At 43.4% G+C, this 144,179-nt stretch overlaps 2 protein-coding genes and 1 pseudogene across 4 annotated transcripts; all 3 read right to left on the bottom strand.

Annotated features, from left to right (window-relative positions):
* Positions 1–77,804: 77,804 nt before the first annotated feature.
* Positions 77,805–114,361, bottom strand: CDC5L (cell division cycle 5 like). The gene is made up of 16 exons (XM_068936976.1): positions 114,075–114,361; positions 111,530–111,633; positions 110,454–110,615; positions 109,587–109,714; positions 108,606–108,705; positions 108,127–108,345; positions 106,808–106,952; positions 106,085–106,273; positions 104,501–104,649; positions 101,647–101,809; positions 99,973–100,137; positions 99,293–99,373; positions 98,689–98,934; positions 95,891–96,088; positions 81,665–81,877; positions 77,805–78,269 (listed from the first exon to the last, which is right to left on the bottom strand). The coding sequence occupies exons 1-16, from the start codon at positions 114,117–114,119 to the stop codon at positions 78,165–78,167; spliced, it is 2,412 nt and encodes an 803-aa protein (XP_068793077.1). The 5' UTR covers positions 114,120–114,361; the 3' UTR covers positions 77,805–78,164.
* An 854-nt stretch (positions 114,362–115,215) lies between these two features.
* On the bottom strand, positions 115,216–124,562 carry LOC104139690 (zinc finger protein 493-like). 3 transcript variants are annotated; one of them, XM_068936975.1, is made up of 4 exons: positions 124,435–124,546; positions 123,941–124,047; positions 122,458–123,078; positions 115,216–121,525 (listed from the first exon to the last, which is right to left on the bottom strand). In XM_068936975.1, exons 3-4 carry the CDS (start codon positions 122,576–122,578, stop codon positions 118,968–118,970), a joined length of 2,679 nt encoding a protein of 892 aa, XP_068793076.1. In that variant the 5' UTR covers positions 122,579–123,078; positions 123,941–124,047; positions 124,435–124,546; the 3' UTR covers positions 115,216–118,967. The 3 variants fall into 3 exon arrangements, with proteins under 3 accessions (XP_068793076.1, XP_068793074.1, XP_068793075.1); XM_068936973.1 differs by lacking the exon at positions 123,941–124,047 and having other exon boundaries at positions 124,435–124,562; XM_068936974.1 differs by lacking the exon at positions 123,941–124,047 and having other exon boundaries at positions 122,458–122,784; positions 124,435–124,536.
* A 580-nt stretch (positions 124,563–125,142) lies between these two features.
* LOC104139698 (T-cell activation Rho GTPase-activating protein-like) lies at positions 125,143–134,298 on the bottom strand (annotated as a pseudogene).
* Positions 134,299–144,179: the final 9,881 nt, after the last annotated feature.

Raw genomic sequence — 144,179 nt, 5'->3', positions numbered from 1 at the left:
GAACAATTGCATCTGGTCGAGAAATCTTTGACAGGATACAAACCATGCAACAGGCCTTGGGTTAGTGCCAGTCTGAGTTGCAGTAAGACCACAAAGTGCAATGCCGTGCGGAAGTACCACGTTGGGCAAAGTGCCACTGGAATGTGGTATTGCCAAATCTCCTCAAAGATACCAAGAAGAGCCAGGCAAATAAACAGTATCAGCCAGCTCCCGGTTCAGTGCTCAGCCCCCTAATTCACACTGTCTTACTCCTCAAATTTTTGTCCACAACATCAAAGCAAAGAATCATGCAACTTGTCACACTAGGACCACTTTCCTCCTCTTCCTGGCAGTTAGGCCAAAGACACCAACTGCAGCCTTCTTTGCTGTTGTCACCACCTGCTCCTCTCAGCATAATGTCTCCACTTCCAGTATAAAACCCTTTGTCCAAGGGCCAACTGGAAACATATGATTCAATCCTGTGCACATATGAAGTTAACAAAAGAATAAAGATCACAAACATAGTGAGGCTGGCTGTCTTATCCAAATAAAGATCACAAACATAGTGAGGCTGGCTGTCTTATCCATTCAAACACCTTCCACCTTTCACCTACTGAAAGCTGCTCCAAATTTTCTGTCAGAACAGAGATGATGCTTGGAGCTATATAAACACATAGGAAGAAAAATACGCTGTCCCAAAGGATTGATAGTCGAAAGAAATCAGGCAGATGGAGAAAAAGATGACTCAGGAGTCACTCTCATTTCCTCTCATTAGACTACCACCTGCTCATTGTGTCCTTGTAATCCCTGTTAGTCTCTCTCTCTTGCCTAAGATTGTATCTTATTGGGGTGAGGACTATTTTTCTGTTCAGTATTTGCACTGCTCTTGTCATAATGGCTTTCTAGTTTGGGAGTAAGGCTGGTAGGAGCAGTAACAATACTACTGGTGGTAATAAAAACGCCATTTTCCAATTCTGTGTTTTAACCTTGAAGTCATCTTTCTGGGCTCAGCTCATCATGGTATTTGTGGGAGCTCAGTTATTTTAAAAGTTAATTCCATACAAATTGGCACTTTTCCTCTTTGCCTCACACAGACAATGATTAACTCACAAATCACTTGGTCAGACAACCTGCTTGATTAGTTCCAAGAAAAAATCAGGATATGCTGAACATGCTTTTGGGCCAACCAACATTTTCACTGTATATTTATGGTCACTGGTAAACTGAAAGTCAATGAGGAAAATTTTTTACCAACTCTTGGCCTGCAAAACTGAGGGTACTCATAGAAATCGCCATCATTTTCAGCAGATTGTATTGCTTCCAGTGTCTGCAAAGAAACTCATTTGGCTAAACTGCAAAAAGGAAAAGGGTGTGAGGAAAGGAAATAATAATTGCTACCGATATCAGTGTCTAGGCCATTTGCACGCTGGAACTGGTCCAAATAGCCTTACTTCTTTTGGAAGTTGCTGTTTACTCTGATTGCTTTGTACTGAGCTAACGGCTCCAGTAAATTCAATGCTATTCCTATGGCTCAGGGTGGCTGTCATCTGAGTTTATGAATGTGAGATTTGTTTGGCTCCCCCCTCCCCAATGAGTGATTTGGGTTAGAAAGTGCAATTATATTTGGGCAGAGGGAGAGAGATGCTGCTAGACGGCAAACTGAACAGACATTGTGAATATTTATTTTTTTTAGATGGAAGGCAGTTGTATTTATGTGCAGTTGTAAAACAGAAAAGATATTGGGTTCTGATGTAGGAATTATATACTAACTCCAAAAAATGTATACAGTGAGAGCTTATAATAGAAACTTATTCCAGCAGAATCATTTTTTTCAACAAACATGTAGATTGGCATGTGGAGCATGCTGTGCTGAAGAGATCGAAGCTTGATTGTGGTTTCATATCTGGCATTCCTGAGTGAACAGAGAACTGTGGTCCTTATTCATAGTATTTCAGGCGGGGGGTAGGAGAAGGGACGCTGCCATGCAGAATGGCTCTTGCTTTCACAAGCAGGATGGGAAGCAAAAGGAGAAGCAAGTTCCTCTTTCCCTCATTTTAACTCCTCCTCTCTCTGTGGGTCTTTTGGATGTGGCAACATTGAAGTAAAATGCTGGAAGAAAATGGAGAAGTTCGTCCTTCCAAATCATATCAAATCAATTAGTTTGTTAAAGCAGGCTTAACAAATGTAATACATTATATTAACAAGGGGGCAGACTCTTCTATTTCAATGGGTCACTTGGGCTTCACAGGCGATACTAGGAATGGGATCTGATTATCCATGCTAGAGCAGGGCATACTGTTACATCCTTATAGATTTCAGGAGAACAAATTATTTTCAGCTTTATCTTTTTCAGTATTCACGGAGTGGAGACCTTATGAAACAGGTGGCACTTCCCATTTGTATCAGAAAAAGACTGTATCATCCTAATATACTGCTGTAAAGGGAATCTTGTGATAAAGCGAATGGCCTGTGAACCGCAGAGGAGTGGTGAAGACATCATCCAAGCCAAGCTGGCATCACTGTTAGTGTAAAAATTCATATGGTTATAGTACATACTATCCTTTTTAGGGTAAAGGAAAGAGAGTATTTACCGAGACTGTAAGTCTAAAATCGTCATGTCACGGAGTTCATCAATATGAAGAGCTGGACATGTACTAGCAAGACATCATGTAGAATAACTCTCTAAATAGACTCTGCCAGGAACAGAGGGATAGAGGCACAAAGTTTTAAGGCTGGTTTAGGGTTCTTTGATCCTTCAGTGACCCTGAACCTTATACTGCTGAACTTTCCCAACTTCTTTTCTATGGAACTGGATTGGTAATATGGCAAGTTTGGAATATTTTGCCTGTTCAGATAAAGTCTGAGATGCTTTAGGCCTCAACTTTTATTGTTAATTAAGGCCTGGGAGCACAAAAAAAATCTCTTGCATTGAAAATAGACGTCTCTGATCTCATCTCACTTTAGCATACTTATATAACATGATAGGGCTTTTAGGCTGGGATAAATCGAATCATCTACTTTTACTTTTTTTCTTTTGAGTGACTTTATCTCAGCCTTGCTCATAGCGCTCATAGAGGCAGTAGAAGAGCCTCACCAGGATGCGACTCAAATGTTTGTGCAAAAAATGACATTTGTTTTCCTTCTTCCTACTAGTTTCACTGAATGATGTGTTGCTGAGGAAAAGCTGGCTAACACAGTAGACCTGGGACCTGGAGTACGTGCACCACAGTATACCTAGGGAGGTATCTGGAAGTTAAAGAAACTCAGAGCAGAAAGGCCTAAAGCAGAACTGATGAATATGATGCATTGCGGTGATTTTCTGACAAGTTAAGATACATTTTCTGTCGTAAGAAATTATGTCATTCTCAATTCTACTTTCTACTCCAGATCTCCAACAAAACATTATTCCTTAAAACTTCAGATTTAAGTGGAAAGCTGATATGTGTAACTGAAAGATATTAAACATGGCCCCTCCGGTGGGATTCATATCATCAAACTCTAGATGCCTATAATGTAGATCTCTTCGTCTAACCTAGTCACCCTAGACTTACTTTATGGAAAGAAATTGGTATGTCTAGGAAGTAATTTCTCAAGCCTGTTTTAGACATTACCTTCAGCTGAGAGGATCAGTGCCCTGGAGGAGTAAGTCCATTCCCATGATCTGCAAAGGGAGATAGCCATCTATGTTGTAGGGTTTGAGGCATCCCATCCTTTCCATTAGGAAGAATCTCAACTCCTTGATAAAATGATTATACTTCCCCTTAAAATAGCCAAGGTATTTGGCTAATGTTCTCACTGAAAGATGATTTCAGAATTGGATCATCTGAAAGAGAGAAACCTACTTATAATTCTGAGACTAAACGTACTCCTGGCCAACAGAAACCCATCTGCGCTTGAGCCGCTATCTTGCTCTTGCTCCTATAGTTCCTTTTCCTCGATGAGAGGCAATAAGTACTGATCTCCGCTATGGTATACTAAAGCCAACTGCTTTTAGACTCCTTTCAGTAGGAAACTTCAGTTAGGGAGAGGTTTTTCAAATTTTCTTTATTGAACTCAAGATGAACATAAACACTAAACCTTTCAGCTAAAAATATTTCAACAGTGTCTAGAAATATCTGAACGATGTATTCAGTGTCCTAGATTAGCAGTCAACTAAAAATGTTTTTAGCTGCTCTCACTTTTATTCAGAACTTACTTGACAAACTTGGTCAGATTCTGATATAATCTCTATTCAGATTGAGTCATGCACATTTGTGGGAATATCTCACAATACAATGCTGGCTGTCACGTCTTACTTTTCTTAGAGGGGATTTCTTATTGTATATTGTATCAAAATAGACTGCTATGTTTTAACTTACCCTCTGAAAGACAATATGGGCCTGCATATCCAAAAACATAGAACTGACGTATTTAAAGGGGTAAATGATATTGAGTCTTTAGAGAAAAATCTGCAGAAAAATTAAAGCAATCTGCTTGAGTTGCCATTGAACATATGGATGCCAGATTTCAATAGTGAAACCCCTCACACGATTTGAATGCTTTGACTTTTCACAGTGGTCTAATTACGATGAAGAACTGCCCTCTGTGACTATGTACAAATCAAAAACTCATTTCTCTATGCAAAGAAGAGGAGAGCTCTTTAGGTTGCTTAGCTGATCGCCAGTCAAGGACATCACTGTTTTGAGCACTGATTGCCCTTCATGACATATTATTATTTATGGGAATATTGCTTCCCACTCTTCTAACGGTGACATCATGAAATTAGTCAAGGGAAGCCCCCATCCTCTGCCAGACAGGCACCAGGATCAGATGTAGGCGTGAGTGACTGGTCCAAAGGGAAATGCTCTCTGGCTTCTGACTGTTCCTGAAAGGCGGTGTTGTGAAGTTTGACCAGCAAACTAGAGCGGCACAGGACTAATCTGAGCAGCCCATTTTAATGGTCCACTTAGCTATTCACTGATCATGAACTTGCTTCCACCATCTTTAGCAAGTGAATTTGTGTGAAACAGAGCAAAAAGGCAAGAATATGTGGCTGACCTGCAGTTGATTTGGCCACATATTAACCGAGAGTTTTAAATTCCCAGTTCTTTCTGGGAAATTAACCAGATTAAGTAGATTAACTAGACCATTACTGCCCCACACCCAAGTTACGGTTTAATTTAGCAAGAAGGATTTGGCCAAATGGAGTTAGGAAACGTTTTGGTTGAATCCAAACCATTAAAGGTGATGACTGGAGAAAAAGTGAGAATAAATCAGAGTGTATGAAAGATAAAATCTTAAGTGAAATAGCCCAGACCATCCAAGATGGACTTTCTGGCAGGACTGGGGAAGCTGGGAGAAGACTGAAATAGGTAGTGATCACAGAAGGCTAGCAATGCTCCTCTATAGCCAATGAGGAAAGAGTAACCCTACAGCCCAGTTAAGAGCTGTATTGCCTCTGGAAGTGCCTGTCTCTTTACTTTGATTATAGAGGAGCTGACGACAATTATGCTACTAATTTTAGTATCTCCTCTCTGTGCCTAAAATTAGACAGGACGAGTATGGACTTTGGAACCATATTCAGACCACTTACTTCCAAAATTTGTTAGTAACATATTCAGACTGCCAAGCTTTTGTGTTTATTTCTGTGTATTGACTGCACAGTAAATGGTCTAAAATGTCTGGATAAGTCTGTACTTGGGGCCGGACCAGAAGTCTGTCAAGGGCCAGCAGCAGGATGGGAAGTTATCTGGATAGGACCCTGATGGAGCTCAGGTGGATCTGATTATGAGAAGTCTTGTAAGATTCCAGTCTCATGAAGACTCATTCCTCCATTTTAGCAAGCATTTCTGAGCAATATGACTCTCCAAGAATGTAGTTTCCACTGATTACCTTAAGAGGGCAGGTTTGCTTTCTGGTCCCGTGCATTCAGCACCAACCATAAATCCTGACTATCTGGTGCCATGCACTTGCTTTTAAACATGCCACTCCTATCTGCTAGCACTGAACAGTGAGAGGGTTTCATGAAGTTTTCTCCCATGATTTTGCTCAGGAGGTGCCAGCTCTAGACACAGATGGATTACTGCACCTGTGCCTGAGCATATATAGCTGTTTGTACTCCATTTGTAAGAGTCAGAGCTTCATAGCTCACGGGGGAAAGCATATTTTGGTGTGACAGGTCTCAAGCAGCTGTTCAGGTGCTCTGCTTGGGATCACTGGCTTTACACTTTAATCCCCAAGCAACTTGCTCTTATTTGTTCTCTGCATCTGCTCGCTGAGCTCCTCAGGCCTCTCTTGACATCGACCCTGTTGCAGTTGACTCAGATCCCATTGCTCACCCCAAGCGACAATTTCTAGCATCAAGCAGCCTCTCACGGAGTGAGCAGTTCTGAACAGCAAGCTGTCTCCAGCAAGCTGCTTCATACTTTCAGTCCCCAAATGGCTAGCTCTGTGCATTTGACCTTGAGCACCTGGCTATATATATATATTTACATATCCTGGACAGTTTGTTCTGTACTGCTTACATTGCAGCTCCATTTAAGCTCCGTGTTTGAAATATCTCCCAAGAGCCATGATTTAAATTGAGTGAAGTTGACTACTTATATGAAAAGCCATCTTCTACTGAATCCTATCCATATCCTGGCATATGTCTGCCAAAAATATTACTTCCACCCCCTCCTCTCATGAAATATGCATAAAAAATGCCCCCTGAATGGTACCTAAAAAATTCATGGTGCCTGACCACATTATAGTAATGAGCATGGTGGAATCTAGCAATGTAAAAGATGCTTTGTGACTCTGACAGAGATGATGCCCTTCTCAGGAAATTAATATACAGGAGAAGTCCAAACATGCAGGCAAGATTCATGTATATTATTCTATAAGGGTAATTCATGTCTTTGGAAAGAGTGCTATAACTGTACTCATTTACAATATTTAGTGTGCTTGATAAATATTTGCAGTACAGAGCCGGAGAATATATATATATGTAAAAATATATATGTATGTGCATTGAAATATACACATATCCTATCATGAGGTAAGATATTTTAAACTGCAGTTCTCCAATCTCTTAACTGAGATCTCACCTGGGAATAGGAGAAGAATAGCTCCGTGGTTAATATACAAGCATTTCCTTAACCAAAAAAATGAATGGGGATTGACTGAATTTATGATTTCTAAATATTTCTCACATAAAAAATAACTAAAGGAGCAGAAAAATGCTTCACTTTCCTACTCTCACTTTGCTGAGAAACTGGGGAAAAGTTTATTTGGGATTTTTGTTTTGGAATATATCAACAATTAGTAAGAGTTCTGTAACAGAGATTTGTGCTTAATCTCTTGCAATTCCACGGGGAATCCAGAACTGGGAAACTATCACTTATTCCTCCTCAATTCAGTTTTCCATCTGCAAAGTGGAGATGGTTGCATTTCTTTCTATCGGGAGCTGAACTGGTATTCTTGTCTTCCCATGCCCTGATTTTTAAATTTTTAAAATGTTTTGAACTTTCAGTAAAGGTCAGTCTTATCCTTATTTATTATCGATAGTAACCTGTTAAGGGAGTTTGGGAATAAATGACTCATTATGACAGTAGCACTTAGGAATCTTATCTGAGTTTGCAACCTGTTGTGGTAGGCCCTGTACCTATATGTAATAGGAGACACTTGCTGCCCCAAAGTGTTTTGCAGGCTAAATGAATTCAGTAGAGGAAGGAAGTCTGCAATTTGTTTTTCTCATTTAACAGGAGAACAGAAGCCCAGGGGTATCAAATGAATTGTTAGGGGTTGTACAGGCAGACTGTAGTAGAGCCTGAACCAACATCTCCTGCCTCCTAGTATTGTGTTTGTCTCACAAGATCTCCTTTCTTTTCTGCTAGTGAAGCCTGTGTTCCAATTGAAAACGCAATTTTTTGCCTGTAGTTGAGATATGTCAGAAAATGGGGAGGAAAAACAGCTAAACAGAAGGTGAGGAGGTAGACGGGAAAAACATGAAGGAAAGCCTGCATTGCTTGCCTGGTTGCGTCTTGCATTAGTCACTATATTACTAATACCTCCTTGCTGAGTGAATGGAAGGGTTACCAAATTTTCGTGAAGCTCAGCAGGAGGGAATCACCTTATCTGAAAGCCCTTTTGTGGCTTGCAGAGTGCTGGGTCTGCACGACAATGTGTCAGACTTAATAAAACAAGCGGAGAGAGTGTGAACACATCCACTTAGTAACAGAGCTGCAGACAAGTGAATAAACACTCCACTGTGTATGTGTGTGTTAGAGTTCAGTGGGTGCTAGTCCAAAAGGCATCTGTCTCCTTTTCTGGCAGGAACTTCTGAAAAAAGCAGCATGCTGCATCTCTGACTTCTATAACCATTGCACAGCAGCCAGCATGATATCAGAGCTCCAAGAGGCCAAATCAATGCCTGGCTTTCCTCCCAAATCTTATTAAGGCTGACTAGAGCTGTTTGCATATCATTTTCCACAGAAGCGATTTGAATTTGTGATTAGTTAAAATAAATAAATTATTCTTTATTTTTTTAAACCGTCTAATAAAGCAAGGACTTATTCAGGAGTTGTGAACGATTTAACTGAAGAATTTTGCCGTCACTCTAGAATAACTTGCTTTGGGGAAACCGCCAGAAGTCAAGGGATTTTCACTCACATATACCAGTAAGAAACCTAGCCCACAGTTGTGTCTTCTGAGTACTTTATCAATTCGTTTAAAAATACCTAGGAAAGAAGTATTTTGTATATCTTCAGATTAGTCAGTTCCTTCCATTCATGCCTAGAGTAAAGACCGTTCAGCATAAGAGCTGGCAAAAGGCAATGTTTCAAATTTTAAGGATTTTTTTTTCCATTTGTGCCCTTTATTTATCCTTTAAATTTAATTTCCATCTATGCTGGATAGAAATCAAGAGAGTGTTTTGTATTTTCAATAGATTTCCACCTTCAGGACCCCTAAAATGTGATGGCTCTGAAGAGAAATAGGCTCTTTGAAAACTGAGTTTTTCCTTGTTCGAGCAAGTGCAGGGGGAAGAGACCCCTGAGGCCCTACTTCTACACTCGCCGTGCTGCTGGCATGCTGCTTGATCATTCATGCACTAGTACTGCCAGATCCTGAAGAGGACACCTTGCTTTTGGTCTCAGCTTCCCCACCATTACAGATAACCCCCTTTGCCCAGGCTCTGAGCCACAGCTCTGCAGCAGGCAACGCGTGTGCTCAGAGCGCTCTGGCTCCAGCTGGGCTTCTCTGAGCTTCCAGGCTCCCTGCTGTGGACCTGGGAGCTGAGCCCAGATTATATCTGCTCTTCCAGACTCCTGGCTCCAAGGAGAGACTGTCTGGAAGCTTTGGCATGACTCCCTGCCCTACAGCAACGGACCCTGCAGTCGTGAAGACCTTGGATTTGGAGAAATCTTCTTGGTGGGTCTATCCAGGGGCTGTCCCACCTGGAAAGTTCTCTGCATGTATTTGATCAAATGGGTCTTCAGCATAAGAAGAACTAATTCCTGAAATTTTGGACTATCTCTTGTAGGGGAGCACAGAGAATAGATTTTTCCCCTCTTCCTCTCTCTCTGGCCCTATGTTCCCTGTTGCAAGGCTTAGACAATACAGGGCTTTGTCTTGGAAGGTGAGACGGGTCGGTTCAAACCTGGAAAGACTGCAGTGGTAGATGAATCCGGGTATTCCAGTTCCTGGCTGAACTACTGGCATCGAACTATTACCTGCATGCTGCACTCCAGACTTCAAAGTCTGCAGAAGTTACATTTCCGCAGATTCAGAAATATCTCGCGAAGATATAGACAATCCTAAGTCCTCCCAGACAGAGCTTCTGGGAAGAAAAATAAGGCATATCTGGGATGAGTTTACACAAACCCAAGTACAGGGGGGAGGCATCTGGAGAATTTGGTCTGAGAATTGTAGCTTCACAGAGGTAGCTTACTGTGGTGCCTGGTGAGGGTCCATACTTAAGAGGCAGATGTAACTTCAGACCTTTCTATCTTTCAGCATTTTCTACTGGCTTCCCTCTGCAACTCAGCTACTTGTTGTAACTCCTATTCCTGCATGCTTGATCCTCTGCTCCCTGTAAAGGCAGTTTGGTGAAGTCCGGTCCCAGAACCAGGCTCCTAAGAAGGCTGGCTGTGGCACTGCTGGGAATTGCCACATGGATCTCAGACCAGGCTTTTGTGTGGAAACAAGGTAAGTCACCCTGAAATTCCTGACTTCATAAAGGTTTGTCTCTCTCATCATACAGGCTCAGCAATTTAGTTTGAAAAATCCTGGAAACTGAAAGATTATATTTAATGGTGTCAGTTCTTATTACTTTTTGTTATGAGACTGAAAACCATCACCAAACTAGCAGTTCAACAGCTGATCATCCTATAAAATCATTTTCAGCCCAAAAATAAAAATGTGAGGCAGTAATGAGGAGAACCCTTTCCTTCTCTGCCAGTTCTCTTCAACAAGTTGTGCAAGTCAAAGCCTACTCAGGGCTATCTAGATGTTGACTGAAACATTATTTACCATAAAAAATACCTTCCTTTCTTTTTAATTTTTATGATAACTTAGGAAATTAAATGCAAGATGACTTGCATTAATTCCATATAGAGTCACTCTGCTCCCAGGAAAGTCAGAAAATGGAAACACTATATAACCAGCACCTCTAAAACTGTGACACTGAATGCAACATTATAGCTTTGAATTGCTGTGATCAGCCCTTCACAACTCATGCTCTTGCTCACACAGTCCCTGATAATCCTCACAACACCCTTTGCTTCTGGTTGGGACAGCATTGCTAGTTTTGATTTTATTCATTGAGTGACATATTATCACAATCATCTCCTGCTCTTGCTCCCCTTCATCTGTGGCTTTATTTCATGCGTGTATTTACTTGGCCAGTCCTTTTCCTGCTCTGTGGCACTGCAGCCCAGATGGAGCTAGTCGGTGCATCTTTTTGTGATGTGTGTCATCACAGAGCAGGTAAGAAACAAGAAGCCAAGCAAGTGTCAGGAGTAGGGACCTACTTTCAAAGGACTCTGCTAAATATCACCTTGTCCAGCTAAAGCCCCTGCCGTGGCAGATGACTAAGAAGGCAGAGGTGTTCCCTGGCCTGCAACACAGTGTGGTTTTGTCTCTATGTTAGAAGAAAGGGTGTTTCAGAAGTCTAATGGCCGTTGTTAAAAAAGAGCATGGAGATGGGGAATGATTTCCTTGTCATTACCAAAGAAGCAGATGGCAAAGGGCGCTGTATCTCTGCAGGCAGAGGCTGTATTAATGTTGCATGTCAAGGTTGTTTTAGATGGTTTATTCTTGACTTGGACAGTGATTTCTGGAGCTCTGTGACATTAGTCTACTTCCAGACACTTTCTTTGATTTGTTTTGCATTTCTCTGAGTATGAGGAAAGTTTCAGGGAAAAGGAGTGTCCTGAATTTAGCTGAATGAAGCCTGATGAGTCTAGGTTTTGCAAACTTCCTGGAGAAATCTCTGCAGGGAAAAAATATCAACCCCCAGCCCCAGTGCTGTAAAGCCATGACACTGTTGAAAAGCTGGTGGATGTCTTTGATTCAGAATTTCCAAGAGGAGAGGACCCTCTCAGCACCTCCTAGGACTGATGAATGGTAGCCCAGCATCACTTGCTGAGAAGCCAACATGGAAAATCTGCAGGGGACATGAGTGATGGAGTTTGTAGTTTGATGCTAGTTTGAATCACAGTCTGATGAGAAAGAGAGAAGGAACAGCCAATACAAACCATCCTCATCCTGTTCTCCCAGCAGTCTCTCCACTAAAGCATTACTTAGAGGTGAGCATGCTGGAAATACTATTATTACTTAACTCCTGCTACTGTGAGACCGCCAGCGACTTATGCAGAAGGAGCCAACTTAAATGACAATAAAGTAAAATCCTTGGCAGCTGTGAGTGTTTGCTTCTCAGTGTCTGAAAAGGGAAGCCTGGCCTGTACTCTGCACTCATGCTGCTTTGGAAACTTGAAGTTGTCCATAAGGCATCATCTATGCAGAATCCCTATCACCAAGCAGCAGGAGATGTTGTCCTTATCCAAATGATTGCCAGCAGTGATTTCGGGGAAGAAAGAGCAGCTTTCAGATGTACGACATCTAGTAAGCCAGAGTGTTAATTAGAGCTGTGAGAGCCTGTAGGCATTCAAACACAGCAGTATTACTGAGATGGGCCAGATCCTGACAGCACTTACAACACTGCATGGGTGGCAGGATTTGGCTTGATGTTAATAGGGTCACATGTCATTCCCAATATTACGAGGCCAGCAGAGCTGCATTGCGCTGGCCTAGATGGAGCACTGCAATTACGTAGAGAGCTTTCCTTGCAGGGTCCAGATTGTTTTGATCCGGCTGATTGTACTGATAAAGGCCTCCTCACCCCACTGTGCTTCTCACATCTGTCCTGAAAGGGCGATAAACACCTTCCAGAGCGGCTGTGGGCATTCATTGTTTTTACGAAGCACTCATCTAGTTCTCAGAGAAGAACAGAGAGTCTTTCCATTGACTTCAGTGGCTCTTGGAAACGTCCATTATTGTATAAACTCAGATCTCTGCTATTTCACACTTCATTACCTTCCATACCCTTGGGTGAAGATCATCAACTCCTGTTGATTTACTGCACTTGAACTTCTCAGGTTTCTCTCTTTTTTTTTTTTTTATTTTTTATTTTTTGGAAACTTGGAGTTTCTTTCAAGACCACATTCTGATTTCTCCATAAAAATTCCCGGAGAGCAGGCATTTCCCTATTATTTTTTATGGTTAAAGAATAATGCACCAAAAAGAACAGAAAAAAAGCCTTTAACTTTTCTCTGCTTCTTTGCTAATGTTTCTAATTGCCTCACTTTGCCCAATTTTGTCTTGTGTTCTTGTAGATATAATTAAGCTCTCCATGGAAACACCATACTTCTCCTGTGCATAAACATAGGGATGCTTAAAATCAGACATTGATTACAGTAGTACCTGCAGAATTTTCTGTCATAAATTTAAAATTGTATATTCCTGATTAATGTCCAGAATCAGGGAACAGGAAGATGCAGAGATTTCATTCTGTGGCAATGTCCACAGTGGCTGCTTTTATGTTAAATGTAAGTTTTTCTTTAACCTGTTCTTCCTTCGTATCTTGCATCCTGAATTCACAACACCTCTTCATTCTGGTTCATTTGAAGCTATGATGGCAAAATCTTGTTGATTCAGAGGTAGCTATTTTTGTTCCCTTCTGTGATTCTTACGCTGAAACACTAATAGGAAATTGCATTTTCTTGGTCTGCATGCCTACTTCTGTACACATTCAGAACCACTGTCTTTCATTCTTACTAGGTTTGCAAAGCAAAGATAGTTAAGATAGACAGCTGTCTTTTGCTCCTTGTACTGTCAGTAAAATTATTTATTTTCCCTTCAGTTGTTCCTAAATAATCCCAATGGAGTCAAACAGGTTGGACATAAAAGATTCAGTGGCTGTAAGGTATATACAAACTAAGGTTATCATGGATTATGTAAAGGTAATGCTACAGGAAAGGACACCACCCATTGAATCTCAGATTCCAGATCACACTTGGAGGGATGGAAAAAAAAAATCGTCTTGCCTACTGTGTGCATACTTGATAGGAGATTGCAACTGAATGAACGTGTGGCCCAGTCGCCCTATTGTTACCATGTCACTTTTCACATCAGAATCAAACTTCCCACTCTTAGTGGTTTCATTGAAACATAGATTTGCATCCATCTATCACTTGTAATCTCGATGGCTTGTAGCTCTGTAACCTTATCAGAGGACCTTGGTGAATGGGATTCCTTCACTGGGTACAAATCACTTTTTGCTTGAACCTCACTCTCACGTATTTTTTGTCTTTGTCCCAGAAACTCTACTGATGGTTCCTACTGCCTTGGAGTAGGAAGAGTGCCATAGAGTTTATCTCATTAAATGATACTGCTGAAGTAAATTTCTTCTTTTGGACTAATCACTGCGATATTCAATACTAGGGACTCCTTTGGCCTGTTTTATTGTGGTATCTGACCTCTGCAAGGCCAGAGGCATCCATGAGATGGCAGGGCAGGAGGCAGGAGGGGCAGGTCACCTGGACTTAGGCTGGGCACAGCCCTAGTCGATATTGATATATTATCTCCTATTTTCTGGTAGATTGATCCCTAATATCTTCCAAACTTGCCCTGTGATAGTAACCAAGATGTCTCAGGTGATGTGTTTTTTTTTTCCCTTTGTAAGATACACAGATGCTACTGTTCTTGTTGAAAAAATAAGAGATGACATATACAGAGCTTAGCAGACTTTTAACAAAAAGACTTTATTGTTTTTGCATTGAGCAACTTTGCATGGTTTAGGCACTTTTTCCCTCAGTGGAATTCACAGATCCATTTTACTCACGTGGAGTCACAGTTAAGACTCTTTTCCATATCTTCACTAAATTGTCTTCTTAGGTCTCTGAAAATATGAAAGGAGAAGATCATGGCCCCCTTTTATAGGTTGCCAAACAAGCGGTATGCTAACAGAAGAAGGAGAAGACCTACACTGCGCTTGAATTAAACAGTGAATTAAACGTTGCTGGGGAAAGTATCTGGCAATAGGAATTGGAAAATTGTATGCAGCTAAAAGGTTAGCCTGATCCCTGGCATGGCTTTACTGATCTTCCATCTAAAGAGGCAGAGATTCCAGCTACCCTGCTCAGACTCCTCTCCACGTTCGTGGCCTTGGGTATCAGCAGTGCTGCTGAATCAGAGCTCAGAGACAAGGGAGAGGAGAAATGGTAAGGGAAAAGTCCTCATCCTCCTTCCCTGTGTTTCTAGGTCATGGTGTCATGACCATCTGAAACTGGACCCTGGGAACAGAAATCAGGACAAAGTGGAGAGGACACCCTTTCTCTTTCTCTCCTTATTATTCCCGGACCTTGACAACAGCTGAGGGCTAGCAGCCAAGAGGGGATTAAGAGTAACTTCCTAAGCTCCTCTCAGCTGTATCACACCTCCCATTTAAACTGAAAAGCAGTAGCAAGTGAACTTACCCTGCCGAGCTCTGGCCCTAGGGCTCGAGGGTTTCAAAACTTAGGCTAGCAGCTATTGCACCATGGACTTAAGTACTTTAATTGTCTGATTAGGGCTCAAACCTGAGCTTGGCGTATATTTAGAGCATATGGCAAATCTTGGTTGAGATATCACCAAGTATTATCCTAATATTTACTTCCCTGGTCCCTTGAGCTTCCTACAGGCAGCTCAGAAACTTTCTTTATTCAACCTTAAAGGGAGATTTCTGGCAATTCTGCTGTTGCCATCCTGTTTAAACACTGTAGAGATTTTACTGGTGATACAGGAATTTTCAAGTAGCAACACTTCACTGACTTCCCTGTGCAGCTTCCTGGAAGCACATGCTGGCTGCGCAGCTGTAAAGAGCTGAGCAGACAGCAACCCTCTCCAGATGCTACCCAAGTTACCTACCCTTCTACACCACCTCCATGTGAGCCTTCAGGTCTCCGTGAGCTACAGATCTTCAGGTGCAGGCAAAAGAGCAGAGAGTAGCATCCCCAGATACAGGCATTGTTTGTTCAAGTGACTTATCACCAAAAATGGAGAAAAGTTGGGGCCTGGGGGATGAAAAATTAATGCTTAGTCTATAGACAATATGGAGTTCAAATCCAGCATCCAAATCATGGCAAACCTTTTGCTTCATTTCTCACTCTGATGCAAACCTTGATTAGCTCCTAGGAAAACCTTACTGTGATCTGGATGCCAAGACTGATGTGCCTCTTGGTAAGAGCCTGTCCACACCTTGGATGCTGAGGGAGCTTTGCTCTGGATGCAGACTTTGAAGCTGAGCTGTGCTTTCATTTGAAACAGAGCTTGGCGGCTCAGCTGTGGAGCAGAAGGGATCTGTGCTCCATGGCTGGTGGACAAGCTAACAGAGATGTGTTAACAGCTGCTAATGTGCTGCAGCTCTGATTTCAATTTCAGATCATTGTGTGTAAAAAAAAAAAAAAGTAAAAAATTCAGACATTAACAGTTAATAACAAGGGAATATTTCACCAGTTTCCATTTGACATGATGGAGCAGGAGGCTTGGTGAACCAGGAAAGATTCCATAATGCAACATCCTGAGGCTGACACGGAACAGAGAGCAGATGAAAAAGCTCCTACTCTGCCTTTAATTTATAGTGCCTTTTATTACGTGACACAAATTTAATAAGTGATAATATAACTATCAGGGTAACAATTACAGAGCCACTTTACTGGAAGAAACAGAACTTGGAACTCACATGAACCTACAAGGCCCCAAGATTGCATCCAGAACCTCTTGCTTCCTCCAGCATTCTCCTCTTCAGGTCTGAACCATGTCTGAACCATGTTTGTTTTACTGCAGCCATGTAGCATAGTGGTGTGGTATAGGAAAAGGCTGAGACAGTTTTGTTGTGCTGTGGTTTGGAGAGGTAAACATGTGCAGAGGCGTCTCTAGAGAGGCACACTTGCACGCTGAATGATTGATGTAAATAAGACGTAAGCACCAATCAAAGACGCTTTGAAACAGACGAATTGATATTCAATTAACCTAAGAGAACAAAAGAACAAGCATGTTCACACGTGAAATGCTGACTCTTCCCTTTGTGCAATCAGCAAAAGAACCCAGCATAGATGATATAACTGCATCCATCAGGGACATTTGCCAGCAATAAGTAGGGGAATAATGTGTAGGAGATGATTTTGCATTTATATTTGCATTAGTGAGACTGTCACTGGGTAGCACATCTGGTGAACTTCAAGGAAGACATGGAGTAAATGGAAAAGGTTCAGAAGAGAGTGAAAGTGATTCCAGATCTGAAAAAGCCCACCTGGTAGTGAAGCTACTTAGTTTGTTCAAGAGATGATTATGGAGTGATTTAAGCTGGGTCTGCATGCTGGGAAAGGCCTGGTCTAATCCTCATCTTTTGCAACAGATTGCCTGCGCTATACTTCGTTAAACCTCTATGCTATGGCTCTGGCTGCAGTCGGGAAGCATTGTGAGGGCCCTGCCATCAGAAATGGTTCTGCCTGCTGCACTGAACTCTGATATACAGGGTGAGCGATGGCTCCCAGCTGACAATAGGTTTGGAAGTTACTCCCACCTGATTTACCCCTTTTAGTTGCTCTTCTCACCCACAAAGCTGAGCACTGCCAGGTCCGGGGCTTTCGCCTGATGGTTAGTATTTCTGCCTGCTGGCTGAGGCTGGGATGTGACTATGTGAGGCACTTTCTTTTCTGTTCCTGCTCCCAAGCTATGGAGCAGGCAGTGAGGACACTGTAGGACTGGCCTCCTGCTGTTAACGTGTGCAAACAGGCTCCGCTCTTAGCAGTTTGCTTCTGCCACCCAGTTGAAACCAGAACCCAGGTGCAGCAGAGGCCACTGGTGGAAACCAGCATAGATGGGTGAATGTTTCTCCATCATGCCTGCAGTGAGGTATCTTAGTCTCTACAGGGAGGAGTAGGTGAAAGAGGCTTTCATATGTCACAGGCACCATGAACTTCCCATCACCCAGCTGAAACCAGAGTCTAACTGTGCAGTTTCTCCCAGCACCTACTACTTTGGGAGGTTTATGCCACTGTGAGTCAATCCCACTTGCTTCTTAGAGGAGATTCAACTGTGGACACTTTTGGTAGTAGGTCAGCAGGTTTGCTCAGATGAAGCTTAGGAACCACAGCCCTAACCATGGCTTACATGTACTGCTTGAGAAGAAGGCAGAACTTACATCTTCTAAAGATTTTGAAAGCTTGAATGACTTTAACTGAGAACTGCGTGTATTCAGAGCAAAAACTTGGCACAACTTGTAAATGTGAGACTCTACTCGTTAGACCAATACACCCAAGGTTATGACGGCCTCTGCCAGCTCCAGCACAAAATGCAGAAATCACTGGGTGAAATTCTATGGCCTGTGGTGTCCAGCAGTCAAACTGGATGGCCCCAAAAGCTCATTCCTTTTGCCCTTCAAATTCATGGCTCTAAAAACAAAAGCCTTGAGCTTCTCTCTTTCCCATTCTGCAGTGAACACTTGGTAGAGGGAAGGAGGCTGGATCTGATTTGGATCCAGGAGACAGGTTAGAAACAGAATAATAAAAAGCATTAAAGTGAAAATAAAGAGTAGCCAGATCGCTGAATTTTAAAAGAAAAACAAACACACAATAAAGCGATACCTCCACTACTTGGACCAGCTCCTACTCCAAACCACCTATCATATCTCATTAGAACAATGTTGAGCGCTTTGGAAAAGAGGTGCCTGCCTAGGATCCATTTTCAAAGAAAACTACTGGGAGTTTACTTAGAGATGAAGAAAAAAAAAAAATTAGAGCTTTTATAAGAACCAGAGAGAGTAGAATTCCTCACTCCAAAGCAATTGTTATATTTTAAATATTCTATTAAAGATTCCATTTTCTTCTTTTTCCTTAAATGGCTGGGGATAGGTTTCAACGTACATCTTGAACCGGGCTTCGCAGCGTTAGGATTTCCAGTGGCATTTGGTTTTGATAAACTCTTTTTTTCCCCTTTGCCTTGAAGCAGTTTGTTCTCTTGGCAAGAATACAGAGACTGGCAATTGTAACTCACTTGTTGTTGCCAGCAGTAAGGAAGGCTTGAGGTCCTTTTTTTCAGCTGTAGCACGTTTGGATGTTTGGAATCAGAGCAGTGAAAGAGGGGGATAGGGGGGAGGGAGAAGGAAGGGAAAAAAAAAAAAAAAGAAGGGCCCCTAAATCTGTTCTCTTCTCTACTGTAAATTACAACCCTGCTTTTTTAATTTCCTTTCCTAGCACAATGTTATTCATTCACTTCCAAAATAAACAGGGGGCTTAGAGACTGAACAGCTTGGGAGAACAAACTGTCCTCTTTTCACAGTCTTTACCTGTCAAGATCCCGATTAAACACATATACGCTGATGGCAAGTATCGAACGGTGCGGTGGCCTTTGAGAAGCTTCCACATCCCAAAGATTGACACTGGGCTGATCCTGAAGCTCTGAGGACTTCAGAAAACCGATGGATTCTTGTTTGGCTGAGCTATTGAATGGGGATAAAAATACTGTACTTTCTGTAAAGGATTTTGTCTTTAAATGCAGAACTTTGAGGGTAGCTTGGAAGAGACTCTAAGGAAAGACTTCCAGGTCACTAAGCCTTTTGAGATCCCTGATTTGAGGTGATAGATGTTTTTCTTCAGGAGAAGTGGCTTGGGAGATGCACGTCCTTTACTAGAAAACAGGCAATGTGAAACCCTTTCTAAGCATATAAATGCATAGTTCTTGTTTCCGCTTGGCACAATGACCCAGTCATCTCTAGTATAAGTTCATAGACCTGCCAGAGTGGCACCAGGAAGGGATCTGACTTTATATTTCGTGATGAGGAAGTCAGATGTTCCTGCTCCATAATTCCTACTTCCTCAGTAGATTCCAGTATTTCCTTTAAGGAGGCCAGACTGGCAGCTAAAGTGGGACTTGGTTTGCACATGTTCTCTCCCACCCAGTTCCCAGACAGAACAGGCTACCTGCAGAGGTATGATTGATCACATAGGCGATTAATGACCAAGGTTGCAAAGCAGACTGAGAGGTAGCGGTCTTCAGTTCTATCTGTGACTGCTACCAAGATCGAAATAGCCTGGAGCAAATTTCTTAACCACAGTTTGCCCATCTTTGACATGAAAATATCTTGTCCTGAAATCTATCCTTTTCAGCTAGCAGTAAGTGGGAGTAAAAGGAAGTAAAAGGAAGCAGGACTACCATTGGGAAGTAAAAGCTCACTAGGTGCCAGTCAAGGGATCCTAAATCACCAGAGGCCTTACTCTAGTGACTGGATTCTTGATTGTTTTGCATCTTTGGTCACTATTCAGTTCTTTCCCAAGCTGGCGGCCATATTAATCTAGGACAATTATGAACTCATTTTGTAAAGACATGTGGCTACCTGAGAGATGAGGCAGAGGCCCCAGAATACCCAGAAAGCTACGGAAATATCTCAGTATGGCATATGGTTTTAAATAGATTAGAATTCCTTTATTTTCTGTGGGAAAGGACCATGGCAAGGGGCTATGGCCAGCTGTTGCTGAAAATCATTAGGCCAGGTGAACTGTTGGATGTTAGAGCTAGACCCTTTTCAAGAGCCATTTATAACATGAGACCAACAAGGATTTAATCGAATAACAACAGCTCCAGGCAGGAGCAATCTGAGAATGTTGCCATTCCTTATTATAAAAAAATCCTCCGTATCACAAATCACATCACCCTACCTATGCTTCATAACTATGTGCTTTTAGATGAGCTCTCTCTCACTGGAAAGAAGCAGCTGCTTTAAATGGTGCTGGGATAAGAGATCAGTCAGTGGTGAGAGGACTGCCAGAGGAGTCAGAGAAGTTTTCTCCTCTGCTCACTACCAATTTCCTCCATCCCCAGACAAATGTCCCCTTGCATCATCATTCCTCATCCGACCTGAGAGAGTTCCTCTAAGGGGAGGAAGGAGGTCTCTGAAGGAGATGAACTGTCCACCTGTTGCTGGGGCAGGGTAGCCTTGGCTTTTGGCACACAGAGCTGTGATGGAGGGGGCAGAGGTGGGCCAAGACAGAGAAGGGGATCGTGCTTTAGGTGGAGACGGTGATCGCTGCTTCTGTGAGACTGAGGGCAGCTGTGGGCCTTGCTGTCCTCAGTGCAGGCCATTGACCTCAGCCTGGAGCCAGCTCTGGGGAAGTCACTCTTCCTGCTAAGCCCTTTGAGATGGGACAGTGTGTCCCCACTGCAGGGTAGAGGTGGAGGACACTGCACCCTTTCCTACACCTGCTACATCAACGGGAACCTCGTGGCTGGTGGTGATGGCTTCTGAGCCCATCGGCAGCAAAGAGGGACATGAGTGCCACTTCTTCTAGTGCAACAGATGGGTGACTGGAAAAACCTATTTCCATTCTGAAGGAAAGAAAAAAAGAAAATAGCCACCTTTTTTTTTTCCATGTACTGTGCGTGCTGGGTGCAGCTGACTTTTTAAGGTCATTTTCTTGATTTTTTTTTCTTTCTTGCATGCAAATAACTGAAGATTTCTGGAAAAACTTTTAGATTTGTTTCCTGTTAACGTAAGTGGATTGTTATTGTTCTATGTTTCTTTTTTCTGTATATATATATGTGTGTGTGTGTGTGTGTGTGTGTGTGTATAAAAATAATGCTAGAATACAAAATAATCACTAGTTTGTAGAAAAAAACATCCGGAAGCTCCTCTGTATCCAACCCATAAAGCAAGGGGGTTGCTGGGTCAATTTCACAGGCAGCAAAGTTAAAATGGATGCAAGGAAATACTTCTGTTTAAAGCATATAATCACCCTGAGGAATTCCCTGCCACAGGAAATCGTTGAGGCAAAGAGTTGAAGAAGGTCAGAGAGATATTTTTAAAGGCTCGAATGTTTATACGAACAAGTAACACACATTATGTACTTCTTCTCACTGGCCAAGAAGGTGGGTCAAATGTAACAAGGATTCAAAAAACATGCGCATCAATAATTCAGGGTAAAATGGTAACCATCTCCGTAGTATGTTTAACAATGCAGCAGTTAAAAAGAACCATAAGCCAAATACAAATACATTAATATCTAGAAACACATGATTTGATGACAAACAACTTTAACCCAGCTCTGGAGTGATACTACCATACGATTATGCCAATGCATATAACAGTTTGTAATATTAAATTATCTCTTAGGGTTTTAACCTTAACTTTCCTCATTTGTTTAACTGTTCTTTATTATAGAGTAATAATCAGTTTCCCCCCACAGGACCTCTCTCTCTGTTGAATGCGTTCTTAGCCTGTTACATAGTGCTATGCAGTTGTGCTATTGCTGTTCATCTGGTATTTGAAAATTGCAGAAAATCCAGAGTCATGCCTTCTTATCTGCAATCTATAGCTAAGTTTTCGTGGGTGATCTTGAGTGTTTCAGCTTATGCAGGCCAAAACTGGTCCACTGCAAAGGCATCCAATTTTCAAGCACTGAGTACACAGCCCCTGAAAATTGCCTCCTCTGGTTTATCTCCAGCAGAGCTCCTATAAATGATGCACTAAAAAGAACAAGCCACTTTAGAAAAACTCCTTTCTCTCAAATTAACATTTTTCCTGGAAGTGATTTGCATTGATTTTTATTGATTCTCCAGGCAATATGGAGAATGGAGGGCTGGTGTATGCCACCGCAGACTTCACAGCCCGCTACCCTGGGTGTACATCTACACAAGCTAAACCACATTTGAGAGTGAATTGTGTCTGCCACTGCACTACTGGAACTTACCCTGCCGTTGTTCTGATCAGAGCCAAATAACACTATCCCAAAGAGTGCCCATGCACAGTTTAGGAATTAAGACGTTTCAGGGACCATTTCCAGCAGACGGCTTACACTCTGTCATCCTATCCTGAAGGCTGAGAGAGCATGACACATGGGTCATCCCATGCCAGCAGGCCTCCACGCGTAGGTGTATTCCCACCCACTTGATTTAGTAGGAGAAAAGTGGCATACTGGGCTCAGGGGTGGGATGCTGTATGGGGCCCTTGGGCCATGTTCCCAGCATCCCCTTCCAGAACAACCATGGCATGAGGGGGGAAATGAAGGGACATGAGTCTTGCTCTGATGGGGGATCTTGTCCAGAAAAAGGGTTCAGAAGGTGCCAGGGCACTCACTGAGATCCTGCAGTGTAGACACAACCACAAACAGCACATCTGATTCACATTTCATAGCTGCAGAAAATTGCTCTTTTTTCTGGCCAGATAGAATAGAACTTTAAATAAATTAAGTGAACAGTGCCGATTTTGAGCAGAGAGCTGTTAATAGTTCTCAACACAGAGAAAAGGCTTATTCAGAAACATCAGCTGGGCCTGCACAACAGGCTTGGAAATAAGAATTTATTTTCCTGGACATTAATTTATATTTTATTCTTCTCATTTCTGATCTGCTGTCATCTGGGTGGTTTTCATTCTGATCAGCAACGGCAGTAGAAGGTTGAGGAGCAAATAGGCTTCAGTATGACTAGTTATTTTCTCATGAGCTAAGAAAATCATGAATCAAAAACTGACAATGTCCTAGTGGACAACAAGTTGACCATGACCAAGAAGGCCAGTGGTATCCTGGGTTGCATTAGGAAAAGCATTGCCAGAAGGTCAAGGGAGGTGATCCTCCCTCTCCAGTCAGCCCTGGGGAGGCCTCATCTGGACCACTGTATCCAGTTCTGGGCTCCCCAGTACAAGAGAGACATGGCGCTCCTGGAGCGAGTCCAGCGGAGGGCTACAAAGATGATGAGGGGACTGGAGCATCTCTCCTCTGAAGAAAGGCTGAGAGAGCTGGGCCTGTCCAGCCTGGAGAAGAGAAGGCTCAGGGGGGGATCTGATCAATGTGTACAAGTATCTGAAGGGAGGGTGTCAAGAGGATGGGGCCAGACTCTTCTCAGGGGTGCCCAGAGATAGGATGAGAAGTAATAGGCACAAACTGCAACACAGGAAGTTCCATCTGAACACGAGGGAAAACTTTTTTCCTGTGCGAGTGACTGAGCCCTGGGACAGGTTACCCAGAGAGGTGGTGGAGTCTCCTTCCCTGGAGATATTCAAAAGCTGTTCGAACACAATCCTGAGTAATGTGCTCTAGGTGACCCTTCTTGAGCAGGGGGGTTGGACTAGATGATCTCCAGAGGTCCCTTCCAACCTCAACCAGTCTGTGATTCTGTGATTCTGTGAATAAGAAAGATCACATATCTCCATAACTGTTTGGAGATCTACAGTCAATAGCCCTGGTCATTACCTGCCACTCACACTTGCTATGAATTACTGGAAAAAGGTATCAACATGACACTGGGAATGATAGCATTATGAACCTGCTACCTCCTTTTAGTTGCCTTTTTAGCTAACTCTACTGTCACCAGGTCTATACAACCTGGTGGTTATGGGTAACTTGTTTTAATACTAGAGCTCCCACCACTGCTGCTGGCAGCGGTAGCACAAGTGCATATTTTAACACAAAAGACCTAAAGCACAAACAAACTACAAACTGGAGGCAATTAAAGGCTGCCGTGGGCTGGAGCCACTACATGACATTCTGCTTCACCACACTTCTATTGGTACCTTACATTTCAGGAATTAATTTAGAAAACCCAAACAAGTGTATTCTCTCTGTTTAAGGATAAGTTGGCTGCAGTCCTGCATATCTTGTGGGCTGACCTGAAAGCATGGTCGACAGCCCACATAACGTCTCATCCTCTTGATCTGAGACTGAATCAGCTTCTCCACATCAAAGCATTTGCGAAGGAGACTGCTGCTGGGTTTATGGTGAGTGGTGTCCTGGGAGGACGAGAAGCGACAGCAGAGTCAGCAACGAACCAAATGGCTGGTCCTGCACAGTTAAGAAAAATAAGGTGCTGTGCAGCCTGGCTGATTTTTTTTCACCAGTCCACAGCTGGTTTATCAGTTTGGCTATTCCATCTCTCAGGTGACTCAAGGTTCAAAGGAAGATTTAAGCCTTCCTCATACACCTTGTTGCCTAGACAATAACTATTGTGCGATGTAATACTCCCCCACTCCTGCCAAAATCTACTATTCCCTGCTGGAGCCTGATTAAACTGCTAATCTGCCATGATATTAGCCATAAAATAATCCAGGCCCTTTATAACTTCATTAACAGGGTAAAGAATTGGATTAAAAATGCTCCGCTTCTCATTAGAAACCTCCCTTTCATATCCCTAGCAGGCTGGTGAGGCTCATGACTTCAGGTTCAACCGCTCTCAGTTTCTGATTTCCAAGAACGGGAGTTTCCCAAGCTGTTGGTGTGCCGCAGCAACTTATTTGTTCTAAATTTACTTATTGTTAAATTTACCACTCTTTCTTTCTCGTATCCTCATACTAAGGATGGACGTTCTCCAAAACAGGATGAGAGAAAGAGGCATGTCAGAGTGACCTCAGAGATGGACTTGAACTGCAGTCTTGCCTCTAAACGCTTTCCATTAATTGGGAATGGCATTTATTTAACCAAGACAAAAGTCTTGTGGCTTTGATTTTGTTGTCACACAGCAGCACAGTTCTGGAAAAGCTAAGCAAGGAATTGTTGAAACTCAGACTATAGCAGATCCTTTTTCTTCTTTTTCATCCCATTGGAACAATAAATTGGCTTAAAAAATAAGACAATACCAAACGCTTATTACTCCTGTAGAGAATTAATGAACCATGGCATCTAAACTATTGAGTGGTCAGACCATATGTTATTGGAAATGGTGGATGCTCTACATTGATTCGGGCTGCTATGCGTTTGTGATTAAGTCTATGAAACTTTACCAATAAACACAGCTGAGAAATGAGCATGAACAGTCAATCCATATGAGGGAAATCAGCCACATGCAGTAAATGTAGCAAAATGCAATTTAATGAGCCTTGTAGAGAAGACTTGCTACATCCAAGAAACTTCTCCACAAACTAATATTGCCTGAGACCAACTGCTTATCAAAATAATCCGTAGTCTTACTGGACAGCAGTTCCTTGTACATACTACCAGTAAAAGAGTCTGACTCTAATAATCTTATGGCTTTTGGAATATTTACTCTTGGCAACATGTTTCTCCCCTGATATAGCCTGTGGGGCCAGACAATCACTAATCCACTGCAAGGGAGCTCGGGGTGCAGGTCCTACCTCCTGAGTGACACCAGCAAGTCAAGTCACTGCTCTGTGCCTCAATTTACTCATAACTCTAATGTAGTTAATGCAGCTTCCCAGGCAGGGAAAGGGTTTAATTAATCTATTAGTAAATGTCTGAGCATTTCAACTCCCGTATTTTCCCTAGTGGCTTGAACAGCATTTAGCGAACAGTCAGCATGTACTACTAATCATAATAAACTATCTTACACTTTTGCATGAAAAATCTCTGAGTACGTACAAAATGCTGTTGAAGTGGAGTTTTGGCAGACCATGGAATACGAAATACATGGCTCACATCTGCCTTTAACCCTGGGGAGAGCTGCGGAGCAGGCACATCCAAGGGGTATGGTCCAGCACTGTTCTCCAGTCTGCGTGGTCCAAAAGGAGGACAGCTTGTCTAAAGCCAACCCAGCAAAAAGTCCTTAAGGAGGATCTGGCAAGCTGTCATGACTATGCTGCCTCCCATTCCCCAGCAAGAAGTGTTAGATGTGTCCCTGAACTCCAGCAGGGGAAGTGCCTGAGGAAACCGGTGGACTGATTTGAAGTTCTTCCTGATTTGCCCAGGACGTTTTTGTGGATGCAGGGGGCAAAAAAACCAAAAAAACAAAAACCAAAAAAACAGTAAGTGCAGTTCTTTGTGGCAGCAAATGAGGGTGGAATTGTGCTAAGTTGTGCTGAAACCTCTTTCAAAAATCAGGCCTTTAAGAAGTTTTGGAAAGTTATTTACACCTTGCTAAACTGAAAGGGGACTACTGTAAGGCTGTCATCATGGGCAGGTCTGCTGAAACCCCCGTCACAGCAAAGCTGAATTCCTGTTATATACACCAGGCTTCTTTCAGCCCCTTTCAGCTTTCACGTATTTATTATTCTTACCTCGTTTACAAGCTGCAAAGAAACTTGACATAGATTATTATACAGATATGTGCTCAATGCATCTTGGGATGGATTATTTCCTTCCTTCGGAGCTACAAGAAGGTTGGTGTTGCTCACGGTTTGGTATCTTTTGACATATCATTAAAATAGCTTACTTTCTAACACAGTAAGACTGCAGTGTGGCAGTGCCTGACCAACACAGGCCCATTTACCTGCTGGCATTCTCTAGCACTCTGGTCTCCAAAGGGATTTGCCATGGTTTCATTCCTTAATCCTGATTTTGCAGTTTAGAAAGTGCTCATTTTGACCTACTATTACTATAATGTCCATTCCTCTGAGGCCAGAAGGCAAATTAAGAGAAACAGAGTAGAAAGGCTTAAATTGTTGGGTGGTTTGAAACAGTTTATGTATTTGTTTGTTAAAAAAAAAAAAAAAAAGAAAAATCATTTTTCGTCTAGGCAATTGAAAAGCATTCCTGATTTTGAAATAGTTTTGGACTTGTGTATATCTGTGAGCCATTATTCGGCCCTTCAGGGTTCAGGCCAGCTGGACTTGTCTGAGTCTGCCTCTGTTTCATGTAGTAACATGAAACGATGTAGGAACAGCTCCAATTTTCCAAAATCAAAATCGGGATAGGACTCAGGTGCAGGGATCATCTACTTTGAGAATTAGACTTTAAGAGGACTGGTAGTGATTCAAAGATGAACTTGTATCAGATTACTGTAAACTACAAAAGTCACTGACGAAGAATTACTATTAGTGTTTATCACCACACGCTAATGGTGTGTCATGGTTAATGGAGACCAATGAGAAGATGCTACGTAAAGCCGGAGACAAGGCCACGATGCGGGGAGCGTGGAATGCAGACGGACCCCCGGGGCTCTGCCGCACTGGAGTTACCCAGCTACCAGAGGCAACTGGATCCTGTTTAAAAATCAGTTTTCAATAAGATTCTCTTGGTCTGCAGAATGACCCTCCTGAAAACTGCATCTGAAGCTTACTGCACTCAATTTTAAAACGTGTCCTACTAGAAGCCAAATGAGTGGTACTCCGGTGGCACTGAGGGATTTTATACGTTGTCTGATAGAAAACTGCAAGCAGCACTCACTTGCAAATTAGCATAACTTTTACTGCCCCGTACTGAACTAAGACTTCTGGATTATTCCATTTTCCAGTGAACTGCAGATTATTTTATAGCATGTTCTGTTTTTAAAGCAATTATGCTTAAATATACTTGTTCTTTAGTTTAATTTTCCTTTTGAAAGCACAACAGTCATCTTCTATCAACAAAACCATTCCAGAATGTTTTTGCTAGCAACTGTTACTAAGATTTTTTCATCCAAAGTGGAAGTTTGGGAGGGATATAATCAGCTCTGTAGCAAGGCTAGAAACATTTACCAGTAGCAAAAATATACAGTGGGCAAACTATCTGCCTTCAGATGTTTTTAAAACAAAAAAAAGCCGTTGTAACTTTAGGACATAGATCTCATTTGCTTTTCATCCTTGTAAAGTAGAGGTTATTCTAGTCTAGCAGTGGGTTGGTGCTTTCAGGCAGGAAGTTACCGCTCTCTGTTTCAGGCAATCAGTGAGCCTATGACAAGGACGACTGGAAGAAACCCTATCATTTACATTATGGGCAATGCCAGGATTGGGGCCTGAGCCTCGGAAACGCAACTCTAGGGGCTTTCTTTCCAAAGCTGTGAGGGAGGAGGACAATGCTCTGCTATCGCTGCCCACTGTTACAGGAGAGGTGAGGTGTTTGGTCCCAAAATGGAGGTCTGCAGCCAATGTCTTGCTCCTGAGGTAGGATGGCTGGATGCCCATGTCTTGCAGAGTGCAGCTGGGTTAACCTCAGAGGTGGCTCTGCCTGTGGACACCAAGGAACCTTGAGCCTCCGCCCCGGCACCAAAGCTGAGCAGCAAAGGAAGCCGTAAAGCAAATACTAGGCCCCATGCCTAGTCCTTACTGTTGAAACTAAGCATGGTCTTAGTTTGATTGAAGCCTTTAATTGTTTTACTCATGAAAATACTTGCTTCTTCCATGCTTTCTATCCTTGTCATGTTGTAGGGGATGAAGCAGAAAGAAACACGCTTGCTTAGTGCTTACAGAGATTTTGTGCTCATCACTCAAACTGTGGACTGAGGACTACACACATGTCCCTGTTCCCTAACTTTCTGTGAAAGATAACGATTTTTACTAGTCAACCTTTTTAGAAGGCCATGTTTTCATTGTGCGTGCATGTCTACATGATTCATGAATGTTGGACTGCTTTTGAGGTTTGCTCCAAGAGCTGTTCAGGTGGCTGTGATGTTATCAGGAGAAGCTGAAAAAACAAAGGCCTTTATACAGAAAAATTGGCAGGTAAGTGAATAAGGAAATTATTTTCAAATCATTTGTTTTAAGGTCTATTTATCATACTGAAGTCTAAACATACTGATTTATATTATGGCTTTGGCATCGTGAACGTTTGATAGGATTATTTATTAAAATTGAGCTGCTCTTTTTTGTCTTTCCAAAACAAACCTTCTAATTAAATATTTAAACACGTGCTTGCTAAACAATTGACTGACTCCAGCTCACCTCTTCTACACAACTCAAACCTCATTGCATGAGTATTTGCATGTCTTTCACAAAGAAATCCGACATGCATGGGTGCAGACAGATCACAGAATCAGACTTCTGAGCTAAAGCTACAAATGGATTTAAGTGCTACTTCTAAAATGGGGTTTTACTGGGATCCTTCAGATTCCTGTGGCTGAGTGCTGTACACACTCACATTACTGCTGGCAAAGCCCCAAGGGCTTTAAGTTTCCACCAGCAAGACTATATCAGCTTTGGAAATGCCACCCTGCTCAGACCCCTATGTCACAACCGAGGCAAAGCAGAGCTCTCAGACTACCTGTTTGCTCCATGGTCCTCCTTTTAGGACCCGCTTTCAAGTACATATGAGTATGGTTATTGTATTTGGCTTTGCACCAAGGAGAGGTAGCAACAAGACTTTCTGAAGTTGCCACATGTGTCCCATCGTCTTCCATAGTCCAGTGATTGAACTTGCTTGATGTCTTGCTGGAATGACCATCCCACCAAGGAGAAGCCCAAGAAACTGCCCTAAAAGTTAAGATCCTTTTCACAATGTGGGTTGAAGCTCCCTCCTCGGGCAAATAAAGGGGAAATTTGAGAAGATACCTCCCCACTTTTCCCTTTCACTGTCAAGGGGGATGTCAAGGCTCTTTCTTTGGGTTTCTATAAGATTGGGTTAATGTGGCTTTGGTACCTAATACTGGACAAGGCTTCGCAACGGAAAACTGCAGTTAGAGACTCCCAGGTAGCTGTGTCTTTCATCATCTCGGACTAGCTATCTAGAAGCCCTGGGTCTTGCTTGACCCAGAAGCCTCGAAGATAGGTTCATATTTTCTGCAGGCTGTTTTAGGTAATTTTATGTTCAGCTTGCTGGCTTTGGATAATCCTATTTACTCATCCGATCTTCTCACAGAGATCCTGGGTGCTTAATGCCTTAAAACTACCGAAGTCTTCTTATGGATATAGTTTTAAGTGACTTCTCCAAGACTAGGCAGAAAGCAAATGCAAGAGTCAAGAGCAGAAGCCAAGTTTCTTGTTTCATAAACTCCTGAGTTAACCAATTCTATTCATAAGAATCAAATATGAAAAAAAAAAATCATAACAAAGGGGAGTGAGAAGGAAAGCTTTCCAAGAACCACACCCAACATCACCAGTTCAGATTTCTTTAATCCCTTGTGGCACAAAATACTTAATGGCTTTGAGCACTGCTGGACTTCTCAAAGCCGGTGCATACTTTTTCCCCACAAATTTTCTTTCTTTAGGACCTAATTCTGCTACCCATCTTGCTAAGCCCTACTTTTTCCCCAGAAATTGAGCAGAACCCTCGAGCTTTGAGGACATAGAAGATTAATTCTGCTGTCAAATAGTCACATAAGCAGAGAAACTAGCCTTTACTTTGCTTTCCTTCTCTTTTTCCAAAAAAAAAAAAAAAAAAAAGGAAATGAGTAGATGAAACCCACGTTGTTAAACTTTTTTTCTTGTTAATAAAAGTTTCCTTCCCTTGGGATGTAAACATTTCCCTGCTGTACTCCCCAGATATGACAGCATAAGGTAACACTGAATGCAAACCAGATCTAGTGAGAAATTCTCCCTTCAGACTGTTTTTCTGCCAGGAAAGGCAGGTTTGCTACAATCTGATCGCTTCTTGGAGTCAGTTTTGTTCTGGCAAATCTTTCAGGAGACCCAAGTGGAAGGTCGCACTGTGAAATCTGTGTGTTATTTTCTCAGCTTGGAAGGATGCTTCTAGACTTCTTCTCAGTGGCAGCTTTTAGAAAGGTTTGATGAGGACCTGAGAGTGAAGGACCGAGGGCATTGTCCTACGGGTCTTTCCATAAGAATATGTGATAGCAAGCAGGATCGGGTCCATATCTGATGGATGCTTTGAGATTAAGAGAAAGGGGGAGGATATTAAGATGGATTTTTTTTACTACAATTTAATATGCACAAAAGTAACTTTGACAGCGATTGCTACAGTGTAAACTTTTCAAGCAGCTATCCATTTCATTTTATGGTGAAAGAAAAACATGTAAATGAATAAAACCAACAGCAGTGAAGGAGAAGAAGCTTCCTGGCTTATGATCAGCCCCCTCTTCAACAAAAGGTGGCTGCTGTACAGCACAGGGAAAAGGAAAAGTCCAGTAAACAAGACAAAATAGACCTAATTAGAAACAGGGCCCCAGCGGCGCTCTGGGTTGGAAGGTAAGTGAATGGGAGAGCTGCAGAGAAGATTAGAAGAACTGAAAAACCCAAAGAAAACCAAAGGGAATTGAATAAAAACAACAGTCTGCTTACAAAAGTAAACATAGGGGGAAGGGAGAATATGCAAAAGGAAAACAGATGCAAAATGAGACAGTGCACAAGCAAAGGAAGGAGATGAAAGCCGATTAAAACAAGAGGGAATTTGGAGTAAAAAAAAGGAGCAACAGAAAGCAACAACAGCAAAAAAAAAAACCTGGCAGCAATCCGTCAGTGACCTTTGTGTATTGAGATGCTTCTGTTTGTATGAGCCCTGGAAAGGCTGGTGGAGTTTTATTCATATACAGGAATTTACCACCAAGGAGCACATTGAGAAACCCTAAATACAAAAATACTGTTTTGCCCAAGATTATTTCTAAAGTCTCTTACCTATTTGTGCCTTTTCTTCCAAAGTCATGCAGATGTGAGATGGAGTGAGTGAAGAGAAGCTGTGAAACCAGGTCAGGGCACCTATCCAAGGTCTGGCTTTAAACCAGAGCATCTAGCTAGTGTCAGATCCACCACCAAGCACCTCAACACCCTCTCAGAGCAGGCTATAGGTATACATATTGCCCATATTCTTGAAGGCAAAAGGCCTGCAAAATCATGATTTCCAAACACAGGTTATGTGGCATGTAGAAACATACTCTTTCTGCAAAATTAATGCACAAAAATAAACTGCCACTGAAAAACCCTACTATCTAGAGCTTCTGTGAAACCTTTTGGAAACCCACAGTAGTTCAGAGCACAATGCAGAAGGCCTTCTGGTCTGAACTAGTTTCCACTAGCTTATGCTGAGAAAATAGGCATTTTTAATGATATTTGTAAAATATTTTTGGCTTGTGGCCCAGGTGCTTTACAGCTTTGCTCTTGCAGCTATTTCTCAGTGAGTAACTTTGCTCACATGCAGAGTCCTCAGCTCTGTTGGGTTTTTCAAGCTGTGATGGATTTCAGACCCATAGCAACCCCAGCTGCCAAGGAAGTTGGCCCCTCTTTGAGCAGGCATTGACCAGATGACCTCCTGGCATCTCAATGGTTGCTTGCATTGCCTGCTCTCAAATCTGGTCAAGTTAAGAAAGAGCATTTCTTTTCAAGTCAAGGGTGGCCAATGGAAGCATATGCTAAACAAAGCATCCAGAGATTATGAGCCCATGTACCAAGCTTGTATATAGTCACTTGCTACTGCCTTAGAGTGATTTATAAATCTAATTTTGGAGGAAGGCTCTCTGATAGCCTGTGAGGCAGTAAAATACCTGTCATGCCATTTTGCAGATAGGACCTGCCTATTCACCTTCAAATCTATCCTTATAGGTCAGTAGATTCACCGAGAGACACCAAAATTGGGCATCTGAACCCAATTATTCTTTTACTCTCTAGCACGTCATTACATGGCCCACAATTGGACTCAGGGGGTGTGCCTAGGCCTTGCTGGTGCACAAAGCCACGGATGCCTCAAAGAATTCAAAGGAGCAACAAAAATCAAAGATATGGGATTCTTACAAGGGCCTTTGAATTGTGGAAGGGAGATTGACTGGTGAATTATGGAAGAGAGCATAGCATTGGGCAGACCATTAGGGGTGATAGCATATGAAAGCACGCACCAAAAGCTTCCTAAAACAAGTTCATCAGGCTGTGTTGTGGCAGGCAAAGCAACTGGCGAAGGGTATGAACAGGGAGTCTGCTATGATGTGGAAATGGAGGCAAGCTGGCAAGTGACATACATGGGGTCTCCAGGCATTGTCTTGGTGGTAATCTGGCTTTCATTGTGGTCCCTTGAGTGGTGAGGGTCTGGTATGGCATTTGTCTGTGGTATAGAAGATCTAACTATGCTGGGAAGCTTTGAAGAGGCTAGGAAATGTGATTTCAATGTGCAGTGATGCCGTCTTTGTGGAGCTGCCCTGTGGGACATGTGTTGGAAGATCAATGGCACTTTGGGTATGGAGTTATCCAAACTAGGTCATTCTTCAAAGAGTACTTAAAGGACACGGCGGTCAAAAGATTTCCTCTTTGATTTTCCTGCTGGGAAAGCATTCATGATAAGGCATGACAAGCCAGAGAATGGGATCTTAAAAGTATTTCCAGTGGGCACAATGACAGGATGTGACAGACAGAGCCAGGACCTAGGTCTTTTTTGGCAGACTACTGAATGGCTTTGGTTGACTTGGTCCACTTTATAGCTAAGAGGTTTCCAAAGCATCAGATAAGTCCCACTGACTACAGTGGCAAAAAGAGAGCTAAGGATGGAATGGATCTGGGAGGCTAGAGATGCTGTCGGAGGGAGAGCTTAACGTCTTGCTCAGAATTGTGATTCTGGGTTAGGGATATGGCATTAAGCGCTGCTGCCTGTGTTATTCCTATCTAGAGAAAAGGCAAAGGGTTTATAGACCAGACTCTTATCTTATGTCAGCCTTGATCTCTCAAAGTACTTAAATGAGTCTGTTTCTGCAGTTTGCCTCATTGACCTCAATGGCTACTTCTATATTAATAAAGTAAACATTGCCAGGAGTCATTCTCTGGCCGGGAGACTAACAGTCTGGTATTGTCCACACTATTAAAATCTCTTAGCCTCCGAAACAGGGTGACTGCACCCAGCTGTCTGCTGGGAATGGTCCCATGCCTGTGCCCATTCCTGCACCGTGTCTAGGAGCAGCCTGGGAGAGGATTCAAAAGCCTGGCAAGGACCATGCTGGCAGCGCAACAGCAGATGCCAGCAGCTGATGATCTGTCCAAGGAACTGGTGGTTTCTGATGAGAATGAAACAAAGAGCAAACCCTCTTGTGGTTCCTTGCCTCTATCCATTGGTTATCGCTATGCTGACATCAAAAATAGCAGAGAAACAGTCAAATATGCCTGAAAAAAAGAAGTGGTACAATTTTCCTTAAAAGAAAAATCCTAAGTCCCTTTAGGATAAACCTCCAAAGACGTATATTATTTCTTCACCCTGTAAAATTTCACTGTTTTGCCCCAAAGCAGGGGGTTTGCCCAGAGAATTTTGGAATTAAAAAAAAAAAATCTTCTGACCAAACATAGGAGGAGTAAAATTCCAGTTTCTCCCTTCTATTTTCTTTAGAAGAGGGCCATCAGTGCTTGTCAGAACCAAACTTCCTCAGAGCCTAAATCTCCTAGAAATGGAGTTTTGGATCACTGTGTTATAAAGAACAACCTCTAAATCCAACAATATTTGGACTTGGGATTTAGGTGTGGGCCTATTAACAAATTAGGACTATACATGATGTTAGGTTGAAGATCCAAGCTTACCCAAATGTTCAGGGAGTGACCAGATCTGTGGTTTTGATTTAGCTCCATCACTGGTTTAGAGGGAGGAAAAGCAGTTTGAACTTTGCTGATAAAAGAAGCTTACGCTTGAATCAGTTTATGCCGGTAATGTGTTAAATACACCGCAGCAGATTCATATGGCAAGGAAGTATTTTAAGCATTGCAGAGAGTTAGCTAAAAGGAATCATAGGAAATATATACCAGAAGTTAATTTTTTCCAGTTCTTTTTCAGTTCTGCACCCTGCCTGTGCTAGCTCTTGTGCAGGATGGCTTATTTTCACTTAGAACTGTTTTGGAATCATAAAATACAACTCATGCACCGCAAGGGCACAGGGAGTCTCTTGACTTATATTTTACAGATGTCCATAATTTCATTGGACCAGCAGGTGACCAGAATTACCAGGTCACCTTATTATGGCTGTCAGCTCATGGCTGGGCATGGGCAGCTCACAGTAATACGTTGGGACTGTTGTACTATATGTTTGAGGCCTGCACTCAGCCACTTTCCAGCAAGCGTGTTGTGAATATTATATTCTCTCTGCCTGAAATATGTCCCTTGAGGTTGGGTTAGAAGACCTAATGGTGTTTTCTGGCACTAAAAATGTGTCTATCATCTAGTGAAACGGTGGTTTTGCTTAAAGGTAGAGCAACCCAGGAAACTTTCAGTTCTGGATGCAACAATTGGTGATTATGGAGTTTATCTTGACATTTATTAGTTGTTAATGGCAGGGCTTCCAAAGAGCGAAGCACTTCTCAGGCAGCCACACAGCATCCTTGGCCTGGAAAACATGGTAGTTTAAGAGCACACAAACATTAAAGGAAATAGTAAAAATTAAAAAGGGATTTTTAAAGGTTTTTCCTTTTCCTTGAGGTTAAAGTCCACCTGAGTCACTATTAGTCAGATGGTAGAAGGCAGAGCTGGAAATACCCATGGGGAAGGGACGAGTGAGCTGAGCTAGCTGAGCATTGTGAAGTCAAATGGAGCCGGGACTTGGCCTTGTCCAGGTGTGGAAAGTGCCAAAAGCAACAAGGATTTGGCTACAATCTGGGCAAGAAAAATCACTACCGGGAGGTGAGCCTGAGTGACAGTGGCAGAGGCTGTGACGCTGAAGGAGTTCAGCAAAGAAGAAATGAACAGTGAGCCAGCAAATTATGTTGAGGAGTGACATTCCTCCGAGATGTCAGCGACTCTGAGACCATCCGTGACAGCTGGTGGTCCTGGTGCTGAGGGAATATGGCTCACCGCTTTCCCTCCAACAAGCAAAATTCTGAGAAGCTGAGATCCTTTTGGGTAGTCCTTCCCATTGGGTTCTGGCAGCATCCTGCAGCTGAGCTTGGAGGAAGGATTTGAATGTCTTTGGGCTCAGGTCACGCTGATAAAAGACATCCCAGGACAAATAAGCATTACATGGCAAAATTAAGCCACTCAGGCTCAGTTTTGTCTTGGCCAGCAAGGACAGAGGCATTTCTGAGGAGGGTCTTTTGCTTGCCAAACTTTTCTCTTGATTGTTACCTTTTGGGCTGCCATATTACACCAAATGGCCTTTTCTCTTTCGCCAGGGGAATAGTTTGTTCGAGCAGATCAGAGAAACTCACTGCAGTGGCTCTCTTTGTAACACAGACAAGGGAACGAATGTCCAGAAAGTATAGATACAGCTAACCACATCACTGAGTCTTTGAGTGGATTTTTATTTAATTTCTAGTTTCCACCTAAATCTAGAAATTGAAATGCTTAAAAGTGCTCCATGAGAAGTACTTCGCACGGTATTTCCAGACAAAAAAGTGAAACAGAGATTTCTGCGCTTAATGATAGTCATGTAGGACAGAGCATAGACCATGAACCTTATTTCTCCTCTTCACCTGTATGAGCTTGGGCAGGCCTTTTAACCTGTCTAGGTTTCTCAATCTGTAAAATAGGGGCAATAATGCTAGGTAGCCTTTGTAAAACACCCACGATGCACCCATGATGACTTATTACTTGATTGGGATCACCTGAGGTTTCAGTGTCATCTCGTATCACACCCCGTGGCTTTTCAGACCGCAGCAGTAACACTGGAAGCAGAACCCCAGTCAGCCAGATCCAGATACACAGAACTTTGCCATTTCTGTTGAAGTCAATTTGCTTTAAATTATTTAAATTATTTAGAATTATTTATTTGAAATAAAAGACTCCTACTGGTACAGGTCCTCTGACAAAGCCCTCAGCGCTTTGAATTTCTTCCAATATATGCGCTACATGTGAACCAGCTCCTTTTAATTGTCTTTGTGAGAGGCTTATCCACACCATGGCCTCTCTGAGAACTGCCAGTGTCACAGCACCGGCCCCACTGCACATGTGACAAAAGGCCCTTTGCAAACCTTTCTCCCGAAGATGAGTCTACCTCCTTTTGTTCTGGGTAGCAGCAAATTTCATAGTTAAAATGAAGGCAGCAACTTCTGCTCCTTAGAACTATTATTTCAGGCTGTTTGCAAACACTCAAAGGCATCAGTTACATTTTGCCTATCTTCTAAAAGAGCTGTTATTTGCAGCAGTAAAGTGTAAGGACTTGAAACCACCCTGACATCTGTTGGGGAGACAGCACAGCTAGGCACAAACAGTCAAAGAGGTTCCTGCAAAGCATTGATGATAATTTCTTGACCCAGGTGGTGGAGACGCCAACGAGGAGAGGTGCAATGCTAGACCTTGTACTAACGAACAAAGAAGGTCTAGTTGGAGATGTGAAGGTTGGGGGCAGCCTTGGCTGCAGTGACCATGAGATGGTGGAGTTCAGGATCCTGCGAGGAGGGAGCAGGGCAATGAGTAGGATTGCAACACTGGACTTCAGGAGAGCTGACTTTGGCCTCTTCAGGGACCTACTTAGGGGAATCTCCTGGGGTAGGGCCCTAGAAGGAAGAGGGGTCCAAGAGAGCTGGTTAATATTCAAGCGTCACTTCCTCCAGGCTCAGGATCAGTGCATCCCTCTGAGGAAGAAGTCCAGCAAAGCGGGCAGGAGACCTGCATGGATGAGCAAGGAACTCCTGGCAAAGCTCCAGCAGAAGAAGGAAGTCTACAGAATGTGGAAAAGGGGACAGGCCACTTGGGAGGAGTACAGGGACGTTGTCAGAGTGTGCAGGGATGCGGCAAGGAAGGCTAAGGCCCAGTTGGAATTCAATCTGGCAAGGGATGGCAAGGACAACAAGAAGGGCTTCTTCAAATACATCAATAGCAAAAGGAAGACTAGGGAAAACGTGGGCCCGCTGCTGAAAGGGGCGGGTGCCCTGGTGACAAAGGATACAGAGAAGGCAGAGTTATTGAATGCCTTCTTTGCTTCTGTCTTCACTGCTAAGGCCAGTCCTGAGGAATTCCAGACCTTGGAGACAAGAGAGGAAGGCTGGAGAAAGGAAGATTCTCCCTTGGTTGAGGAGGATCGGGTTAGAGATCTTTTGTCCAAACTTGACATCCACAAATCCATGGGCCCCGATGGGATGCACCCACGAGTGCTGAGGGAGCTGGCGGATGTTATCGCTAGGCCTCTCTCCATCATCTTTGAAAGGTCCTGGAGATCAGGAGAGGTGCCTGAGGACTGGAAGAAAGCCAATGTCACGCCAGTCTTCCAAAAGGGCAAGAAGGAGGAGCCAGGAAACTACAGGCCTGTCAGCCTCACCTCCATCCCGGGAAAGGTGATGGAACAGCTCATCCTGGAGGTCATCACTAAGCATCTGGAGGACAAGAAGGTGATCAGGAGTAGTCAGCATGGATTCACCAAAGGGAAATCATGCTTGACCAATCTGATAGCCTTCTATGACAGAATGACTGGCTGGGTAGATGAGGGCAGAGCAGTGGATGTTGTCTTTCTGGACTTCAGCAAGGCTTTTGACACTGTCTCCCATCACTTCCTCCTAGGTAAGCTCAGGAAGTGTGGGCTAGATGAGTGGACGGTGAGGTGGCTTGAGAACTGGCTGGATGGCCGAGCTCAGAGGGTTGTGGTCAGTGGTGCAGAGTCAAGTTGGAGGCCTGTGGCTAGTGGTGTCCCCCAGGGGTCAGTCCTGGGCCCAGTCTTGTTCAATATATTCATCAATGACCTGGAGGAAGGGACAGAGTGCACCCTCAGCAAGTTTGCTGATGATACTAAACTGGGGGGAGTGGCTGACACACCAGAAGACTGTGCTGCCATTCAGAGGGACCTGGACAGGCTGGAGAGGTGGGCGGAGAGGAACCTCATGAAGTTCAACAAAGGCAAGTGCAAAGTCCTGCACCTAGGCAGGAATAATCCCATGCACCAGTCCAGGCTGGGGGTTGACCTGTTGGAAAGTAGCTCTGCCGAGAAGGACCTGGGAGTGCTGGTGGACAACAAGTTAAGCATGAGCCAGCAGTGTGCCCTTGTGGCCAAGAAGGCCAATGGGATCCTAGGGTGCATTAGGAAGAGTGTTGCCAGCAGGTGGAGGGAGGTGATCCTGCCCCTCTATTCAGCCCTGGTGAGGCCTCCCCTGGAGTACTGTGTCCAGTTCTGGGCTCCCCAGTACAAGAGAGACATGGCACTCCTGGAGAGAGTCCAGCGGAGGGCTACCAAGATGATTAGAGGGCTGGAGCATCTCTCCTATGAAGAAAGACTGCAAGAGCTGGGCCTGTTCAGCCTGGAGAAGAGAAGATTGAGAGGGGATCTCATCAACGTGTACAAGTATCTGAAGGGGGAGTGTCAAGAGGATGAGGCCAGCCTCTTCTCCGTGGTGCCCAGCAACAGGACAAGAGGCAATGGGCAGAAACTGAACCACAGGAAGTTCCATCTGAACCTGAGAAAAAACTTCTTCACTGTGAGGGTGACAGAGCATTGCAACAGGTTGCCCAGAGGGGTGGTGGAGTCTCCTTCGCTGGAGATATTCAAAACCCGTCTGGACGTGATCCTGGGCAATATGCTCTAGGTGACCCTGCTTGAGCAGGGAGGTTGGACGAGATGATCTCCAGAGGTCCCTTCCAACCTAAACGATTCTGTGATTCTGTGATTCTGTGAAAAAAAAATCAGCTGATAATCATAGACGTGTAGGTCCAGATCTGACATCATCTTTTGGGTCCTAAATCCAGCTGATTAAGATGGAAGTTAGGAACCTAAAGACAGTCCTGAACATGGGCCGTGGCATTTACACTGAATGCAACAGTAATGCTAAGGGATGGAAACAGCACTGCTTGAAAGTTTTACAAGTGCTTGAGTGAGACGAGGGCTTGTAAGAGCCCGGCGACATGCCTGGAAGCTGAAACAATGCTGAGTGAGGCTCAAAAAGTACTCCCTGTGGACTGACCATCTTTTAGACGCAGTCACATATTACCCACACAACTTTAAACCCCGTTGCACGCTACATGTTGCCTTGATTGTGCACAGCAGCTGAGCGCTGAACAAATAAGCTGCCGCTGCTGTGCTGGATTGGGGAACGTCCTGGTGTTGCTATGACATTTCTTGTCAAGTTTTCAAACTCAAATGGATCCCACATGGGGGAGTGCATCAGGCTCCGTTGGCAAGCAGGAGAATTGGAGGCTGGAGTGCTCCACTTCTCCCGGTCATGGAAACAAAGCATCTTTTGTGCTTCCTTCCAGCCAGGACAAGGGGCTAAAATAAATCTTCAAGTGACCCAGCCACTCCCCTGCTATTCTAACAGGCTGCTGGAGGGCCACCAAAACCAGGCACTGCTGCTAGTCGAACAGACGCTTTACCAGTCACTTTTCATTTTGCTTCAGCGGTGGCACTCTGGGGGTTCACTGCTTTTTTTCTTTCCCTCCTACTATCCAGAGACACTACCAGTAAAACCCCAAAGTGATATTAAAAGAGGGAGGCTGGGCTGGCAGCCAGCTGTTATTAACAGATGTGCCTGTAAGCATTGTGAAGAATTAGACAACTTAGCCAATTCAGCCTGCTCTCAAACCGGAGTCCATTGTTCGATGGGGCAGAACAAGCAACTGCAGGAGGTTAAATAAATTCCGAGGTGTTTTATGTCAGCTTCTACAAGCTATGGAGAAAGGTGCTGGGGACTCTTCTGTTCTCGTTACTCTAAAGAAAGGGTGGGAAGCTCTCCAGACCAAATAGTAGATGCCCAAACATCGCACTAGGAAACCAAAAATACCCCATTATATTTTAAGGTTCTTACGCTCACACTTTGAGGATAGTAGGAGTGAAAAGTATATTTAAGGGGTCAAAGTGCAGGTTCCCAAGTGTCCGGGCGGGTTGGATGGTGTTGACTGACATGCCCTTGAAGATGGAGGGGATTCTATGCTGGAGCCAAGAGAGAGCGTCTGAGCCTTTGGTGTCACTTCAAAAGCCATGGTCCCTCCCACCTTGTCTAGAGTCAAGGCTGTGGTATGCAGAAGTGGCCACTGCTGCAGCCCACTGGGGTTTGATCCCTAGCTCTAAGCACAGCCTCAAGGAGCAGCCAGAAGATGAGTTCAGTGGTGCCCTGCAAACCAGCTGCTTTTCTAGGCCTGCTGCTTCTTCTGCTGGAAAAAGAGAGGCGCGGTGCGGGGGAGGCTCCAGCTAGGAAGGTGGGGAGGGTGAGAGGGATATCGGGAGGGAAGAAGTGCCTGAGCAATTTCACAGCAAAGGCATCGTATGAAGTTGCTTCGGTTCGTGGTCTGCACTCTGGGGTTTGTCTGTGGGAAGCCTGCAGGGGTGTTGCAACCTGCCAGTGCCAATAAACATCACCACAAGACCAGAGGAGCTCAGAGCCTGCAATATGAAAGGCAAAGAGAGGAAAATTAGAAGCAAAAATATGAAGTTAATAAAAATCTTTTATCCAATCAGACTCTAAAGAGAGCACAGCCATAGGCTGGAAGCAGCAGCCGGGCGCTCCGAGCCCTCGCTTTGCTTAATTATCTAATAGCTTGCAGAGCCCTTTCAGCTTTATGAGTTGCACATTTATTCGCAGCTGTCGTGCTTTGCAGGAGCCATGGTAGCTGGTGGGGGAGTGCCTCAGCCAGCACACCCCGTCTGGATGCACAGTGATGGGCTCTGTGGCTCAGATGCTCCAGATCTGAAGGTTTGAACTGGCTAAGGCCCTTCAGGCAAATAATCTGTCTATTAAGTATGTAATTTGCCCGGTAGGGGAAAGAAATTTTCCCCTCCCTGCTGTTAGTCCAACAGGTCCTCTGGGCATTTTGTTTGAGTTCATAATCCCAGGACACAGGGTTGATGATTTCATGAAGATCTGAAATTGTTCCTGTGGCTAGCTGGTGGCTGGCAAAGACTTTTCTTTCCCTTCTCTGCTGTTGCTGCAGGAGCACCCTTGCCCTGTTCAGCCCATCTCTCCCACTGGGAACAACTTACAAAGCTGGAGGTGGATGAGATGTCAGGTATCCCTAGTAGTACTGGAAAATCATTCAGCACTGGTGGGTGCACTTTGCATGGCTGGAGCTGGGCATGGGCACTGTAGGCACAGAGCTGTGGAGGGCGTGAGGAGCACCCTGGATGCTGATAAGTAAGGGAGGTGGGCGGGAAACCTGTGCTGCTCAAGGTTAGACCAGTGCTGGATTAGTGAAGTTTTATTCCAGGTTGGAGTGGTAAGGACCTCTGGGTGGTGTTGCCTTTCCTTGTCATGGGAACCTCACTGCTTCCTGGTGTGATCTATGCATTATGTTCTCTGGCAAAAGATGTTCACAATGCCCTTGATCCCTCTGTCTAAGTTGTAAGTTTTTTGGTTTACCCTCTTCTACGCTGAAAAGCCTCACATTCCTGATGGGGGTCTGCGGTGGATGTGGTGAGCTGAGCCAATCTGGAGAGCTCCCTGGAGCTTTCAGCACTGAGCTTCCATCATGTGGGTGGCTGATGTCCTGGGAGATGCCCCCTCCCAATGCTCAATTTCTGCCAGAACAACCCCCCAGGATCCCTGGAACAACTGATTTGCAGGCACAAGTAATTCAAAACTACTCCTCTGTTTACATCCTGGCACTGGGCTCTGCTGATTGTAACGACGTTGCAGCTTCAGTGCAGGCAGAGAAAGTTAAGCTATGCCTTCAGTGGATTTTGAGAAGCTGGATAGAGTTCCCTGTGCTGACAAAGAACAGTATGATACTTGCTGCTGCACCAGGTCTCAGTGAATAAGCCTTGCTTGAAGACATCTCTAATCAGTGAGAAATTATTCGCAAGGTGCCCATGACTAGAGCGTCTCAACTTTTGATTAACAGCTCACTTAGTGGGTCAACACTTAAAGGCATCGCATGCGGGAGCACTTGTCTCCAAAGCTGGGGGACTGCTTCTGGGCTTTGTCCCTAGCCCTGTTCCTGCTATGCCCAGACAGCTGTGGGAGAAAGTGATGACTTTTTCAGGGCTCTTAGACCTGGAGGCCAGCAGTAATGGTTGACCTGCAAGGATAAATGCTGACCATCTGGGAGGCGCTGAAGTCTTACTTTGCAGCTGAGGACCATTAGTTCCATCTGGTCATTAATCCCTGGGAAAGTGAAGCATATCACAGAACTGGAAGATAAAGGATGTGAAGGGACCCTGCGAGATCGTCTCGTCTGACCCTCTGCAATGTGACAACGTCAGGGAGTCCTGTTCCAAGACAGAAAGAGTGAGAAAAGAGAAGAAAATAAAAGAAAGTATTGAACAAGAACTGCAGCATTATTTATTCAGTTTATGTCACATTGTTACTCCCTTGCTGCTGGCTGTTTGGTGTTAAGTAAAATCAAAGAGGGGGATTTCTTGAGGCACAGATCCCTTTGGTGAAAAATTTGGGTTGAGCACCTAATTTCTGGTTTTGCCTTAGCAAGCGCTTTCTGCTCCCATTATATTATTCCCAAAAGGTGATGGGCTGTCAAATTAAAGCTGTCCACAAGCCCTAACTGTCTGGGATTCAGGCAATGCCAGCTGTATGTTTGCAGGGTACCCGGTTCTGAGCTGCAAAAGAAGAGGGAGTCAAGGTTGGCAATTCATGCTCTAAAAACCCCTAAGAAGTAAAGCCCAGGATCTGAAATGTCAGGGGCAAATGGAGGATGGTTTCAGATCTCTATTCATTTCAGCTGGATGCTTCTGCACTGCTGTATCATGCCACCTGCCAGCTGTGGCTGTGCCTTCCCAACACCTGGCAAGGGGACAATAGACGATCATTTGGTTGGCTCTTCTCCTCGACAATTGCAGCTGGGCATATACTTTATACAACAGTGCTCCTGTGCAGTCTAGCCCCATGCCCCCTTGACTTGTCCAGACAGCAGAGAGATACCTTGCATGACCCTTTTCAACCCAGGCTCCACCTGAGGTTAAACCAGACCCAGAACTGGACATGCATATGCACACGAGGAATGATCCCCAGCATCCCACCTCTCCAAAACCAGTGCAAAAAGTATACGCAGTCCATCCTAAAACGTGCAGATAGTCCGCAGGGGCAGGTGGTGGGGTTTCTGGGCCCCCTTCCCAGGTGTTTGGATATGTGCACTAATTCCATCATCCCGGCTGTAGCGAGACCTGCCAGGCTTTTGGGGTGCTTGCCAGGTACCAGGGCTCAAGTGGATGGTGCACAGACAGCACCAAACTACTTCTCGCTTTCATTGCTCTGTGGACCTGAGCAGTGCCCTGAACGCGTCTGGTACGGGCCAGGCGCGCTGGCACAAACGCGGCGCTCCAGGGACGCACTCCTGCTACATGCTTGCCAGGAGCTGGGCTGGATGAGGCCAGTGAGGGACGAGCCACCCGAGATTTCAATGCTCTGACCCAGCAGAACCTCCAGGGGTGCCTGGTAAAGCTCTGGGGCTGTTCTGAGACCTCTCTTCAGGAAATAAAGAATAGCCAGCTTATGTTTCATTAACAGATACAGATCTTTTTTTGTTTGTTTTACTTAAAAGAAAAGAATAATGGCAAAAATTGAAGTCCATATCATACCTTTGGGTGTACGAGAAAAGTTCACCAAGATTTCTTTTTCTTCATCTCCTGGCTCCGTTTTCCTCGCCCGCGCTCTAATTTGGGCTCATCGTGAAATTGTTTTATTGCACATGGAAAATATAAATGAGCTTTTTTTTCATATTTACTGATATTTTTGAAACAGAAATTCTGTGGTTTCCATTAAACACCAAGGTCAGTTTCAAAAGGAGTTTAGGAAAATGAAAAGTTTCAGTATTCAGAATGAAAATGAAAAGAAAAAAAAACTCAAGGTGACCTTGGAGTAAAATAGCATAAAATGAGAATCCTCCTTCTGTAAATATTAAATGAAGAGAGAGAAAAGCTCTAATTTCACAAAATTGTTTTGTGTAGGAACTTTAACATGATGGGAAGAGAAGGATACCCATGGTTTTCTATGTTGCAGAAAAGGAAGAAGGTAAATACTTGCTTAAGTAAAGTTAAAAAAAGTTATTTCTTCACAGATGGCCTTTTAATTAAGCACCAGGCCTAAACTTAGCTGAAGCTGCAGCTGATAGTAGCTACGTAAACCTGAATTTTCCTACTCTCAATGCACATTCAGATCCCTTTCCTGATTTTTCTGAAACGTCTCAGTGCCCCACACTGGGTGCTTTTAAAAATCCGCCTGTTGTCTAATTAGGATATGAGCTCTTTTGAAAATATATCTCCAGTTGGGAGAGCTGACCACTTCTGCAAATCTGGAACAGGTTTTCAAAGGGAATTAGATGTCAAGTCTTGGAAACGCCACTAGGCATTTAAATACCATTGAAAGTTTGGCTCTGGGTGCTCTGAGGATAATAACCCTCCTTTTCTTCATCTAGTCTTTCCCTGGTGTCCTCTTAGATTGTAAATCATCCTGTGTACAAGCTGTCTCTACCATGCATGTGTATATCAGAGCCCCGATTTTTGGTTAGAACTGCTAACCATTGCCAGAAATACATTAAAAAATACTGGTAATCATTCTTTTCATGTGCACAAGTGAAGAAGGATACAGAATTCAGCAATAGGTTGACTTTAATCTTAACCGATCCCATTATCCCCCTTTTACATAGTTTGATGCTAGATGATGTTACAGTAGATATTCTTGGTGCATGATGCTTAGAATAAGTAAAAGTTGCAGGCTGAGTTTGATGTGAGCTTTGTGGTCACAGGGCTCGAAATCCAGTTTGGTGATCGACCTGACATGAGATACGGCTTTGGCAGAGAAACACGGATATGCACCAAGCCGTGTTTGCTCCTGTTCCCCTGCACCTCAGCCCCCTAAAAGCAGCCTGCCGGTGCACGATGCAGCGAGTGCTGAGTTTAGCTCTTTCGTGAGACTGTGGTGTGTGAGTGTTTCTGGAGACGGGCAGGCTGTGCCAGCCCTGGGCACATCCCTGTCGCCCCGTGGGGTTGGCCATCTGCTGCACGGCGTATGCTTACGCGGGGTCCACGGGGCGGGCTGCCAGCTCTTAACAGACAGATCAAAACAGCCTAAAACTAGATTAGTATCCCAAGTCCGGCTGAAATTCCCTGACGTTACCCCTTAAAAGTTTCAGGTGGGGGATAAAGAAAAACCTTGTAATGCGAAACCTTCTGATGTCCAAATTGTTATGTTACATAGGAAATCTCCTTCTTTCGTACAGCCCCGGGTGGACTTTCACTGATGAGTGACTGGGCCATCTGTTTAATTTCACGATTAACATATGTGTCGTACAGTTACAAACACTTTCCTCTCGGCGCTGTCCGGCTGCCCATATCTGAAGCGCAGCTGATTTCGGTCCAAAAACCACAGCAGGGTGTGTAATTAATAAGAGTAATGTTGTGATATGATAAGTGCTGCAGTTTAGCGTGTGGTTGAGCCTATTGTTAACCCCAGAGCTGTTAATTTCAGACTAATGTTCTAAGCTGATTTACATGGGAGATAAGCAAATTCATCTGCATTAAGCAATAATACTTCTTAGCACTTATCCAGCTGCAGATCTTAAAGCACTTTATAAACATTAATGAATTAAACCTTGTGTTCAGTGAGGCTGCAAACAAAGTTATAGTGTTGTAGTCCCACTGCTGAAAAAAAATCCAAAAGAGTGGGAGAGAAATTACTATTTTGCTTTCTACTGACATAGGCTGAGAGCAAATGCCTTCCGTTTTAATTACTGCGTGGAAGAATCCTTACTTTAGGCCTTTTTTTTGGCTCCTGGGTTAAAAAAACTCCCTTTAATTTTGGCCATTAGGTGATATCGTTCCCCTTACAGCTTAATAGTGAAGTATCCTTTATCGAAAGCCGGTGTTCAGAACTCACAGTTGATAAATTAGGAAAGGGGGGTGGATGAGCTCTTCTAATGGTATCCCAGTCTATGCTAGGAAAATGTCTTTGATGCCCCATTTATCTATGTCTGCCTCTCCTCTGTCTCTACTCAGCAACGGTTTGAAAAAAAGGGTCTAATTTTTTCCAGCAATGAGTAAGAATCTGATCTCAGCTCTGTGTAATCAGTTAAATGGTCCTAGTATCTTACAGTGCCTCTGGACCAATCCATGAGAATAAATACTCCTTCTTTACTGCGGGGTAGTCCTGCAGTAAGCTAGCTGAACCCAGGCCCACATGTTGAATACGCCAAAGTCATTTTAACTGCCTTACAAGAAAAATCCCATCGATGAAATGGGACTTGCACCAGTAGGTCATCCAGCAGCACGCTGGTGCCCTGCAGATACCGATTTTTTGGTATAGTGGCCAGGGCCCTGAGTGAGATGACTTCATTTGTTGCTATAGGATTTCATAGCAGAAAAATAGCTTTCTGTTAGATTTGATCCCAGTTGCTTCTGTCGCATTTGACTATTCAGTAGAAATGGTGAATAGGAAGTTTACAGTCTCAGCAACCTACAAATCAAATATACTCAGAACCAGAGAAAGGCCATGCACTAGCTGGCTTGCAAGAAGATGGACAAGATGAAAGAAAGGAGTTCCAGTTATTCCCCTCCTACATATGAAGAGTTGAGTTGGAGAAAGATTCAGGCCAGATTTTCAAAATGCTCCTCACCCAGCATTGGTAGGATCTACCTTTTAGGTGCCAAAATGCATGGCTGTGTCTTCTAATGCCTGAGTGACCTGCAGTTGCCATCTCTGGCCACCAATGCCATGTGGTGGTAGCTCTTATGTCCTCTGCCCTCGCTTGGATATCGGTCTGGGGCCGCACTCTCCTGGAGATCTCTGAGCATGGGACCTGCCGAATGCAACACAGTGCTGGGAACTGCACCCAGTGGTCGGGCCTCGACAGCTACCCTCTGCCGAGCTGCCTATTTCCCTGGCTGCCACCGCCGCGTCCCAAAATAAACCCAGGGCTCTGCTGGCAGCGCAATCGCAGGGTGAGGAAAACCTTCACCTTCATGTGGTGCTGGCAAGGGTCTAATTATTACAAAGGCCTTTTTATTTTGCATCAAGACGTCTGGAGGCAAAACTGTTATGACTCCGCCTCAGTTTTCGAGAAGAGAGCAGCCAACTGCAGAAACGCTGCTGAAGAGACTGACCACCGTGTATAATGGGGCCCAAAACACTGCAGTTCGAGGTGTCTTCCTCTAGTGTCTGGGGCCATCCCTGGCAAACACAATCACACCAGTGTTTCTTTCAGGTAGTCAGCATAACATCTGCATAAATCCCTGTTATTGTTGGCTGAGATTCTTTTGGGCATCACCTGTGATTAATGTTTGCACAGAGTACTGTCAGTGAAAGTGGAAGGTGCTTCCAGCTGCAGGCTTTTAATTACTAATGTCACCAAAGAGGGTGTCTTACGGACCCCTATAGGGCTTGCTGAGAGACAGAGACCCTCAGAGAAGAGGAAAATAGCATTTGTCTGGCTGGCATTCCCTGACACATGAGCTGGGGCACACATCATAAGCCCTTGCACATAGACAGAAAATAATCACTAGCAGGAACTTTCCCCTTCAGCTCATCAGAAGAAAACAAGTGTGCCAAGAAAACTCCTATCCAGGGCCTCCTAGACACTTCCCCAGTGCCAGAAGATGATCTTTAAACATCTGTTACAGCTCTGCACATGAAAGAATCATAAGCACATTAGTTTGCATGTTCAGTCATCCTATCTCCAAGGGGGATGTGCTCATCGGCTGACAGAGCTATCTGCAGGATGTGCTCATTCGTGCTGCAGCCAGGTACTTGGCAAGCAAAGCGGGTGACGATGTTCTTGGCATCACACCTGCCTTGTGTAATCAGCCAGGGGCAGAGATTTCCATACTGCTATCTGGCTCTGCCAGGGAGGAGAGCTGCTGTGTGCTCACAGCTGGGGCTAGCCAAGCCGAGCAGCTGAGGAGGAAGGAATTCATCTCCGCCTTTCAAGATAGAGCTGCAAAATGACTTGCGTTCACCGAGGTTTTTCTCTCCTGCTAGACTGAAGGAGCTCAGCGAACTTGGTGGATGGTCTTTGGCTTCAGCTTCAGAAACAATCTTTTGGGTAAACTGCTCTTTTCTCTGGGAGGAAACTGAGATGCCTTTCGGGAGGCAACATGCAGCCCAGCTACAACCATAGCCCCACCGAATGCGCCAGTAGCTTTCCTGGTGGTTTCAGAATAGCCAGGAACTCACCGAGTCCAGATGTTATCAGCTTGCATTGGTCTGCCCTGGCTGCAAAACCCAGCTTCATATACTGTGGTATTATGTGTTGTCACCCGTCAAAGAGTAAAGAGAATCATAAGTATCATAGAAAACTGATTCCCGACATAAATCCTTTCACAGCTCTGCTTGGAAATGGTGTCACTCATAGCAACTAAGCACAAGCTTCTGGGAGCTGTTGGACATCTTCAGCTCCTGTTTGTCTTATGTTAGAGCTGCCATTTTTTGGAAATGTGCCTAGGCACAGGAACAGCATCCTCTTCCTCATCCACCACCATATTACCAATGTATGTGCTCATGAGTTTTCTAACATCGAATTTTTTTTACATTGAATGTGCTAGAAATCATCCTGTTTTCTGTGACGTTATTTGTTTCTTGGTACTTGCCCAGTCAGAAATGTCTGCAGTAAGCAATGTCTTCTGGCCAACTCCTTCAGGTGAGGAGGCAGCAGAAAAACAAGACTCCCAAACTCCTCTGGAATCTGTGTTGCATGAATGTTCAAGCTTCGGCTTGTCCTACCTAAAACTCTTTGGTTAGTTATCCCTGCTCCTATCTCTCACCTCTTCTGTGAATTCATTTCTAAGAAAGTGTCGTTTGGACCTTTCTTAGGCCAAAGTCATCCATTTAGTTCAGTCCCCATCTCCCTTCAATCCCCTGCTGCACAGCAGCATTCTCATCTCATGCTTGGATTCAAGGCCTTTTATGTGGTATAGACAGTTATCTGCTGGAAACCAGACAGAGAAAAACACTTGGTTTCGTGCAGCGCACCAGACAAAAGCCACACAAGTAATGTCTTTTGGTCACTAATGATATGGGCTGGGATTACAATTAGTTGACTGGAGATGAAAACGGTCATTGCTTCCCTTGCCTCATTCAATCTCTGCCAGCTCTCAGGCCAAATGCAGATGGGGTCAACTGATCTCCTACATGGTTAGAATAAGAGAGACCCAGATATGGAACAAAATTCAATCCTAAATCTTACCAGGGCTTTCATTTTTTCCTCTTTCCTCAGTCTCGCTCCAGTTAATTCAACTCTTGTTTTCCAAATTTGCATTAGTGGGTTATTTTGTGTCTGCAGACACAAATCCAAATCCTGATCCCATTAAAGCTAGTGGCAAAACTTCCAATAACTTCAGCTGAACCAAGACTTGGCTCACGGTGAAGAAAATGTTGTTCTGAAGGCAATATGTACTGCCACAAGGATTCAGACATCCATAAATCCATCAGGCCAATGAGTACTTCCATCTGCCCCCCAGCTTTTGGAGCCGGGTGTGTTAACAATATGAGCTAGAGAGTGAAAGTTACCAGCAAACGCATTTCTGCAACCATTTCTCTCGTTCTTATTAATGAGGTATTTGCATTTACTGGCACAAGTATAAAGCACAGCTTCCAGGGCACAATGTTATAGGTGCAGGTTGGGCTCTTGAGGCAGGAGCTTGCATGTCAGTGTAACAGGCCCCTTCACGCTTCCCAGCTGCCATGTTGTAGCTAGTTCTGTTTTAAAGAGGCTGGTCTGGTGCAGGAAATCTGACCTCATTTCCCAGCTCTGCCACCAACCTCCTGGGTGACCTGCGGCAAATCATTTGATCTCAGTGTGCCTGGGTTCCTCCTTTGTAGCATTTGTTACTCCTATCCTTTGTCTGCCAATGAAATCTTTCAGGTAGGGCTGCAATACACATAATAATAATAATAATAATAATAATAATAGTAATAATAGTAATAACAATAATGACAGTCTGGTATATACACTGCATCAAATCTCACTGCATCAACTCTCAGCCACCCACATCTGGCCATCGGCATTCTGGCAGGGCTCTCATAGCCAGCTTGCACACACACGGGAACCTTTAGCTGGGAAAAAAAACTTTCCCTTTCCTGGTGAGTAATTTTAAGGACTAGACTGGTAGCAAAGCCAGAATGCAACCTGGAGGCAATTTTGCTGGCGTTCTAAAATGTGTTTTATTTAGGTCCATAAATGTTTTTGAAAAGTCTGTTTTAAGAGGGGCCAGAGTGCCCTGGGGTGACTCTTTTTAAAGTGCTTTGTTTTGTTAATAATGATTTGTAAACGCTGCCTGTCGGAAGTGTCGCTGCCACTATCCTGAAAATATCTCGACCGGGGAACACAGGTACCTTGTGTTACTTATGTGCTTTGAGTGTTTTTCCTTGCAATGATGCTTGTTAACACTGTGAGCCTGTGTGGCCACTGAGGCCAGGGATCTGCTTAACTTCTGAGGGCTCAGGCTCGATTCAGCCGTCCCTGCCTCTGGTGGCCTGTGAGATGTCACCAAGGAGAACTGACAGCGGCAGTCCAGGGGCTGGGGGGCAGAATATCTTGGAGAACGACCCAGGTTGTTCCTGAGTGGAGGCTTCTCGTTCCTGAAGGATCCCTGCTGAAATCACGGCTGGGCAATGCTGTCATGTGAATAAATCTCTCAGAGCAAGGGTCTGCTAATCCATGGCTTGCAGAGCACCCCGCTGGGGCGGAGAACAGCAGATAGATACCCTGTAGATACCTACAGGGTAGAGAGAGCCTGGAACAGCTTGCCCAGAGAGGTTATAGAGTCTCCATCCTCGGAGATATTCAAAAGCTATCTGGACCCAGTCCTGGGCAACATGCTCTAGGTGACTCCGCTTGAGTGGAGGAGTTAGACTAGACGATCTCCAGGGGTCCCTTCCAACACCAACTGTTCTGTGATTCTGAGATACCCTGTGCAGAGCAAAAAGGCCAAAACTACCAGTCCTGACATTACTTGTCAGAGAGGGAGGAAAGAAAAACTAGTTATCTCAAAGTAGATATTTGTGTTTGGTGGGAGATAAGACCTCTAAGTGCCTTTAAGAAATGTTCAGAATTGAACCTGCTGCAGACACTGCTTCAAGCATGTATTATATGAAAACCTGATCACTGCTATTTCCCTTTAAAATCCTGCTTTGAATATAAGCACTGTTTCAAGCCTCTGGGCCCTTTCAGAGGACCCCGCTTCATCTTCTGCAGATTTCTAGTGCTATTTCCGCCTCTCAAATCTACTCCAGCAGCTTCAGTCGGGATAAAATTACAACGGCCATCAATCCGGTCTTCATACTTCAGAGCATAAACTAATCACCAAGGAGGGGAAGGAAGCAATTTTCTTCACACTTTATTACTGTGCCGCCACGTACCTTACAGCTCTCGATGCCGCTCTTTGTTTCGCTTCCTTGCGGCGCATCCGCCACCGGCCGCTGATAGACAGCCCGGCTGGACAGACCACCGCTCCGTCCGGGCGGGATTCGTCTCGCTTACCCGCAACTGTCTAAACGTTTGGCTAATGCCAGATATTCCTCTGTAGTCAGTGGAGAGAGAGCAGTCTGGGGATGATTCATCCCATGCTAAGATATGTTTCTGTCAGAGACGAGATAAATCACCTTTTGCAGGCCCCGTGTCTTTACACTGACCATCGGGGGAGCCCGTATGATTTGTCTATATTAGATCTTGACCTGTTAGATGCCTGAAGTTAGGTGAGGTGTCTCTCGCCTTCCTCGGCCATGTTTATTTTATTCCTGCTCTTCTGTTGGATCTGTTCACTGGCTGAGTGAAGCGCTAGAAAAATTTGCTTATGCTTAATGAAGCATTGCACTAAGCGTGCTGGTATCTCAGCAGGTTGACACCTGGACACTAGCACAATATGGATGTGAAATGATAATAATTGCCATTTTAGAACAGGGGGATATAACTGCTGAAACGCAGCAGAAGGGGCTAACAAGAAGTCTTGCTCAGAAGTGATTGTTAACTGAGATGGGGCAAAAGAGGAGGGGAAGTTTTATTAATTATTGTACTTAAACCTAGTGAAATGGCAAACATTGCTGCTTTTAAAACTTCCCAGCTGTTCTTTCCTTTGTTCTGGGGACTGCTTGGAAGTTTGAGCAGTGATAAAAGCAAGGGCTCTTAAAGCAGTTTGCAAAGTTGTAGGAGACTTTAAACAGCTGGTATGATAAAACACCCACATTTCCCCTGACAAATGTAAGCTCCACCGGTAGCTTTTAGAGAAGGGATTCGTACTGGAGCCATAAAAGAAATAAAATGGTTAAGTGTAGAGGTGATGTTCTGGGTTTTCCCAGCTCACGAAAGATATATCTAACCAGCCATTATCATGCAGGTGCACGTATATCATTCAACATCAGACATCAAGGAAAAATAATCGCCCGGAGTGAGAGAGTAAAGTTCAATGAAAGTTTGAAAGTATTACACACCAGCACTCCTGGAAGTATAATCAGGCACTGAAAAAAAAAAAATGACTCCCATACTTTTGTTTGGTTGATGAGTTTTGGTTTTCTGGCCGCATCGAATGAGATCTCATACAAATCTATCTTCATTAGACTTCTAAAAAAACAATTGTACATTTCCTGGAAGCTCATTAACAGGAGAACATTGCCAAACTCTTGTTCGTGATGGCCCTGATTCAGCAAAGTACTTAAACATGTGCTCTAGGCCCAAAGATTTATAAGAGAGGGTGTAAAAGTTACCCAAACTTTTTCTAAATTGCAGAACATATTAAGGCCAGTTTTTATTTGCAATTTCAATAAAAAAAAAAAACAAAAAACTGTCAAATACTTCTGTCTTAGATCTGATCTGTTTTAAGTAATAAAATGTTTGATATCTGTGTGTTTAGCTATTTATCCAATTTTCAGCATAAAGTCATGCTGCACTTAATATTTTTGGTGACTCCATACACATATCCTTGTTTCTAATGGAATTCTTTAAATTCCACTGTAAGCTTGAAGGTTAGTAGTAATTGTGTGTTGCAGAAAAGGACCTATCTGTCTGTGTGCTGTGTCATCCTACCCAGGCAGCATAAACACCTGAGCTAATTAACGCTTAGTGTCTTCTTCCCCTCCAATAATACGTATTCCTTGCAAACTCTTTTCTCCTGTCATTCATCTGGTGTTTAACAGCTCTCTGTGTTGAATAATCAACTGTTCCTTGTCTCAGCCATTGCTTCAAGCCTGCCTCCTGAAGTGCATACATTAATTGGTAGCTGCAGGTCGGGAAGGGTGTTGAATTAGATTGTTCTGAAGTTCGCCAAGTTACACGGTATGTTTTGACATCAGACAGTTTTTGAAGTCCTTTACATGTGTCTTTCCCCCGGTTTGTTGGATTTTTTTGGCTTTTCCCAAGTGAGCTGTACCAGAGATGTCAAGGAGTCGTAGGAGTGCAAAGCTGTGCTGCAACATGTATTGCAGGCAATCAGGCTCTGATAACTGTCTTGCCAAGAGTCTCCCAAGATATTATTGCTTTTGAGTCCCTGTGCTTTTGACTGCCCAACTCAAGGCACCTCACCAGGAGGCTGATTTTGGGGAAGCTCTGAGTTCCTGCCTTTGCAAACCAGCTGCAGGTTTGGGCAGCAGTCTGTCATTTGCGTGTGCGCAAATTGCTCACCTCCTTATGGCTCTCAGGAAGAAGGGATGACTTCTTAGTGAGATGCAGAAATAGATCTTGTCTTTCTGCCCCCTCTTGCCAGACATTGAATGGGAGCAGCGCTGCTCCCAGCTCTGGCCAACACAAAGTTTCTTTTACTGTAGAAAGCAGTACAAATGCATACAAAATACGAATGTGTTCAGTGGAGTCCTAAGAAGGACTCAGGCAAAGGTCCTTTTGTGCAGGTTAATTCTTTTTTAATTATCTAAATATCTTTTCCTATTGGACTTTCCTCATTAGAACTAGATTTGCTGTTCCCTGTGAGCTTTGATCCAAGCCCAGCTGAGAAGAGAACTGATGTGGAAGAGAGCGTGAGCTCGAGCATGCAGAACGGGTGGTTTTGGTGAGTGGTGGACCTTATCCCAGCCACACCTAAGGGAAAAGTGTCTACTGCTTTTTGTGCCCTATTTATTGCTACTTCTGTGTTCCTATTGCTGTAGGCTAAAAATGCAGCTGTGATTAAGTCCTCATCATACTAGGTGCTGTACAAACATTACCCTGTAATCTAAGTGGACCAGATAAGGAGATGAAGTGATTTTCTGGACAGTCAAGAGGGGACCAGACAAGCCATGGAGCAAGTAGAAAAATTCAGACCTCCTGATTCTCAGATGTGCGCCTGATCCATGAGACCGTGCCACATCTTGGTGGCTCATGGTGGATCCCTGGTTGCTCTGGGGAGCACATGCGTTACCTGCTGGAGATTCACATCTGGGAACCATTCAAGCCACAGACTCCCTGTTGTAATCCTGTGGGGGGACAAATCGCTCCTTGTGTGATGCATGGAATTTCATAAAGTTTAATTACAGAAAATGTTTTACGCAGTTGATCTTTCCAAGTATCATCACTGGCAGCAAGACACCAACTTCAGAGTGTGACGATTGTGCTTCCAAAAGCTAATTAAAATCATTAGCAGCATTCTCAGATCAGTTGCCAGAAGCTATCCTTCACAACAACAACTTTAGATTCCCCCTCATCTTCTTGGGTACATTTAAGAGGTTATTATCAACCTTTTTAAAGATAATTCATGATTATTTTATGGTAAGTAAGGGAAGACGTCTTAAAATGATTATGCGTACCCACATAGGCCAGAACAAATCACAAAGGTCGAGAAGGAGAGAACCTACTTTGAATGTTGTAAATGCTTCGTATCTACTGTTAGGTTCAAACCGAGACTCTTTGCCAAATCCACCGAAGCTAGATGTCTTTGCACTCTGCTTGTTACAAATGATCATTGCGTCACTGAGGAAGCCAGTTTGTTGGCGTGCTCTGCTCCGTGGGAAGGGGAGGGAAAGGCTAGAGAGGAGCTCTGAGCTAGAAAACAGCCACAGGACAACATCAACATTTAGGATTTTTGTTTTAATTCACCCCGAGTTTCTGATTGTCTCATCCTCCACTACTCCCAGAGCAGCTCTATATCCTTTGGAAATGGGGCGAAACAGGAGTTTCATGTGTTTGAGGCGTAGATAAAAACCTTGGCATGGATTCCTATTGTCTGCCTGGGTACTGGTATTAGGAGCACAGTGTCCCTGGACAGAAAAGGGTGATTCAGTTCACTGAATATAGGCTATGGGCCCCAGTAAATCAAAGCAGTAGTGGTCTCCTCAGCACCGTTACTGGTCCCATCTCCTTAGAGTGCTTTTTAGCTACCTTTATTATGTTATACAATGGATTACCCAGGTGAGGACACTAAGCAGTAAGAGATGCGTATACCACATTACACCTGCAATGTGCTGATACAGCTGGTGCATACTGCAAAATGTACATTAGTTCTGGCTCTGCTGAGAGCTGCTTGCCACAGATAGTCTGGCAACGAAATCTAGTGGCCAAAACAAAGGATTTTAGGCTACTGTGGGCATTTTCTTGCATGGTTAATTGCTTTTCTAGACACTGAAATTCACACTGAAAACATGGTTCTATTCACTAAACTCATTTGGATATTTAATATGGAGTGTTGATTAAGTTCTGTAATAAGAAGTTAATTCCACTTTTTGTTCTTTTCTTCTGCAGAAATTTAACTCTTACTGGAAGAATCATTTCTGTTTTGCCTCTAGTTTCCACTCCCTGCTTAGCTCTAGTTCTGTCTATTAAATGGATTTATCCACTTACAACATTTTTAAAAAACATAGTAGCCCAGTGATTTTTGTATATTTGTAAGTATAACAAATTAATAAATAAGACTCTTTGAATCATAACTGATTAAACTGTGGCTGAAGTTGCTTAATAGCACCCTTGTTTTGCTCTTGCTCTTTAAATAGATTGGCTTTTCAGGTCTCAAATAGTTCTGCCAAAATCACTCTGCTCTTATTCTGGCTCATCTTGAGCAAAAAAGCACAGATCCTATTAACGATGATTAATGACAATAACACTGGAAATAGGGAATTGAAGTTTGCTGAGCATAGCCCTGGCACAAGGAGGTTATCCGGAGTGTCAGGGCGAGCAGCAGAAGATCCATGGTCCTGCTTTGCCTCGAGCAAAGCTCTGCAAAGCCGGGGTGGTTGCTGCTGGGGCTGTCATCGGGAAGCAGGTCAGGGTGTGTAGTGTCTAAATCGTCTCCCACGACAGCATTAGACCCCTTTTTCTTCTCAACAAAACCTTTAAAACAGCTCTACTTGCTCTATATGATCACTGGCCACACTCATGACACTTGTTGAGGGGTGAGGGCCCTGTGCACAGGTTCCTGACCGAGATCTCTGAGTTTTTCTTCCTCTGTTTTGCAGTGCCGGAGGTTGTTGGCCTGGCTTGCGTGTTTCTGAGGGGGCTGCTTTTCCATGCTGAGGAAGCAAGTTCAGTGCCTATGAGAATATTACTCTAGGCCTGAATCCAGTGACCTTTATTCAACTTTTACTCAGTCAGGAGAATAATGATGGAAATTGGAGGAGGGAGAGATTTAAAACCATTCAAGGAAATGCTTTTCCATATGGTGTTCAGGTGCCCTGGAAGAAGAAGAGAGACTGAAACCTACCCCACCATAGGGGCACACATTAGCCCTAGGCTAGAGGTGCGGTCCTGGCCCAACGTGTTGTCATGTCCTTACACGAAGTGAGGCTTTAAGAGATCGAGAGAACTTCCCCTACCTAGAATACCTTATAGATGGATACTTGGGTGCTTGAAGTCCTCTTAGGAAGAGGAGGGGAGTTCAAACCTGGCTGTGACCTGAGAGGGAGGAATTCACCTAAGTGAATGCCCTTGGTAGAAGCACTAGCTCAGTCTCAGTTCTCGCTGCTGTGGATACCTACTTCCTTCTCAAACTACTCACCTACCAGCTGAAGCTTGGCTCCCCAAGTGCTCCATGCATTGAGGACCATCCCACAGCACCAGGAAAAGGGGGCTTCCCTTTGCCCTTTGGTCAGCCCAGTCTGTGAGCAGCAGCACTCCTGCACATGAGTGCCAGTGATTCCAGCACATCATAGAGCGATTGTGGATGGTTTTACTCAAAAAGGATGATGGGAACCATTTTCTTTATGACTGTCTCCCTTGGTGAGTATTTCCCATGCTGATGAAAGGTCCCAGACCAGTTTCTGCCTGTATTTGAGAGGATGCGAACCTATCTCTCTCCCACCTGACCTTGGCTCCAGGATGAGACACCCTTTTCTTTGGTCTTTGGCTTCTGTGCAGGCAGGGTTGCAAAATGCATGAGGACAGGAGGGAAAGATAAGCCTTTTCTTGCACCCTCCGCTGTGAAAATTGCACCTTAGCGTTCTGCTCCCTGGTCAGGTAATGCACTGCGAATTGCGTTCCCTGGACATAAGACACAAATGGTCTTACGAATGTGCTAGGTCTCCCTCTGGTCCCGCTGGGAAATCTGTGGCTGTGAGAGGAGCTACGTGTTGAGCTGAGGTATCTAACAAGACACGCGAGTGCTGACTTCCCTTGTGAAGTTTGCCTCAGAGGCTGCTCTGTGGTCATTTGGCTGGGATTCCTATCTTCTTGTTCAAATCCAAGGTTTCTAAGGCAGTGCCTGAGACTGCAGGATGAAAAGGTAACAGTTAACATCATTCCCTGGCTTTAACTGAGCTGCTGCTCAGCCAAGATCTGCTCAGATTCCTCAAAATACCTAGTTCACCCCAAGCATGCCCAGAAACTGAACAAAAGCTTTAGCAAGACTTCAGTTCCTGCCACGTGTGAAGGCAGTACCTGCGTGGCTAAGCCATACCAATCAGTCACAGCCTGCTCCAGAGCCATCCTGGATGAAGCGGGAGTCAAGCTATGTTAAGTAGTTCATAGTGAAAAAATATAGTAGCTCTGTGCATTGTTCTCTTAGTGGTGGGCTGTTTTCAAAAGTTTTACAGCCTTTTTTTTTTTTTTGGTAGTAGGAAACATCCTTTGAGTGAACATAAGATCATTTGATGTTACAATAAACCATTCTGCTGGCTCAAATCAAAGATGAGGCACTGAGGTGTTGTAAAAATCTTTGAGTCAACGAAAGACAGCTGGTTGAATCATTTCCCAGATTTTCATATGACTCATAAATTTGTTACATAGTGAGGAAATTCCCTGAAAGCTTTTTGGCAGGCACTACCAGTCTGACCAGTAGCTAAGAAACACATAACCTTACAGTTAAAACGCGAGGTGGAGGGGAACAAAGAAGACTCTACCTTCAGGTTTAAGTGTGGGGTCAGTTTAAAATGCATTCCTGCCACCAAAGCCAGAATTGTTCTTCACAAGAGGCCAGAAAATTTAAGGGATAGTGTCTCAGTTGTAATATGTACGTCCAGAAGAGTCTGCCTCCTCCCTCTCTCTCCTCCCATCTATATGCATGGGTGCAAAGTGCAGAGTAATGCATGTGGCCAGCCTCAGCTGGGGTGACTTGGCGGTGTAGATACCTCTACATCAGTCAGACACGTGAACTTAGACCCTGTCCTGTTGATCAAGAGCATGACAGGGCTCATTTGGTTTCACTTCTTAACCAGAAGCCCAAACCCTGCCTGATTTAGGCCCCTGACTAATGGCAAAATTGTAGCCTTTTTCATGACCGAGGCCTGCAATTCTTTTTGTGGTCACTGGTGAAAGCCTTTGAAAGCCTCTAAAGGCAAAAGCCCATTTACCTAGCTTGGGTGCTTGTGTTTCTGTCTCCCTGCAAGGGGTTTTGAGGGCTGTCGTCTCCCACCGCTGACCACACGAAGAGTGGAAGTGTCTCCTTCAGGAGAACCAATCTACTAGGCACCTGTAGTCCAGGGACGGGATCAGGGCCTCAGTTGCATGGACCTCAGCTCCCTAATGTAAAACCCCACGCACCCCCAGCCAAATTAAGCCATGTAAGCTCCAGTGACCTACTGCTCTAATGCAAGCATTGAGCCAGAGACCTCCTGAGCATCTCAAAGACCTTCTGAGACTGGAGCCATCTTCATTAGCCCAGAAAGGTGGAATGTTACCAACAAAACTCCCTCAACTTCAAATATCTCTGGTGCAGACACCTGCATCCGAGCCAGTCAGTTATTCCCTCTTTACAGCCAAAGGAGAGAAAGGACAAGTTTGTCTCAACTTAGGTTAGGCAAGATGAAGCTGCACACTAAAGTGACCTTCATAGTCTCTGGTATCGTACAGATAAACTCACAACATCTTCATGTCCCTGTGATATATAAAGCATAAAACACAATAAGGGGTATGTTGTTGAAAGTTGTGATGTAACACCATTAGTAGTGCTATAATAAGACTTTAAGATGCAGCTTAGCATGTTCTGCTGAGTCTCCAAACTCTGCATTTACTTATCTTTTGATGAACTGCCATAACATCTGCAAGGCTCATTGTGTCAAGCTCCTGTACAGACTGGGTCTAAGAGCATTTCTGTGCTGGGGATGTGCATGTGGTAGCAGAGAAATTGGGGTGCTTTGGCATGATGTGGGGCTAGATCATCTCAGGGTAGTTCTCTGCACCTGGGACCTTGGGAAAGGTCGTTGACCCAGTGTCTCGGGTTGGGTGATGGGGGGAAACAGCAGAGTTCGGGCTGGAGAGTGTGAGCTTGAGGCCCACCTTGCAGAGCCCTGGGGAACACCAAAGAAATGTGGACTCCCAATCGGGAACCATGGAGTTCAAATTATTTTAAATAGTGCTTCAGAGGCTGCGTGAGCTGACAATCAGCCCCATGGAGTTTGCACCCGATTAATTAATTAAATTATTGATTTGGCAGCTATAGACAATCGTGTATAAAACTCCTGCTGATGTCATGGTGCACGAGCACACACAGGAACACACACATTTAATGGGGCCCTTCTCCCCCCTCCTAAAATCCTGGTCTATTTAAGAAGGCCAAAGGAAACATAAATGACATTTTGTTTTTTCTCTTTGAGAAAACAGTTGCAAACTCCAAACAGCAAGAATGGATTGCATTTCAGGGACTTGTTTATTCACGCAAAGCTCAGAAGATTTAAGAGTTTAAATAAAATGTCTGAATGAGACGCCATGCATGTGAGCCTCTGAAATGCTCTTTTTAAGAGACAGACATCTGACGCCTTGGAGGGGTTTGTCGGTAGTAGAGAGGGCTTTAGTCATGCGCAATTAAAGCTGTTCAGGGCTTCGGACTGGTTGACACCACAGAAAATCCTGCTCAGTGCAGCCCTCCAAAATGCTTCCCCATGTCACATACTTGTCACAGCTTTGTCTTCAAATCACAGCGTGAAATATACAGCCAATCACCAGGGTTAGGAGTAGAAATATTCCGAAGAATTCAAAAACTTTACCAAACCGTTATTCTGACTGCTTTCCAGATTGACTCTATTTTTTTTTTTTGGTTGCTTTAATTTAGTAGAGGAAGTGAAGGCAAATAGCTTAATCATAACCATCCCTAGGGGCAATTTAGAATCATTTTCTCATTAGTGCATATAATATGCAGTATAAGTAATGTTCAATCAGATGGCTGCTACAAAGGCCTGTGCAGACACTGAAATGAAATGTGGTCCAACACCATGAATAGTTGAATGAGAATAATCTTGTCTTTCTGTATCTTACTGCTTTGTTGCTGGGGGAATAATTTTTTTTTCTTATTTCTTCTCTTTCTCTTTTTTTTTATTTTTTTGGTCAAATTCTCTTATAAAAATAAATAAAATCAAATCCCAAAAGTGGAGGGACTCCAAGACCATTAAGCCTCTACAGAATTCAATCACATAAAGCCAAAGGCAGGAAGCGTTTGAGGAGGGAGAAGAAAATAAAAACATAAGAGGTCAGGAAATATACGCTCCATAAAGACTTCATTGAGAGACATGCATCACACATCCATCGAAGAACCAAACAACAGTACTTGAGCATATGTGGGGGGAGATATCAGGTTCAAAAGCTCCTCCTGCACAAAAAACTACTCATCCTATGATGCATTTAACCTCACTGTAGTTGTGCCGTATTACCACACATGGGTCAGGCTGGATCATAGAAATGATCCTAGTTAAAAAGCAACCTCTGAGGAACAAGGATGGTGGGGCAGGAACTTCTTGCACCCACTTTCTTACCAAAGCAGCCATCGCATGAGAGTATTCCTCAGCCCTGTAGATGGATAGGTAAGCCAACACTAAAATACCTAGTAGTTGCATGGCCAGTCAGCTAAATGATGGCCCCATGAGTCCTATTAGCAGTCCAGGGATGGACTGCTCAGTTAGCTGCCTCATGTCATTGGGGCTCATGGCTTATACTGACCATGATGGGGAGCCCAAGGGGCACGGACTGTGACTTCAGCACAAGCTGATAATGGTGGTAAGTAAATGCTTTCCTCCTCCTAGTGAAATAAGTGAATAGGACCCTAGTTGCCTGCCTCTTGCTGCATTTACCAGGAGGCTCAGGAGGCGCTCAGGGTGGTACCTGTTGGCTTTGATGGACCATGTCCAGGAGATGGGATAACTTCAGGATTTCCTACCTTCTGGCTGGTACCAGGATGGTGGCTAGGGCTGGATGTTGCCTGCTGGATATCAAAGTCTTTGCATAAAAATGTAGTGGCTTCACTGGCCTGTTTCGTATAGGTTGAAAGAGACATGAGTGCTGCTCCCAGCACCCACAGAGATCAAAGGTATGAAATAGGACTCCTTAGCAAGGGGTTTTGCAGATCATTTTTCAGGATCATTCAATGAGGGTTGGAACCTCCTAAGTTTCACTTAATTCTTCATAACTGAATAAAACCAAAAATTCAAAGTGAAACTCAACCCAGAACTCCACGTTCAGCTTGGTTTTGGATGAAAACCAAAGGAAATCATTTAATCCCAACATGGTTTCCACCAGAAGCTCTATATTGGTCTAGGTTTGGTTGAAACAGCTTTTGCTTCCCTTTGCTGTACAGTTTATGTAAACTATAGGGAAGAAGAAACAAATTCAGGAAATATTTGTGTTTTTTCCTTTAATGATTTTTAAAAATATCTTTTGAATTCTAGCAAACACATCAGTTCCATGAAACTCCGGGAAACACATCAGTTCAAATGCTCTGCAAATTGGAAAGAAGAGGAATTTGTCACTGTTCATCTTCAACACAAAAACAGGTATCTCAGCACTGAAAGAATTAACAGTGTATAGCCTGCAAACTTTTCCTATAGGTGGAAGAAAAAAAGTCAACTCCAAAATATATTTCCTGTATTGATACAGAAAAATTAAAGGCCTAGACAATATGATAAAATAGTTTTTTTTCTCTCTTCCAAAGTCTAAATGTAGTAATAACATCACCGTGACTGCTTCAGGAGACTTGGACGATGTTTTCTGAAATCTTAAAAACAGCAGCATTGTACTAATGTCCTATTGTGCAACAGACTCTGTGTGATTAAGGACAAGTCTAATTATTGTCTTACCTCATGGGTCATTGCACGGAAAACTCTATTAAAAGTTATGGGATTGTTCAGCTAGTTTGTTAACAGTGATCAGTAGGTACTGAAAACTGATGTTTCTTATTTTAGGCTGCATTTGTATAAGTCCCATGGGACACTGCTGTACAGTGGCAAGTTTGCTAGACAGGCTAGTCTAGTTCATATCCTCTAGACCATGAGAACATGATGCTTCATAGGAAGGGACAAGAAACCATAATTTATACTTATGGGATGAGCAGTCCTGTGGAGAAATATTTTGCTAAGCAACAATTAGGGGTTGCCTCAAATGAAGTCCTTGCTCCTTTGAGCTCATAGATGAATTGGTATCACTAGGTCTGGAATACTACTGCAAATTGGTATTCCCCTTCAGGCACCCTAGGTTATGAAAATACTTGTTTCTAGAATTTTAGATATGCTTTTTATCCCGTAGGGAGTGCTGGGGACATCTGCAAGCTGTCTGGAGGCAATTTCACACCTGGGAAACGTTTCATTGAAATCACTTTTTGGTTCTTTCTCCTCAAATTCCTCATTAATATATTCTCCACTACTAAATCTTTTCATTTCTCAGCCAGCTCTGTGGAAGGTAAAAGTACTATCGGTGGGGTGTTTGACTGCAACCATTTTTCCACAAAAATAATTATTACCCAATATAGTGGGAAGGAGCTTAAATCTTCCACTGGGACTGGGTGCTTCCTCACTGGATTCTCTTGAAAATACTCAAATTAATTTTACCTTTGCCATGATTTGATTAGCCCTTCTTTCAAACATGGTTGAACTTCAAAATAGAGATTTATATCTGTGCAGCTAACCTCTGTAATAGCACTTTCTTTTCCTTTCGGCTTTATTTACTATATTAAGTAAAGTATATAAGTACATAAACATAGGGTAAAGACACATAAAACATCAAACATAAAGAAAAGACTAAAATACTGACACACACGCACACCATCGTTGTGCTTCTCTCCTTTCTTTGACTGTTTTCAAGAACAAAATGTGTTTTGTCCAGGCCATTGTCAAAACAGACAGAGATTAATTACCACAGCCATTTGTTCTGTTACAAAAAAAAAAAAAAAAAAGAAAAAGAAAAAGATAAAAATAACTGATGAGTCATAGCACCAGCGAATATTGCAGAGCCAAATCCTTCATCCTGTTTGCCATTCTCCAGCCTCAGCGTAGAAGAAAAGACGTGATTTTGAGAAACGACCTGATGCTATCTTTAGTACCTCTGCAGTGTTTATACAGCAAGGGAAGTCGGTATCTGGCATTGCCCTTAATGACATGCAGACATGGTTTTGGCGGAGGGTGTCCTGCTGGAGGCTATGGAAATGGAGTGTTGCTGGATGCGGCTGGGAAGGGTTTGTGTACATCTGTAGATATGGCTGCAGGGCAGAGATGAAGCCTTTAAGCATGACAGGACTTTGAAATCAGGGGAAACCCGTCATTCTGCTCCAGCAGGGTCTTTCAGCATGTGCTTGGCCTTTATCAGTGCGTAGTATTGGGCCTTAACCATGTGCTGAGGCACTATGGAGAGCGGAGGTCCCAGTCGTGGTTGGGTTTTGCTTTGTTTTCCTTTGAGGGATGATGCAGATTGGAGACATGAGCCTCAGGTTGGAAACCATGAGTTTGAAATACTAACCCTGTGTCAGAGGCGGATTTCCTCAGTGGCTTTAGAAAAGTCCCTTCACATCAATGCCAGCAATACCTACACCCACCAGGATAGCTGCACCAGTGAGGGATGTGAAGAAGAGATGTGATCCTTGTACACCCAAAGATGTCCATGTCTATGTCTCTAACAATGATCTAAGCAGCGTCAGGGCCTGTTCCTGGCCCCCGAGGCCAGCCAGCACACCTTGCCACGCCCTTAGCCTCCAGAACAGGGTGACAACATCCCAGCCAACTGGGAATGGTCCTGGCCCATGATAACTCCTCACCGTGCCCAGAAATTACTTGGGACAGTGCTAAAAGTATACCTGGGAACAAGTATAATGCACTGAACAGGCAACTGAGTACCGGTGCCCCTGGCTGTGCCCCGGCAATTCAATTTTTTCAACATTTTTCCAGTTCGCTTTACTGGTATGGATGTAGCCAATGCAGAGACAGTTCATAACCACCTGCTTGTCCACTTGCTTAGCACTTCTGAGGACGAAGCCTTTGTATTGCTAGTAAAATATAGAAAAGGAGATGGACTTCACTTCTGCAGCATTTTCAGGGCTGTAGATGAACGGCTCCATATGGGCAAAGGGAGGCCACTGTAGTCCCCCAAATTGCTGTCACTGTCTTCAGTGGACTCTCACAACTTTAAATCCAGCAGTGATGGTACCACAGACATAGCACCACCAGCTGATGGGTCTATGAGCCCCTTGCCATAGGCTGAAGATGTGGATCCAGAAGGAGGGAACTGAACCGGTGTTCCTGCAGCTTCGCCTGGAGGGGATCTGCTCCCATTGTTGGGCTCCCAAAAAACTAGTGCTGTTCCCTCCCTCCCACAAGAGAGAAGGAACTTGCTTAATTGGCTCCAATCTTGGAATATTTTACAAACAAGGATCTGGGAGGAGAAATCAGTCAAGTCTCAGGTAGAGTGTGTGCTAAGCAAATAGGCTGATAATATTGGCAGCAAAAGGGAACATTTTAAAATGCAAGCTAGACAGGTTTGAAACCATTTAAAACCTTTAAACTGTGTTATAAAAATAAATCACTAGTGCTTTGCTTCAATGCTTCTAGCTGTCTCACTGCAATAAAAGACCGTCTTTTATGAGAGATGAGTTTATTATGAATTAATCATGCTATCCTTCCTCATAGCATGAGGCTGTGCCTGTGCTAGCTTTTGCTGAGATCTTACACCTCACAGGGCCTGGATAGGTCAATATTTTGATGAGGGACCACAAAATAACTCCCCCAAAAACTGGGAAGAGCACTACTGTCCGTGGCTGAGTAGGAGTTGACTCCTGGCCAGACCTAACTGACTAGAGAGATGGATCTCTATTCAAACTGCCTGCTATGGATGAGACAGGATTTAGGTACTCAGTTCAAGGGCTCAGCCCCTCAGGTTATCAGACTTTGGTAACATCTTGTAACTTGGCATTAGAAATGCCAGCTAGGTGCTCCTGCACATAAGCTCTGCTGCCTCGGCCCACCTGCCATCTCTCCTGGGCCCAGAGGATGGGGACACTCTGGGTGAGCAAGAGAACACCCTACGTGCTGGAGCAGGGCTGGAGTGGGACAGAAAATTAGGGAAACAAGAGGAGACAGTCAAGGCCTGCTCCCTCACAAGGAACACATGAGCCAGACCTGGGTTGCCGGGTCCTCTCCTTCCACCCAGCATGCCGTGGGAAGTGATGGGAGAGGATGCACGTTTGGCACTACAGCCAACAGGGTAGGATGCTCACCCACAATAAAGGCTCCCATAGTCCTGTTACTAGCAGCTACTGGGGAAAAGAGCAGCTCTTCCTCCTCTCTGGTGGCTGTCCTACTTGCCATAAAGCAGTTACAGATGCCAGCACAGGGCTGCACATCACAGCCAGTAAATTATCAGTGTGCTGGAACAAGCGTCTGCATTGTTGGGTTGTTAGGATGCTCTCTTACATGCTTCTGGGCCACAGACTTCCAAGCAGAGCCTCCCAAACAATTCCCAGGTCTCCTTCTGTCATTAGCAGGGACCAGGACCAATTTTTAATGTAGTTCCTTTTAGAGCTGCTGAGTTTAACAAGGGCATGGTCATACAACACCAGTTGGCCTTAGGGCCAGGAGTGGGCCCTGGCATTGGTTTGTTTGCTGGTGTAGATGCAGCCGTGCATTGCAAGAAAGACTCTATAACCTCAGCGGGGCACCCTGCAGGCTGTGAATGGCCCTGGACTCAACACTCCTATCCAAGGACTGCTCAGATATTTTTCATTTAACGGTTACTGGATATAATCAACAGTCCTCAGGGCAAAGACAAACCCCTGATGACTGTCCTAACCTCTTTCTTGCAGTGCTGCTGTCTGCCTGGCCTGGAGAGGGAGGAAGCGGACCTGAGTGCCTTACTGCTACTGGGCAAAATTGGGCAGCCTCCTGGTCCAGGCATCATGCTTGCAGTGGAGAGCTGTAGTGCTGAGTCTCTGCAAGAGGAAGGTTTCCCTTCTCTTGGTCTTTGGTGGGTCAAGTGCTCTGCTGAAGAGCTTGAGGCAGAGATGGTGAAATACCCAGTGGGTCACCTGAACGCCCGCGTCTCTAGGATTCGGGTGATGCCAGACAGAAGGCATTCGAGGTCAGCTCTGCACGTGTGACATGAGCAGAAAGGCATCAGGACACACATTTTTTTTCCTTCGCTGGCACACATCTCACGTGTCAGGTTGTTCCTTCACACATACACACGTGTGCACTTCATTACAGCCCCTTCTCTCCCTCCCTTCCTCCACTTTGCCCTGCTTCCTGGCAGTATCCTCCATAGACGCTTGGGCTTGGAAGCTGCACTCAGTCTTTATGAGAAAACTGCTTCCAGCTGTGAGCTGTGACAGGCCCGAAGCCGCGGTGCAGCTGTTCTCGGGCTTTTGCTCCTTAAACTAAGGAGTGGAGAAAGGCTGACCCATACTACTGACTGTCTTCATAAGCAGTTATCTAAGCATGGTTTTGGAGGTTACTTTTGGAAATTGCCAGCAATAGGCACAGGACCCTTCTTGACAGCCGAAATTGATGCACGGGGCTGCAAGAGCTGAATGACGATCTCAGTGGGGTGGGTCATGGCAATCTGCTGTCATCCACATCATTAATGGAAGAAGGGTCTAATGGCTGCTTGGGGAATCTCCCCCTCTTGCAGTAGATTTGGCAAAAAAGTATCTCTCTATGTGCTGTACGTACGCAGTGAGTGGGGGCAGCTCTTTATCTGTGGCATGCGCTTTTCCCCCATTTGGTTACTTTTTAGACCTGTTATGGACTTGGTCTTATAGGATGTCAAATATTATTAAGGTCCTTTTAAGGAAGCTGTCCTCCTTAAAGCACTCTCCCTGCTTTTGCTCATATGGCCTCAGATATTCTGGCCATGAGTTTTCCCCAGTGACTACAGATAAAACGTGTGTCTCAAGGGGTAAAATGCCTGGTGAACCACTTAGGCCAGTTCCCAAAGGCAAGGTTTTGTGCCAAGTGGGATTTTTAGAAGTGTTCAGACAGGTTGAGTGTCTACTGCTCCTTGAAACCAGCAGGACAGAAGTGCTGGATTCATGTTCCTGAGGAAGGTACCAGAAGGAGTCCAAGTACTGTGGGCGGGATCAGCAGGAAGACCTAAACTCCTGCAAATGGGACTTTCACCGAATTTAGCTACCCTGGTACAAAAAACTCTCTTCAGTCCTTAGGTCCCTTCATTTTTTTGCTGCAAACATGCTCTGAGCCGGCCTACGCTGCAGGCCTCTTGCTAGTCTAAATGCCGCTGGGATTTGCTCAACCCAAAGCGTCTCCTGAAGGGCAATGTCTGGTGTAACCCAGCCCCCAGCTGGGAGTTCAGCCCAGCATACATTGACTGTGACTACGTTCATCCATATGCTTGGAGATTTTTAGAGGTCACGCTCCGTCTGTCTGTATCCCAAGGCAAAGGAGCCCTTTGGAAAATCTGTGCTTTACAACACCGCTGCTATTGAGACCTTACTGGTAGGTAGATAGGTGCCTCCCAGCCAGCTAGTGTCTCCTGACCTCTTATGGCCAAGTCTCTGTCATCATTCGTGGTTATCCTTTACTTGGAGTTTCAGAGATGTGTCTCTTGTTCAAGCTTGCACTGTGAACCCTTGTGCTTCTGGCTGATTTGGCATTGTCTTCAGTTACTGTCACAACCGCCCCTTGCGTGGCCACATCGGCTTGGCTGTGCTCCTGTGATCACTCATTAGCGCGATTTACTGTTTGAACAAGGGAGGGCAGACAGACGTTTGTGCATTCTCTGGTGATGCACAGTCTGCCTCCTGCGGTCACTGGGCAACTGTAAAATTAAAATAGATCCTTGTTGTTAACCAAAAGGCGTTTGCAATAAAGGGAAGAAAGTGAAATAAGTGCTGGAGGGGTTGTTTTGCTGCTAATAATACATAATGGGACCTGCTAGGAAATCAGATTCGCTACCCTGCCCTCACTCTCATGATTAAGTTCACCACTAATTTAATGTGATTTAGAATTAGGTGGGATATTTTATGTTGATACTAGGCTCAAAACACTTTTTGCCTGAATATTGGTAGCATTGCCATTTTTAAGAGTAATAGAATGAAACCCACAGGACATCCTTGTAACAAGCATGATGTGCAATTCTGGAGCCTCCTTACCTTTCTCCGTAACCCTTTTGTGAGGCAGAGGATTGCTATCTACTCCCACCTTGTGATGTAAAGACTAAGCAGAAGGCTAGATCCAAAAAATTTTTACAATCAATCACTGGAATTTGGGCACTTTCCAGACAAAGTAGTGATGCCAGATGGTCCTTCTCAGGAACTGGAAAAAGCAAGAGGCATCCTGGCCACCACAGCTCTGGACCTTCAAATCCCAGAGCTGAAGATTTGTCATCTCCAGGAGAAGGGCACTTTGTCATCAAGAAACTGGGCTTATGAACTGCTTTGACTATTAGCCCTGTGGAGATACCTCTGGTGGACAATGAGAAAGGTGTTTTCAGAGCCTTTTAGAGCCTGAATTGGGGCAGGGACTGCAGCCCTGGTTGCCCTATCTGTGCAAAAAGCTTGTTCATTCAGCTCTTGGGTGTTTTACAACGTGGGAGGCCTGAGCATGCTGCAGGAGCTCCTCAGAAGGACATAGAAAATCATGGGAGAGATTAAAAGTCCCTTCAGCTCAATGTCTTGTTTCCAACAGTGACCAAGGGTCACTTTGTGTGACTAAACGTCTGCTAGCCCAAGAGCCAGAAAGGGGCTTTCTCACAGGCCAGGGCTGTCTTTTTTGAGCAATGATAGTCCAGTATTATATGGAGTGAAACTCCCTGCAGGGGTGAGGGAGAGAGATGCAGGGTTGGGGCTTTCCTGGTCTGGAGGAAAGCATGGTTCGTACCCTGGTCCAAGGCAGATCTTCAAGACAGGGGCTCTGTCTCCGTCTTCAGCTAGAGACACAGCCAGTAATGCAGTAACCTGGGCGGCTTCTCCATTTCCCTTACCTTCTGTGGAGGATGGGCACCCTTGCACAACTCAGCCTGGCTGAGGTGCACGCGTGAATCCTGCTGGGATGCTGATCAGAGGTGCACATGTCTGAAAGGAAAACTGTGGAGTCACTACATGGCAAGTAGGAAGGTTTTTGCAAACACCAGAAAGCCCAAGGCTGGATTTAGGCACTGCAAAGCAAACCCTTTGGGATTAAGCCCTCGGAGATGATGCGTGTCAAGCCTACCTTTCCCATTTCCCAAGTCACCAGGCGACGGTGCAGTCAGGGTCTCTGAGCCACGCTCAGCTTGTCAACACTGAGGAAAAATAAGCAGACTGAGCATGGCCGGATACGTTTTCCATCTCTGCCAGAGCTTCACAGATTGTGTTCACAACCCCTTTGCTCCAGTAGTCAATGGTGCGATTTCAGTAATGAAGACAAAACCCACAAAAAGGCATAGGGCAGACATACAAAGTGGTCTGTGTCGTTTCCTTCAGTGCCAACTACTCCATACAGTTATTAGCCATTTTTGTGTTTTCTTGTCTCAATTCCTAGAGACTCTCCTCTCAGCTGCACCCTGCCTGTGCCTCTTCTTCAATAATCACCATGACGGGAGAACACATGAAACATTTATTATGTTCACACGCCCCGATGCTTTGGCCTACTAAGGTTTCTGAAGCAGACTAGCATCAATCAATGTCTGAGAGCTGGGGGATATTAATATTTAAGGGACTCTCCTCTTTTGGCCAGCAGACTTATTGCTCTTATCTTCTGTCTTGCTTTCCTCTAAACTTAAAGCGAGGAGGCCAGCGTTGTCTCTTTTCAACTAAAGCATCATAAAAACGGTAATGAAACTCTTTGTGGGCAATGTCGTAGCCAGGATGAGCTAAGGAGATAAAGGAAGCATGATTTGGAGGGATAAACCAGCTGACGTAGCTGGAAAAGGGAGATGAGAATTTAGGCTCAGAGTTCAGAACTTAAAGAACAGCTGGGCTTTCTACCTCTATGGCCTAACGAAAGAGCCTACCTCTCCCCAAATCCCTTGAAAGTCTTTGGTAGGAGTTTAAATCAAGGAGGCACATAGCTGTTTTTCTGTTCTAGAGGTTGATTTGATTGAGCTTGAATTAGGAGAAAATTGTGTGTGGGGGGGGGAATCTATGGAATAATTTAGCTTCTATTTGTAATCATTTTCCGTTCTGCCATGCAGATCAGTCAATATGACCAGTGAACTCAGTCTTTTCTTTAAGATCCAGCTACAGAGATGGTCTTGCCTGAGTCCTGAGACAATTCATGAATGTTAACAGATAAGCAAGACAGAGGGCTTTAAAAATCAGTGCTTTACTCAAGGTCAAGATATTATCAAGATCAGTGCAGTAATTAGTCAAAAAAATCATACAGTTGAACAATTCTAAGAATGCCTTCCTGTCTAAGGATTAACCAGTGGACATAGTCCCTTTAATCGAAATTAGTTCTGGAATAGATTTTGCTTGCTGTAGAGCTAAAAACGCAATCCTGGCTGGCTCATTCTGCTTTATTAAGAATCTATTAAGAAACTATTTTTCAAAGGAAGATCTTTTTCTTCTCTTGACAGAAAGGCTCATCAAATACAGACAGGAGAGGCGAGGAGAAGAAATCTTAGTTTCACTGAAGTTGAAGCCAAGTCTCTCATTGATTTCACTGGGGCCAGGATCTCACCTAAGGTGCAGAACATGGTTTAAAATGTTATTGGCACGGTAATCATACAAAATAGACCCCATATTTTGGGGGAAGGGGAGACTTTTGTCTGATCCTATGAGGCGTTTACCTGCAGCATATACTTGGCAAAAGATCTGATATATGAACTGAATAAATAAGAAAATAGTCTGTGCTGCCTCGCGTCACAATTCATAAATGTTTTCAATGTACATAAATGATCTTAAAAGAGGTACTTGCATTTCCTTTGAAAAATCTTTAAGGAATCCAAATACATCAGAACCACTGCTGTAACTTGGAAACCTGAAAGTGATCTAATGAGGCAGATCCTGTCTAATCTGATACGTGAAAAACTTTCGACTTCAACTTGAAAGGGAGATTTTTCTAACCTTGACACTAAGACATCTCTTAATAAACCGTAAAGAAAAGGAACCCCCCCCCCCCAAACACCTCCCACAATGATCAGCAAATAACCAAACCCCCTCCGAGTAATCATACCAGCAGCATAAGTGATGCTGTAAAGCACTCCTTCACCTTTTTGCCTACGGTGCAGCTCACAGCTTGGGATGAGCCAGTAGGGATTGGTTAAAATCGCTTCATTTAAATATACCAGAAAACTAATGAGCCGAAGCTAGACAGAGGGGCAAGGAGAGGAGAGGCTAATCTGATGCTAGTGCCTGCATGCAGCCAAAAAATGACTCTTCTGCTGACTGCTACTCCCTTTAGCTTTGAAGTTAAGGCTGTGATTCAACAAAGCACTTTGAGACCATATTCAATTTTTAAAGGGACAATTTCATGCACATCAGTGGAACTGTAGAGATGAATTGGTGTATATATATATGTGTTTATACACACACATATATATACACACACATATATATGTCTTATAAGTCTTGTCTTGAATCAGGGCCTGACCTCACTCCCATAGGAGTTCACGTGAGTGTAAGTCTTCAACACAAGCAAAATCCAAGTTGTCTGTTGTTATTAAGCAAAGGTACAAGCTGCAGTCTTAGGCAAAAAGTACAAGTCTGGAATCAGTTATAGGGACAGTTTTCTTATGGATGAGTATCTGGCTATTTTTCAACATGCATTTCGCTGAATGAGAGAAAATGGGGGAAATGCTATTTGATACTTCACTTTTAAATCCTGCTTGGAAGACAGGTGCTGCTTTGAACCCACAGCATGGAAGATAACTGCTAGCTGGATTCCTGAGATGAATGTGAGGCAGATTAAGTCCAGACCACAATAATGTCATCTTCTCCAGCAATATCACTGTCCTGGGATATTGAAGGCAAGCCAAAGTTTACACGCTAGTTTAAGACCCTGTTTTGCAGCCAAAACCAAAAAGAGTTCAGACATGTTTTTTGATGCCTTTTATTTTAAAAAATCTATGTTCAGGCCATGCTTGCAAAAGGAAAGGAATCTCCAGGGTCTACAGTCAGGGATTCGGTTCAGTAACTGAGACTTAAGGTACCTAATGGTGTACTCACAGTTGCCTCATATCAGCTACTCGCCTTGGAGCACGATCCATGTTTCACAATCACTTTAGGCAGAGACAAAGTGGTACAGCCCCTGCCCCAGTTTCACCTTTGTGTGCTCCTTGCCACCTCTAAAGCGAGCCCAGCACATGATTGCACAGTGGATTGGGCAACCAAGCTGGATTAACACAACCAGGCCTTGTTTGCAAAGTTATTTTAGCCCAAATGTGCCTGCATAAATGCTTGCACTATCAGTTGAGGGTGCTAACATAGAACAAGCAGCACTCGGCAAAGACAAGATGCTCCTTCTGTCAGCACACCGAGTGCCTGCTGAGGGCAACCAGGGAACTATGGCATGAGCTGACCTTCACACTGGTCAGAGTGACTAATAACAAAGTGAAAACATGGCTTGTTTCACTGGAGATTTGCCATGTTACGAAGAGCTGGCTCCAATTCCTTTGGATTTTTCACAGGGAACCTCCTGTGCCTTAGAAAAATCTGTGCCTTTCCTCTAGCACATGCTTGATTTTTGTTATCTACATAGTACAGATCAGACACTCAGATGTTATAATTTAATGCTGTCCTGTTAACTTTCCCAGGTACCTGATTCCAAGCCTACTGAAGTAAATGACAGTCTTATCAACTCCCATGGACTTTGAAGCAGGCTCCAGCTATACGATTGATCCAATATGTAAATGCCAAGTCTGATTCCAGGAAGAGAAGAAAATCGTCAGCTGAAATTCTTTAAAGACTTGCAGATATATCTTGGCATGCTCAATGGAAACTAAGGAATTTCTTAGGAAGAACATTAAATGATTCTCAAAATAATTGTTAACACACACAACACCCCCTCCCCCATCCGACCTCCGTCACTCGCTCAGGTTTTGCTTTCCCCATGGCAGTAAGCCGTTAACTAGTTCACACTGTTCATGGTTACACTTACTATTGTTCTTGGAAACAAAGGCCAAAGTAGCAGTTCGCTTCAAAAGTTTAAAACAGAAATTTGGTGCCGAGGCGCGCTGGTCATTTTTGCATCCACCAAACATCTGTGTTCAATTTCAGTTTCAGAGACTCAGGGACATTGTTTGGCACATAAACTGGGCCTAAGCCCAAGAAAGGGATCTAGAAAGTCGAGTTTCCGTCACTGTCTGCTGCTGGGAACGTTTATGCCTGCTAGCACCCAAATTTGGGTGAATAAATTTACTCAGCACCTAAATTTAAGCTGCTACACAAGAATTCCTTGCTCTAGCTGGCTCTTCCACAAAGATAAGGTAAAGAGGCCTAGGCTCCATTCAAATCCCTTTGGATCCAACAGACATGCTCAGAGAACATCCAAAGTGAGATCTGATGGGTGATTTCAGTAAACCTAAGACTACAGCCTCACTGCTGACTGTACTGTGTAATTTACTGGGGCAGTGAATTATACCTAAGACTAGCAACTTGAGAGAGCACCTGGACTGTTTGCCCGTGGTAAGCCCCACGACATCGAAATACTTGTAGGAAAAGCAGGCAAAATGATGCCACAGTAAAACCTGTGTTAGTACTTTGTGTCAGTAAAGTAATGGCCCAAGTCTCTGTGCATTGTCCAGATTTTTGTACAAGCAACAATGCAGTGCAAGGTTGGTGGCTGCCAGTGGCTCTGTCTGGATCGCTACCTTCTTTGAAGCTCTACTTAACCAGGAAAAAGACAAATAGGACAAGAGGGGGTCTCCATGGTTTTGTCGGCTTTGCACCCTCTGTTCTCTCATTGCTTGAGTCTTAAGTTAGGAGTACTTTAGGAATGCCAGCAATCAAGCCTCCTTCATCAGAGCCCTTTTCTTGAGCTCAGAAAGCACCGAACAGCATTCGCCTTCGGTGCTTACTGAACTGGCAGGGCCTCTCCCTGGCTGACGATAAGATTCTTTGGCAGCTAAGGGCAGTAAAAATTCAAAGCAAGGTACAACTGGACTTTAAGAAAGACAGGAAACTTTGTTTCATTATTTTCGTTTCATTGTTGAGATAGGCAGAAACTTCAGGGGAAAAGTTGACTAGAGGCAGGGAAAACAACAAAAATAATTAAGCACTGTCTAAAGACACCGAACCAGAGAAAACACTGCATGAGCCTCCTGCAAGTACCTTTCAAATATAACAATCTCAGAGATCATTAATTGTAGTAGATTTGCATTTCAAGAAGGAAAATGAAAGCCTTTCTCATGACTCATCAGTCCTTCTGAATTTGCCATTAAAAATACTTGCTAAGGCAGAATGTTTGAATACCTGTCTAGCTCAGAAACTACCAAGAAATACAGGAAACATCAAAGAAGCTCTGCTGCTGCCTTAACAAGAAAGGAAATAATCCTAGTTGTGGTAACAGAAAACCCTTGTAGGTTTACCAATAATATCTGTAGCTACCACACAACCACAAGAACAGTCATGATACGCGTTTATATGATTTTCCTTTTGAATATAACCATCTATGCTAAAATACCCCAAATGCTGAAAGATTGATGCTTAATACTTTTTTCCAGATGTGCTCTGGTTTAGTTAAATATTTAACACATTTTTAAAAGTATGCAGTCTACAACTGTGTTAATACTTCAGAAGAACGACCTCTGGTGAATACAGGGGGGGATATTCTCACGCTGGCTGCGTAACCTGCTCCAGTCATTGACCAGCAGGAATCACACACGTTATCTTTAGAAACCTCCCTGATTACCAGTGAAGAATACCACAGGAGTTGGTATTTAAACAGTTGCACACCCACAACCTTTACAGTGTCCCCCCCCAGTAATCTTCCCAAGGCCTACAAGAATTGACATTCTGTAGTGTGGTAAAGTTGCAAAAAACAAAACCCTTACTTAAATTCAAATATATAAAAGCAAAATTACATGATGTCAAAACTAACCTGATGTATTTAATTGCTAAATTCTATGCTGTTAACAATGCATACATTGTTTTGCCTCTTTTCCCCCATGCATTTCCACAAACAGTTGCTCAAAACACCCAAAGCACAAGAGCTGAGAATAAGCTGGGCCCCTGGAGAAGTGATCAACAGCTCCACAAAAATAGAAATATGAAAGTAATCCTCTAAACCAGATGCCCGACTCAGGCAAACACAAGCATTAAAACTGCTAGGAATAGCTGCTAAATTTTTAACATTTAACTCTGTTCTGGGTAAATCTACTCAACAGAGAAAGATTTGGGATGAGATTTGAAAAAGTATCTCAATGAGGAAAAGCCACATGGAAAATCCCTTTGGATAATCCCATCCTTACCCTTCAGAAAAACAATCAAAACAGAAATATGGAATTCTGCTCCGAGATGTGGCTACAGGAGAGGAGGAGTAAACAGGGGAATTTTTCTCCATCCCACTTCAAGGTTGCTCTGGGCAACAAAACAGGCCAACCCACCCACTCTCAAGGAGAAAGTACTGCCATCGATTTCCAAAGTACTACACGCACAGGATGCATTCCAGAAACTCCTACACAGTGGCTTGCAAGGGTGGCCTTGCAAGATGATCTGGTTATGTCTATAAGTAGTAAGCTAAACAACATTCAGGACACGTTCCCTAGCGCTCAGGCTATCTGGCGCAGTATGGACACCTTCACGCGATTAAACTCTGCCAGGGTCGGCCACATCCACATTACTTATTGAGAACTGTCCCTGGCCTGCACAAACTCCCAAACTGTGTCCAGGAGGTGCTTTGAAGATGCCAATCGATCAGAGCCAGAACGGAGCAAGGGATGATTGTAAAACCTGAAGAGAACAAGCAGTTGAGTTCCCGTGCCTCTAATGTATAAGATATATGGATATAGCCTCTACAACCACCTTGCACAGAGTCAGGGCCAAGGTAAAGCTATGATGTTAACCGAGTCCTTCAGCACAATGCATGAAAGTTAAAGTGCAAGAGAAAGCTCATCAACCAGATGGAGGGAACATGTGTTATGCACTCAGGATTTTAAAAGCATTAAAACTCCAGAGAAATTTCAAAGGTACGTTTTCAGCTGCCATTTAGGGAAACAGTCAGGCTGTGCTGCATGCTTTTATAAAACTTAAACCTAACCTGTTTCAGGATGGTGAAGACAATGCCAGTATTACCATGTGAACATCCCCCCGATATAAAAGTGTTGAGTCACAGGCACAGAAAAGAATTGGTAGCACGGTTTTATATGGAACCGCTTGTGCTGCCCAGCTCCTACCTATTACAAATGACAATCCTTGAAAATAAAATAAGAAGCAGGCAGAGAAAAGAATCCTAATTTACTACAAATGTGAAAGACTTGGGGGGAGAGGGAATTCCATTAGAGGTAAAAGAGAAGCACTTCATTTCTTAATTATTTTTAACATTCCAGGTTTATTTAAAAGACGTTACTCTGTAGGCATGCATCTCATAGTCTTAAGAATGACAAAACACTAGGAATAATGTGATAACCCTAGCAAATGAAGACATGGCTAAAATCATCCCAGAGTGATTTTTTCTTTTAATAAAATTTTAGACGTTTCAATTCAATTTTTTAATACTGGACAAAGCCATTCAAACCTAAAGCATTTGGAAGAGTCCATTACAGGAACAAAACTTGACAAGATGCAAACAGCAGACTACACTTGATTTCTGTGGCAGATGGCAAAAGCTGCTGGAGAAGTATCTGTACATTTTAAAAATGTTACATCAGTGAAGAAAGGAATTTTGTGCTTTAATATTTTGCTTGGAAAGTCTCTTTATCCAACATGAAGTCAGCAAATCTCTGCTGGAGCTCCTTTTCTCTCTCTTGCTGTCGCTGCACATCTTCCTTCAGACACTGAAAGGGAAACAGAATTAAACAACTGGTCAGTTCTTTCAATATTCATCCCCCTGCGGACTGTTAGCAAACGTCAGGCTGAGATAGGAGAGTGATGAAAATTAGTTTAAAAACAAAGCAGTTGATAAAGAGCATCAACAATCAGAGTCATCTTACTTCAGCACCCTGTTTTGACAACAGCTAACATCAAATGCTTCAAAAGGAGAGATTTCATATTAGAAACTTTCCCATAAGCAGTGTCTCTGTATTTGACAAGTATCTATGGATTCTTCTTCCATGAGTTTGTTCAAAACATATTTTTAGGTAAACTTCCTTATTAACCCAGTGTCCTGAGACAAGACCTTTGACAGCTTAACTACGCACTATCTGAAGGTGTATATACTTCTGGTTGTTCTGAAACTGCCAGCTGCTACTTCATTTGATATCCCTTCGCTCTTGTGTCAGAAGAGACAGTAAACACTTGTATCTGTACTCCTTCCTCATGCCACTGAAGATTTTATAGAAACAAACTCCTTCAGTTTCTCTTGCAGGATGAAGAATCCTCGTGTATTTTTTTGTTTGTTTGTTTGTTTCTCTTGGAAGCCATTCCATAGCTGAGATCAGCTCTGCAATACATACAGATTTTTGTTTGTACAGTTTTTATGACACCCTTGTAAGATTTAGATGGAAAGGAAGGGGGAACCATAACCACACTCAGGAGTCCGAGGCAGATGTAGATACAGCAAAAATAATTATTACTATGCCATTTCCCTTCCAGTAACTCCTCAATTTAATTTTTGTGAACTGTTACTGAGATGATATTTTCCACAGACTTGTCTTTTGTAAGACCACAATGGCATTCCTGAGTGGTAAAAGTCAATACAGGTAAAGTTCTGATGATTTTTTTTTCTCCATCTACATCGTTTCACATTCATCTATGATGATATTCATTTGCCACGTTATTACTCAGTGATTAATGTTAACTCTTCAGATTAATTATGAAAAGGACTTGTACAATCCATGCAGCAGCATCTCCAAGACGAGCAGATCTCCTATTGATCAGCATAGCGGTTCAGCTCAGGAGACTGTTTGCTTTAAAACTTTTGGAGCAGCCTTCAACCATAGGAGAGTGAAGTGGATGCAAGACGGCAATTTTTAGAAGCTACACCTGCTACAGATCATGCTGAGCCACTTTCAGCAATTTGACAAGTATAACGCTTTCAAAAAGCGGCACAATGCAGTTCTACTTGTACATTCCTAGCTCTGCTAACATAACAATTAGGTTTGAGTCTTGGAAATTTTCCTATTATACAGATCGTAAGATAATTGTAAACAGCCAAAAAGTGGTTTAATGTTGTCACAAACTCTAGGTTCAACAGCGGATTCACTTAAGGAGGTGGGAGGATAAAGCATTCACCAAAATCAGGATGGGATTTAGTAAATGTAATGATACCTATATTAAGCATCAAAATCTGATCATTTTACTGGAAAAGCAGAAATGACATTTTTAAATACGAGGATGCAGCCTGGCTAATCCATTAGTAATACCCCTGAGACTGCAGGAAACATGCTGCACATATTTTAGACAAAAAAATATGGCAAGACCACAAAAACATGGCAGCTTTTAAAAACAAAAACCTCTTTTTAGAGAGGAAAATACATCCAGATACTGAAAATTGCCTTAATGGTACTGCTGATGATATTTAGCTGAAGTGGTGTAAGAGTCAATAATCTACAATTTAGTGCCAGCTGCTTAAAATATACTTGAGAAAAGTAATTATATACATGAGATACACACAGGGATGTCCACCTTTCCTCTCCTTAATGACTTCCATATACAGTTTGCCTTATTATAAAACAATCAAAATAGGATCTAACTGTTGACCCTGTGCACACACAAAGCTGGATATCTGAAAAAAATCAATCTGAGTTCTTCCCAATTCATTTACCATCCTCTAATTGAGATTTCAATATAAAACCTTAACTGAAAAAAAATACACACAAAAGCAGGAAGGCAATACTTGGACTTTTCTATAGCTCTCCTGACCAAGCCACAGCCAAATCAAAGGCTGCTTATCCTCATTCTCCAATTCAGTACATTTAAAAAAAAACAACAACAACAAAAAACAAAAAACACAGATAACCTTAAAATATTAGAAACTCTGCCAGTCTAGATCACTTGCTGAGGTGGGAGACACTACTACAGTGGATGGAGGGGATCACTTAAGCCAAGACTACAGCCTCAGGTTTGCTCACCTGTTCCACAAGGGTTAGTTACGGGACATCTTCATTGCTCTTTAAATATTTTTGTATAAATTTGAAAGCCACATCCTGAGGCACAGGCCTCAAGTAAAGTGTCATTTATTAAAAACAGATGTTGTTAGTAACTATCAAGCTATTTAATGCATTTTACTGTTCGTATTCGCAAGCAAGCCTGAGACTGGGAACTGTCAGAGGACCGAGGCCTGTTTAAGGTTTGTGCAAGTGAGAGTTGGCTTGTCAGCTGAATAAAACAGAGAACAAGTCTCTTGATAGTTCTCTTGATAGTTTAACTAAGTATGATAACTCTGAGGCATGGTTTTCGTGCGTCTCAGCATACTCATTTCTCCCAACTCTATGTCACGGTTGCTCAAGGGAAAGAGGGATCTTCTTCCTCGTAGTCATCATAACCAGACTGAGATTGGTAATGCAGGTTGTTATTTGGGAGCACTGTCCAAATCACAAATGTACAGCACTGCATAGTTAGCCAGCAAGAGGACTGCAGGGAAAGGGCCTAAACTCTGAGGATAGCTCAGAACTAAAGTTACAGAACACCTGCTGAACACAGAACACATTTTGATACTGGGAGCCACATTTAAAGCTAGTCCTGAAATGGGGCTATCGTACTGATTTAGGAAAGTGCAACTATCTACAACTTTGACAACTGCAAACAGCTCAAGGGAAGAATAGGATCAACACGTGACAAGAAGAGATCCTCCACTAGTACAAACTGACATTGCACCACTGACTTTCAGAGAAGTAGAGGGCTTTACACAAGTTTCAGATCTACTGTAAGATGTTCTAATAGTAATTGAAACACAAAGCAAATGAAATTTAAGAAAGACATGGAACTTCTGCCAGTAGAAGACCTGTGTTGAAGAAGATTAATAAAATAAAACACATGAAGGGAAAACAAACAAACAAAAAGGAAAGGAAGCCAGTAGCGAATCAGTCCCGGCTTGTCATACGTCACAGAATCTTTGATATCGAAGTGAAAGGCAGAAGTGTCTTGTAATTGCCAAAAGTATAATTTAAAAAGATCATTACAAAAATTAAAAAAACTTCTGGCAGTGAAATTCAGAGTGCATTCACTGTAAAAGTATTTTTTCCATAAAATGTCTGTATTTGACCAAACAGGTTACTTTTAGGAATCTCACCTCCAGTCTCCGTGGAATAGCAGCATCTTCATGTTTCTTTAGTTCCTCAAAAGTACGTAGCTCCAGATGAGCCTGTTCTATTTGGTCCCACAAATCATTCAATTGTTTGATGAGGCCCATTGCCCGAGACTGATAACCACCAAGCAAAATCTTCAGCTTCTTTTCCATCTTAGCAGCCCTTTTTGCTTCAGTTGTCATGTGACCTCTGTTTATCTGTCAGGAGGAAATCAGGAATTGTTTTATTTATCTAGAATCCAAAAGCAAAAAAATAAAAAAATAAAAAAAAAACAGTAGATACTTATTTCTGCAGAGCTGATGGAAACGGTTCCCTGATTTCTATTGATAAATCATTCACTGCACATTTTACAACAACCTAAGCAAGATTTCTGGATTGAGACCTTTCCATTAGGAAGTAGGTTACTCCAGCAGCGATGTCCTCTAGCCAGAATATGCGGTCATTACATGGCATATGAATAGACAGGCTTCATCGGCAGGAACTATTGCAGTTACTGAGCTAAGGCGGCAGCCAAGATGTAATAGCTTGACAGGCCACTTCCCACTTATACAGGAAATGTTTTGTACCTTGGTAAAGGAAAACTAGAGATCAACATCCTTCTTTTTAAATTATATTCTTTACCTGGAATATCCGCCACATTTTTCAGTCCTTCTGCCTACGCTAACAGGATTCACCTAACTGTATTTTGCAATGGAAAATGGCAAGCAGGAGCCTTATTGCAGCTCTGAATCTGTACTTTTCTGGCACAGAATCATAACAGAAACATTAATACTGTTCTCAATGGAGAATTAATGGCAATGTCAGATATGGAAGCACCACAAAGAACAACAGAAGGACTATTAGAATGGCAACTAGGTCCTATCACCCATCTACATGCACTTTCTCGGGACACCCAGATCAGGGGACAAAGGGCAGAGTAAATCCTAACAACTCGCAGAGGATGGAGACAACAACCACTATCAGCTTCTAGAAGGTAGAAAAGGTACATCTAAAATAAAAAGCACATGATCATCAATCTCAGAAGAACCCAGGAAACATGAGGCCTTGATAGCTGGCGTCCCTTTATTCCCTGTGTCACCACAAGGAATCCTGGATAGACCACTTGGATGGAAGCGCCTTGGTACCTGAATGCTGGAGAGAGTACTTGGACATATGTCACGGTGACTGTGAATGTGTGGATATGAGACCACATGTGAGTGAAACTGGTTTTGTTCTAAAATAAAATAAACTCACCTACTTACAGTATCTCCCATTCAGCCTTACTACATTGCTGCTACACTGTTCCAACATTATTCCCTCTTATGTGGCAGTAAAACAAATGGAAATCTTCAGTGGCCTCAAGAGTTACATTGCTTTCATGCAGGGTTTTTCTGTTATGAATCTCAAAGCAAGAATATAAGATTATCTTCAAATAGCAGACAGATATTGAGTTAGAAGGATGAATTAACTGCCTAAGGTCAGTGGAAAAAGCCAAAAGCAGAAAGCCACAATTTACAATCCGATATGGTACACAGCAGATGTGACAAAGTGATGAGATTAAAATGTAGTATCAAAACCACAAAGCAATTAGCATGTTAGAAGTCAAGCTCTCTCTCCTGTATCATTCTATTAAGTGCTAGCCATCACACTCTGGATTTAGCGTTCTGGATTTAGATGTCTTGGCTCCCTGAGGGAGACCAGGTCAGTCCTCTAAAGCCATAATGCAGAGTTGGAATTTGAAATGGACAAGTAATGTAAACTACAAAATTCTGCCACTTGGGCAAAAAACACAAAAGAACAAGTGTAGTCAAAGTAACATGTAATAGATGTTTGATATAACATTTATATGTAGAAAAGGTACCTAAAATCCTTTGCATATTTTTATATGTTTATTCAGTGGGGCAAAACTAAATGGGCAATCAAAGCATGAAATGGCTGTCAGCAGTTTTAAAGCCGGGTGGACAGCGTCAAGGAAATCCGTAACACTGAATCACAAACCAACAAACAGCACAGGAACATACTGCTGAACAAAGCTGTGGTGAGGTTTAGCATCTCTAAATACCGATATCTAGACTCCTGGTTGCTTTAGTCTTTCTTTAAGCAAACAAACCAACATTTTTTTCTTCCAGAAAAAAATGCGTGAAAGATGTTGAACTCATCAACATAGGAATTGGGCTTATCAGATTTTGGTCTTTAACACAGTAGAAGGTGTATTACTGCAGGAGATGAAGTCAAACGCTTAAGTCTCCCAACTACTAAAATACAAGTTTAGCTCAGAACCACAGTGGCTACATCACCAATCACTCTGCCTTGTTTTGTTAAAAATCAAAGTTTTGCTGACTAACACAAAAATACACAAGAATTACAGCTAATTAAGCAAAAACAAACTTTTCACTGCTTTGAGCCCTGCTGTTACCTAACACACCATCCACTTTTACCTATGAAACCAAACCCCCTAGAGAAAGAACTATGCTATAATCTGCCTTGTACAGCGGTAAGCTCAGCCAGATAACCCCAACCACTAGCACTTGTCACAGCCACTACAGTCTTACGAACTAAGCTGTGGCAAAGCGCATTTCATTAACCTCTGAATGGTCCAACTTATATTAATATACCTTTTTACATAGGTACATTTTTTTAAATGCCCTACTCCTTAACAATTTATTCACTTGCTTATAACAGCTTCAGTATGCAGAGCAGAGATAAACAAAATGAATGGTAAAAGAAGAAAACTGTTAGTGGGGGAAGGAAAGAGAAATCTGACCTTCTGAGCGCTCTAGTTTGCTCCTGAGGAGACAGATGCAGACTGCTACACTTTTCAGATACTGTTTGCAATGTAGTTTTAAGTCATGCCCAAGGTGCTTTAAGCATACAGAAAGGCGCCTCTTTTTCAATATTTACATAAATCTAGAGAAAATTAAATAAATAGATAAGGGATTTGTGAGGATATTCTCTGATGGAAAAGTATGAAAGCTTTAAATGTCTTCATTGGTAAATAATATGCTATTACTGCAACAACAAATACAGCTGTGTGGTAAACGAACTCTTTTCCAATTACTGTTCCTTGAATGAAAAACGCACGTTGAGAACCACTGACATTTACAGACCATGGAATAAATGGATGTACAGGCAAAGAGAATTTTATTTGTAGTAGAGGTGTAATGTAACAAAGAAAGATTGGCCTATGTTGTTTCACTGCATTATAGACTACAGAGAGTAAGTTTGGTGCAAAATGAACCTCCAAGCAGAATGATGTTGTTCTAGGACAGAATAGTCTTTAAAAAAAAAAGATCATTCAGAAAAGTTTTACTACTCTGTCTTTCTGAGTAATTTTCTACTTCAAATATTAAGCACTGAGTACCTGAGGACGTGATACTCAGTTATAAACGCTATCTCCATCATATAGAAAGGAGGCTGGGACAGGGCACTGCAATCAGAAGCCCTGAACTGTCAGTACTCTTCAAGTACCACCAGCAGTGCCAGTACTGGGTTGGTCCCACACTTTTACATACCTCAGTTGACATTCACCTTACCTTGCTTGGCTTTAGATATCAACCTCTGAGCTTGTCACTTCAGATCCTTCCATAAACAGCAGAGAAACTAGCAACTCTAGGGCATGGCTCATCTAACCCAGGGCAGGTAACTGCCCTACAATGAGACTACGCCTGCCACAGAACTGTTTATTCCTCTCCACTGACTGTGATGGGAGCACAGGCTGCTGGCTGAGAAGCAGCTAAGGTCAGGCAGATGAATCCCACCCTAAGGGTCTACTTCTCTAGTGAGTGAGATATGGTAAAGCATTTTGCTCTCCAAGAAAAACGAAAGCCAGTTCAAATCCAATGCTTATTACAGTCTCAGATTAACTAAGCACTCCCCGAGTTTCAGATAATGAGAACTGTATTTTTCTGGATATTCTTATTTTTAACTACTAGAGAGCCTTAGTTTGTATATTGCTATTCAGACTTTGCTTTTCTACTCAGCTCCTTGTCCATTTGGATTACCATAGGCCTCACTGCTGTCAAAAAAAAAAAAAAAAAAAAAAAAAAAAAGGCTTCCAAGTATCTAAACCCAGAAATAACGGCCCTTTCTTTCTTCCCAGCTCGTAGAGAGAAATGTGAACACTCCCCACCTTTCCTCCTCCCTCCCATCTACAGGGTTTTAGGACCTACTACGGAAAGGTCAAAAGGAGGTCTCAACTTTTTTTAACAAATACTATTTATTAAAAATTGCTGACTGCTGCATTAATGCCAACAACTGCATATAATTTTAGTTCAAGCTTCGTAAAATTTTAAGGCTCAGATACCAAGCTGAAAATTCCAAGCAGTTATGAAGAGGTGTGTTTAAACAGTAGTCTACATTATTTGCTTAAAGCTAAGAAGTGCATTTCAGTAAAATCTGACAACCATTTCCCCCATGAATCTAGCAGAAATTGTAAAGACGTTTGAAAGATTTCTCTACTTAGTTATTTATTTTGCACTGTTTCTTGGCCAACTTTGGTTCCGCTGACTTTTGTACCAGCTAGAGCAAAATGGAACAGCATGTACGGGCAAGGGATAAAATGATACATGATCTTAGGGCAAGTGCAGGAACCTCATCTAATCCCAAGTCTTTTATATAAGAGCCTTCCCTCATGCCTAGTAAGGCCTGAACTACAGAACTGCATCCAGTTTTTGGTACTGCACAAGAGACCAAATGAAAAGAATTAGAGGATTATAAAATATGACCTAGAAAAGGGGGATAAAAAAAAATTCATAGTTCCTTGTATCACTAAGTCTATTGAAGACACTCCTCCTCAGTTCAACAGACTGTTTTTTTTTCCCCCCCTCACAAAGTGTTTTGGTTTGTTTTCCCCCCATTTCACTGGTAGGCATTCTTGTTTTCTTCTTGATGTTTAGGACCATGCCAGATGGGTAAAAAAAAAACTCACAGGAATACTCAAAATGTTACTATAACTTCCTTCCTCAACTAAGACCCACAAGTGGCCTTCCCATAATCAATTCTGTTGGCATGAGCTGGATTAACTTAGCTTAAGTAGCAGGGTTTGTGAACTTGCCTCATTTGTAGTCAGCCAGCCAGAATAGCTGGAATGAAGTAATTCACATCAAGATCACAGCTTTCTGCTCAAGACCAGGTTACAGTTCACCAGCATTTCAAACCATCCCAGGGATAACGATGACTGTAACACCAGGGCATCCTCTGCATGATCAGGGGATTTGCCTGAACAAGCACTGTGGTGCACTCTACCACAGCATGCGTGTAAAATTCATTAGTTGATCTATTTTTAAATATCTTTCCACTTCCATGCTCTTGGATACAGCTCTCCATCTTTTCTGTCACAGTTTCCCCTGCTTACAGCTTGACCAGGCAAAACTCTTTAAAGCCTACCTCTAGGTTAGCGAATGAGAACAGTCATCTCAGCTGGAGGCTCTTGGAGCTACTGTCAAACAAACAGTTGCATTTCTAATGTTGAATAACATGGGCTCAAATCTATCAAACTGACTTCTTCAGCATTAGCATTAGCTCAGCTAACCAACAGTATCTATTCCAGGGCTTAATGCAATTTCAGCATTTTGCTGTGACACTGAAGATGATACTTAATGTAACTAGGATAAAGGATCATTAAAAAGAGAAGGTATTGATCAGTATCAAAGCAGTCAAAAAGGGACAGAGTGCATAATTTTGAGATGGCAAAGTATGACTTAATTCTAACTAACTGAGATCGCATTGAGTTCTTCATTAAAAAATTGAGCCATTAAGTGTCCCCTAATTTAAAGTACTGCCATATACAACCGCAACTTCAGAACTGAAAGTAGTCCAAACGTTCATAAGATTATACAGAGATATAAAGCTGCCTTTTCCCAGTTAAACAGGGAAGCCTCAGGATAAACTCCTATTTTGTACTTTATTATGCAGATAATATAACACTATGATTCATTGTAGAAGGCTGGTTGCATGAATTATTTGCAGAAGACTATCCTTTCTATCCAGAGTCAAAACTAATAACAGTAATTTCATTGTGAAATGTATTTCAGGAATTATGATAACTCGCCTTCAAACATCATAATATGAGTTGGTTGGACTGGTTTTTGACTAAAGAGGGTACACAGAATGTCGAGAGCTAGCAGTCCCATATAAATTCACAGCATCCAATTATCTAGATGTATAATAATACAGAAAATGACTGGATAAGTTAGCAATCACTGTTGATCTAAAGTGAGGTAGATTAGAGCTGCTTTTGAGTACCTTTATTTGGGAATCGCTTCTCAGACTAGCAGTATTATCTGTGATACCCAAGTATCACGATCGCAGTAGGGACACAGGTAGAGGAGCACAGATTAAAGAGAAAAAACAAGTAATATAATTTTACTAAGCTTTTCTGAAATCTCTCCATCTATCTCTAATAAAAAAAAAAATTACAACAGGATAACAGGAACAACCACCTCAAGCTAGCAGCTTTGATCAGCTGTAAGCAAATGGATTACTGCTCTGTCTGATAAGAAAATATGGCAATGAGTGCAGAACTACCTTCAAAAACTGTCCCTGGAAATCCAGAGTCTCGCACTGGTTTCTTCCACAGAAGAGGTTAACAATCTTGTGGAAGCTCGTGCAATAAACAAGTCAGCAGATAGCCTGGTTCCCCCTTAATACCTGACAGAAGCCACTTGATGTAACTGAGCTAACAGTTTGCAGCAGTCACTAGTAAACCGTTCCCACAGCTATCATTAGGCAAGCAGCAGTGCTGCAAGTTACTTCAGCAGCAGCAATTCCCACTGGCACGATATTCACAAGTCATGAGATTGCTCTGCATTAGGACAGCCTCTACAGCTGCAGGTTAGGTGGCTTCCAGCCACAGATCATATTAATTTATATGTTTCTCTGTCAAAAAATAATTTTCAATAGTGATGGTGTGCAAAGTCTCTCCGCAAGGAAGAGCTCTGTCAGTGCGGAACTTTACTGCTAAACACACAGGTTCCCACTGTGAATTACGTTTTCAAATGTGATTTCACCACAACAACACATAAGAAATTAATGGTTTTAAAGACTGCAGGTGAGGGAGGAATTTGCACTGCACTATGAGCAACTGCTACCCAATATAATTTCATTTTTAAAGAATTTTTTTTTTTTTCAGTGTCCATTTCCTGTTCCATTTAGATGTATTGGCACATCCTGGACTAGGGACATGGAATGAATGAGTATTACACTCATAGCATCAAGTCCATCAACTGGATAAAGGCTTGTTTCTGCATAGAAGAGCTATCCAATCCTACAGACATCATGACCTTGGAAGAACAAAGGCTAGCACAACATACCAGGCTAATCTGAAGACTCTCCTACTAGCATCCATCTGCTTCCTTCCAAAGGTCCCAAAGTCTTACTAGTAAGAGACTGGGTACAAAAAATCAACTATTTGCACTTCCCTCTGAAAATAACAGTTTAACAGCAGAAGAATAGTTCTGTTTCCCGAAGCTGTTCAACTGGCAGCATGGGAAATGTCATTGCTAAGAGTTGAAGTCCTAGAGGCCCACTTAGATTTGAATAAAATCGGATCTCTTTCCTCCTTCCCAAGCAGACTTCAAACCCCAGAATATGCTCCTGGTGATGAAGACAGGTTGGGGGGAGGGGAGCTTCTGACTGCAAATGTAAATTGTGGGGAAAAAACAAAAAGTCTCTAGTTTAAATGAATTCATCATAAGCATAGCGGATAATGTTTTTTTTTCCAGACTTGCCACACACAAAGATGCAAAGTTCCAGCTCCACTCAACAAACTGTGATTGGAAAAGACCACTGCTCTGCAGGTATTACAGGCGCACTTAAAATTTGACAGTTTTAGACAATGATTTTCAATCACAGCTCTACAAGTGCTTCACAAACAAAACTGCAGTGGCCTATAAGGCAGGCATTACTGCTGTTCCAGGGACAGAGAGGCATTTAGACCTAGTTCTGTTTCACTTCTCTGATGCACTCTAGGTGCCTCTGTAATCAAAAGAGAAAAACAGGAGCCTCAAGAGGGAAATCCAATGCTTAAGTGGGCCAAGGTGCTCTCAGGAGGTGCCTTGTCTCTCTACCAACAATGAAGGGAGCCTAAGGCAATTACAGTCCTATCCCATTTGCTTTAGTTAGAAAGCTAAAAACAAGGTGCATTGAATCTGAACTCATGGGACTTGCTCAAAACCAAGGACTGAATATTCAGTTGCGTTAGAAAGAAAACTCAAGATTTCAGGCTAAATCGGTTTATTTTTCTTTAAAAGATATTTTTTCTTATTGCAGACATCAATGATAATGGGCAGTAGAATAACTTATTTACTGCTTTCCTCATCAGCTAGGTTATGGCTAGTAACTTCATTATAGATCCCACATATATTCCAAAATTTTGCAAACAAAACTGTGACTGCTGTTACAGCCAAGATGATCTATCAGCTAGCTGCTGTGGAAAGGGGCCTGCTTCTTAATCTATAAATAATTCATTTTGTACCAGTTCAATGGACTGAACCAGACTGCTGCAGAGTTACAAAAGCACTGAGGCAAGGGCAGAGGTAATGGCAGGGGGCAGCTGGAGAGAGTTAAATAGCACTGTCCCTTTCTGGCAGCAGCTAAAACGTTTCCCCACACAAATAAGGATGATTCCTAAAGGATCTGCTGTTCATTTACATTGTACAAGTATATTCTCTCCAAAATCGCTTTGCTAAACAGACTTGGAAACTGATGATCAACTGTACATTAAGCAGAGATCAGACACAACTAACTGTCTTGCACAAACAGTCAGTTCTCTATTACATTCCGACATTCAAGAACACTGATAAGCCTGACGTGACCCTCTGATGCCGACCGTATTTCCACAGACCTAGTTAAAAAGGGGGATTTCACTAATGTAATGCAGTAGTACGAATGAATACATTTGACCACGAAAGTTTACTGCTCAGTTTCTCCATAGATCCCACCATATTTTAGTCTTATGACTAACTTCTCTTACAAATACTTATTCAATTTCTTCTCTTATTTTCTACGGGTAGTTAACTCAATAACAGCACACCTGAAAATGCAATGGAAATTGCAAGCTTTAGAAACACTTAAACTAGAGAAAATAAAAGTACAGTCTCCAGTAAACTGAAACACCTTGTAAGAGAGCATGGCATGCAATAGAATAATCCAGCTAAGATACTGGTTTCCAGTGAAAGCTACTTCAGAGGGCTTGGGCTGCAATGAAAAGCAAAAAAGGCCTCTTTGGTCTGCTAAATTACCATCTTGTTCATTAGGATTATGTACAAAATAGCAACCAAGAGAAGAGCACTAGCCAATACAGCTCTAGTACACATTGTGGTTACACAAGATATTGCAAATCTTACTGTGGGATGGATCATTCACTATGCTTTGCATATACAATCTAACTAGAGTTTGCTCTCCTGTAGATTTTCAATAACGTTTACAATTTAGCAATCAACTGAAATGGTGACTTAACTACCACACCGGTAGAAAAGTATTTGTATGCTACAAGCCAACATTAAGAACTCTCTTCAAGGAGAGAGTAATGCTGGTAAGAAGTTTTTATGCTCTGAATTACAACAGGAAGCAACTAGCTTGTTAGATAAATGCCTCTACTACCTCATTTTACCTGATAGGGCGTATGTTAAACTAGGAAGTTTAGGTAGGAATATTTTCATTTCATAAATAGCCTGCCTGGAAGAGAAGGAAGTACCAAGTGTTGTAGAGAACTGCAGCAGAACTAAATGCCACCGTGCACATCAGAGAACTCCCATTCCTGAAAGGATTAGCCCTGCAGGCTAGTCTAGCCTTCAGTAAGTGTGCTAAACTTCTAGAAGTTACTGGAAAGATCAAAAATCCCACCTGCAGTCAAGCAAATCTAAGTTGTACCACAGACATACAGAGAGGTCACAGGGATTAACTTGCATGGGTTTGAAAATGTCTACTGGGAATATGAAGTTCATCTATGAACCTTGTAACACTCTTCAGCAAAGCAAGAATCATTTTCAAAGAGCCCAAAACGCTCAAAATAATAATGAAAAGTGTTACTAATGTATAGCAGTACATTCCAATATTAAGATTATCACTAATTTGCGCATTATTGCCGATTACGCCTGGACAGCGTATCTCAACAAACAGAAGCTCTCCGCAATTCCTCTGTTTTGCCTGCCCAAGCCCATTGATAATAGCACAAATCTGTTTGTGATATCGCAGTTTTAGCGAGAGAAACGTCATGTCAGCAGATACAAGACTACCACCACTAAATCACTCAGGCAGTGAAAAGAAGCCAAGAAGAGAAAGACGACCATTCGTTCCTGCCATCAATCCACCCAGTAATCTCTAAGCAGTGAAGACAGCACTAGAAATAATTGGCTTTTTTGCACCAGATCTGCAGGGTGTTAGCAGTCCCATATGGAAGTATTAAACAGTGACTACCAATGTGCAGCTGTCTCTAGCAAATACCACTAAAATCTCATTTTTTTACCTATAGATCAGTCTGAGGGGGAAGAGGCAGTCCCAAAAGCTGACCAACATCAGTTTCTGCTGCTGGCAAAGTGTTTTACTGCTTCTACTCCTCTCTCAAAGGAAGTAAAAGTACAAGTAAATATCCTGGGGTATTGAAAGCAGAGCTAATATCCCTGCTTTTCATTAAGATTGCATGATACTTCCCATTAAAATATCTGTTTCAACAGATATTGCTTTCAGATAATTTTCCTTGGAAAAAACACTAAAATGAACGTGGTTTTGCCATTTTTGAGAACGGGGGTAGAGGAAAAAAAATTATTGCTGTGCTTTCATTTTGGTTGTATATTCATTTGTTCCTTAAACTTTTTATTTATTATTAAAAAAAAAAAAAAAGATTTAGCTGGTGACCGATACGTCGAAAACTATATGCTTCCTTGCTTTTGAGAAGAACCTTTTAAATAGGTCAAGCTACCGAACCACAATAAACTGCAGTTTGCACGCGCTTGGGAGAGATTTTCAGCTCAAACTTAACTCTACCGAGATTCTACCTCCACTCAACAAACGCTAGCAGATGGCACTGTAGTATTTTCACTGCACCTGTAGTTCTGGGGTACAGGAAGCTCTGCTGGCCCTGGGCACCTGACCGATTTGGGGTGTGGGGTAAGTTGAGGATGCACACAAGCTTGGTCTCTCACTCTACCTGTGCATCAAGCAATTACATCCTTTTCCAGCACTGCTTGAAGCTCCCAGCTGATCTGAAGACAGGCAGCTGCATTAGTGAGACATTTAAGTCCCATGATCGTAGCAACTGGACATAGATAGGGGTGGATTTTGTTAATTAGCTCTTCTATGGCGTTCTATGCAATGTTGGGTAAATACATGAAATCACATTCTTCACACACTAGCCCTCTGATTTGTGCTTTGCTTTCTGGGTGACCGTCTTGTGATTACAGAGCAATGCGCGCTTATAGAGTGAATGGAAGCAACAGGAGTTTGATGAATGGAAGATTTGATCTTACTTTCTTTGCCTCAGTATCCTTAATGAGTGTACCACTAACAACCCCTCACTGAAATATTGGGAGGAGATGAACAGAGATCAACAGCGCACGAAAGGCCACACAGAAGTAACTAATTCGGACTTCAGAAAAAAAAATATGCCGCATAAAAACACAGGGCCACACACCAAACAATAAAGAGAAAACAAAATACTCAATAGCTACTCATTAAGCAAGCATCATTCACCCAGTGCAGTAAATGAGTCTGTGGAAAAACTAGGCTGTAATCATGTAATTAAAGAATGTCTCATAATGTGTATGCATAGCAAATTAAGGCTGCCAGAGTAAGGCTGCTTGTGCATTCCCCAACTTTTGACTGCTTGTCTTTGCAACTTTAATAACACACTTCCAATGTAGTTTTGGGCATAAGATATTTAAATTTCAAAAGCATTTGTACACAAATTAGGTACAGCCCTCAGGTTGCTGGCATGATGCCAGCACAGCCCCTGCTGCCATGCAAACTGGGTGCTGCTGTACTTGGATACCGTTTTCACGAAAATACAGTAGAGCAGCCTCTGCGAGTGAAAGCATTAAGGAGCAGGCAGCGTACAGCAGCAGGGCAACGGTGCTCTCTGCTGGGTGAGCAGCAGCATGACAAGCGCTCTTCTATTAACGTTAAGCAGCAGCATAATCCAGCAATTAAGCTACGTGGACGTGAACTGCTCCTGGCCCAAATAGTTCAGTAAGAGCTGCCAAGTTGCATACGTGGAGGGCATTCTTGACAGACAGACTTTGCAGAATACACATTGACTCTGTATTTCATATATATGCATCAGTGACAGGTCAGCCTTTCTGGTTTATTTCTGTGGTAGTAAGGTGTTCAACAAGGTTTATTCTAGCAACAGGAGGTATGCTCATGTTAAACACAATAGTACTTTAAAAATGGAGTTTCCTTTTATTGTTGAAAAAGAAAAGTCTCGTGCCTGCATAATTTAAAGAAACTTTTAGGCTGAAATGGTATTTTGAAGAACAGTCAGTAACTTCTTTTAAGTCTGAACTAACACATGTTCTGCAGGAAGAAACCATTTAAAACTAGCTTATTTTGCCTCATGAAAGCTGTGCATTTTTGCCTTTTGTGGGGCGTATTTGGCTGAAATACTATGAAGATGGGACAGGGCACGGAAAAATCAATGTCAAAAAGTTTGAATGTTTTTTTTCTACTTTGTGCAGCATACCTCAGATGATGTCTCCCTTCCCCTTCCACAAACAGATCATATCAGGAAACTGCAAATTTGCTCTTTACCCCCCAGACCCCAAAGCCTTAGCCACAGCCTGACAATAATTTGAGCTAGCGCTGCTGAAATAAACAAAAACCCTAAAAAAGGTCACCCAATCTCAGTATCCCACTGTGTTAGCATAGGAGTCCACAAAGCCACGTTACAAACTGGATCAGGAAGATGATCTGAGAAGTAAGAGTAATCTGCAAACATTTTATTTTTTCCAGATGGATCAGGGCATTAACCTGATTGGGGGAGGCTGTGCATACACGTGTCTTCCTTGCAGCTTAGTCTCAACCAGCTAACTTGCAGGTATACTGTATTCTACCTACAGGCAACAAGTAAGACAGAGGAAGTAGGCAGAGCTGACATGGAAGACAAGAAATAGATTTGAGGATAAACATATGAAACAGTCTAAGGAGTAGCTCAAAGGAAGAACAGCAATCCAAGGAAGGGCAGAATTTGGCTCTATCCCAGAACATTTTACCAGTCTTCACTGCGCTGCTGAGTCAAGGCCTTGGACTGCTACAATTCGAATAAACCGATGTAAAAAGCAAGATGGCATTGGAGAATGCTACATTGTACAGTTCTGAAAGCAGAGAAGGGTCTAGTTTCACTTGCTGCTATCCTGGTACCAGTGCCCTCCTATAGTACTCAAACTGTAAACATATTAGTGAGAGGTTGCTATCTAAACTCTGGCATTTTATACTGGCAGAAAAAACTTGTTAAGCAAACACACAACACCAAACTCTGAGTTTACAATATACAGATAAGGAAACCTAGTATTTCCGGATAAAGTGGAACGGAATCACAACATCCACTGTCCTCTTTTTTTAGGGGATTACTGGAGTTGGTAGAGGATGCCAGTCTGGCAAGAATTCAGCAGGTCTGGACTTTTATTTATGTAATTGTCAATGGTAAAGTATTTGGAAGGTATATGCCAGAAATTCTCATAAATCAGAAAACAAGCCCTAAGCATAAGGAATTCAGAAGAGAACTTGAGAACAGTTTTTGGGGTGGGAGCTTGCCTTTTTTTTTTTTTTTTTTTTTTTAAAGCATCTTTCTCTGACATATCTCATACTGGTGACTATCAGAGTGCGAAGTGCACTCAAAGTGCAGAGACAAAGTGCAAAACTAGACAGATCAGGTATGTGGTCCATTAATAGCAGGGATCAAGAAAATAACAAGGAATTCACATGGAATTAAAACAGTATAGAGCCTGACTTTCTCTCCACTTGATAAGAAGGTAAGGAGTCTTATATTTAATAGTGCAAAGGGAAATTATGTAGAGAATAATCTAGGAATACTTTAAGAAGGAGCAGGATGAGAGAAGATGATTTAAAACTCAACAGCATCTACAAAGTCCCTTGTAGAATTTCTTACCAACCTTTTCAAACGGAATTCCACCAAGAGACCTGAATAACCTGTAACTCTTATTCAAGAAACAAAACAAAACAACAAAAAAACCCCAAACAAATAAAAAGCATAAAAGCAGAGAAAAAGTGATACCAACCTCAAGCCTCTTTTCAAGTGACTCTATTCTGTCTTTTTTGCTGGCCAAGTTAGCTCTTGTGTAGCGGCTCTGTCCAGGCAGATATAACACCTGGCTGTAACACTCTTCCCACACCTGGTTATAAGCTTCACTTGAGAGCTCTCCATGCCCCATTCCTTGCTTTACCACTTCCATCTCTTGTGCCAGTAGATCCTGTGCCTGTTGGAACGATGAGAAATAAATTGCAGTTACAATACACAGGATACAAGAAAATTCCTCTTGTTGTTTTCAATCCTTCAGCGTACAATTCGCAGGGGCAGTTCCTCTTTTCATACTAAAAGCTCACCATCAGGTTAAGCTAACTATGAAATCTAACACAGATGCTGTGGATTATAAATGAAACCCAGGCTAGGAGGCTACTCACAGCGCAACAATCCCTCATTTTATATAATTTGGCCAAACCTGACATCACTCTGCTATAGCTAATGAAAGCAGTGGCACAGCTAGATACCTCATCTTGTTGCAGAAGAACAGAGAGAAAAGCAAGGACCTTGAAGGGAGGGAGAACTGCACATGCAGAAGCAGCTGTTCTCTGAAATAAAACTCACTTTTCATTTCCTTTTGCTTGCCTTTCTCCACACAATCTGGAAAGTAAACTCTAAATCTCAATGGATGAGCTGTATAAGCTCCAGTGCAGGAAAGAACCCTCTGACTGTAAAACATTTCTGCTTATTCTGCGTTTCTGTTGCAAGATTCGAGCATTCTGCTGCTCCCAGGGCAGTTTATGAAGTAAATTAAGGTGAACTGAAAAGATTTATGCTGTTCTCACAACTCTATAACTTTTTAGCAAATAGTCTGGTCCACAAAACTATGTAGGCACCTCCAGATTTTATTTGGAGCTTAAGGCCTAAACGTCTTTGCGAATCTGGACTTCATTGATTGCAAGTGCACCTCCTCCCTTTCAACAGATTTACATGTGCACCAAAATTTCCATATCACATATCTCATCATAGCAAGTAGACTTATTTTTTATAACAGTGTATTGACAAGTAACTAATTCAAGCATCAAACACTGCTAAAAAAAGGTTCACTTTCCATTAGCTTCTATCTGCTATTTGTACACTGTGAGGAATTAACTTAAGACTATCTAGTTGTGATAGCCAAAGAGTTCCACAGCTTTATGAGCTTAGAGGACCATGCTTAGCATCACTGCTAATCCTTCCCAAAAGGGGACTACACATCAGGAAAAGGAGCATTCTATGAAGGGATTTTAGTAGGAAGATGTTCTACAAAATGAATAAAGAAATAAAGCAGAACAAAAAAACCCCAAGCCCCAGATGAAAGCTCAGAGAGAGGAAAGCTTCTTCGTTCATCATAAACTCATTTGATTTTAGACGAAGAGGGGATATTACTATAAACGTTAGGTAGCAAGCAGGAGCAAAGACGTAAAAAAGCTCTGCCTATCAGTTAAGAAGGAAAACTTCCAGGGACTCTGAAGAAAGTTTCCAGACAAAAACTACTGACTGTGTAATAGTCTCTAAGGGAAGTGATAGAAAACCCAATTCTTGCTGCACTTCAAAACAAACCAGAGAAAGCACTCGGAGAGTGCTCCTAAGGGAACAATCTGACTTTGGCAGGGCAGTGAAACTCATGATCTAACTGCATTTTCCATCTTTAATTTCTTCTGCTAAGAAATCTTCTAGTATAATTTTTCATTGAACTACAAATTGGAAGTACATACTGTTCAGTGTTTCTTATTCTAGGCTCTTGAAGCATGAGTCAGATATGCTCAGGGAGACAGATCTAAAATCTGTTCGTATTTCCTTAAGAGTCACTTTAAAGAATATACGATTTAGGTGCTGAGACCACAGCTATTGTTCAAAACATAAGTCTCAGATAGCCAGAGTCCACATAAAACTGAGATGACTTGGGTGGCACGTGACTTGTCCTTTTCATTCACTTTTATTCCTGTAAGCCTTTGGCCAAAGGCTACTGGTAAAACTTCACAGGTAAAATTCTTCAAAAGCGCTAACACAGCACTACGTGCGTGAACGCTCTCTCACTTGGTGGCAAAATAGAACATCTGTAGCTATTTAAATAAATGAACATCCCAAACTAGAATCCACGGTACAGGACTGCTGTCTGACTTGGGATTACAATGCAAAACAGGACAGATTGCCCAGACAGCCTACTGAGCTCTTTCAGTGACAACCTGCTCTGCCTATTCAGCACTCTAGGTATGCTTTAAGATCAATTGCCACAGCCCCACCATGCTCTGCACTAGCGCAGATCTGTTAGATCAAGCTTGAGAACTACAATTAAACTGCTTGATTTGCTGCTCCAAGTTTTAAGCTTGCCACCTTTGTCATACTCGATCTGCAACGCTATCAAAAAAAAAAAAAAAAAAAGAGATACTTAATACTTCTGTATTAACAAACTATACAGCCAGGAGAGGGCAGATATCACATGTAATTAAAGTTTCAGTCATTTAACATTACTTTACAGGAACAAAGTAGAATTTGATAACTGTTGGGGGATACTCAAAATGATAATCAATCAGAACACATCTAAAATTGTTATCTAAAAGAAAATGTCTCTGAACAAATATGAGATCCTCATCATCTTGCTGAGTGTCTAGATTAACATCAGCTCACAGGAAAGAGTATGTCCACTTAATTATCTACAGCCTCTTTATACAGCACTATGGAGATCTTCCAACTAAGCTCTGGGCAGGCTTGAATCCACCTTTTTCGAAAGGTGGCAGGATTGTGACGCAACGAGACCTTATGTCAGCAGTATTTAGGCCACACAATTCTCACCTTCTTGAGATCCTCTTTGGAGAACTTCTCATAAGGATTTTGTTCCAAGTAAGCCATATGTTCTGCACTGTTGGTTCCAAATCCTGGGCCTTTCCCCTTCTTACTCGTAGGCTGCTCTCCAAACGGGTGGTGTAAAAGATCGAAATGAAGCATAGTAATCATCTCTTTCTTTATTAGTTCTTCACTTTTCTGCAAATCTGTTAGAGGTGGTTCCACATTTAAAGGTCTTAGTATAGTTTCATTAACCTGACGAGAAATAAAAGAAAAACGTTCAGAAGCATCGCGCATCACCAAAAACCACATTACATTCACATACTTCCATTTGAGCAGAAGTTTCATACATCAGTCAAACCATGGAGAACAGGTGCTAAAAATCCTTGCTGTGTGACACAGGCATAGTAATCCAAACACCCAATTTTGTTTTCAGTTGTGCATATGAAATATCCAACGACAGTTTAACTGCAAAAGTCTCCCATGATGCTGAAATGAGCATATTCAAGTGATAATTTCATTCTTTCATGATCCATCTAGTTTGTATTTCTTCCCACAATGTAACCTTTATTTCTGTTTTTCTTTTTGAAAAGTGAGCGTGGTTTCCACTTACTTCTGAGGGCCGTGGCAGATTCTTCTGAACAGCTTTGTGCATTCTTTTTAGTTCCTTTGCACGCTCTGCATCGCGGATAGCCTAGACAAACACGCTAAATGTTACTCCAGCTACTGCAATACAATCAGATGCTTCCTACAAATGAGTGACACAGATACTAGTTCATTACTGCAGCTAAGATTCCTCACAGGATAAAGATATCACATTACAAAGCCAGAGCCAAGTAACAGGTAACTCGCTACAGGATGACATCAATATTTAGTGCCACTAAAGTTAACAGAAAGAATACAGCAGACTATCACTTATTATCACTTAAAAGAATAACCTGAAACTGCAAAAAGCATAATATTCATGTGCTTAAAATTAAGCCTATACCTCTGCTTTAAACTATATTTTCATTTTTTTGAGGGACAAAAGCAGGAGGCAGGACACACATATTCTTAAAGACTTAATTATAAAAAATGATGCATAACTCATAACATTAATGAATTAAGAAAACGATTCAGAGAGACTGATTTAGCCTGTATGTCTCTAATGTACGCCGATGGCAGCAAAGAAAACAAGTACATCTAACATTACGATTCTGTAGGAACTATAGCACATCCACTAAACACGTATGGAACTATGGGAAAAACATATAGAGAACAAACAAAGGCACTAGCTGCGTTACATATACCTACCTGCTTGCGAGCATCTACATCAGCAGTATCTTCTACGAAGGCTTCATCTACTTCATGTTCCTCAAGTTCTTTTTCCGCATTTTCAGGCAAAACAATCTCAAAGTCGTTCTTTGGAGCAGGAAGGGCCATGAGCCCAAGGCGCAGGTGCTCACGAGATTCTCTTTCCTGTTGAAATAGCAGTAAGATATAATGCTTCCGAATTCATGCACAGATACATGACAGGGCAAAATTCCATTCACCTACATTAACAGACACAAACGACGTGCAAGTAAGATCATCTGGCAATCTTAGTTTGCTACAAAGCCAACAGAAACCAATTTTCTGGGGGGATCTGACAAAAGGGGGCACCATTACTAATCCAGATTAGCCTACTGACCACTAACTCAGAATTATGCACTGTTGAGCACAGGAAGTCTCTGATGCTACAAGACAACATACAACTCACTTAAAGACAGCTAATAAAACTTTCATGCACAATTTGGGGAAAATATTCAGGAAGTAAAACACTGCTTTTCACTTCCTGGTAGTTTCAGGGCAACAGTGGGGATACACAGACATGCATTTCAAGAAACTCAAAACGATGCATGAGAATCTGTCCACAGTGATGATGCACACGGGTCTACTTGGCAAGCCTACCTGGAATATTCTCCCTCAGACCTTACTTTTTTCCCCATGCAATTGCTCACAGATCTGGGAGTTGTGGTCTAGTACAAAAACGACCAAAGAGCAGCATATCTGGAAGCCTGAGAAGTCTACCAGGAAACTGAAACCCCATTTTTCCTTCTAACAGCAGAAAGCCAGGCTTACCATAAAAAGGCTAAGATAGAACCAAAATAAGTGTAAGGACATCAAATAAACCTTGTCCTTTATGCTAAGGGAAAATCTGAAATTCTAGAATCAAAGAGCTACTTTCGTGAGAAGAGCAGGCCAAAAACTTTGAGTGGATACTCTTAGCTAGCCCAAAGAGAAAAACGTCAATAGCTTTGGTGGGAGATATCCAAAGCCACAGTTAAGGCTGCAGAATCAGCCACATAAAAGGAGTTCTCAAGGTGCTACCTATTAGTTATATGCCCTTTTATACCATGTCTAATTGGCAGGGTACATCTGGCTGAATATCCAGGAATGGAAACATCTGTTGCCAAAGGCGATGAAAGAATCTGGACGGGACTCAGATTACTGGACATCTCGAAACCAAGTGCTGCTAATGGCAAATTTTAAACTCCTTTAACTCAATGTTGTCAACAAGAAAGACTGATGAAAAGGTCCTATAGGTAAATCGGGAAGTGAAGATGATGAGGGATTTGAGGGCTGAGTGGGATCGCAAGAAAAAAATGAATCTCTCCTTGAGACGGGAGTATTTCCTGCTCAGCTTCAAAGACACAAGTAGAACTGAAACTTAATTACATCTTCTTTGATGACTAGTCCTGGAGTGCTTCCACTGAGCACACTCAAAGCTGTCAAAGCTGTTTTGAACTTCTGTTCTGAAAATTCTGTTCTTTCAAATAAATTCTTGATGATACAACAATGCAAAGATTTGATTTTATCATGTGATGAGCACAGACTTGTAGACAGGTGGTAGAAATAACACTTGTTATAAAACAAAATTCTGTTCAGGAGATAAGTAGTTAACATTCCTGAAAATCTATTCATCTCCACTTCTCATGTACTTCTTACCAGTTGTTTTGCATAAGATGGGTCACTGTAATCTGCCATACCCTCTTCTGGGTTGATGTTCAATTTATCGCGCAGCGGAGTTCTACCAGGCGTTGTACTAACTACAGGTTTCGGAGTTAGTCCTCCACGAGGAGTTAAGCCTTCTTGTCCCTGAGAAGGTGTTCTAAGAAAATGTAGATACAGTTAATTTCCCCCCTCCCCAAAGAGCTCTATTTCAAATGTCCAAATGCTATATAAATGTATAGTTAATAAAATTTATAATAAAAATACATAATAAAATAATAAAAATCAATATAAGCAAAACTTACAGTAAAATTCATTGTTTGTGCAGTTAATAAATTCAATATAGATTTTGAGACAGTGAAACCATAATACAAGATTAAAAGGAACAAACAAACCGTTTACACTTGTCAAGGTGCAACGAAGGACCCGTCAAGCTAAATCTAGGCATGTCACTATGTTAACAGAAGTTTCACAAATTACTCCAACACCATTTCCCACCAGTGCTTTTGAGAGAAAAGATTACCTGGTCACCAGACACCACTTCAGGATTCAGCAATCCGGATTTAATTGCAACCTCCGATTTCACTGCCACCTGGGGCAAGTCATTCACTCTGAAATCATCTTGCTTAACAACCTTGCCATCTTACAATGGCATGAATCACTCTGAAGATGCCTCTTTCCTTTCACTGATTATTGAAGGAGTATTTACATTACACTAATTACTTCTAAGTACCTAAGGTCAGGCAAGATGAATGGAGTCTCAGACCTTCTGGGCCTCAGTTCCTTTTCCTCTAGACTGCGAAAAAATATTGTCTCTATCCTAACAAGCTATTGGGGCATAACTACATGAAGGATTATAAGGCACGCAGATGATGCCTTGGATATAGATACTTCAAAGTTTTCCTTTACCGACTTAGGATGACGTTTCACACAGTAATTAAAAAAGAAAAAAAAAGAAAGACAAAAAGCTGTTGAATGCTGAAAGGAAACAAGATCAGGAAGGGGAAAATCTTGTAGAAAAAAGCCTGGTTAAGGCAGCCATCTACATTAACTTGAAATTTCACACAGCAATGAAAAGAATGTGTGCTGTAGAGAATAATCCTGGCAGAGATAGACTGGATGAGATGATTTAATACATCATTTCTGCTACTAGTTACTGTAATTCTGTAACGTCAGTCTCACAAATAAGACGTAAGATGCCATAATGGTGGACACAGACAATTGCATATACAGCCTGACACACGCTACTGCTCCTATTTGGAGGGATAACGTAGTGACCCGTTTACTGGGTATGTCTGTGAGTGCATGCATGGCAAGCAATTCCTTCTCCCTTTGCCTGCGGTTGTACATAGATTTTCATGATCTCACATTTAAGATAAAGTAAGGATATCTGCAGGGTAACATTTAGAAAAAATAGCCAAATTAGTTTTTATGTTTTCATATAAATGTTTCACAGGATCTATTTACTTTGCTCATTATACTAGCAGAAAAAAACTATTCCGACTTCCTAGAAGAAATAATTTCCAGGCCAGTGTTTCTCTCTCGCTCTCCACTTCCCACAGTTGTCTCAGTTCCGTGCAATGTTTAAAACCCTCTTATAATTTTCAAGAGCATTTAAGAATTTTCTTACAACACATGATGTTGTAAGACTTCTTATGGAAGCTCTTGCCTTTCAATAGATTTTACCAAAATATTACAAATCTCATACTATCACAGAAAAAAGTGTACTAAATAAAGTACTTGATCTGTCGGGCTACATAACTACATGCTACTCTACTTCACTACTCTGTTTCCTAAAACAAATATGCCTTCCTTTTATTCATTTTTAACCACTTCACAGATTTTTTTTTTCTGCTCAAGATGTTGGATCTTCACACTGATACGGCATTTCTGTAAGCAGACAAATTCAACACAAAACTACCCTGTTTACATGTACAAACCTGAACTTCAGAAGCTAAAAATGAAAAATGTAAGAAAACCACCACCACAACACACCTCTTTCAGTAATACAAAATAATCCAAATCTGCAGACAGATCACTCCAGGCCAAACTATATTCATTCTGCATTCCATTGACTTCAGCAGATCTCCAGAAAAGGATTAACTTGTGTAGATCCAATTACAAGAGAAGGGCTTCTGCATGCAATTTTTTAAACAATAAAATGAAGCTGCTTTTAAGAAGCTGCCATAAAGGTTCCTTTTATTTTATTCTCCACTTTTCCTACTAGCGTGATACAATTAAAATTAGAACCCGAGTTGAAAAATTTGGCAGACAAAACATATCGTATGTAATATTTTTTAGCTCCATGGTATTTGGCATTTGTGCAATATGTATTTATTCAGGACCCACTGTAAGAGTTAAACCAACAATTCCCTAATATTTAGATTGGCAGGATAAGAAATATTTTATTTGAGATATATATGGCTTATAAAATATTTACCCCAGCTTTTCAAGGGTTCAAAGTGGGTTTGGCTAGGAGACCTCCCACACCTTCGACACAGAGGTAACCCTTTGGAAAGGCTAGGATCCACGCACAGAACGACGCTCCACCGTACTATTTATACTCCTGTAATACTTCAGCATAATTAATACCAACCACCGAAGCCCCTCACCTTGGACCAAAATCCCAGTGAACTATACTCTGTACAAACATAAATGAAGGTGATGTGGCTGAGCTTGCCAAAGATACAAAGAATGAGAAAGTTTTATAATAGGGCTTTAAATAAAAGCAGGTTGAAATTGGTTATAAAGCATTTATCAAATCCTACTATTTCATACACTGAAATCTGCTTCCTCCACCCCACCAGATGCAAGTACAGCCAGTTAGCCATTAGAGAAGAGTTTGCTTTACCTGAAAGGTGTGGAAAGGACGGTATTTGGGGTCTGAACAACCTGCCTCTGTGGGGTTACCCCTGAAAAGTCACTTTCATGCAAGGGAGTGTTAAGACCTCCTTTCAGGGGGGTATCTACGTTCGTGAGAGCCATCAAATTCTGCGCTTCCTGTGTAACAGAAAACACATGCATTACACCACTAAGACTTTCAGAGTTACTCTCTGCTATACACGTTTGACAGATTCAGAAGCAATAGGAAATGCAAAGAGCTATTTCAATATCAAAATAGTCTGTGGAAAATATTTAACACTTTTTAACTTTAAGACCTATACACACGGTACTTACAAACCCTACAGTTCAGCTGAAAAGGATTTTAATCTTTATTTCCAGTAAACTATATAATATACCGGAATTCCAAAAATGAGTGGGTTGCCTAGCATTTCAGCTGCCTTCAGTTTGGCAGATTCCATAAATGTGCAAAATTCATTCGTGACTGAATACTCAAACTAGCCTAAGGATCCTGATTTTCAGAAGGAACAGTATGCTTGCCTTCTGAAACCAATGTCAATGAAGGCATAAGTTGATCCAGATCGCACTTCAAACAGAAGGTTCCCAAATACCTGGTTGCGTTTCAGATTTCTGGTCCGTGAGGGCTTTTATGAATACCCTCTTTTTTTAAAAATGTTTTGTCTTTTCGGTGATAAAGAATTGGGGACCTTGAAAATAAGTTGATATAATGAAAGAATTCCATACTGCAACTATCTTCACATAATACTATTAATCCATCTCCTCGGGTATTGTAGCTTCTGTGATGTCAGAGTACTCCACCCCAAGGCGACACGTGTGGCCATTTCTGCAAACACTGCACCGAGACTTACGAGCAAAGAGAAGGTTCCTGAGTCTGCAGATCACAATAATCTATCACGAAACAAAAACTAATGAAACACCACTTGTTATCAAACCAGCATGTTTTGTATTTTTACAGACTGGCTGCACTGATTTCATTTAGTCACCTCCACAAACCTAACAAAATATTATGCATATCACTACCAGTTTTTGGAACAACCCAGACACTCGCTCATACAATCAATGCAATCCAAAAATAACCCAGAGGTTGCAAAGGTAGGTTTTTGATAATCCTAGTCTTCAGTATTTTTAAGCCAGTAAAGTGCTAACAAAATGTACTTGCATTATCTCAGTTAACTATTTCTAATTAATTGAAAGAGAAGCTGAATGAGAAAACTAAGTATCAAATGATATGCAAGAATTTGTTTTAAGGACATAAATACAATATACAAACTTTGCAGCTGAAAGCATACAAGAGAAGGAGAATTATACAGAACAGCAAGAGTGCTGAATGCTAAAAGTTATATGCAATATATAATAATAAAAAAATCATGATGGTTTGATGTGTGGTGCCAAACGACTGATCAAATAGAAGTGGATCTGCTTCTACCCCTTTCCACGTGTCTTGCGGATCATGCACCAATTCAAACACCATTATTGCACACAATCTAAGGAGTGCTTTCTTTGGTACTTACATCTCCTATTCAATTCATCACTGCACTAAACTAAAAGCCTGCTCTATAAATTTATACTTCACCTGCAGGATCCTGTCTTGTGCTGCTGGAGTTTTGGGAGTCCTTAAGGCTATGCTGTTGTTCGTCACATTATATTCGGACAAAAGAGTGCTGGAAGCCGAGTTTGTAATTCCAGATTCCTCAGCAGTCTGCCGTGCAATCTCACTTGCCTGGCCTACTTTTACAACTTCTTCAAGTTCTGTATCAGATATCTTTAAAAGGAAAACAACACCAAACAATGCATTACTTTTAGAAGAACATAATCCTTAAGTTGCATGTCAGAAAATACTTGGCATTTTTTTCTCGACAGCACTACGGAATGGCTTCTTCTCACCCTTATCCTCTTCACAGGTGTACAGTGGACAGTATTACTTAAAATGCTGTCTAGCTGGTTACTGACTATGTCTATCCAAGAAAACAAACAAACAAAAAAAACCAAAAACCACCAGTCTCCAAAATGTCATGGTCACAAGAGACAACCCAATTACATGCTGCAGAAGGCATTAACATATGATAACACAACACCTCTCCCCAACATTTTCCTATAACCCTTGCTTAGAAATCACTCCGAGATAAGTCTTCCGCATATGCATAAGCCCATTGGTTTTGGTCAGCTCACGTCTTCCAGCAAAGAGCAAATTCCAAGGTGCTACAAGATAAAATATGACGACCAGATCCTCCTGATAAAATAGAAATTGTTGATTGGCATTACCCTTACAAGTTATTTATTGATCAATGCAGTTTACCTGAGGAGCTGGAAGCACTAGTTTACTTCTTTTTTTTGTAAACTCTGACACTCCACTGGTCTGTAGAATAGCTGAAGGTAAGTCTGATTCTTTTTTCCGTTTCATATGTTGTTTGTCCTTTTTGCGCTCTCTTCCCTCCCTTTCACTGTCATTGTGGACGAGATAATCGTTTTAGAACACAAAGAACAGCCGCACAGTAAAACAAACAAGCAAACCAATTAAAGAGCAGAGAGAGCCCTAATCAAATGCTGGATATGTTGAAATAAAATATGTTGCAGGAAGAGTGAACCACCTTGTGGTTTAGAAGTTATATGATTAGATACAGCCTGCAGATCACGCAGCAGAACTTACAGTAACAAAGCAAGGTAATGCTTTCGAATTACAGAATTAGGCAACGGGTGGCTGCCTCAGCTACAGTCAGTACAGGGACACTGGAGTAAGAAAATATGTCAGTCCAAGAATTTAGATAGCTGGAATCTGGATATGAGCAGTCCCTCTTCCTCCTGAGGCTGATAAAGGAAGGATCACATTCTTTGTGGGATACAGGAACTAAGTTCTCTTTGGTGTTTAACGAACGTTACTTTCTTCAAACAGCAATGCAGTGAGCCTGTGAAATTACAGGTTAGTAAACTATAGCAGTCTGAAGCTCCTGTCAGACTCTCTGAACTAAGAATCATACAGAAAGAATTAATTACATGAAAAGCTAATAAGCTAAACCGGATATAGTACTGGATCTGCTCTCTCAATAAAAAGCACTTGGCAGAAGTAATGTGAATGCAATTGTACAATTAAGTATGTGCCATACTGTTGCTGATGAAGACGTGCACTTAATGTCTCTAGTGCATGTTTGGAAGGGGGGAGATTAAGCATTTAAGGAGATTCTGGTTAATAACATTATACCAAAATATTAGAATACCACCATCAAAAGTAATAGTAAAACAAGTAAAAGCTACTCCTGCAAGCAATTTTTATAAAGCTGTTCAGGAAGAACTGAAATTATTATGAGTGAACCTACTGCTGAAAGAAGATGAACCTAAACAAACATCTTAACGATTTCCATTGAGTAAGAATGAGTGTGGAGACCTTTATTCTCATGGAAAAAAAGTCAACTAAATCTTTTCGTAAAAAAAAAAAAACAAAAAAACATGAGACTGAAAAGCTAGAAGCAGCATGTGCTACAATCTGTCCTATGGAAAATACAACTCCTGCCCACATCATATTTCAGACATTTCCAGGACCTACATTTATTTTTTATGCATATACTTCTACACAGTTTTCTCTACTTAGTATAATACATAAGCGCACACACACACACTTACGATCTTAATTCTCCATCCAGGTCTTGCTGACGTAGCTTTCTGAAATCTGCATCCAGCGACTGATAGTTTTCCTCGGATGTATCATAAAAACCTGGGGCAGGTTTCTTCTCAAATGGAATTTCTGCATTATAATCCACTCCTCTCTTCTTTTTTCTTTTCTTCTGGATCTCAATCCCAGCAGCTCGAAGTTCTCGCCTCTTCTGGAGAGCGGCAAGACGTCTAAGGAAACACAGTAATACATGATTTAAAACGCACACCTGTAAGCAACTCCTGTATCCTAAGAGCTGATACCAGCTGTTGCTGTGATAGAGGCTGCACATATTTATACCAGAATAGATTCACAGATTACTGTCCAAAATTACTATCAAAATCTCTGATTCTGCAAAGACTTAAGCCTATGCCTGACTTTATGCCTTGTAAATGCTCAAAAGTCAATGAAAGAAAGGAGTCCCACTATATAAAAGTAAGCATAGATTTACCTAGCTTCTTCCAGCTGCTTCTCTCTTGCTTTTCTTTTGGCCTTCTTTCCCTGTGTGTTGGCTAGACGAGCTCTAGCTTCAGAGAGCATTTCAAGTTCATCTGCAGAAGTACAGATAAATACAGGTATCAACTCTGCACTTAAATATGGGAGTAAGGGAAAAGATGATGTTAAGATAAGAAAGTACTCTTGAAAAGCAGCAAGGATCAATGTTTTCACAGGAATTCTGCATGATCTCTAAACCCTAGTCTTCTCCAAGTTTCTCCAAAACATTTTCTAAACCATCAGCCAGATGAAAGCAAGACTTCAAGAAAAAAATGCCAAAATGTTGAAAATGATTCAACTAATTTCTGCATCGAATCCGAGCATGTAAAGAAAGAGGCAGCAAACTGAGCACACTAATGAAATTATAATTTCATTTACATCTAGATCCAAGAGTACTATATTAGTGGAACTTGGTAACTTCATTTTATATTTGGCCTTTGGTTGCAGAGCACTATAACTGTGAATCTGTGGCTGTTCCAAAACAAAACAAACAAACAAAAAACCTCTCAGCCCATTCACAGAATTTTACCAAAGCTCAGTATTTAGTCCATAACACTGTACAGGAAAAAAGCTTTTAGTGTTATGGTTCGGTAGGGATTCACCTGGGAGGTTTTAGCTGATGGGAAAAGATAAAAATACAGAAATAAGAATGATCACAAGCAGGCACTTGTCAAAGCAAAGAACAGCCAGCCAAGGCAAGAGATAACAAAGACAGATGAGAAGGTATGAAACATACTAATAAAAGGAACAGAAAACCCGAAAGAGTAGAAACAGACTGGTCAGATACAGAAATAAGACAAAATCTGAAGGAAAAATAAGAAAAAAAATTTTGTTCCCATTTTTCCATTATGGATTTTCTTATGGTTACAAGTGTGTAAAAAGAAAAATTCCAGAGATCAGCTTTCTGTAAAAAACAATAAATAAATTCCTTTCTTACCTTCATCCATATCAATAGGATCTGGCCTGGCTGGTTTGGTTTCTGGATTTGGATCAATTTCTCCAGGTTTAAGTTTCCGAGGATCATCAGCAGTTTCTTCCTCATTGTCCCTCTGAGCAGCTTTGTCCCTGAAAATGCATCATATATATCACAATTAACTTTCTGTTTTCCCCGGCCTGACAACAGCCATCTCTTCCTTAGAACATCCCATAGACTGACCGAGAAAAATATGCTTGCACCATACCATACAGTAAACTTTACACAATTACTCACTGCAGAAAAGATTCACAAACATGGTACAGTTACCTAAATAATTGTTAAGTTAGCAGAAAGAAACTACATAATATTATACTACAACAACGTAATATTATATAAAATACAAAATTGACAAAGTTGACAGTAGTGAACTCTGCTCTTGTAATCTGTTAAAGTTCAACAAGAAATCAAGCAGTGTGACAGCATGAATACTCAAGAGTTTCCCGTTATGCTTTTAAATACTACCAATCACATCAGAACTAAAAAAGCTCACAAAAGAAGACAGTACTTTCCTTCTCTTCTCCTGCCCCAAAGAAACTCTCTGCATTGTACTAAGATAATGGCTGCACATTCAGACATTCCAATAATGTCTTTTCTGTCTTTTTTCCTGTCTTTGTCTGTCTGTCATACATACACACACACACACACTCACGCTGATCAGCCAGTCAAAAAAACTCCCAAGTGAACCAAAAATGGAAGGATTGCTTACAAAAGACCTCAGCCAACTTGAAACCACTGTACTGCAGCATCCTGGGAGAAGAGAATGACACAGCAATACAACAAACTGCACAGATTTTCCTGTTATGCACCTCTAGCAGAACAGTAACTCACAGCAGAAATTCATAGTGTTCCAAACACTGTGCAGCAGTTCTTCCAATAATTGGGGCAATGGTTCTCCACTGGGTGGGCATCAGCTTTGCCAGGTGTAAGAGTTTCTCCTCTTCTTCCCGTGACCACTCTGTCTTTTTGATGCTTGGGTCTAGCCACTCGTACCTGTTAAAAAGTTCAATAGTTAAGAGGGACAGTTGCAAGCTATCCATTGATCTATCTTAAATTAACTTATAACAGTGTTTTTGAGCATCACTACAATAAGATTTCGTAATCTTGACACATATACATATTTAAGACTTTTTTTGGTATAAAAGGATGTTACTACAACGTACTTTCATGATATAAGTATTTGAACTTTAAAACGTATTATTAACCCACCACTTTTCCTACAGATACTGCCTCTTCCTCCATTCCTTTTCTCTCTTCTGACAAAGCAGAGTCACAAAATTAACTCGGAAAAAGAAAGGTAAGACTCACAAAAACCAAAGTTACCAAAAATGGTAGACTTGTTTGGTCTGGATCCTTCTAAGAGTTGTCTTATTTATCTTTAACTGTGTCAGTACTGTTACCTTTACGCAGAAACATTCTGAGAAGTATGTGCAGCTCAATACTTGAGAAACTAAGTCTGATCCTTAAGTGGATTCATGCTGCATTATTTGCATCGCTTTTATGCTACCATTTTTGATGTAACTTGAAATATGGCAGTGTAATTTCTAAATATTGATCCTCATGCCAAACTCATCAAAAAAATAGAAAATTATCTGTAAATAATTATTTGACAATTATACTTCATTGAAAGCAGTTCTTTTGATTTAAAACACCTGTAAATACAGAAGAAAAATTATGTATGTAAATTCGGTGATTCTGTACTTGAGGACACTGCCATCACTTGCAAAGTGAACGCTTGGCTATTTTTCTTCATATTCCTTTTAAGCAATAGGAATTTGCAATAACCACAGAAATGGAACTCAAACTAAAATCACTGTTCCTCTATGGGCATAAATCAATCTTCAGTAACTTCTAAATTCACAGTAACTATGAATTTCATATTCCCAGTCATGGTATTTCTCACTTACCATCTGGCTTTGCACTGCTTTGCTGATTTCCTATGCAATAAAGAAGCAATACGAGACCACTGGTTTTTGCCATATTTCATCACAGCTGCTTTCAGAATTTCATCCTTAAAACAGAAATTATGTATATTGTTATGGATCACCAAAACTCGCAAAGCGGAAAGACTCAGCTGAAGCAGAAGAGAATGCAGTAAGTTTCATAAAAAGGGCTGACCCACTAGAAACGACAAAGCACTACTGCTTCTTTTCCACATTTTATTTCAAGATGCATGAGAATTTGTATTCCAAAACCCACTGAAATTGATAGAGACTGAATGAAAAAGACTAGGAATGATCACTGCGGCCTACTTCGCAGGCTTGACAGAACTTTCAAAATTAATAGTTTCAACGTTCTTACGCATGCAGTTTTTGATGGTTCTGTAGGTCTTTTTCAAAGAATAGTAATAAAGAGGCAGGGAGGTGTTTATCTGTTTGACAGTGATAGAACATTAAAAAAAAAATTAGGATAGATCCTCTGAGGTGGCTTGTTTTAAATAACGCCCTGAAGTGGGTTTTTTTGCAAGTTTTAATGCAAACCTGTGTTGCGATGGAATATTCACCTATAAATGGAAAAAGCTGTTAAAAAAATACACCACAAAATATGAAGTTCCTCTATTCTAAATAAATCCTAAAATAAACCACTGAAATGTTTAGAATGCTACATCCAGAAATGCTGATCCGAAAGCTTACAAGCTTATGGGGAAAAATACGTAATGGATTCAGTTAGGATTACCTCAGCTTGGAGGCCAGGCTGTTCATATATATCAAACTATACACATAGAGATATGATCAAAAGCTAAAAATTGTAATTATTGCCTTGTCAACCCATCCATCCATTCCTCTCTCCCTTTCTCCACAAAAACGGCTTCATTATTTCTGGTCTCCCCACAATTCAGAAAATGGTATTTTAAATACTTCACAGCTATTCTTTATAGCCTTGTCAACCACGAATGTTATTCTATATCCAATAAGATCACGTAGTTTGCTCAGAATCTGTTTGGCTGCACAGTGCAGATGCTAGTCGTCAGTGACAGACTCGCTGTCTAGCGCGGACAGTTCCCACAGCGCACAGCAGCTTCAACTGCAAACTAATGAGCTTCAGCTTGAGATGCTACAGGAAGCAGTTCATATAATCTCTATTAAAAAAGCCCCAAATTTCCATAAATCCTCTCTCGGTTTCTGAATTCTACTCACTGTCAAATCGCATGCAGTAGCCATACTGATGACAATAGCAGACCGATTTGCCAGTAATCGGTCATTTTTTTGACCGTCAATTAGTTCCGCTTTTTGTATTTTTTAATGTTGTACATTCACATTACATTAATCATAAAAATAGCAGTAAATACAAGAGCTTTCTATTTCATCTCTGATATACAAAAGCGGGTGAAACAACGATCCATTTAACCCACTGCTGTTTCTCTAACAGTTGCCAAAATTCATCAGCTATGGAAGATGATAAGAACAGCACACGTACACAGCAGTACTTCTTTTCCTCCACTGACCTGCAACTCAACAGCCTCCTGATGCAGAGCTGCTATATAGCATAGGTGTTTAAGAGAACATAGGACATTTATCTTCCATTAATTTTTCTTACTGCTCTTTGAAACTATGTAAATACTTAGTGTCCACAGTATACAGTAGCAGAGTTCTACAGTTTACTGTGTAAGTAAGTAAGTAAGTAAGTATCTCCTTTGCTTTGAACCTGGCACCTAGCGAAATTAATCTGAAATCTCTAATTCTTGCACTATTGTTTTCTTTTTCACTATTATTTATAGTTCTGAAAGAAACGTGAGGGCAAAAACAGGGTAGAGATCATCTTCTTTTCTTTAGACACAGGGAAACATTTGTGCATTCAAACTCCGGCCAACACAGATTCTTCTGCCCAAAACACTCTGGGCTGCAGATGAAGAGCCCATACCTATCTTCAGCTTTTCTGCATTAGGAAGGGTCTCCAAGAGGAACGAACTCCAGCTCTTTCATATCCCAAGTGAGTAAGAACCCTGCCCATGCAGTACAGGACAAGTTCCAACCTAGAAAAGCGACACCTCCGAGCAGGGCGAGGTGCAGGTGGATCCACGGAGAAGCTCGAGTTGCTGCGGGGGCGGTTTCTGCGTGCCAGGAGCTACGCATGGCCGAGCTTCCTCCCCCCCCCCCCCAAACACATGACCCCCAGGAGAAACAGCACTGAATCGACCTCTGCCGACCAGGCCAGGGGACGAACAGGGGGGTCCAGTCTGCAGGGGAAGCAAGCCTACCAGAGCCGCGGTACTTCTAAAGCCCTAACCCTTTATTCCCCCGCTAGAGAGGAATAAGGAAGACCCCAAACTCCCATCCCCGCCGTGGAGGCAAACGACCCTACTACGGAAGCCCCTCCACGCATGCGCGCCACGACCGCTCCCACAGCGCTTGCGCACTAATGTAGGGTGACCCCCCCCCCTTCCCCCTCCCCCGCAATCCCGGAGGAGGCCCCAACCCGGGGGGGAGGATATTAAAGCGAACCGGCTCCTACCTCGGTGTTCCGCCACACACCGCCTTTAATCATAATCCGCGGCATCTTGGCGGCGAAGGGGTACCAAGCTCGGCAGAGGAAAAAGGGGTGAAAGCACGGAAACGCCGCTCGTCACAGCCGGGCCGGCCGAGACGCGGCGCAGGCGCTGTCCGCGGAAAGGCGCGCGCTCGGCGCAGGCGCAAAGGGGAGGCCGTAACGGCTGCGCGGGGGGGGGGGGGGGAGGAGGGGACGGCACCGTTCGCGCACGCGCAACGGGGACGACGCCAGGCTTGGGGCTCTGCGCAGGCGCCAAGCCCAGGGCGGCAGAGCCGTCTGGGCGGGGCTCGAGGGCGTGGCCAGGAGAGGGGGCGTGGCCGCCCGGGGGCTGCTTCGAAGAGGCGGAACAAAACTCCATGCGGCGAAAAGGCTTGGGGTTTTTTTTAACCTTTTTTTTTTTTTAATCTGATCATTTTTTTCTGTCCTCTGCTGTGTAAGATTTCACCAGTCTTACTTTTACAATGTGTTTTGCTAAAGTATCTTGGAAAAAAAAAAATCCACATTAACACAAGGCAGCCCGAGTGAAAATTGGAACACTGATGTCCAGATTTTAAGAGTTACTTAAATCTTACATTTCAGGCCCCTGCACCTCTTCACCCGTCCTTTTTCTGTTATCATTGTTTATTGAACTCTTATGTATTGCAGTCTTCACTGCAAAGCTTCCTTACTGTTTACATAAGGTTTCAGATCTTCCGTTCCAATAATCAGAAAAACAAAACCAAACCAAAAAAAAAAACCTGAGGCTGAACTTCCCTATTAGGCACTAATGAACCAAGTTGCTAGTATGCTTCCCATCCTAATCAACTTGTTGACATTGTCTAATCCACTGTTCCTGCAGCTGTTACTGTTACTAAACAAAAAAAAAAAGGCAGCTGGGCTTTCAGCCCTATTTCACAGGATTACGGATCTAAACCTCGCAGAAGCCAGGCTTCAGAAAAGAATCCCCCTCTCTCCTTTTGATACCCCAATCATATGCATAGTCTGGATTCTTGCCTTTGAGAAGCAATTCTTGTCTGCTAGGTCAAGATCGCATTAGGCTGAAAGGCTGGAGATGTTGTAGAAATAGTTTGACGCTAGGTTTCCAAGGAGCAGAGTCTCACACACGTACAACAGCAAAATCATTTAATTAAAGGATGGTATGACAGGGCAACAGCTCGAGCTGGGTGCCTCTGGGGATGGACCCAGAACAAAAGAATACTTAAGTAATTATACTTTTTACAGTTTTATTTTCCCATCTGCCAGTGATAGTCTCTTCCAATCTTCTTTGCTGAGTCGGTGGTCTCTTTCCCTCTGATTGGTTCACATCTACATCCCGGGACGGCTGCTGTGTTCCTGCACCTTATCTTATCCAAAGGTCAGCTGTTACCTCTGGTCACTCTGTGCCCTTGAGGGCTGGTTTTAGCTTACTTTGCAGTCACGTTGCCAGCAATGCTCTTTGGGTTACAGTTCAGTCCCGCGGCCTGCAGGCTTCACCTGCTTTAGGCGCTTATGCTAAGCTGAAGCTAAGTCGGCTGCAATTCCCTTCTCTAATAGGAGAGCCCTCAGCAAGTTAGCCTACAGTTATGGGAACAAAATGAGCTCTTTATTTAACTGCTCTATCTCCTGGCCGAGTCCTTTAAGGAGAGAACCGAATGAACAACAAGCTTCCTTCTCCCCTCCTCCTGCACAAGTTTCTCCTTTGCCAAGACTGTACAAGCCTTCCTTAATGCTATATTCGATTTATAAACTAGACACACGCCTTTAAAGCTGGATAGCAAAAGTTTTTTCTTACACACACAAACCACCCCCCCCCCCCATCTTTACTGCAAAGTGTAAGGGAAGTTGAGGAATGCCTATTTCTTATCTCTATGCCCTCATATCCAAAAGGCCTCTGGTATGTGAGGCAATAGAAAGAAGCATACATTATCTGGTCCACAAAGACTCCTTCAAAAGTATTTTTTTTTAAACACACTTTTCTGTGTATTTTCTTCTCTCAGTTCACCCACAATTTTAAAAGCCCAAGTGAAAGCTTTATTACTAAAATTTAGTAATTTTCTCTCCCCTAGGGACACTGGATTGAGCCTGAGGAAAACAGCATGGGACAGTTTTTACTTTCCAAGCTAAAAAAAAAAAAAAAAAAAAAACGTTATTTCCTTCCATGTGCTGTATATAAAACTGGTTACAAGTATTGCAGCATGGTCTAACTCACCTATATTCATTTATTTCACCTCAAGTTTAACTTTATTATTCACTTGTTTAGAAGACATGGAGCAGATAAAATGATCTCCATATATTTGCTCAAGGAGATGGGTCACTAATGCTATTGCATTTTACTGTTTTATCCAAATTCAGGATGTGTTAATTAAAAAAAAATCACCAAGATAATGTTTTGGTTCAAGTAAAAGATATCATAGTATGATTTAGAAAAGACTTTGCTTCTTGCTAAAACTCTGCAAGGACAAAAATATTACACCTTTGATTTTTATTTTTTTGCTCGTTAGAAATAGCCAATGCCCTTATTTTAAAGTAGATATGCATTTACGTTTAAATTTAGGTTTACTTTAGGTTTAAACTTCTAATTCTATGAAGGACAGTGCATTTGCACTAGGAAAGAATTAAGGACAGAGGGGAACCTCATGAGTCTTTTTTTTTTGTTTTTGTTTTTTTTTTTAAATTAGAGGTAGCCACCTAAAAAGTTATTTTTACAAACTTATCAAGCTCCATCTGAGAATGTCTTCTGTTCTCCTTACTTGCCACTAAAAGAAATTTCCAGTGTTTACTGTGTGTCCTGTCTGATTTAATTCACAGTGTATTTATCCCTTAACGGAGAAAAGGGGAGCTCAGTTTATTTAAAACATACTTATAAACAGGTAATTATTCCTTATCAGATTTTGTTTTCATAGTTTCACCTGATGCACAGAATTTCAATTCTGTCATCATTTTTGTATCTCTTCTTTGCACCTGTTCTTTTTTTATTTTCTTCAAATACGCTGTCAGAATTCCAGAGAAATTCAAATAAAGTCAACCATGGTTGCATAATAGTGTTAATATTTCCCAGAAACGCTTTGCCACATTCATGCTAAGCTAACTTACTTCTCACAGCTGTAACCAATTGTTAGTTCAGTCATTCTAAGATCAGAATCTTTCTTCTTGCATTTCCAAATGGTGACTTCCCAGCTTATAGTAAAAATATCTGTAACATCACTAAGGTTCATGGTCACAAACATTTAATTGCCTGATTTTACTGAAATCAAAGAGAACTAGATCATTTAAATTCCTTTGTTGATCTAGCCTTAGGTGCATGCACCCACTGATAAGTTTCAGTCCACTCTTCTTGCAAATTGCTTTTCTACTTTGCCAAAGAGCCTCTCCAAGGTATCACCTATATTAACAAAGAAAAGCATAAATTTGAGAGCAGTAACATAGCAGTAGTAGTTCATGGTAACATTCTCTAAATTAAGCTTCAGGCTTACTCTGTTGTTTCATGGACTGAACTATAACATGAAAAGGGTAATTAGTATCAATCCTTTGCCATTATCTTTTTTTCCCCCCACACAAGATAGCACTGCTGTTATAAATACCATTGAACATATAGTTAGCGGCTTCCATACAGTCTCTAGCGCTGTATAACTCAAAGCAAGCTTGACTACAAAGTGGAAGAAACATCCATCTCATTCAGTCTTCACCATAATGTATTTCTATTAAATAACTACAGTTTGATATATGTCATTATACATGTCATTTCAGAGGCAGAATAAATCTCTCATATTAACAAGCAAGTTTGACAGTTCAAGATATTGCTGAAGTTTTCAATGCAATCCAAGAAGTATTTGCAATATGTAAGGAAGTGCCTAAATTAACAGAAATATTGTTTCTCAAAAGAGATGCTATGATTTTTTTTTCCCGCAAGGAGCACCGTAACTGCATTTAGCAACCTGAGAAAAGATAAGGCATTTCATACTAGATTAATATCAGGCATCTAAATAAAATTCATAAAGATGGATTTGAAGTTTCTCAGTATCTCACAAGATCTGATTACATTACCATTTCTGTCAGACTACTCAAAGAATTATCAGGGATAATTACAGACAAGATTAAGTGCCTAACAACCTTTTCATATATACATATATATATATATATACATAAAAGACTTTCATATCCCAATTATCCAGTGATTACATGAATCTGTTTCAGTAATATTGTGAAACACTTCTAATCCGTTCTCTTGCAGTTGTTGCAAGAGAACCTTACAGGAGGGAATGCAAGTTTCAGCAGACAGGAGGGAACATTAAGCCTCCAACCACATTGACAATTTTTAATTCGAAAGTTACTACTTCGCAACGTAAAACACACTCCCCTCCCTTTAAACATTCTTTCAGCTAAACAAGACTCCAGTTTAGCTACCAAAAAAAAAAAAAAGGTGAAATAGAATAAGATAACCCTTCTATGAGGGTGTTTCAACTGATGAGCATAGGGCAAAACGTAGCTCCGACCTTAGAGAACAGAAAAAGTGCTCAAGCATGAAAACGTGCCTTCAAGAACTTCTTTAGCACATCCTTTGCCGGAACCAAAGCTCTCAGAAGAGCCAGGAGCAAGACAATCTCGATTTTATTCTCTGGACCAAAAAGACTAGATGCACCCACTATCAGCTATCATTCTGGGGACAGCACATGAACACAAAACAATGAATAAATTCAAAACATGTACAGCTCTACAGAACTGAGACCTTGCTTGCAAAATCCATGCTTATGTTCCAGCTTTTAAATGTTGCCATTTATGCTTTTCCAGAAGCTTTTTGGTAGAAAACGTGACATCACATTTTTTGCACTTTGTACATTTTAACCTTTGTGCGTTTTTACATGCTTTTGCGTAGCATATCTATCTATCGTAAAAGTCACACCTTTTGCAGTGTAACTTTAAATGAGTTAGCAAGTGGCGCTTCAGGTGGCTAGATGTGCGGAATGAAACAGTACACTGACTACACTTGAATGGCTTCTCCCCTGTATGAATTCTCAAGTGCTGCTTAAAGTTTCCATTATGGACTGTGGTATAGCCGCACTCTTCACATGTGTATGTTTTGACAGGTAGTGCTTTTTGTTCATAGAGACTGCCAGTAGATGAGATTTCCTTATCAGAGTGTGAAGCCAGATGCTGTTTCAAGGATAGCCATTTGTCTGTTGAATAGTCACAGTTCCTGCATTTGAGATGCTCTGCATTAAAATGCATGACCTTGTGTCGTTTCAGGTGACTGGAAGTACGAAACTTCTTCTGACAAACACTGCAGCTGTAAGGTTTCTCACCTGTATGAGTTCTTACATGCAGCTTAAGGTTGCTTAAAATGTAAGTAGTGTACTCGCACTCTGCACACTTATAGAACCGCGGCTGACTTTGTGCTGCTAAATCACTTTCTTTGTTCCTCTGGACATCTGTCTGTTCTCCACATGCTTCCGAACAAAGCAAGGAATGGACACTGCTCAAACGTTCCGAAGAACCAAAATCTCTTTCTGGACACACGCCTACATGCATTTCACGGTGCAATTCAAGATCCTCTAAATGGCTATCTACACAGAGGCAATGGTCAAACTCATATTGATTCTTCACATGAAGACAGTTGTGTCTCTGCAAATGGCTTAAAGTTCTAAATGTTTTATTGCATTCTTTACACCCCAATGGTCTTTCATGTCTATGTATTCTTAGGTGCAGCTTAAGGTTGCTATAAACAGCAGTAGCATAATCACACTGTTTACACTTGTACATTCTGAATGAAGACAAACTGGAAGGCCATGTATCCTTAAACTTTTCCACAAATTTATGGTCTGTATCATCTTCATTATCATCTCGAACTTGTGAATGAGTGGCCTCAGGGCTGAAGAGAGGTTCCTCTTTGCAAATCACAGTGCCTGTTGTGCATGAGTCTGGAAGAACTTCCGATCCATTCTCAACAACCGGCAAACTGTTGCTTCCATAGCTGTTTTCAGGGAATTTCTCTCCAGAGCACATTTTCTTATTGTCCCACATGTCACCTGCCTGCCTAAAGTCTAATTCTGAAACCAGCATTTTACACATTCCCCCAGCTGGATGATCGTCTTCTTTGTCAGAAAGAGGTAGAGAAACACAGTCCCGGGAATCACTGTCAATTTCATATATTTTGCTTTCATGGTATTCATTACTCTGATCCATATAACCATTAGCAGCAGCCTTAAGCTGCTCATGAAATTTCTTATGAAAGCTGAGATGCCCCCTAGTATAAAACACTATGTTACACTCATCACATGTGTAACTCTTTAAAGGTCTTTGGGTTCTTTTTCTTCCACTTACAAATTCAACGAGTTGCTGCCCTTGGCATGTTTCCTCGCCAGTGTGTAATCTTCGGTGTCTCTTTAATCCACTGGTGCTTGTGAATGCTGATTGGCAGAACTCACAGGTATATGGCTTAGCCCCTGTATGGATATAGCTATGCCTTACCATGCTTGCAAAATACAATGAAAAAAAGGTGCAGAACCTGCACTTGTACAGCTTATATCCAGCATGCCAGTACATGTGATTTAACATATAGGATAAGCTAATGCAGGAATAATCACACTGAGGACACTGGTAAGGTGGTCTCTCTTTATGTCCCTTCATATGATGGATAAAAATCCTAGGACTTGATGAAGCAAAGAAACAAATTTTGCAGGAAAAAATAACAGGAACACCCAGAGGAGTAAAGTCCCTTTCAATCTTGATGAAAAATTTCTCGTACTTACTTTCCTTTTTCTTGATCTCAGATTTTCTTTCTTCAGTTCTTCTCTGCCTCCTTTTTCGAGCATTCATTCTGTTTTTTCTTGCCTTTTGCAACCTGGTAATTTTCTTATGAAATTTAAGGTGATTTTTAAGGTTGACAGAAAAGAAGAACGTTCTTTTACAAAAGCAGCATTTATAAACTTTTTTATCTTTATGAGCTGAATAAATATGCTTCTTTAAACGTGCAGTACATTTATATATAGAACTACAAAACTTGCATTTCAAATTTAACTTTTCATGCTTATTTATAGAACAAGATCCCTTAGAAAGAGGTTTGATGTTCACACTATTACTTAGCCATGATAAACCTTCTTGCTGGTCTTCCAAGTCTTTTGGGCTTGCATAAGGGGAAATCACATTTTGTTGCTGATCTTTTTTTTTAGAAAATGGAGTTAACGACTGATAAATATGCTCTTCGGGAACATTTGACTCAGCACAAAGAGAAGCGTTCATCTCCAAATACCCTACGTCTTTTAGCAATTCTTCTGAATTAGGAGAAAATCCATTAATAACTGGCACAGAACTACTGTAGGCAAGCTTCAGTTCTTCTCTCAAGTCACGCTGCAAAAGAGAACTGTGAGTTTCATCTTCAGATTTGCTTCTCTTTCTTGTGCTGCTAACTTCATTATTTCCACTGTTTGAAGAATCAGTATCTAGAAAAAGCAAAAAAAAAAAAAAAAAAAAATCACATGAATGAGATTGCATACATTAACCAATGTTCGTGACTAATCCATAGTAATAATCCCAACTTGTCTGTGCACTTCTTTGCTCTTCACTCTTTTTGCTTACTAAGTATTTTCCTACCTCCATTTCCTTTTCTCTGATCACTTATTTCCTCTACACCCCTGCCCATCCATCCTTTAAATATTGTAAGAAAATAAATTGTAATTAGAAGCTTCCTTCTGTCCACTTCCTTCTTTCACTCAGACCTCAATTTCACAGTACACAACACCATATCCCTTAAAGCTTTCATGAAAATAGCTTTATGCCAAAACTCCTATCAGAGCATTGCTGATGATGTTGATTTGCTGGGGCTCCATTCTTCAGATGGCAATCAGCTTATCTCAGACGTAAAATGCTCAATCTGCTATCTTCTGTCTGTTAAAAGGGAAAGTTCTCCTGGTACTCTCCTACTCTACCCCATCCTTTCTGAAGGACTTCTATCTGCTATAGGGAATGGTGGCGTCTAAACCTAGATGATGCGTCTCCCAGTCTCCGCTTACGGTGATAAATGTAGCTTTGTGCTGCTTTTCTCCCTCTAGTATTCATAGCTGAGGAAGAAAAGCTTTAACCCAGGTTGTTTTTATTTTCAGAACCTTTCCCCTAATGAAAAGCAGCCCATTCTCAAGCTGCAGCAGAACAAAACAGTACCAATTTATTGGGGTTCCATTATTTTTTCACCGAGGTCCATGCAAAAACTAAACATACTCCAGCCAAAATTCACTTTCTGCTGCATCTGATTCTAATCTCGGGTGGAATGCTTATATTAACATAAATGTTTTTGGTATTCTTTCTATAAACTTTCCCACCTCCTTCAAACTTGAAATCTACTGGATTTCTTCAACCCTTGCAGGCGTATTATTACCTTCTATTTCAATAGTTGTCTCCATCTCTGTGTGGATTTCCACTTGTTTCTCTTGACTGCCATCAGAAAGAATGCTTGCAGTATTGGCAAGTTCTTCATTTTTGGACGTTGTTGCTAACATCAACTCTCCTTCTGTATTGATGGTCTCATCTCTGCCCTCATCAGCAGCAGATGCGCACAGAAGAGGAATCTTTTGAAAACCGTCATCATTGTCACATTCCTTGCTGTTACCCGTTTCATTTATCTTGGTAGGGTCTGTTTTGCCAGGCGATGAAGGCAACACATCATTTCGACTGTATCTATCCTTGCTTAGATCACACTGTTCACCTAAAGAAGATAAGGTTGATTTGGATTTGTCACACACACTCTGGCCAACGCATTTTTCTTCAGAGTATGTTATATTATTCTCCTTATTTGAAGGAGTCTTTTCTTCCCAACTCCTTAAACTATTGTCTTCATTTGAAGGTGTCACACTGCTATCATTTAAGTTAGCCTCCTGCTTCTCCTTTTCTTTCAGCTTAGAAAACAATTTTGCCTGCTCTTCACCGTCATCTTGGAGAAAATCATCATCACTCAGCACAAAGATAGTGATTGGGAGAACAATTTCAAAGACATCTGACCCTGAGGACAGAAAAAGAGAGTATTCATACTGTTTTGAAAACATCAAAAGCAATTGATTTTCTTAAAATCACAGGTTGATATACAGCACAGCACTATCGCACAGCTACAAGATATAGCACCTCCATCTTTTCAACTTTTCCACATGCACATAGCAGCTGGCATATACCATTGCTGTCTGCAGCTATGCCATCTGGACCTCTGAAGTCTATATCATACTGCAACGCTCATCAGACAGAAGAGAACATGTTATCATTTACTTGCATTCTAGAAGAGCCTAGCATTCACTGCTTAAATCAGGTCTCTACAGAAACGATATACAAGTTGCACAGCTCACTCCTGTGTTAGCTGAGAACTGAAATGGAAAAAAGAAAAAATACTAGAAAAGGGAGCCAGCAAAAGTGTGATAGTGAGAAAGTGAGAAAGTGACTTGGTGAAAGTAATACAATAAGTCAATGAAACATCAAGGAACATAAACTTGGTCTTGGTCTCACAGCATTGTCTTCACCAGACTCCACGATCTTAAGACATCAAACTTCCTACTGCTGTACTGAAAAAGGGTCTGGAAAGACACAATCTAGACTCCCAGACAGAGTCAAAAAAAGAAACGTGAGCTGTGAACATTAACTGTGGTACAAAGCAAAAAGTCCCCCCCTCCTTCTCTGTAAAACCCTACTTAATGGCAGCTTTGCATACCTCCCCTCAATGGATAGAACTAAGCTTGATTCCTCACACTTTTTATTGCTACTACTTGGAGTAAGGTGAAAGGAGCACAAAAAAGCTCAGGTTACTCATCTTGTCCACATGTTTGGACTGCCCAGCTCAGGGCAGACTTGCTTTTCCACGCAGCATCACATATGCCTACCATAGTGCACCAACACGTCAGTGCTTTCCTTTTCACAGCAAGTTTACTTCGTCCCATGCTGGGCGAGAATCTCTGCAGCTGCCTCACGAGATCCTGAAGGATGCAGCCTGCAGGATCACATCCCTTCACGTTTAAGCACTAGAAACCGTAATTCTTCAGTGGTTTTTAAGAATCACTTAAGCAACAGCTCCGTGGCGCAGCATTCCCCTCCCCCCCAACCCCACACCCCATGACAGCGAGTTCGGGTGACATTACCCAGACCCGCTGGCGCAAAAACCAAACCAGACCACACCAAACGCTATAGCCGATGTCTGCCCCCCTCCCTTTCCAGGTTGTGCGCATGCGCAGCTCAACGCCAGCGCTGGCATGATGGGGGGTGGGGTGGGGTGGGGTGGGGTTCCCCCCCCCCCGGCGGGCCCTCGCACCCCTCAGCCACCCCCTGCCCCGCCCGATTTGGGCCCCGTTGGGTTGTTATTAAAGAAGCGGGCACCTACCGCCATCGCCCTCCGGCTCCGACCTCTCCGGTTCCACCGACATCCCCCCGCCCCAGCCCGCGCTCCGCGTCCCCTACGCGGTTATGAAACCGCGCAGGAGGCGCCGGCGCAGCGGCACCGCGCATGCGCCGCGGGGGGGCGCGCGTGCGCACTGGGCAGGGAGGCGGGAGCCGGCGGCGGTTGTGGCGCAGTTGGCGGGAGGTTGAGTCGCGGCGGGTGTCGCTGACTGGATTCTGCGGTCTTTCGGCAGCTTTCATTTAAACACACGCAAATGCCGCTTTCTCGCGAAAAGAGGAATGCGTGTGCTTTTTTTTCACTGCTGTGCTAATGTTTAATTAAGTGCTGCACAAGAGCATAGGGAAGGCAGGATGGGTTTGGCACCTGCCAGCCTGGAAATTGTCCCTTCTGGGATAAAAATGCAAAAGCGTTGATCAGCCATTGCCTAATTATCTCACACACCAGGGTACAGACAGCATATTCACTTGTATTTTTACATAACCATACATAGGTCTGTCTACCTCACCTCGTGGTGGAAGACCGTACCGTGTCAAGCTGACAACAACTTAAGGAGGGCCTCCAAGAAAAGAAAACATTTGTGCAGAGTTCGCTTACTCTTGGTCCCTTGAGAGTAAAATCTTAAAAAGGATGGGTGAGAGGTCTCTTTTTACGATATTTAATGTGTACAGGCGCAGAGGAGGGACGGGCTATTTAAACATAGGCTTCTTTCGCCTGTTGGATCTGATCTCCTTCAAAAACAGGCTGGCTGCACCGCTGAGCCACATCCTCATGTTTGCTCTTTTCACGGGGTTCAGATGTGGCCCTCACTCAATAAACTAGTGACTATGGCATCCCATACCCCTTTTCTTTTGTAAAAAAAAAAATGCAGAGCCACCCAAGTGAATCCCTGACTTGGGTGTTCAACCACACCCTCATTGTCAGGACTTTGATAGGGCTTGACTTCTGTTTGAACAGGAATTTGTGTAGCTCCTGACACAAACCCTTTGTCTATGGGAGTTCCCGTGGTGGTTTGTCATTTATTTAGCCAACTTAAGGCTCCTCACAAGCACTATCTCCACTTGCATAGCTGTAGTTTTAGTAGTCCATTTGATCTTTCTACTATCCCCTTCCTTTGAGATCGATGAGGTAGGTGGAAAGTGTGTCGTATTCCCATTGCATAGAGTTTGCAGTTCTTTATACTTAAAATACGATCCATTATCCAAATGCATTTCTCTGAGCAAAGCAGAGTACTGGTGTAAACCAGCAGCGGTTGCTAGACCAGTAGCATCTTGTGTGGGGTGCACACTGTCTACACTCATAATTATTTCTACTCCTATAGGGATTTAGTTCATGCTTTCAGGTGTTCTCTTTTACGGGACCAATATAATCTGCTTTCCAAGTTTTCTAGCATAGGTAACTTTCCCTGAGATAGGTAAGCCCTTGTCCTTTTGGCTCGTACTGCATGATTGTTTGACAAAAGTGTGATGAATCTACAACTGTTTGGCCAGCACTTCTGTCACAGACCTCTCCTTGCAACCTGTTGAAATAACTTCGAACTTGCAGCGTGCCCTGGCCATTTATGTAACCACTTCCCTGGCCATTCTGCCTCTGAAATGTGTCATACATTTACTCCAGTCAAATGATAAGCCATTTAATTCCCCTTTCCCTTATAGGTTTTTGGTGGGCAAAGGCATGAGCTATGGATATGTTCTTCGAGTGAGCTATATGCAGCTCTTTTCCCAGTGTTGTTTCTCCCCATATGCTTCTACTATTTCCTTGCCAGGAGTTTTTTTCACCCAGTTCTTGAGCACTGGGTAGCACCGGCCCATACAGCATAGGAGTCTGTAGAGACACAAGGGTCTCCTTGCTCCAGGGACATCTCCACGGCTGTGAGCTCTGCCAGCAGGGCTGAGCTGTTTACGGCATCTGCAAAAGCTTCTTTGGTTGCTACTGCTTTAGCAGCAGCATTGCCTTTCTGTTGTTTGCCCGCTCGCTTGGTGCTTCTGTCTGGGAGCTACACCCCTGCTCTTGTCTCGCCATCCCAGGGTGGCGCGTCAGGTATCGAGTAGGAGGGCAGATGGGAGTGCTGAATAGATCTAATCCCAATTTGTTCTACCCTCTCTGATAATGTGTTTCCTTCCTTTCTCCCATCACTTGTCACCTGGTAAAGTATGTAGAAATCCCATCACTGCGCAGTCCCCTAAGCGGTAGTGGCTTGCTAGTTACACTGATTCTTTTAATGACTATCAGCACATATAACTTGATTTCCTTTCTTGAGTTAAGGACTTGGTAGTTAGCAGTCCTTCTTATACAGCTAATGGCACTTTCTCCAAGGCAGTGTAGTTCCGTTGGGAGCCTTGCCAGGATTTAGGGCCAAAGGTAACAGGGTAATGCTTTCTACTTTTGCCCATCGTGTTGCCATAACTGCTATTGACATCCCTTATCCCCTGTGCCTATATGCAGTGTAAATGGGCGTGTAGGGTCGTTGGACTCATAGATGACAAAGTAAACCTTTCAACCTTTCATTTTTTAAAGCATTTATTGCTTCATGATGTTTTGGTGCTGAGGTCCATATTGAGTTTTTCTTCAGCAAATCGTGCAGAGGTCTTTCTAGAATACTGAACCCAGGCAAGTGTGACCTCCAAACCCCCAAATTTCCTAATCAAGCTCTCAATTCTTTTTGATCGGAAGGTGTGGGAATGTTTGATATCTCTGCTCATGTAGATTCTGGCCACAATTTCCCATCCCATCCCATCATTCTCAAGTCCTTGAGAATGTCATCTCTTGACTTGGTCCTTGCCATTTCAAGTGGGGAATGATAATATTTAATTCTGGAAACTGCTGAACGAGAACGTAAGGATGGTGGGACAGGTTTTGCAGCTGCTGGCATGGAAATTGTCCTTTCTGGAGTACAAATACAACAGTGTTGATCAACTACTGCCTAGTTGTAGTACCTACTGCAACTAGGTTGCAGATCCTACTGCAACCTAGTTGCAGATCAACTACTACCTAGTTGTGTCTGCCACACACAAAAGGTTATAGACAGCATATTCACTTCTCCTTTTACATAATCATACACAGATCTGTTGGCCGCACCTCTTCTGGTGGAAGAACGTGCCTTGTCGAGCTGACAACAACTTCAAGAGAGCCTCCCAAGAAAAGATGTTCATGTGGACCTAGCTTATTCTTGGTCCCTTGGAAGTAAAATCTTACAAAGGATGAACAAGACATCCATTTTTACAATCTTTCTTTTGTAGAGTGCCCGGAGGAAGGACAGGTTATTGAAACACAGGATTCTTGCGCCTGTTGGATCTGGTCTCCCTTGAGAACAGTCTGGCTGCACCACTGAGCCACATCCTCATGTTTGCTCTTTTGACAGAATTGAGACATGGCTCTCAGTTGATGAGCTGCAGGCATCTCAGGTAGACTCACAACACAGTTTATTCCAGCAGGAACCTTGTGGGTTGCAGTTTCCACCTCAGAATCCTACAGTGTAGAAACTCTGTCCTTCAGCAGATGCCTTGGAGCAATCTCTGCTGTGTCCTATGCGTGGCTGTTGCATTGGTGAGGCATCAAAGCATCCTGCTTAGACATTGTGACTCATGGTTTGCCCTGTGAAGCTGTAGGAGGGTACTTACATGGTCAGGCAGGTTTTAGGAGGCTCTTCATAAGAGAATGGTCTTCCAGGATTCCTGTGGTCCACCCTCCCCTCTAAACACATCCTCAGCTGACCCGAAATGGGGCCTTTGCTGATACGCCGCAGGCAATGGCTTGTTCATATCTGGCCTGTTTTGTTGGACAATTCAAGAAGAGAACTGATTATTCTTCCTTTTGGAGCTGTCTCTGTAAAACACTGTGTTGTCCCAGGCCTCCAGCTTGGGGGCTTTGTGAGTGATTTTCTGCTTTTCTGCTGTTTGCCAAAGAGCACGACATGGAGTGCTTTTTGATCTCTCTGCTAGGTGTCATGCTGTCCTCAGTGGTCGTGGTGGAAAAAGCCTGGGGCCTATTTAAAAAGTTTTTTTATCAACTAGAGGGCGAAACTAGTGTGGAGTTTGGGAAGATGGAGCCCTCAGACCAGAGAAGGAGCTTTCCAGGGAGCAGCCAGAGGATGTTTTGTGTGTAGAGGGCCATTTGATAATTGTGAAGGCCATATTGCAAGGCATTTTTCCATTGCCTCCTTCTCCAACCTTAGCTGTTACCGGTGAGCTGAGTAATTGCCCTCACTTTTGCTCGACTCCTGCTCCCTTGTCCTGCCTTCAAAGCACTTCTGGAAGGACAGATCTAGCTCTGAGTAGCTCCTGTCCAACCTACTGATTTCATTCTTAAAATTACTCAGTGGAGGGGCAGAGATGCATGCTGGATACTGTCTGTTAAGACTGCTGCTCCTCCCTTTGGGTTGCTCCATCTCTGAGATAGGGGGGCTACATTCAGCTTTTGGCTCTGGGCTGTGGCAGGCAGAACCGTTGTGCCTGAGGAGTACCAGGGTGTCCTGTGGGGGAGAAAGAGTCTGTAACGGAGTTTTCAGTGGCTATCTGAAGATGCAAGGGGACTCTTTCTGTGGGACCATGCATCTTGGGCTGAGGCCACCTTAGTGCCTATGTATTAGAGGAGAAATTAAAGAAACACAAGTACCACCAAGGGCAATGTCCTGAGAGAGTGCAGTTCTAGGCCATAGGTAGCACCTAGGTGAAGAGCAGAGGTGTGCAGATGTTTACCATCTGGAATGAATGTTTTGTAAGTGCTGATCTTTAGATCTGCTGGGAAGGGTTTTAGTAGAAAAACACTGCAATAACAGATTAAACCCCTGCACCTGTCTGCATTTGCACAGATGTCTTCCGATATCCAATTAAAGTATTTCAACCAGCAGCCCAGGGCTGTGACAATCATCAGTCCATCCTCATACCTGTGGAGTGGTCTATGTGCTCCAGTGACTCCTTGGCAAAGTGACTGAAAGGCAAGGCGATGTCCTCCCCAAATATTGCTCTGCAGTTGTCTATCAAGAACTCCACCAGTGCTGTCACCTGCACACAGACAACCACTGGTTTCAGAGATATGCCTGTCCCGTTGCAGATCGTCCTGCTGAGGGGCGGCCTTGCTGTTCAGAGGTGCTGCTTTGCCGAGCTTTTGCAAGGGCAGGGGAATGTGTGGGGGTGGCCCAGAGCTGCCCTGAAGTGGGTAGCTGGGGGTGAATTCAACAGACCTTGTCATTCCTCTCCTTCTGCAGTGCTAGTGGGAGCATGTTGTCCATGTCGCGGCTCAACATTTTTGGCCCCATGCAGATGGCAAGCTTGCTGGCTTCCATCCTGCTGGTCTCTGTGTTTTGGCTGATGTGGTGGAGCACAAGGAGCAAGTGCTGGAGCAAGAGGAGGTTTGCTCTTGGCAGGTTGTCAGCCACCCTGCGGGAACACAAAAGTCTAATGTTAATGCAGGGTACAAGGGCTGCTCCTTTTTCCTTTGAGCAAGTTGTAACTAAACTCAACACCAATGACTTCCTCGTGTTTTGTAGAGTAATCTTAAACACCTTGAGGAAGTGTTATTGGGAGTGAAGTGCTTCTCTGTACCGCTTTCCCTCAAAACCAACCCCCACAGTAGCAATAGCAAGGTGACAGAAATGACAGGTTTTTACCTGAGAATCCCAATTTGCAGAGAAGTCTCTGGCCTTTCCCAGTCCCTGCAGAATAATGGCACTGGTTAAAAAACTTACTCCTTCAGTTCTCCAATTTTCTCGTGCTGGCTTGGCTTCTCCAGTGCTACCATCCACTTGTCGTAGAGGTTGTCCGAGAAGAGTTTGGAGGGGATATTTTGGAGGAAGTCCTGCAAGGCCAGCGAATTTAGATGGGACTCTGGATACTGCCAATGAGCAGAGAGGGAGCATCCCTGTGACTTGGACTCATAAGGAGGAAGGCTGATTTGAGCACCCTGCTCTTGAAGGTGCTCTGACCACTGAGAGTGCAGCGGGCTGCGCGAGTACATGCCAAGTGCAGTGCTGTTAGTGCAGGAGCAGGACCCAGCTCATATATGAGCCTTTGGTTCAGCCCTGCATCTCAGTGTCCTCAGTGAGGAGGATGCTGAGGAGGAGGTGTGGAAGTGAGTTTCCCATAGGCATGCCGGGAATAAGTGGCAGAACTAGGGGAAATGAAAATTCAATGGAGAAGAAAAATGGCAAGCTGTGCTAAGCCGGAACCACTGAGTTTGGCTTCAGTATGGTTTTGACTTTGAGTCCCACAAGGGTCAATCTGGGCACTTAAGTGGGCCCATGCAGATTAGCCATATGCTTTCAGAGGGAAAAGAGGAATTCACCTTTAGCACCACTGCCAAGAGGTGCACAGGTTTGGTGTCCAGATCACCGTTCTTGCCACTGTTTAGGACCTCCTTCAGCTCCTTGCAGGCCTTCTCGTTGGCAGCTTTTCAGAAGATCCCCTCAATGTCAGGTCCTTTCACATGCAATATATCCAGGAGATCCTGCAGAAAGAAGCAGGATCTTGGGGATGCACTCTACTCTACTTGAGTTAGTATCTCATTCTTGGTCCATGGAGATTACAGTGGTAATAACCTTCTTGTCCCCAACCCACCCTCTTTCTGGCCTGGTGAGCTCCACTGACTTCAATGGAGTTATCCCTGCTTTCTTCCAGCAGAAAGTGAGGGATGGATGAAGATTTCAGGTTCAAATCCCCTCCTTCCCAAGCCACACTGAACAGGCAGCAGAGATTGCTTGGAAGAGAAAGAAGCCTCTCTGCAGGAAAAGCTAGAAACAGGATGCCTCTGTCCCCAGGCTTGCTTACCTGGACTGGCTGGGGCAGGGTACCATCTTCCCTGCAGATAGCTAGCTGCCAGTGGCTGGCCAAAGAGAGCGACCTTGGGGCCAGGGTCGAGCTGCCCCGGACAGTCACCATTGGCAGAGGTTCCTCTCTGAGCCAATGGCCAGGATATCACCTGCCTTCTTACCTTCACTCCCTCTGCTGCAAGCAAAAGGAAAGTAAAACTCAGTGTAGGAAAAACAGCGGAGAGAGCTCTGGTGCGTTTTGTTTGTGTGCAGCGCCCTGTGATGCAGGGTCTCCTCCAGCTTGTCCATGGTCACAGCGCTTTTGCACGGTGGGAGGAAACAAGCAGCATGTGAGAAGGCGACTGTTCAGTTTTCTTCACTCACCAGCCGAGTGGCCAATGCCCTCTTCCATGTCTGAAGGGTCCAAGCGGGGGCATTTCTTGGTGTCCGCCTGCAAGAGATGGGTTATGGTTACTGAGCTGCCCCTCAGCAGCTGGGGCTGTGAGGGACTTGCTCCAGCGACGCAGGAGTCTGTGCGAGGCTGCCAGGAAAAACAGAGGTCGCCCAAGGCCTGCGGAGGAGAGGCCGAGGTGCGGGACCAACACTGCCTCTCTGTGCCACGGGGGCTGTGGCAAAGGCTGCTGCTGCAGCCAGTGCCCCCGAACCGGCCCTGCAGCCCACAGCCCCGCGCGCAGGGGGAGGCTGCTGCTTTGATCCTAAGCAGCCCCAGCGCAGCACAAGGGGTCTGCATGTGGCTGCGGGGGACAGCCTGCCCTGCCGTGCTCTCCTCAGCATGGGGGATCTCCTCCGTTTGCACACCCTGCGGAGCCGTCCATGGTGCTGAGATACCTCGCGTGCACAGGCGGCCCGGGCTGGGAAAGGAGCCCCTGCTCACCTCTGCCAAAATCAGTATCTCCACGGTGGCAGCTGTCAGTGACACCTCCTAGGCAAGAGGGCAAAGAGGTGCCATGAGAAACTCGTTGGAGGGAGGCTGTGGGGAAGCCGTGCAGCTGCTGTTGAGGTGGAGCAGGGAGTGTGAGGACACTTATGGGACCGTAGAAGCCGATGACCTTGGTGAGGAACCGCAAGGAGGGCAGTCGGGTGACTCTGGCTCCCAGGGCTCCTGCGCTCGGCTTGTGCACAGGGAAGGGCATGGGAAGAGGTCTGTCACCCCCAGCCCTCGCTGCTGTCTGCTGTTCGGCAGCCCCGCGCTGTCGAGGGACCCTGGCCTCGGAGAGCCTGCAGCAGCGTGGGCTGGGAACAGTGCTCTGCTGCACCCTGGGTGCTGCTGCCCACAGGCCTCCTCTTCCTGGGGACAGACAGCAGCGCCTCGGGGAACAGCGGCTTGGGGTCCCCGTCGTTGCCTGCAAGCAGCTGTGCTGACAGCTCCAGGGCTCGGTGCTAGTGTGCAATCATGAGGCTGAGCAACTCACGCCACTCTGCCTAGCAGCTGCCCTGGGCAGCAGGTGCACCTTTCCCCAACTATAGTCGGTATTTCCACGAGCAGCCCCACCTGCAGCACTCGCCCACACGCAGCCTTGCGGCGGCAGGTGGAATTGCCCGGCAGGGCTTACCGGAGCATGCTGTCCAGCCAGAGCTCCTTCACCTCCTGCGACCTGCAGCGCAAAGGAGAAGCAGCCTCAGCCCACGCTGCTCCTCTTCCATGGCCCAGACGTGGCCCCAAACAGCTCTCACCCATGTGAGCAGAGTCCCAAGGCCAGGGTCAAGCTGTGTGGGGTGGGACGGGGACTCATGCTTGGCCCTGGGATGCGTCGCCCCGTCTCACCCAAAAATGACCACGCAGAGGTCCGTGGGCCAGACGAGAATGAGGCCGTAGCTGCACTGGAGGCCAAAGACCTCCTTGTCCTCAGACCCGACTGCCGCTGCCTCCTCACTGCACAGCACCCAGAGCTGGCTGATATCCACCCAGTGCTTGAGCCGGAAGGTGGAGCCGCATCTGCAGAGCCCCCCACTGTGGGGCAACCCCAGCTCCGGGTGGTGGCAATGAGCCTCCTTCGCAGTACATGTTCAGGGCACATTGGAGAAGGTGCTGCTTGGCAGTGATGCCAATAGGTTGCTTGGTGAAGGCCTGCAGATGAGGACAAGACCAGGGGCCTGTCTCATTCTCCTTACACCTCCCCTCGTTCAGGAGAAATGTACAGTTCCTGCGGGAGCCCCTGGGCAAGGAGATATGACTGGGGGCAGGTGGCCAAGGCCGTGGCACGGCGAAAGGAGGCTGTGGCTGCTCTTCTTATTTGAAGCTGGTGATGGCAACTGCGTGGGGGAAGAGCAGGAGCAGGAGGTGCCTGTGGTGTGTGCGGTGGTGTCGAGTCACCCACGCACGGAGAGTGAGAAGGAGCTGGGGGCTGCTGCTGGAGACGAAGGCACCGAGCAGCGGTGGGGGTCAGGAGGCTGCCCTGCCCCAGAGCCCGTGGCAGGCATGAGGAGCTGCAGGGCCAGGGACCCCAGGCTGTGACTGTGTGCCGGCAGCGAGGCCAGCAGCGCCCCACGCACGGCAGCAGTTGGCCTGTCCCGTGACGCTGCCGCTGGGCAGACGGCTGCAGTGCAGCCTGCCCCGTGCTGGGCAGCACCAAGTGCTGATCAGGCCTGCATGAGCCTGGAAGTGTGTCCCTGTGCCGGAAAGTGCCGCTGGGCTGGGAAGCACCCTCTGTCTGTGCTGCCTCATGCCAGCACAGTGCCACACTGGGGGACACATGCAGGTGGCTGTGGCCAGGTCACCACAGTGCTGCAGTGGCACATTGTGATGTGCCAGCTGGGCCTGCCAAGGTGCATTGCTGGTTCGTGGCCGACTTGTTGCCCACCAGGACCCTCACGTCCTTTTCTCCCAAGCTGCTTTCCAGCAGGTCGGCCCCCAGCCTATCCTGGTGCATGGGGTTACTCTTCCCCAAGGGCAGGACTCTGCAGTTGCCTTTGTTGAATTTCATGAGGTTCCTCTCTGCCTGTTTCTCCAGCCTGTCCAGGTCCCTCTGAATGGCAGCATGACCCTCTGGGGTCTCAGCCCCTTCTCCTAGTTTTGTCTCGTCAGCAAACTTGCTGATGTGAAGGTTGCAAAGCAAGGGCTTTTCTCCGTTCACATTTGTCATGGGTCTATTAAGATGCCTTGGAGCCAGAAACAGCCTACTTTTGTACTGTTAAGGGAATCGCCTGGCTTTACGGGATGCTCCCTGGTTTTGGGCTTTCAGGCGGTGAGATGAGTTTATCCACGGCAAAGTAGGTGTGAAGGCATCCCCATTTAGTAAGAGATGTGCATGTGCCCTTTCCTCCAGCACCTGAGAGGAGTTCTCTAACTCCTGAATGACATCTTGAAATACAATATACAGGAGAAACAATGCCAGGGGTGAGGAGGAGGTGGGAAAAAAGGGGAGTATTGCATGTACTCAGTTACCAAAAACACCATCATGCTGGCCTAACCCTTGTTTTTCCTCCATGATGGAGGCTCTAAAGAGCTCTACAGTTAATGCAGGCTTTGCTAGAGACCAGATGTGCTGTCCAGGAGGATGTTTTCCAGTAGTTTTTATAGAGAAGTGGAAATACTAGTTCTGCCTTGCCTGTTTGGTGCGACTCAGGACAGAGCAGTCTGAGCTGCTGTGTGACAGGGTGCTGAGAGGCGGGGGGGGTTGTGAGAGAGCCTCACACCACACTCACTCAGCTGGATGGGATTGCTGGGGCCCGAGCTGGGCTGTTGCAGGCTTGGGAGTCCCCATGCCACAGCAGGTTACACAGGATGACGCTGGGCAAACTGGCTGTGTTCAGCTTCCACCATCCAAACTTTTTTCAGCTTTTTGTAACTGAAAAATGAAGGAGGCTTTGAAGGAGCCATTTTTAATGAAGGCAGTGTTTAGCTATTGAAGAAGGACATCAGTGGGCATATTGCTTTCCTAGATCAATGCCTTCTATTTGGAGAGGAGTCTGGCTGCTTTTCTGCTCACAGTATGCTTCCTTGTTGTACTACTCTGTGCTTATGTGAAAGTGGGATAAAATTTGGTTCTACTGCTTTGGGGCTGCAGAGAAGGGGATGAAACTCTCGATCTTGAGAGTAACTCTCCTTGAAGCCAATAGGCAGTTGTCTTCAAATAGGAATCACAGAATCGTAGAATGATCTAGGTTGAAAGGGACCCTGGAGGTCTCTAGACCCCCTTCCTGCTCAAAGCAGGGACAAATGCAGGTGGTGCTGCTGAGAGGGCTTTGGCAGTGCACTACAAGGACAAGACAGGGGAGGTGAAGAGCTGCCCAGGCAAGAGGAGCCAGCTTCAGAAAGCAGAGGGCTGCGCACCCATAGGCACCTTCAGAGGAGAGGAGCAGCACCTGCCGCTTACTGCCCAGGCTGAAGTGCACACGTTCTTCGGCTCCATGGTGCTGGGTGTGTAGTAAACAGGTGTAGTAAAACTGAGTTTGAGAATTTACAGAAGAGGAAGTTGACAGTCATTCACAAAACTCAACTAGAAGCAATTTGATTTCACCCACTATGGCTCATTAACACCACAATTCCACTCTCCCTCAATCTCTTCTCTTCAGCCTTGCCAGCACCCCAATATGGGTATCCAGGGGACCTGGTCAGGATCCCTGCTGTGCACCACAGAGGACAAGCAGTGTCAGTGACATCGCACAGTGTCCCTCGGCTTGGTCTTGACTGGTGGTGATATCTCATTTGTGGAGAGATCTGCTCTGTCATTTAGAACCATTGCTTGGCACAGGGTGGTGCTTGGTCTCCAAATCTTGTTTACTTTGGCTTCCCTCAACCCCAAGCCCAGTTGCTGCCTGCTTGTCCTTGCATGGAGCCACACGCTTGAAGTTTCCACTCCAGCTGCTGGGCATGGGGCTAGCAGGAGGAGGAACGGCAGAGGGTGCGTGCTACGTCCTTGCTGCCCTTCTCCTCCTGATGGGATGCAGGCTGTGCTGTGCTGTGGCCCTGCACCTGCAGCCTTGGGAACAGGGGGAATTGGGAAGCTCCCACTGAAAGCAACTCCCCTGCCTGCCTGCTCACTCCCATCCTGGAAGCCTCTGAAGCCATCACTGATCTGACGGGAGCTGGTTCTTCCTGTCCTGTTTGCGGCCAGTTGCCCCCAGGTTCAGCTCAGCTCTGGGAGGGACAGCTGCTGGATGGGGAGGGGGACCTGATGACAAAGGACCTGTAAAAGGATGAGGTACCCGATGTCTTCTTCACATTAGTCTTTCTTGGTAAGATTTGCCTTCAGTGATCCCAGGACGGGCGAGAAAGCAAATTTCACTGCTATCTTCAAGAAGGGCAAGATGGATTATCCGGGCAACTACAGGCCGATCAGCCTCACCTTGATTCCTGGAAAGGTGATGGAGCAAGTAATCCTGGAAACCACTGTGAACCCTATGAAGGGATAAATATGACTGGGAGTTGTCAGCATGAATATATGAAGGGGAGCTCATGCTTGGTCAGGCTGAGAGCTGCCAGGGCCATGAGTGCACTTAATGGCCCTGAGCAGTCTCCCTGAGAGCTCAACCTACACCCATGGGCTTGGGAGCCCCCTCTCAGTTCAGGCCTGCGCCTTCAGTTCCTGCCTGAGCTACACTGTAGAGCACTGGTCTCCAGCTCAGCTACAGCTCAGCTACATGCCTGTTCCTGGCCATGGACCCCATTAATCTGGACCCTGGGCTACCTTCCTTGCTTGACCTTGGACCTATCTCATCACTGTAAACATGTTCCATGATCACTGGACTGTGTCTGATCCTGTTTGCCTTCTGCAGACCTGATCCAGACCCTGCACTGGAGACTTACTTCTCGCCTTTACCTTAGACCTGCCTCCTCACCATGCACTTGCCTGATGTTCTGGACTCAGGGTTGAACTTAGCCACCATCTCCTGGCCTGCCCTGCTCACTTCACTCAGGGCCTGTGGGACAGGGCCTTGGCTGGTGAGGCCCTTGCCCTACTGGGAGGGTTATCACGCTTGGCCCCCAGCTCCCCGTCCCTTGGGGAGCAGCTGGCCCTCGCTGCTCTCTAACTAGAGGTTTCTACGACCAGCTGACTAGCTTGGTGGATGAGGGGAGAGCTGGGGATGGTTTTTATCTTGATTTGTGCAAGGCATTTCATGCCTTCTCCCATAACATCCTCACTGACAAACTGATGAAATATGGGCTAGATAGACAGTCTGTGAGGTGGATTGAAAATGGGCTGAACTACTGGTTCCCTCTGAACGTGAAGATTGGGAGAGAGGAGGAAATTTCAGTAGATGTCCTGGGGAAAAGCCATTATCTCCCCATTTAAAAGGGCCCCTGGGCATCGTTGTTGCTGTTTGCTGGACAAATGGTCTTTCACATGGTAGTTTCCATTTAGTTCTTCCCCTCCAGGTTCAAAATGTCAGATTCACAGATACCTTCAGGCTGTGGGAGGGTCTCCAGGCTTTTTCCCTGAAGGTTTGTCACCCCTGACTCAGAACTCCCTCATCTATAACTGGGCCTGCAACTTTCCCCTCAGGTCTGACTCTGCATTGAGCCCTCAGTCCCAGGGGCACAAAGAAAGGGCCACCACTGCTTGAAACTGTGACCAGAGGGTTTTGCTATGAAAGGCACAGCAGACTCTGTCTCTGTGGGAGGTGCCAGTACCATGAGAGAGCTCTGAAATTGGGCATCAGGGCTGGCCGGGCTCCGTTTCCCACCTTGGGGTGCTCTCCACACACTGCTGCAGTGCAGAGGTATCAGCACTCCAGACGCTGGGGTGTCACAGCCCTCCCTGCTATGTCACAGCTCATCCCCTTGCAGGGCCACCGACCCCACAAGCTCTCTTCCCAGTCTTACCCAGTCACCTCTATACCTTCTGCCTGGCATCACCAGTGCTGGCTGCACCTCCTCCTCAGCAGCCTTTGAGCCCTACCCTCTCACAAGCCCAGAGCTCCTGCCTCAATTCCCCCAAATCCTCCCTTCCCTTTGGATGTCTTGCCCCAGGTTTCCACTGGCTGGCACTGGAGTGGGCACCAGCTCACCTGAAAAGGCACCTGAACCATCAGCCCTGTCTCTGCTTGGAGACTGCCTGGAAGATGGGCAAGCTGAGCAGGATAATGACAGGACAAATGTCCAGGTCCCAATCCTCCCTGATGCAGCAGGTCCCTGTGCTGAGAGGGAGCACGAGCTCTTGGCTGGGCCTGGGAGCCCTCTGGGAGCATGCTGCAGAGCTGAGTAGCCCCTGAGGGATGGATGGGGCACTATTCCCTCTTCCTTCCTCTATAAAGAAAGTGTAAGAACCTAATAAAGACCTTAACTTCAGTATGTTGCTTTCTGACATAAATACAACTTTACCCATTTTTTTCCATCACCAGGCAGGTGTTGTGTAAGTCGCTGCAGTACTGCTTTGTGTTATATGAAGATAAAACTGTAACACGTTTAACATACAGAATCACAGAATCACAGAATCACAGAACCACAGAATCACAGAATGGTAGAGGTTGGAAGGGACCTCTGGAGATCATCTAGTCCAACTCCTCTACTCAAGCAGGGGCCTCTAGAGCACATTGCCCAGGACTGCATCTAGGCGGGTTTTGAATATCTCCAGCGAAGGAGACTCCACAACCTCTCTGGGCAGCCTGCTCCAGTGCTCTGTCACCCTCTCAGTCAAGAAGTTTGTCCTCATGTTCAGATGGAACTGCCTGTGTTTCAGTTTGTGGCCATTGCCTCTTGCCCTGTCACTGGGCACCACAGAGAAGAGACTGGTCTCATCCTCTTCACATCCTCCCTTCAGATACTTGTACACATTGATGAGATCGCCTCTCAGTCTTCTCTTCTCCAGGCTGGACAGGCCCAGCTCTCTCAGCCTTTCTTCAGAGGAGAGATGCTCCACTCCTCTGATCAACTTTGTATGGACTCCTCCGCTGGACTTGCTCCAGGAGTCCCATGTCTCTCTTGTAGTGGGGAGCCCAGAATTGGACACAGTACTCCAGGTGAGGCCTCCCCAGGGCTGAGTGGAGGGGAAGGATCACCTCCCTCGACCTGCTGGCAACACTCTTCCTAATGCAGCCCAGGATAACATTGGACTTCTTGGCTACAAGGGCACGTTGCTGGCTCATGGCCATCTTGTTGAGCACTAGGACTCCCAGGTCCTTCTCTGCAGAGCTACTTTCCAGCAGGTCAACCCCCAGCCTGGACTGGTGCCTGGGGTGATTCCTGCCTAGGTGCAGGACCCTGCACTTGCCTTTGTTGAACTTCAGGAGGTTCCTCTCCGCCCAGCTCTCCAGCCTGCCCAGGTCCTTCGGAATGGCAGCACAGTCTTCTGGTGTGTCAGCCACTCCCCCTAGTTTAGTATCATCAGCAAACGTGCTGAGAGTGCTCTCTGTGCCTTCCTCCAGGTCACTGATGATTTGAACAAGACTGGACCCAGGACTGACCCCCGGGGGACCCCGCTAGCTACAGGCCTCCAACTAGACTCTGTGCCACTGACCACAACCCTCGGAGCTCGGCCATGCAGCCAGTTCTCAATCCACCTCACTGTCCACTCATCCAGCCCACGCTTCCTGAGTTTCCCTAGGAGGATGTGATGGGAGACAGTGTCCAAAGCCTTGCTGAAGTCCAGGGAGACAACACCCACTGCTCTCCCCTCATCTAGCCAGCCAGGCATCCCGTCATAGAAGGCTATCAGATTGGTCAAGCATGATTTCCCTTGGGTGAATCCATGCTGACTACTCCTGATCACTTTCTTGTCCTCCACATGCTTAGTGAGGACCTCCAGGATGAGCTGTTCCAGGCACCTCTCCTGTTCTCCAGGACCTTTCCAAGATGACGGAGAGTGGCCTAGCCATAACATCCGCCAGCTCCCTCAGCACTCGTGGGTGCATCCCATCAGGGCCCATGCATTTATGGATGTCAAGTTTGCACAAGTGATCTCTAACCTGATCCTCCTCGACCAAGGAAGAATCTTCCTCTCTCCAGACTTCCTCTCTTGTCCCCAGGGTCTGGAATTCCTGAGGGCTGGCCTTAGCAGTAAAGACTGAAGCAAAGGCGGCATTCAGCAGCTCTGCCTTCTGTGAATCCTTCGTTACCAGGGCACCCACCCCATTCAGCAGCAGGCCCACATTTTCCCTAGTCTTTTGCTATTGATGTATTTGAAGAAGCCCTTCTTGTTGTCCTTGACATCCCTTGCCAGATTTAATTCCAACTGGGCCTTAGCCTTTCTTGTCGCATCCCTGCACACTCTGACAACGTCCCTGTATTCCTCCCAAGTGGCCTGTCCCCTTTTCCACATTCTGTAGACTTCCTCCTTCTCTTGGAGTTTTGCCAGGAGTTCCTTGCTCATCCGTGCAGGTCTCCTGTCCGCTTTGCTGGACTTTTTCCTCAGAGGGATGCACTGCTCTTGAGCCTGGAGGAAGTGACGCTTGAATATTAACCAGCTGTCCTGGACCCCTTTTCCTTCTAGGGCCCTACCCCATGAGATTCCCCTAAGTAGGTCCCTCAAGAGGCCAAAGTCAGCTCTCCTGAAGTCCAGCGTTGCAATCCTACTCATTGCCCTGCTCCCTCCTTTTAGGATCCTGAACTCCACCATCTCATGGTCACTGCAGCCAAGGCTGCCTCCAACCTTCACATCTCCAACTAGACCTTCTTTGTTCATTAGTACAAGGTCTAGCAATGCACCTCTCCTCGTTGGCGTCTCCACCACCTGGGTCAAGAAATTATCATCAGTCCTCTGCAGGAACCTCTTTGACTGTTTGTGTGTAGCTGTGCTGTCTTCCCAACAGACGTCAGGGTGGCTGAAGTCTCCCATGAGAACCAGGGCCTGTGATCGTGAGGTTACTTCCAGCTGTCTGTAGAAGGCCTCATGAACTTCCTCTTCCTGATCAGGTGGCCTGTAGTAAACCCCCACAACAGTGTCAGCCATGTTAGCCTGCCCTTTAATCCTTACCCATAGGCTCTCAGCTTGCTCTTCCTCCACCCCTAGGCAGAGCTCCACACATTCTAGTTGCTCCCTCACATAAAGGGTAACTCCACCATCTTGCTTTCCTGGCCTCTTTCCTAAAAAGCACGTAGCCATCCATGACAGCATCCCAGTCATGTGAGCTATCCCACCATGTCTCTGTAACTGCAATGAGATCATGGCCCTGCGACCACACACAGATCTCTAACTCTTCTTGCTTATTCCCCATGCTGCGTGCATTGGTGTACAGGCATTTCAGAGAGCCAATCGAGCATGTAAGCTTCTCAGAAGAGGTGGTGCAACCAATGTTGCATTAAGTTTGATCAAAACATGCATAGATATTAGATAAGGGGAAGAATAAGCTGTTATCTTCCCTATGCGATTTAAACTCAAGCAAATCCCTGCTGGCTTTGGGATGTAGCCTGTCATAGGTTGCAAACATTTGTTTTATGCCTACAGAAATGCCACAGCTGGGAAGGTAAAAAAGAGTGAGAAAGGTGGCACCATCAAACTCCAGTACTTGCCTCCTTCTTCCCTTGAAAGTGTAACTGTCTGCTGTACTTTTGCTGCCTTCAGTGAACGCTAGCCAGCTGCATACCAGGCAGTGATTTTCCTGTACATTAGGTATGCTGACAGCCTTTACTCTAGAGTCCTTTGCCTTTTAAAATAAGATGGCTTTTTCTCCATGCATGATTGCAGGCCCCTTTTTACAGAATATGACACAAAATTCCAGTGAGAATGAATGAACGATATATCCATCTTTCTCTGCAAATATAGCTAGAAATGTTGGCTCGGTTTTACAGTGTTGATGATATATTTTCAAATGGAAGGGGCCAAACCTCTACGCAGGAATGTCGCCAAAGCCCTCCTAACTGGTGGGTATTGAAGAGGCAAAGGTGAGAGGAATAGTGGCTCCTTGTTTTCAGCTCTCAGCGAACTCAGGAATCTCCCGCGGGGTTAGAAAACGGCTGCCTCGTAAAACGCTCCACACTGTGAGAAAGAGCTGCCTGGGTATCTTGCCTGGACTTTCTACTGCCACCTCCATCCCTAGGAAATCCTTTTTTTTGTTGCCTGCTATGGTAAGAGAAAAAAAAAACCCGTAATACAAAGGTCTCTTCCTGCCAGAATTGGCTGAATCTCCACAAGAGGGCTCTGCTGCTGCGGGTTTGCTCCTTGGCAGTGGTAGCAAAGGCTCTGCAATGAAAATACTTGAAAGTGTAGGAGAGATCACGAATAATTCTGTCCCTTTTCAGCTGGTCCAGAGCATCTCTTGTGGAAAGGGAGACAGAAGAGATCTTAGTTTCAAGTAGGAGGAAAAATTACAGTAAGATAAGGACAAAAAATACATTGTCTTGGTTGTAATTGTCAGAGCTAATGAAAAGCATATCATCCCACACATCTGTTGTTTCATTTCCGAGGTGACTTTCAAAATGAAAAAAAACGCAGCCATTAAGAAGAGACTAAACTACAAGAAAGCTACTGTTAACAGGATTTCTTTTTGTTTGTGCACGATGTCTGGATTCTCAACAGTGATACGTATGCTGATACCTCACAGTGATTTATACATCTCTGCTATTTGCTGAATCACTTTTTCCTGAGCTAATTCCAGACTTCCATTTTAAAGGCATAGGGGTTAACAGCTGAAAAGGACCTCAAAGCACAGACAGCTGCAGCTACTTGTAACCTGGGGCTGCATCTGAGGAAATACAGAAAATGAAAAGAACTTAATTGATATTGTCTTAGTTGTTCATACATTTTCACCAGGCAGAGATTAATATCTATTTCCACTCTTTTTTAAAGCATAAGGTAGTGTTGAAGTAATGTATACTATATTAAGGCTGGACTGTTCCTCTCAAGCTAGCTACACATCAACTTTCCATATTGGCTTTACGCTTTAATTACAAGGCAAAATAAGCCAGGTGTCTGTTTGGGGCTCATAAGACAGTCAGGGCTTTAGCTGTGCTCTACTGAAAACCAAACCACAGCCTGGTGAGTCAGTGAACAGTTGGACTAGTGGGATCTGATTTGCTGCAGAGCTATGTCTCAAGGTTGAGCATCAGTTAGATGTTCTGATGTCTGATGAGGGCAGAGCTCATGCCGTAGCCTTTCTAAAGTGGAGACGTTAACCATGGCACTTTTTGCTCCCTCACTACCTACTTTTAAACAATCTTATTTGAAAAATGCCTCCTCTCCAGAAAAATATGGCTGAAATTGACCAATTGAAATTTGAGAGAGAGAACAAATAGAGACATGTGAATGCAAACTCATAGAATCTTCTTCATCCTCCAGCCTTATTTCCTCAGGAAAAAAAAAAAAAACCTGCTTGGAAACCTGTACACGTTTTTAGTGATTAAAATTTACAGCCTAAATGTAGGTGATAGGAAACACTGAACTTAACTATTCCTCTCCTTGCATGATGTAGGAAGGGAAGTTGCAGCCAAAGAGATGACTGATCCACATTTGGGTCCCTCTCCTGCAGTGACTCAGCTGGTCATGATATGCAGAGCCCTACTGGAATGAACGTAGCTGGCACTGAACAGATCCTTTGGATACGGGCTGCTTATTCAAAAGGGTTTGGCTGGTGTTGGTGTTGGGAAGAGGATCCGAGCTGCTTGTGTCAATAGACTGTTCCTTGTGATCCCCTAACATGCAGTAGTCGTGAGCTGAGGGGCCCATGTTCTTCAAAAAGCTGGTGATAATTCCAAATCTGTCTCTCTGCACAAACGTTACCAAGCTGTAAATGAGAAACCTGGACATTTCCACTATTGTTCTTAAAGCGATAGACTGTAACTTTCAGGCCAGCATGTCCTCCTTGCTGCCGTAATCCAACAAATAAAGTGATAATGCAATGGTTCAGGAATCAATTTGGCCTATGGCAAGTGGGCCTGGGGAATGGCTCACTTTACAAGCCTCTTGCACAAGATAATGTTTTGCAAATTAAACTTGCAGCTGAGTGAGAGAAATCTGATTGAAATGATGCTCATGCCCACACTCCAGCATGAAGAAAATTAGAGAATTTGTAGAAGGCATCTTGGAAGGAGTGTCTGGGATTCCTGCAGGTCTGCTTTCTAACTGTGTGACAAACAAATCCAAGAAAA

This window comes from Struthio camelus, chromosome 3, assembly GCF_040807025.1.
Source record: "Struthio camelus isolate bStrCam1 chromosome 3, bStrCam1.hap1, whole genome shotgun sequence".
Classification (NCBI taxonomy): domain Eukaryota; kingdom Metazoa; phylum Chordata; class Aves; order Struthioniformes; family Struthionidae; genus Struthio; species Struthio camelus.
Note: the sequence above shows the minus strand (reverse complement) of the source record. Positions and strands in the feature narration are given on the sequence as shown.

Bases quoted from the DNA above. Each gene is read 5' to 3' on its own strand.
- CDC5L (XM_068936976.1), bottom strand. From the start codon at position 114,119: ATGCCGCGGATTATGATTAAAGGCGGTGTGTGGCGGAACACCGAG. The intron at 108,346-108,605 runs GTAAATCTATGC...GTGTTTCCTTAG, and splicing joins AAGCAGCTGGAAGAAGCTAG to ACGTCTTGCCGCTCTCCAGA. The intron at 78,270-81,664 runs GTGAGATTCCTA...TTTCCCTTTCAG, and splicing joins CTATTCCACGGAGACTGGAG to TGTCTGAAGGAAGATGTGCA.
- LOC104139690 (XM_068936973.1), bottom strand. From the start codon at position 124,477: ATGTCGGTGGAACCGGAGAGGTCGGAGCCGGAGGGCGATGGCG. The intron at 123,079-124,434 runs GTAGGTGCCCGC...TTCTGTCCTCAG, and splicing joins GGAGCCGGAGGGCGATGGCG to GGTCAGATGTCTTTGAAATT. The intron at 121,526-122,457 runs GTAATAATACGC...TGCTTTTTCTAG, and splicing joins GACAACTATTGAAATAGAAG to ATACTGATTCTTCAAACAGT.